Raw genomic sequence first — 105,085 nt, 5'->3', positions numbered from 1 at the left:
TTTTTCTGTGGATCACAGGGTGCAGAGTGGCGACAGCCTAGAGTCATGATCCAGTGAGATATCTGCGTCACCTCTTACAGTTTTCCTGTAATCTGAGCTCAAAGATGTCAATATATAAAGTACAGTAGAGTAAATTGTGCAAAGTTTACTATCAATTTTCTCAAAAACCGTACAGTAATTTTGGCTGTGGATCACAGGGTGCAGAGTGGAGATGGCCTAGATTCATAATCCAGTGAAATATCTGCGTCACCTCTTACAGTTTTCCTGTAATCTGAGCTCAAAGATGTCAATATGTAGAGTACAGTAAAGCAAAATGGGAAGATTTTACCATGAATTTTCTCAAAAACTGTACAGTAATTTTGGCTGTGGATGACAGGGTGAAGAGTGGCGACAGCCTAGATTCAGAATCCAGTGAAATATCTGCGTCACCTCTTATAGTTTTCCTGTAATCTGAGGTCAAAGATGAGAATATTAAAAGTACAGTAGAGTAAATTGTGCAAAGTTTACTATCAATTTTCTCAAAAACCGTACAGTAATTTTGGCTGTGGATCACAGGGTGCAGAGTGGGGGTCACCCAGAGTCATAATCCAGTGAAATATCTGCGTCACCTCTTACAGTTTTCCTGTCATCTGAGGTTAAAGACGAGGATATTAAAAGTACAGTAGAGTAAATTGTGCAAAGTTTACTATCAATTTTCTCAAAATCCGTACAGTAATTTTGGCTGTGGATCACAGGGTGCAGAGTGGCGACAGCCTAGAGTCAGAATACAGTGAAATATCTGCGTCACCTCTTATAGTTTTCCTGTAATCGGAGCTCAAAGATGTCAATATGTAGAGTACAGTAAAGCAAAATGGGAAGATTTTACCATGAATTTTCTCAAAAACTGTACAGTAATTTTGGCTGTGGATGACAGGGTGAAGAGTGGCGACAGCCTAGAGTCAGAATCCAGTGAAATATCTGCGTCACCTCTTATGGTTTTCCTGTAATCTGAGCTCAAAAATGAGAATATATAGAGTATAGTACAGTAAATTGTGCAAAGTTTACTATCAATTTTCTCAAAATCCGTACAGTAATTTTTGCTGTGGATCACAGGGTGCAGAGTGGGGGTCACCCAGAGTCATAATCCAGTGAAATATCTGCGTCACCTCTTATAGTTTTCCTGTAATCTGAGGTCAAAGATGAGAATATTAAAAGTACAGTAGAGTAAATTGTGCAAAGTTTACTATCAATTTTCTCAAAAACCGTACAGTAATTTTGGCTGTGGATCACAGGGTGCAGAGTGGGGGTCACCCAGAGTCATAATCCAGTGAAATATCTGCGTCACCTCTTACAGTTTTCCTGTAATCTGAGCTCAAAGATGTCAATATATAAAGTACAGTAGAGTAAATTGTGCAAAGTTTACTATCAATTTTCTCAAAATCCGTACAGTAATTTTGGCTGTGGATCACAGGGTGCAGAGTGGCGACAGCCTAGAGTCAGAATACAGTGAAATATCTGCGTCACCTCTTACAGTTTTCCTGTAATCTGAGGCCAAAGATGTCAATATGTAGAGTACAGTAAAGCAAAATGGGAAGATTTTGCTATGAATTTTCTCAAAATCCATACAGTAATTTTGGCTGTGGATCACAGGGTGCAGAGTGGGGGTCACCCAGAGTCATAATCCAGTGAGATATCTGCGTCACCTCTTATAGTTTTCCTGTAATCTGAGGTTAAAGATGAGAATATTAAAAGTACAGTAGAGTAAATTGTGCAAAGTTTACTATCAATTTTCTCAAAAACCGTACAGTAATTTTTGCTGTGGATCACAGGGTGAAGAGTGGCGACAGCCTAGAGTCAGAATCCAGTGAAATATCTGCGTCACCTCTTATGGTTTTCCTGTAATCTGAGCTCAAAGATGTCAATATATAGAGTATAGTACAGTAAATTGTGCAAAGTTTACTATCAATTTTCTCAAAATCCGTACAGTAATTTTTGCTGTGGATCACAGGGTGCAGAGTGGGGGTCACCCAGAGTCATAATCCAGTGAAATATCTGCGTCACCTCTTACAGTTTTCCTGTAATCTGAGGTTAAAGACGAGGATATTAAAAGTACAGTAGAGTAAATTGTGCATATTTACTATGGATTTTCCCAAAAACCGTACAGTAATTTTGGCTGTGGATCACAGGGTGCAGAGTGGAGATGGCCTAGATTCATAATCCAGTGAAATATCTGCGTCACCTCTTACAGTTTTTCTGTAATCTGAGTTTAAAGATGAGAATATATAGAGTATAGTACAGTAAATTGTGCAAAGTTTACTATCAATTTTCTCAAAAACTGTACAGTAATTTTGGCTGTGGATGACAGGGTGCAGAGTGGCGACAGCCTAGATTCATAACCCAGTGTAATATCTGCGTCACCTCTTACAGTTTTCCTGTAATCGGAGCTCAAAGATGTCAATGTATAAAGTACAGTAAAGCAAAATGGGAAGATTTTGCTATGAATTTTCTCAAAATCCATACAGTAATTTTGGCTGTGGATCACAGGGTGCAGAGTGGGGGTCACCCAGAGTCATAATCCAGTGAAATATCTGCGTCACCTCTTACAGTTTTCCTGTAATCTGAGGTCAAAGATGAGGACATTAAAAGTATAGTTGAGTAAATTGGGTAAATTTTATTGTTAATTTTCTCTGAATCATACAGTAATTTGGGCTGTGGATCACAGGGGGGAAAGTGGAGATACACTAAAAATGGGAGTGGATTGTGAAGTAAAATAGTGTCAGGACACAAAACACTGCGTTTCTAAGCCGGTTTTCACCCATACCGTAATATGCGTAAGAGTAGTGCAACAACATTTTAGGTGCGGCTGGCGGGGCGGCTAGCTTGACTGCGACTTCGTAAGTGAGGGCTCACTTGACCGCAGTTGGAGGATGCGGTCCACTTTCGGCTTCTGTTCTGCTCGCTTCATGTGTGGACGCAGATATTAGCTGTCGGTAACAGACCTGCCAGTTCATCATCATCGATGAGGAACGACTGTTTTCGTAAACTTTGCTGAAATATTTACGAAATGCTTCAGCAAAGTTTACGAAATTCAGCAGATCTGCGTGTTTTCGTGAACTTTCTTAAACTTTCTCAAAGTTTACGAAAACATTCGTCAAACACGATAAATGAACATGAATGCGGTAGGTCTGCGCTCTGTGCTCGGATTCCCAGAATGTGTTTTCACCTGTCACACGTCTTTGGAGTTTCGCTTTGTGATTCACTACTTTGTGGTTTTCAGCGTTGAATGGTTGATTGAAACGACACTCGTGTGACGGACGAAAATATCTTGAAGTGCATCAAGTGAGGGCAGATAATTTTATTTATTCATTTATAATTTTGTGACACTTGTCTTTCTCAGATTGCTGCAGATGATGTATACCTCAGCTTCTATTTACATGTGTGAACTGATCACACTGATCACACATTTACATATATTATATTTTCACTCTTGGTTATGTGCGTTTCAGCTGGATTATTATTAATATGATCAACATGGTCTGTTATTGTTTGAAATTAATATAAGTTACAAATACATTCTCTCTGGGTTAGCCTCATTTTATGATTTAGGTTTTGTCCCATTCCAGCCCTGTGTGCAAGCACAAATGTTTGGCTAGAGTTTAAATTACTTTCAGCAGATCTGCGTGTTTTCAGTCTCACCTGGATGTTGGATGTGTCTGTGTGTCCACTCATCACATATGAAACACTTTGACCTTTTTGGGATTTTTCCCCGTAGTTTTCTTTGAGCTGAAGCACTAATGACTGTTCTTCTGTTGTGGTTTAGATCCGGATGAGGTGATCACAGTGAAGCATGGAGAGGACGCCACTCTCCAGTGTTGGGGTTTTACAGATGCTCCCATCGAGCTGCTGGAGTGGAGCAGACCTGAGCTGACAGACTACGTGTGGTACTACAGAGAGCAGCGCTCCTATGAAAAATATCAGCATCTGTCTTACAAAGGCCGGGTGAAGCTGAGAGACCCGGAGATGAAGAATGGAGACGTTTCAGTGATTCTGAAGGAAGTCACCTTCAATGATGCGGGCAGATATGAGTGTTTTGTCGGAACGAGGAGAACAAGAGACAAGCGGAGCTCCATCAGTGTCAAGGTGGAACAGACTACTAAAGATACCTCGGGTGGAGGAAACACTGAGAGAGAAAACAGGGATGTTGGAGGGAACATGGAGAGAGAAAAGTGGGGTGTTGGACAGATAGCAGCCATAGTGATTACAGTGATTGTAGCAACCGCATTGATTTTAATGATTGGGGTGGTTGTAGCTGTGGGGGTAGAGCAGGTTCCCTACTAATGGGAGGGTTGGCTCCAGTCTGCATCCTAAATATTTTCGGGGAAGATACTTAGCCCAAGTTGCTCTCAGATGCAGTCATTGGAGTCTAAATGTTAGACAAAAAGCTCTTACACAGAAAAAGTGCTGGTGTGAATGTCTGAATGAGGCAAGTTGTGTAAAGGGCTCACTCTGAGTGCTCACAGTAGAAAAGCATTACATAAGAACCAGTTTACTGTTTAATGTCGTCTCTGTTGCTTCTAACACAAAGACCAGCAGACAAACAAACCCGTGAGGATCTCCTGCAGAGCGATGAAGCTGGAAACGAGCTGCACTGAAATGTCACCTGATTCTTGAGTCTGCTGTTACAGTTTGAGTTGATGGTACAGTCCCTGAAGAGTAAATGAATACAGTGAAAAACATAACTACAGCACAGCTAAAATGCATTTTTTTTTATTAAAATAAATAAATATTTCTTTTAAAAACTAATGTTTTGTAGACACATTTGAGCTGCTGCAAAAACAGCTAATGTGGCTCATGTGTTTTTTCCTCTTTGTTAATAATGGTACAAACACTATGTGCTGTATTTGTCACTAAATAGTTTACAACACCATGAGATATATTATTTTATAAGAAGTTAATATATTTTCAAGTGTTTTATACTCTGAGCAGTATGAACAGGGACTCGAATTATTCTGTATTTATTTCCTGTTAAAGGAGGGGAAAAAGTACACAACTGTCAGAATCTGAACTCCAGAAAAATCTTGACTTAAACTGGTTCTGTTAACTGATGAGAACAGTGTGTGCCTCTCTATTGTTTTATATGTATTCCTCTTGACTGTATACATCTCTTCTGATTGGTGCTTATTCCTGATGTGTTTAATTTTTTTTACTCCTGTACAGTTGGCATGCTAAACCTTTAATTTAGTTTTACATGACAATGAAGGGCTATTCTATTTGAGTCTATAAGATGATGCAGGCAGCTCATAAAGCACGGATGTGGATCGTTGTTATTACAGTAGAGTCTGTTTATCAGCTCATCTTTGAGCGTCATCTTCCTGATTTATTCATGGTCGCAGTGTTGATGGCTCAGGACTTATTTCTAGTGCTGGACTGGCTGTATTTATAAATTGGCACAAAATATGAAAAATAGAAACTGCTCAGGAACATTTTGGATGATCATGTTTCATAATACCCCCTGGGGTTTATTTACAGGCGAGGAAGACAGTGCAAAAACGTTTGTAACTGATGGAGTTTTCTCTGGGTGGTTGTTGATGTTTGCATGAGTTATGACTCATTCGGTGTCATGCCTCTGTGGTATTAAAACGGCCTGTGGGTTTAATAGGAAAGAGGGAGGTGAAAATTTAAACTCTCTACGGTTACCCAGAAAAATACTCAATAGATGATTTTTATTGAGTGTGAAGTTTGCTCCCCATCTTTTCCAACAGAGGTGGTGTCAAATGTTTTTGTGACATTTATGCTGCAAAAATAGTTGTTTGTGCTGCTATCCTTTCAGAGATATAAATCAAAGCTTCTAGAGGTCATCTGTAGTCAACTAGCCCCCTTCTTACTGTAAAAAGATTCTTCTTTCTTCTCATATTTTTAAAATAATACCAGCACAAAAGTAGTACAATTGATGGACATCAAATTTGTTTGCTTTGGATAAACGTGTGTATGTGTGACCTTTTACATTTTCATGAATAACTTTAACACAGAAGCAGCACAAACACAAATATTGCAGCACAAACGTTTGACGGCACTTTTGTTGAGTTGGAAGAAGGTGAGGGTCAAGACACTTCACCCGTTGCCTACTGGTGGTGGTCAGAGGGCCTGGTGGCGCCAGTGTCCGGCAGCCTCGCCTCTGTCAGTGCGCTCCAGGGCAGCTCTGGCTACAATGTAGCTTGTGATGTGTGTGTGTTGTAGTGTAAAGCGCTTTGGGGTCCTTACGGTCTAATTAAAGCGCTATACAAATACAGGCCATTTACCATAACTTTTCAGCTGCTCCGCTCCACGACTCCGGAATTCCCTACCTCCTGATTTAAGAAATGTCTCTTCCTTCTCTCTCTTTAAGTCCCAACTCAAAACTTACTTGTTCAAAATAGCTTATCCTGCATAACCTCTCCACTCTGCTATTTTAAATTTTCTTCATGTCTTATGCTTGAAAATGTGTACACTGCTTGCTTTTATGTTGCTTTTATTATTCTGCTGTGTACAGTGTCCTTGAGTGTTCTGAAAGGAGCTTTCAAATAAAATGTATTATTATTATTATTATTAAATATTTAGTCTGCATTGAAAAAAGGAGACAGGGAGGCAAATGGCTGAATTAAAGGGTTTTATTAATGTTTCTATTATTAATTAAATTAAATGAGTCAGGCAACCCATTATCACCTTACAGAGAAAGAAAACAAAACTCAGGAATTGGTCAAGTCCACCACCATCATCCTGGTGCCAAAGAAATCCTCAGTGTGCTTAATGACTACCGTCCCATCACCTTGACCCCCATCATCATGAACTGCTTCATGAAACTTGTCATGCCACATGTGACATGCCACCAGATCACTGGATCTGCTGCAGTTTGCATACCGGCCGAACAGGTCGACCGAGGATACTATTTCCACTGCTCTTCACCTCTCCCTCTCCCACCTGGACAAGAAAGACACCTATGTCAGAATGCTGTTCATAGACTTTAGCTCAGCATTCAACACCATTATCCCCCAAAAACTATTTGACAAACTCAGCAGGGATGTGGTTCAGAAACTGCAAAGTCGGTGACCCCAGCTACATCAGATAGTTAAAACAGCTGCCAAGATCATCAGAACATCTCTCTCTCTCTTACAGGACATCTTTCACAAGCGTGAGCAAGGCTTCCTGGTGATGCAGCCTCCTCCCTCACACCTCTCACGTGGACTCTTTCTTTTCTTTTTTCTCCTTCCATCTGGCAGACGCTATCGCAGCATCTGGGCCCGATCCTTCAGACTGCGAAATGAGTGGGAGTGTGCTGGGTTAAATCTCACCAACAGGTGGCGCTATTGCTTTGTCTGTTCATAGGTTGCGTTGCGATAACCAGTCGAGGCCTAGCAAAGTCAGAAGCAGGAAATATTTCTCACACGTGCGCTGGTTAAATAGTCATGAATGAACACAACTCAACTTCATCCTTATTTGTGACTTTGTGGAAAACGCTGCCCGTGAGTATTTTGAGTTTTTAACGTGTCTTCAATTATAATTTTTTAGTACTTTACATACAATTGTGATTTTTAGGGAAGTTAATTTTAAGAAACAGGCTATTATGTAACTTCAGGTCTCATTGCACCTTGTTTGTTTTTTACCCCTCAGCTGTAAAACGTTCATGGAGGATTTTCGTGGACTCCCAAGTTTGTAAATGTGATAACTTGAGAGGAATTAAAAATCAATACCATAGGTGTAGCTACTATAAAATCTCAGACAAGTATAACTCTCAGACTGAAGTATATGTTTGTTGATGTCTGTTAGTTTTACTTTACATTTTGAAGGGCCGTCTTAATAAAGTAGCCAGCACACCTGTAACTGGTCAAAGAGCTGTCTGTCTGCTTAGCTGTGATTCACACAGTAGTAGCAGAACAGGAGGAAAGTGGATAGATGCACATACCTTGGCATTGTTGGAAGTTGATATTTTACTAATAAACCAGTTCAATAAATGTATAATCATAAGAGTATATACCTGAAGCCAGGACATGACTAATAAAATGGATGAAAGCAGGAAGAGTGAATTCTTACTCTTGATTTAACCGGCTAGTCTTGCTCATTGAGGGACAAACGGTTACAGAGGACACACTCGAGGCTTCAACTCACCTGCAGGTGTAACTTTCAGCTTGGTTTCCTGCTTCATCTCAGATCTCTGGCTGTGATCTGTTTCATATGAGATGTGGCACTCATATGTTCCAGTGTCATTAACGGTGACGTTGTGAAGAATGATGGACATTTTTCCACTTTTCATGTTTGGGTCTTCCAGCTCCACTCGACCTTTGAAAGACTCATGCTGGTAGGCTTTGTAAGGACGATCTTCCCGGTAAAAGAAGCCATAATCATCTACTTTCAGGTCACTCTTGGTCCATGCTACCCGTAAGATGTTGCCTTCATGGGGACCCTGACAATCGAGAGTTGCATCCTCTCCAACCTCCACTTCTTTCTCATCTTGGACTAAAAGAAAGGAAAAGAATCCAGAAATACTGCACACCCCAAATTATAGTTGGATTAGTGTTGTTGCTTAGTGCATTACAATCATTCTGGACAGGCTCATATTTGCTACTTACAACCAGCACACTGTCACAGCCCCATTTTTCCATAATCCTGAACCTCATTTAAGTAAAACTTTGGGAAAATTTTGGAAATCTGCCAGTAGAAATGTTTAAAGGATGTACAAGGAGGTACACCTTTAATGTCCGCAAATCCTCTACGGAGAAAAAAACAGTGATTAAGAGGGACAGCCTAATTGAAAGTGTATTTATATTTCAGTTTGGTGTGATATATATTGGGACATTTATATATAAGAACTATTTCATGATATTTTGTATTATTGAATATTCCAATTTACCTTGTTTGTTATTTTCTTATTTATTGGAGCAACTGTGCGATCCATTTTCACAACCAGCAGCAAAGAGAGACACTGACTGTTGCATCTCGCCTGCTAAACCCTGGGTTGTTCCCTCTTGTCTGTGTGTTTTATATGTGTAAAGCAACCAATATAACCTTTGTTTGTACTCACTTGTTTGTATGGAATATTTTATGTGTTGTAACTTTTGCTGCCATGATGATGATGATGATGATGATGTAAATGGTAAATGGCCTGTATTTGTATAGCGCTTTTACTAGTCCCCCCTAAGGACCCCAAAGCGCTTTACACACCCAGTCATCCACCCATTCACACACACATTCACACACTGGTGGAGGCAAGCTACAGTTGTAGCCACAGCTGCCCTGGGGCAGGTTTCTCTTGGAAATGTGATCTTAACCTCAGCGAGACTTTCACCTGGATAAATAAAAGATAAATAATCCCAGAGGGGAAGAAAAAGAATGAAATGGCTTTAGTGGACGTGGAATTCTGTGGAAACTTTGTAACAGAGCTGTGAACGCTCCCGCCTCAAACACACCTCAGCTTCCAGCAGGGCCGTTCAGGGACATTTACAGGAAACTCGATCATATTTGCTTTGCAATAACTTTACTATCAAAAGGTAAACAAAGACGAAGTGGGTCACTACAAGAAGTCGAGTCACTCGGTTTGTGTGTTAGTTTTGCTTTATTTATTTTTTCTGCTGATTTATTCTTATTTATTTTCACTTTTAGTTATTGCTATGTTAGTAGAAGTTGTTGGTCTCTGGTTGCCTGAGGACTGTAAGTGTGGACGCAGCTTTAAGCTGGAGATAACAGACCTTTCACTATGTTGTAAATTTCAATAAGATTACGTTACCATTCGTGCCAAATTGGCATCAGTATCACCTTCAGACAACAACACGTCCGGCCCATGCCTAGAAATGGGCATCTTGCGATATGTGTGTTTGGATTTTCGTTTTGTAATTAACTACGTTGTGTTTTTCACTGATGATTGAGATGACTGTCTCCTCAGTTTGTCCACACTCTTGTAGGCGATTGGAAAAATATCTGTGAGTGCATCTTGTGAGGGCAGATAACTTTATTTATTTACTTATAATTTTTGACACTTCCCTTTCTCAGACTGCTGAAGATGATTTCTACCTCAGATTCTTAGTAGGACAGAGAGGTGGAGGGGAAGGATAGGGACAGGATGTGTTTACAAAACTGTTGGAGTCTTTTTTTTTTTTTACTCATTGTACTCTAGTACAATGGCAATAAAGGGCTATTCTATTCAATTCCATGAGGTGAAGCAAAAAGATCCACACACGTGGATCATTGTTATTACTGTAGAGTCTTTACCTTACAATTCAAAGTGCTTTGAGGCCACTTTGTTGTGGTTTTGTGATATATAAATGAAACTGACTTCAATTGTTTGGCTTCTATGTTTCTGTGAGTCGCTGCAGTCTTATCTTATCTCATCCTCTGGAATGTTGGTCAGTCGCTCTGCAGAGTCAGTTTTGTTTCTCCACATCTCAGTCCTGAACCATACTTTGTTGTAATCGAAGAGAGACCTACTGCACATTTACCCCCCATGAGCAACACTGATGAGACGTGAAACTATCTTTTTGTTTTTCCTTTCTAATCTGATGTTAAGGACTTTACTCTGCATCCTCTAAGTCTCACATTTTGACAGCCAGGAGTTTAAGATGCAAGTCAGCATTCCCAGTTTGATATGGTTCGTCCTTGAATTGTCAGTGGATGCCTGGATGTGTGAACTTTTGTAATAAACAAAAATCCTGTTGGCTGTGGTAGACTCTTGCATCTATAGATCTGATGCTTAGGTCCTGTTCTTCTCTGCCGTGATCAGAGCCTCTGTGCTGTCCCTTTAATCTGGCCTTTTTCTAACCACTGGTAGGATTTCTCGATGTTTTGTCCTCTGTTTGTCTGTCAGTGGTACATTAAATGATTTTGGATCCTCCTGTTTGGTCCCAGCATCTGTCTTCAGCTGTCAGAGGAACTCTGTCAGCTCATCTTGGAGTATCCGATGGATTCGTCACCAAATTGCAAAATCTGAATGAATTTTCATGACTTTTAAGTGTTTTGTGGGGATTTTTCCTAAGGATTATAAACTGGCTAAAACCCAGGACAGAAATAATATACCAGCTTCCATCGTCAGACGAAACTCCAAATACGTATCAGAGGATGACTCACGTCCAACTCAGGCCACAAAAACTGAACCCTCGACAGGGGAAAACAACACCACGCCGAACCTCCTCTGGGAATCCCAGCACAGAGAGAAGAAACTGACAGGTGGAACCGTGAAGCAGTGAGCTGGGTTTTTAAAAATGTGTCGCTGCTGCCTGATGTTGGGCCCACAGAGGAAGACGACTCACTCACTCTTCTTAACTTCCTTCCTAAAAATGTGGAAGGAGAGCAAAGACTCTTATTTATGACAGGAACAGAATAAACCACAGCAAACTGTTCCAGTTCTTCTTCTCTCTGGCTCTTGACGAAGGCAGTCGCATTTTCTCCCTCTCCCTTCCCTTATCCTTCCTGCTTGGCTTTCTCATGTCTCTGTCTTGTCTACTTTTCTCCCTCTACCCTGGAAGAGTCTCACAGTCTGTTCTCTAAAACCTAAAAAGGAATTATGGATTTGATCAACTGGTCCCTGAATGCAATTGACACCCTCTTCTTGACGAGAAGCCTGGGTTTGGGAGAGCCCATTGAAGACATCTATCTTTTTGGAACCATGATAACAGGGTTCTTGCTGATCAGCGCTGGCTAGGCCCAGGCTTATCGAAGAATAAAAAAAGCAGAAACAGCTGTTGGGCCTCCCTGCTGCTGCGGAGTCGGGGCGGTCTGCCTCTCCCCACCGCAGGGAAAAGGGTAACACCACCTGGGTCTGGGTGCAGTTCCCCCCTCCAGGGGCAAGGGTACCTAGACCCGGTTCCCCCAGGGATCAATAAAGTATTCTGATTCTGATTCGTAGAGTACGCTTGGGGAGTGTGATCGTGTGTACAGCGTCTCTTTATGTCTGTCTCCACGTTGGTTGAGTGTGGAGTGAGTGCATATGAGAGCATGAGGGTGGGAATGGATGTTTGTGTCTGTGTGTGCCTGTATGTTTGTATCTATATGTCAGGTTGGGTATCAGACGCCACCTCTCTGGGGACATCTCAGGCCGTCCAAAGTATGGAGACCTATCTCCCCCCACCACCACTTCCCCTGCCAGTGGCGGACTCCCTCAGACATCGGTGCGTTGGTGGTTCTTTGTGTCTGGGGGTGGGCGTCCAGGTACACACCGGCTCACTCCTTGGCGGCCGCTTATCGGGGCCTGGAGCCTGGGGCTCGCTCGGGCCACTTCGGAGGTGGGGTGCCCCCGGCCTCTCGGCCTGGGGCTCGGTCACTTAGGCACAGCTGGCTGCCGACGGAGCTCACGGGCGCGTCATTGCAACTCCCCCTGGCTACTGCTCCGCGGCTGCTGAGTGAGCCCTCATCTGGGACTCTCCTCAGCTCTTACTGGGACAGTGGCGCGGCTGCCCCTCTGTTGGTCTTCCTTGGTCTCTTGTGTTCTGGGGGCCTCTGGATGTCTGGAGTTTTGATCTCCTCCATACCTGCTTCATGCCCTGGAGGACGGGGCTGTGGCTCCCCCACACCCTCTAGCAGATTATTACATGAAGGAACCTTTTAAAAAAACAAGCGCGTCCATGCTCACAGGTGTACACACGGGTGATCACACCCACAAACTACACCCTTTTTGGCTCCTACCTCAAAGCACACTGTGTTCTGTTGATCTTATGTGCTGCACAATAATGTTTAATATTTAGTATTTACTGTCATATTCCCATATATCATTGTGATGTTGTTTATTCTATTACTCTTGTTCTCTTCTGCTTGTTTTCTTTTTTGTTTTTCAGCAGGTGACCCAGGTGATTGATATATGCATTTTTTTTTCTTTTTTCATTTTCTGCCCATTCTGTTGGTTTTTGTCTTTTGCCCTTCTCCCCCGTCCCTCTTCTCAGCTGTTTCTCTTTCCCTCTTTCTTTCTCCCCTTCTTTCTTCCAGTCAAGTCTGTCCCGTATTCAGCAAGTGAAAATAAAATAAACAATAAAAGGTGAATTAAATGGACCATTATGGCAAGGCTGGGATGGTCAATTTGCTAAAGTAAATCCGTTGGGCATCTTTCTTTGCCTTTAGACAATAATTCTGATGGCAAAAGAGCCAAACGGGACAGGCAAAAAAAAAAGAAAAAGAAAAAAGAAACAGCTGTTCAAATCCCCACAAGGCTGCCCGCTATGTTGATTGGAACGATGGATTAGTGAATTCCATCTCAACATAATGCTTTTCCTGACCAACATTAACAGTGACTGAATTACATGCTCATGTTGTACCAGTGAGACGGGAATATATCCCAATATACACATTAATGGGTTTTCTGTCACCTGATGACTAATGGCTGTACTAATATTGGCGCAGACCTCTTTCCAAAATGACTGGATAATAGCACATTCCCACAAGCAGTGGAACCTAGTGCCCACTCTGACCTTACACTTGAGACAGTTTGGAAATGTTCCCATATTATAATTACTATAAATATACATTTCATTTCATTTCATTTATTCATTTATAAAGCACATTTAATAACAACAGGGCGTTGACCAAAGTGCTGTACAACATAACAATTAAACAGTGGCATTAATAACAACAACAGATAAAAATTAAAAACAGATTAGGATAAAAGAATTGGTAACTCCCCTACAGTTTTGAAAGCCAGAGTAAAAAAATATGTTTTAAGATGCGATTTAAAAAGAGTAACAGTTGGGGCCTTTCTAATGTGGAGAGGTAGATTGTTCCACATTTTCGGTGCCACAACCGCAAATGCGCGATATCCTCTACCATTCTAGACTTATGTAAAGTAAGGAGTAGGTGATCACTTGATCGAAGGGCTCTAGAGGGCGTATACAGCTGCACAAGGTCAGACAAATAATCCGGTGCCTGGCCATTTAGCACTTTATAAGTTAAAAGTAAGATTTTTAATTTAATTCTAAAACGCACTGGAAGCCAATGAAGGGAAGCAAGCACCGGAGTAATATGTTGGTGTTTCGTCACACGAGTCAAAAGGCGAGCTGCAGCATTCTGTACAAGTTGGAGCCGGGCCAAGCTGGACTGACTGACACCCACATAAAGTGAATTGCAGTAACCCAGTTGAGATAAAAACAAACGCATGAATTGCTCATTCCAAGTTTCTATAGGATAGAAAAGATCTCACTTTGGATAGGAGCCTTAATTTAAAAAAGGACCGCTGGACAACTGAATTAATTTGTTTCTCAAATGTAAGTTTGCTATCCAAGAAAACCCCCAGGTTTTTTACATGCGTTTTAACAGCACATTTTAGGTTGCATAAGTCCAAATCTGGGGCATTGAAATTACCGCTTGGTCCAAAAATAATTACCTCTGTTTTATCCTCGTTGAAGGCAAGAAAATTTGAGGCCATCCAGGTTTTAACTTCGTCGGGACATTTGACTAACGATTCCATGGGCGTAGAGGTGTTTTTATTAAACCGAAGATAAATCTGGGTGTTATCGGCATATGAGTGAAAGCAGATGTTATGCTTCCTAAAGATTAGGCCTAGGGGCAACATATAGATTGAAAAAAGAATTGGGCCTAATACGGATCCCTGCGGGACACCACAAGTAAAAAGAGCTGGGGAAGAAATAAAATCATCAAGGCTCACGGAAAAAGTCCTCTTGGAGAGGTACGACCTAAACCATTCCAAGGGGATACCTTTGATACCACATTGCGCTAAACGGGAGATCAGAATGCTGTGGTCAACAGTATCAAAGGCTGCAGTTAAGTCTAGGAGCAGGAGCACAGCTGGGTCTCCTGAGTCAGTGATTAATAAAATATCATTAAGCATTTTTAAGAGGGCAGTTTCTGTGCTCTGGTGGGTTTTGAAGCCCGACTGGAACTTCTCAAAAATATTATGACTGTTTAGAAAGGATTGCAGATGCTCAAATACAATCCTTTCTAGAATTTTTTGACAGAAATGGTAGCTTGGAGACAGGTCTAAAATGAACAAGAACAGAATAATCAAGTACTGGCTGCACTACAGCGTGCTTGTATCCAGTTGGTTCTACTCCAGAGCTGAGACTGCTATTAAAAATAGTTAAAATCTGAGGGGCAGGATGATGTCTTTATGCTATTGCAAAGCTCTTCTACCTGGTTAAGACATGTTCTTCATGTTTGTATTAAACTTGAGTAAATGTGTTGATCTAGTTTCCAAAAGTTCCAGCAAACACATGGAGCAACACAACGAGAACACACAGAGAGGAGAAGTGAGTGAAGTGGATCAGGTTTTCCCCACTGCAAAACACACCCACACATGTCGGAGAAGTGGGAGGGGCAGTAGGAGGAGCAGTGGTTTGTAATGAACTGTGTGGGGAGGTGAAGGTAACAAAGCCTGGTGGTGTCCCTGTAACTGTGTCGCTGATCCATTTCTGGTACTGAGACACAGGAGTGTAGACTGAAGGAGATGCAGTACATCCAGGCACTGTGAAAACTCCACTCTGGAGCCAGACTGATTTACTCTGAGTCATGAGTGGCGCTCCAAGTTTATCCTGTGGAAAGACAGTGATGAAAGTTATTAGGACAGATACAGATGTGTAACTCTTAGAAGTTGACCTTTTTCACCTGAGAAAGTTTTAACTTTGTTGGTAGTTTTGTTGCAAACTGCTCAAATAAATTAAGGGAGTAGTTGATCATCACAGTATATCACAGTCAGTAAAACTTAATCGATGTCAGTCTGTCCAGTTAGGAAACATGAACCACTGTGAATCCATTTCAGCTGCTTTGGTGCAAATGAAAGTGACGATTCCACAGACAGAAAGTTTCAGACAGCTCTTTTAAAGGAATCAGTTTCATTAAATAAATTAGTTTTTTTTTTAAAGAAAAAAAGACCTTTGATTAAATATGAATATGAATATTTATAGACAACGACAGTAAAACAAGTAAACCAAAGTGTGACTAAAGATGAGATTATCTCAGTGACAGTCAACAACAGATTATAGTAAATAAAGTTGTGGTCACCCAACATGAATTCGTCTCTCTAGTACAGATGATGCTGTCTGGGATCCATGGAAATCTGGCTTTGCACACATCGTTTCCCACTACTGATACTTTTGCCTCCTGCAGGTTATATCTCAATGCCTCTGTTTGGAGAGAATTTAAACATCAAGCTTTTCTAAAGCAACATAATGCTGTAAAATCAAATAAATATTTTATGATTTACCAATGTCACCAAAGCCGATGGCCCAGCTGCTGGTCTCGTTGTTGAAAGTGCTGTTTTCTGAGGCCAAGCAGATTGGCTGAATGTAGTCTGTGAAATTCACAGGAGCCGACAACTTCAGAAGACAAATATTGTTCTCACGAGTCGACGAGTTGAATCCGGGATGGCAGGTGGCGTTTATCACGTTCAGCCTCACTTTATTTGGGTCTGGATCTAACACCCTGTTGCTGCCCAGCAAGACCACCATGCTACTGTAATCCCTTCACACACAACAGATATTTTTATTGTGCCTCATGTTGATCATTGTCACAGAGCAAAGCAGTCAATGTCACGAGTTTCCTTTTTCCTTTCAGCCCTTTGTCATGTGTGTGTGTGTGTGTGTGTGTGTGTGTGTGTGTGTGTGTGTGTGTGTGTGTGTGCGCTCAGGTGGTTGAACCTGCTGGCGCACTACATAAATGAGTAATTAACTCTGATGGTCAGATTCATCCATAACACTGAGTAAGTTTATATTTCAGGTGCTGCATGGAGATCTAGTGTTTGTAGAGGAGCAAGCTCAACAAACATCAGCAAACACACAAACTGTGTGTGATACTTTTTTAAAGCAGGAACTTTTTCCAACATGTCCGGATATGTAACTTATATCTTTATGATTCATTCATGAGTTTCTAAAATCAGATCTTGGATCAGTGATTGTGCTGCTGATAATTCTGTGTTTTTCAAAGGTTGCATGAAAGCATCAGATTAGTTCAGGTTAAACTGGTTAGTTTGCAGGACTGTGGTGAAGGTTACAGAGCTGCTCTGTGTTGGGCTGGTGCAGAGCGTGGTCAGTGTTAGAGTGCAGACACCAAAGTCAATTTATGCCAATCCTTAAGTTCTCTTTTGAATGCTGACATTACAGAGTGCAGGGTTTGGCTATCAGCCGCAGAGCTCATGTAACTCATGTAAATCTGTTTATATGTTTTTGAAGTGAGCAGCGACTGTGACGTGAGGTCAGCTGATCACAGCCTGCACACAAAGAAAACTCACAAAACAATTGACTGTGTGATTGAGTCTTTCCCAGCATGTGTTCGTTAATGAGCCTTACAGAGGTGCGTAGTTGTATTTATTAGCTGCAGGTTCCCCGTTTAAAAACGTTATGCTAAGCTAACCATCTTCTGACATGAATGGACAGAATGATCAATATTTTCATGTGACAGCATATCTTTGACAAATCAATGCTCCGAAAAAACAATGACTTGGATGTGTGGTGTAATTGCATTGTACAGTAGATGTTAATGCAGCCGGTCAGTGTAGTTAGGCTGATGGCAGCTAGAGGGCGAGACCAGTGTGTTTTTGTATAGAATGTTATGTTATGTGTGGGCAGAGCAAGAACAAGAAAATAAAGTGTGGTTATGAATCGTACAGCGTATAATTGAATAACACGACAGGATTAAATTAAATTAATGTGACATCTGGTTTGATTGTTGTGCAGACAACTCTGTACTTTGCAGTTCAGCAATTTGTGTAACTGCTGTTGTTTTTAAATGTTAAAAGAAGTGAGGAAATATTTAAAAAAAACCCATCTCTAGTGCATATAAATATTGCACTTCACCTTCATCATCATATTACTCCTCAACAAAGTGTAAACTTGCAGCAGTGACTCACGTTGGTACGGAGGATGCAACTGTCAGCACCCACTGGTCGGTGATCAGAGACCCTGCAGAATAAGTGTTTACAGCAGCGAACCAGGGCCAACTTCCTGGTGCAGCGTCACGAACTCCTGTGATGCTGCTGCTGTTCACAGCACTTCTGCCACATGCTGACAAGAGAAGAGAGAGCACAGCTAAACAGATCAGCCACCACATTAAAACCACTCAGAGAGATAACACTGATCAATGCTCTGCTGGGAGATCCTGAGCAGTGACATTCATGTGGCTGTTATTTTAACATTAGACTGTGGTTTACATGTGATCCACAAATGTTCCTCCTCTGTGTCAGAAAACTGGAAGATTTTACTGAACAAAATCACATCACAGTTTATAGAAAAACCAAAGTCAGCACACTCTGTCACTGAAACAAATGTGGACCTCACAGTTTTATATGTGCTCATTACTGTACAGCTGACAGAAGGAAGACAAGGTTCAAATGTCTTTGGATGCTTACTGGGCTGCTGTGAGTGACAACCTGGAAATGAGAAAACACAGACAAACCTGTTAAACCTGTGAAAGTAAGCACTGACTGCTTTCTTTGAACTTGAAGAACTGATCACACTAAACACAACACTTTTTAGGGGGAGGGGATTGTAGATCTTTAGGTCTAGTTTCTATATTTAAAACAGCTTTTAAGAAAATCTGCATCTTTTCTGAGACAAACTTCAACTTTTCATTGATGATGTTGATAATTTTGACATAAAACCTTTAAACATTAACCTACCAGTTCATCTTTAAGTGACATGTCTTTGCTTTATAGAAAGAGAACAACCAATCAAATCATTTTCTCACCTTTGCAGAAGAAAACGATCACCACAGTGAAGCAGCACACAAACTGTTGGAGAGCCATGGTTAACTGCACCTCTTTCAGGTCATCTTAGACTTTAAATATGTCAAATTTATGTCCAGCTCCGCCTGTTCCTAGCAGTCATCAGGGCCCCACCAAAGAATCCAGTCAGACTCGTTGGTCTTTGTGCTTTTTGACCACAGTTAAGCATGATGCACTTAAATTTGGGGCAGGTTCAGTTTTCAGTTCAGTTTTATTTATACAGCCCCAAATCAACAACAGTCACCTGCTACTGTAAGGTAGACCCTACAGTAGCAGGTGAAAGTCCCCACACAGCAGACTGCAATCAGACCTGATCAGTTTGTTACTGTCACTGACGGTGTCATATTTTTGGGATATGTCACGCACATTTTAAGGCACAGATGACACTTTGTAGGTTACAAATAATCCGGTTATTTGTCGGGCCTTTGGTACTCTTGGGGCCCGGTCGTCCCGGTTTCACCTCTGTCTACCTTCAGGCTTCTGGGGCGCCTCGCTGCAGCTTCAACACCCTCAGTATCACATATTTGCGACACTCTCTCACTCACACACACAATAAGAAGATTGTTGATTTATGTATTTCTCATTTTTGTGTCCCGCATGTCGTATCTTTGTTTTGGTTTTCGGTCTGTTACAGGTGCAGCAGTTGGCGATACATTTTATTTGCTTGTATCAGCGAGCCGTCAGACAGGTTTCTTTTTTGTCTTTCCTCTGGTTTGGTTTAGTGACCAGCCCACTCTGCTCACAGGATTTCTGCTCTTAGTGGGTTTAAGAACAGCAGGCTGGCTCTCACAACTGGATCTTCAGCACAGCAGGTGGGTGTCTGTGACTAACAGGCAGGTCAACAGCTAAAAGTGAACCGAGAGAAAGTTTAAACAGTGAAGCAGCCACCGCACTGACTGAGTAACATAACAATTTGATGAAGTATGACGAGGAGAGGTGCAGGTTACATACCACTAAAGAACAGCCACTTCTAGAGGAGGGAGGTACACACACACACACACACACACACACACACACACACACACACACACACACACACACACACACACACACACACACACACACACACACACCAAGAAGCAGGGAGGGAGGCAGATGAGTAAGAGAACAGCTGTTACAAAGACAACAAGCTGCAAAGGTGAGAAAATAAGAGTGAGACAGTATAATGGTGCTAACAGAGCTTCATTATGTTGCCTCATAAATGACTGTGTGACTGTGTAAATTCAGTGCCACACAGACATTACTTATCCACACAGGGAAAAGCAGGTGGTGGGTAACATAATATTCCAGAAACACGCTTTGCTGATCCGATCAGCTGTTCATAACACTTCCTACGTTAGAATAGATGTCATCGTGAACTATCAAGGCTATACACTCAAAATAAATTTCCTGTTATTTCGTGCAACTTTTTTGTATTTACAGTTTTGAGGGATAAGCCTCTTAAATTTCTCTAACTAGAAATATATATTAAAAAAACAAAAACGATTTTCAATGTTTTTGTAGTTTATTGCATTTTCTTGCAATTTATGTAATTTCTATGCACTTAATGCAGACATATTATTAAAGTTTGGGCTATAATGGTTGTATTGATGTATAGCAACTTGAAATGCTCCCAAAAATGGCTCCACAGCATGTAAAAATATAATATAAGCTCTGGCGGACTTGGTTCTATGGTAGCTCTTAAAGGGTTAATGTGTCATTATCACCTTTGTCCACCAGGTCCCTGCAGAGTTACTCACTTTCTCCTCCAATACTCCAAAGAAGGTTTGACTTGCAGTATAAGAGCCGTGTGAACTGTGTCCAAGAGTTTGTGTTTTAAAAAATTTATTCTGTGAAAAGTAAAACAATAATCTCCATGTTGTGTTCAGCTTCGCTGAAACACGCAGACACTGTCAGGCCAATAAAACAGGTCTAACAGCATTAGCCTACTTGTTGTTGACCATGTTCACACAGATGAGATTTCAAGAAAAAGATCATTCTGCAAGCTAACAAAAACTGTCAACTCCCATCATCAGATAGAAGGCTTACATAGAAAAAGTGCTGGTGTGAATGAGTGAATAAGGCGGGCGTGTAACGGGCTTTGAATGCTCAGATAGAGTAGGAAAGCATTACATAAGAACCAGTTTACTGGTTACTGATTAGTGTCGTCTCTGTTGCTTCTGACACAAAGCTCAGAGACAAACAAACCACAGATGGGAATCATTGTTATTACTGTAGAGTCTTTACCTCACAATATAAAGTGCTTTGAGGCCCCTGTTGTTGTTTTGTGATATATAAATAAAACTGAATTTGAGTTTGGCTTCTATGTTTCTGTGAGTCGCTGCAGCCTCGTTTATCTTATTGCGAACTCTGAAATGTTGGTCAGTCGCTCTGCAGTGTCAGTTTTGTTTCTCCACATCTCAGTCTAGAACCATACTTTGTTGGTACTGAAGAGAGGCCTACTGCACCTTTATCACTCATTAGCAACACTGATGAGACGATGAAAAACATGAACCCTTTTCAACAGAAATACCATTAAAGAATAAAAATGTAAGAATGCTCTTTCACTCACCTGTAGACCCAAGAACTAGAGACAAAAACAGGACTTGAAGAGTGTTCATCTGTAGACAGTGGAGGGAATATAGGCAGCATAATGCTAAAGGAGCGTTAAAGAGAACGTGAGATCACACTCATATTTAATGCTCTATAAGACAAAACACAAAGACAAAGCTGCTCACAGTGATAAACATGATATGATATAATGAAAAAACATTAGGAATATGACATACAGTTTAAATGATGTGTTTAAATGATTTTTGTAAACTTTGTAGTGTATCCACCAGGTGTCAGCAGAAGCCCAGAATCACCCACAGTCAGAGGAATGTAACTGCACTGAGTTGAATTAAGGATGGCTGTTTGCTATTGTTGTTATTCATTGTGAGGTTTTTACAGAGAAATGTAATTGTTTCACAAAGCAGTGATTGTGTTTTCATGTTGATTCCAAATGTAAGATTCACTAAAGAAAGAAAGATTTCACATCATCCTTCCCAGATGGATTTTTGGGCATTATGAGTTCAGATGTTCCTGTAATCTCTCCCAGCCACTTGGTTGTACGCTGTCCTAGCTTGCATCTTATGTGCTGGATAGTCTCTGTGACACCTTTACACAGCCTGCAGGGTCGTGTTGGCTTCTTTAGATCTGGTGCTCAGATGGACATTTTCTAGGCACTGATAGGATTTCTTCATGTTTTGTCCTCTGTCTGGGTGTCAGTGATTTTGGATCCTCCTTACCATGTGACACGCTGTCAGCTCATCTTGTAGTATCATCTTCCTGATTTATTCATTGACGCTGTGCCGATGGCTCCGATCTTATTCTTAGTGTTTTGTTTGCTGTATTTACAAAAATGGCACAAAATATGAAAAATAGAAATTCGTCAGGAGGTTGATGGCTATTGTTGTGTTTAGTTTTTTTATTCCATCCGTAGCTTTATCTAAAAATGAGGAAGAACAGTGCCAATGCTTTCTGTAACTGATGGGGCCTTCTCCATTTAGCTGTGACATCACTGAGAGGGTCGTGTCCCTAACAGGCCTGAGGTGTTCACACAGTTTCACTTGCCTGTTGTTAACGGTTGTGATGGGCTCATGTTGGTTAAATGAGTCATTCCTGTCACACCAAAGACGTGGGTACTAACCATTAAGGACTCTTTGAAATCAGCTGGGTGTCCCATCAGTAGTCAAAGCTGGCACATTTATATTTGAGCTTCATTCATTGTTTGTTTGCTGACCTTTCAAAGTGAAACTAAGATGTGCCCACTGTGTTTTTCTCCTGTGTGTTTGCTGCTTCAGGGCCGAGTCTACATGTGCCTCCTGAAGACTCCCTGAAACTGGGGAATTGTACAGGCTCCAGCCACAACTCTATCACCCTCCGCTAACTTGAACTGGACAACTGGATGAAAATGAATGTCTAATCAACTACAGACTGTTAACATTTGTTCATTTGTTCATGTATGACTGTGCCTTATATCAGTGTTGATAATTCCTTGTGGTATTTCTACTGAAATTCATTTTCATTTTTCATCCCATTAGACATTTAAAACTGAAATGTATTTGGATTTCTGTTCGCCAAAGAAAATCAGCAGTGTTGGCACGTTAGAGGGGGATGGTAGAGATGGGGTGAGATGGAGGCAGATGATCTGCTGTGGCGATCCCTAATGAGAGAAGAAGGAAGAAGTAGACGGGTTGTACTGATGCGTGCTCAGTCTTATTTATATACAAAGTTAGATCTCTTCTCCACTCTCTTGTTAACCAGCTGAAAAGCAGCTTTATACATCACAGCTTTATTTAACCTCCACTTCAGGGGCCTGGTTAGCTGGTATGATGCTGTTTAGCAAAAAGGAGACAAATACAAATATTTCAAAACAACAGAACAACAGAAACACAACTGATCAAGTTGTTGGTTTTATAGCAACAAAAGACCTCAGCTGAAACAGAAATCACAAAAGTAAAGAATAGACCTGCACATGTTTGACTCCTCTTGTTTTTATTTGTATCCAGTGCTGTGGGTGGTTAAGATTCCTGATTGTCTTAAACACTGACATGAAGACAAACGGCTTCTTAAGTAGATGTTTGCTGTGCTTGCATTACTTTCATTTCTGCAAGTGGTGAACATGAGTTCATGTTAATGAACAACTGGGTCACTCTCCAGGGACAGAATGGAAACAAAGACATGTGGACACAGTTCATTTTCAGGAGTCGGCTTGTTTCCGCAGCATTCATGAAAGATAACCACAGTCCTGTTCCGCTCTTTGTTTCGCATCAGGAAATGGTTGTTGCATCTCTGAAACATTAATACACGTGCAAGCAAAGTACAACCAAGTCTGGAAGTAGGGATGTTGGCACTGTTGGAGCTATTTGTTCTTTATTTTTATTACTTTGAAATTAGTTAAAGTTTGTTGTTAGTTTACTTATATTTTGGGGTTTATTTACAAGTTTATTTGTAGGTTAATATTTGTTTCAATGTTTTGTTTGTTTGATGTTACCTTGTTACATTAGTCAGTAAGAGCTGCAGGGCCATTTTGCTTCTATAAATAAAGAGACTGGTGTAGGACCAGCATGCACTGGGGTGGGCCTGCGTACGAAATATTATCTCAGTGCAGCAGTGGTTTGTGGATTTTTAATTGTGGGATGTTTGGTTGGTCGAACAAAAGGAATTGCCACTACAGGCACTTTACCTTGTTTGTTACTGTTCTAATTTATTGGAGCAACTGTGCTCACATACTTTCCTCTGGGATTAATAAACTATCCTTTATTAATCGTGTAGGGACATTCCTCTCTGCATTTAACCCATTCACTCAGTGAAGCAGTGCGCAGCCACCAATCCAGCGCTCAGGGCGCAGTGTCTAGAGACAGTACCTTGCTCAGGGGTACCTCTGGGCAGCTCAGTGGATTCAAACCCCGGACCTTTCCGATCATAAAATTAATGAAGTATTCTGATTCGGATTTCTCTAGAGAGATGGCAGGTCTCTCTTGGAAATGTGATCTTAACCCCAGTGACACTTTCACCTGGATAAATAAAAGATAATAAATAATTTAATAATCCCAGAGTAGAAGAAAAAGAATGAAATGGCTTTAGTGGATGTGGAATTCTGTGGAAACTTAATCTGCTGCACAGTTGCTTTATGTGAATGTGCAGGATGAACAGGAGCCAGTAGTCTCACAGCTACATCCTGTAAACTAACTCACAGTTATTAGCTCTGTTTGTGGACCAGAGAGAAAAATCTGCATTTCATTGAAACCAGCTTTCTGTAACAGAGCATCAAACACACTCCTGCATCCAGCACCAAGTCAGGGACATTTACAGGAAAGTTGATCATATCTGCTTGGAAAGGTCATATTTGTTTTGCAAAGTTTTACTATCAAAAGGCAAAGAAGGAAGGAGTGGCTCACTACAAGAAGTCGAGTCATTTGTTTTGTGTGTGTGTTTTCTTTTCTTCTTGTTTTTTTTTCTGATTTTTTCTTATTTATTTTCACGTTAGCAGAAGTTGGAAGATGTGGCCAACTTTTGCTCTCTGGTCGCCTCAGCGCCGTGTGGACGCAGCTTTAAGCTGTATGTTGGAGCTATTTGTTTTTTATTTGTATTACTTTGAAATTTATTAAAGTTTGTTGTTAGTTTACTTATATTTTGGGTTTATTTACAAGTTTTATTTGTAGGTTAATATTTGTTTCAATGTTTTTTTTGTTTGATGTTACCTTGTTACATTAGTCAGTAAGAGCTGCAGGGCCATTTTGCTTCTATAAATAAAGAGACTGGTATAGGACCAGCATGTCCTGGGGTCGGCCTGCGTACGAAATATTATCTCAGTGCAGCAGTGGTTTGTGGATTTTTAATTGTGGGATGTTTAGTTTATCAAACAAAAGGAATTGCCACTACACTGCAGATAACAGTGCCTCTACTATGTTGTAAATTTTGAGAAGATTACGTGTGCCAAATTGGTGTCAGTATCACCTTCAGACAACACCAGACACATTGTATGAAAATTAATTTAAATATAAAGCAACCAGTACCAGCTGCCAGATCTCTGCTCTGTGTGCTGGATTCCTGGATTCCCAGAATCTTGGCAGGGAGTTGGTGTTTCTTCGGGTTCCTTATCAAGGCACAGGTCAGACTTGAGTCATCATGTGACACGTCTTTGAAGTTTCGTTTTGTAACCGACTGCTTTGTGTTCTTCACTAATAACTGAAACAACTTTGGCATCTGGGAGTGCATCTTGTGAGGACATACTGACTTTATGAAGTAGTTCAGCTATTTGTTTGTAATTTTGTGACACTTCCTTTCCTCAAACTGCTGCAGACGATGCATATGTCGGATTCTTAGTAGTTTAGATAGATGGAGGGAGAGGATATCTTTACAAAGTTTTTTTCCAACCAATCTAATTCCTGTACAGTGACAATAACGGGCTTTCTTGATGTTTTGTCCTCGTCTGTGTGACAATGGTACATTAGCTACATGATTTCGGATCCTCCTCTCTTTCTGTCCCCAGGTGTCAGAGGCACTCGGCTCATCTTGGAGTGTAGTTTCACATCGTCACGTGTTTTCAGGCCAACACGTTCTCACTCCCAAAGTGTAATAGTGTAATAGTGTAATAGTTAACGCTACTTGTTTGCCCGACACTGCATGAGTCACGTGACAGTACAACAATCAAAACAAAAGAAAGGAGGCGGAGGAACAAACTGCGGCGGCTCTGTGACTTGTGAAAGCAGCGGTTCTTGCACACACGGTCGGGTCTCCTCTTCGATGACATCGCATCTAAAGTGTCGATCTCATTGCTCTCGTATTGATCCGTATCTGTACAAGAGTTGGTATCGACATTGCATATATGGATCCTGCACGCACCAATACGTACTTTCTTTAAGCGATTGAGCTGGAATCACTTAAACTACAGGAATGTGGCTCATATCTGTTTTCTTTTTCTTTTTGATGATTTGGACTTCACTATCAAAAGGTAAACAAATAGGAACTGGTTGATATATGCGTGTGTGTTTTTTTTTTATTATTATTTATTTTTGCGCCATCCTTGCAGTTGGAGGATGCGGTCCACTTTCGGCTTCTGTTCTGCTCGCTTCATGTGTGGACGCAGATATTAGCTGTCGGTAACAGACCTGCCAGTTCATCATCATCATCGGTGAGGAACGACTGTTTTCGTAAACTTTGCTGAAATATTTACGAAATGCTTCAGCAAAGTTTACGAAATTCAGCAGATCTGCGTGTTTTCGTAACTTTCTCAAAGTTTACGAAAACATTCGTCAAACACGATAAATGAACATGAATGAAAAATGAATTTAAACATGCAGGTAACGAGTGTAACCTGCGGTAGGTCTGCGCTCTGTGCTCGGATTCCCAGAATGTGTTTTCACCTGTTGCTGAGTCATCCTGTCACACGTCTTTGGAGTTTCGCTTTGTGATTCACTACTTTGTGGTTTTCAGCGTTGAATTGTTGATTGAAACGACACTCGTGTGACGGACGAAAATATCTTGGAGTTCATCAAGTGAGGGCAGATAATTTTATTTATTCATTTATAATTTTGTGACACTTGTCTTTCTCAGATTGCTGCAGATGATGTATACCTCAGCGTCTTAGTAGCAGACTATTTACATGTGTGAACTGATCACACATTTACATATATTATATTTTCACTCTTGGTTATGTGCGTTTCAGCTGGATTATTAGAATATGATCAACATGGTCTGTTATTGTTTGAAATTAATACAAGTTATAAGTTGTCTCTCTGGGTTAGCCTCATTTTATGATTTAGGTTTTGTCCCATTCCAGCCCTGTGCAAGCACAAATGTTTGGCTAGAGTTTAAATTACTTTCTGCAGATCTGCGTGATTTCAGTCTCACCTGGATGTTGGATGTGTCTGTGTGTCCACTCATCACATATGAAACACTTTGACCTTTTTGGGTTTTTCCCTGTAGTTTTCTTTGAGCTGAAGCACTAATGACTGTTCTTCTGTTGTGGTTTAGATCTGGATGAGGTGATCACAGTGAAGCATGGAGAGGACGTCACTCTCCAGTGTTGGGGTTTTACAGATGCTCCCATCGAGCTGCTGGAGTGGAGCAGACCTGAGCTGACAGACTACGTGTGGTACTACAGAGAGCAGCGCTCCTATGAAAAATATCAGCATCTGTCTTACAAAGGCCGGGTGAAGCTGAGAGACCCGGACATGAAGAATGGAGACGTTTCAGTGATTCTGAAGGAAGTCACCTTCAATGATGCGGGCAGATATGAGTGTTTTGTCGGAACGAGGAGAACAAGAAACAAGCGGAGCTCCATCAATGTCTGGGTGGAACAGACTACTAAAGATACCTCGGGTGGAGGAAACACTGAGAGAGAAAACAGGGATGTTGGAGGGAACATGGAGAGAGAAAAGTGGGGTGTTGGACAGATAGCAGCCATAGTGATTACAGTGATTGTAGCAACTGCATTGATTTTAATGATTGGGGTGGTTGTAGCTGTGGGGGTAGAGCAGGTTCCCTACTAATGGGAGGGTTGGTGTGGTTTGATCCCTGTCTGCTCCAGTCTGCATCCTAAATATTTTCAGGGAAGATACTTAGCCCAAGTTGCTCTCAGATGCAGTCATTGGAGTCTAAATGTTAGACAGAAAGCTCTTACACAGAAAAAGTGCTGGTGTGAATGTTTGAATGAGGCAAGTTGTGTAGAAAAGCGTTACATAAGAACCAGTTTACTGTTTAATGTTTAATGTTTAATGTCGTCTGTTGCTTCTAACACAAAGACCAGCAGACAAACAAACCCATGAGGATCTCCTGCAGAGCGATGAAGCTAGAAACGAGCTGCACTGAAATGTCACCTGATTCTTGAGTCTGTTGTTACTGTTACAGTTTGAGTTGATGGTACAGTCCCCGAAGAGTAAATGAATACAGTGAAAAACACAATATAACTACAGCACAGCTAAAATGCATTTTTTTTATTAAAATAAATAAATATTTCTTTTAAAAACGAATGTTTTGTAGACACATTTGAGCTGCTGCAAAAACAGCTAATGTGGCTCATGTGTTTTTTTCCTCTTTGTTAATAATGGTACAAACACTATGTGCTGTATTTGTCACTGAACACTTTACAACTTGATGAGATAAAATATTTTCTAAGAAGTTAATCCAACAAAGGTGTGTATGTGTGACCTTTTGACCTTTAGAATAGAATTCAACTTTATTGTCATTGCACATGTCACAAATACAAGGCAACTAAATGCAGTTATTACATTTTCAACTTCACCATGAAGGTAAATCACTGACAGAATAAGAATTTTTGTTCAACTTTATTCCAACTCGATTCAAAATCAGGGCCGATCTTTATCTCTGTCAGATCCACAGTCAAATCCATAGAAACTGAGTTGTTACATTTAAAGTCACGTTCAAATTTGAAGCATTTGGAATAAAAGAAAACGTGATTTACAGACATAACATAAACATTTTTTAATGGCTCAACCAGTGCAGGTCACAGAAAGTCTCTGTCATACTGTGGAAACTCTGTTACTCAGCCTTCATTCAATCACTGCGTCCAGCTGACTGACAAGATTCATATCCTGGGCTGACTCAGAACCAGAGCTGTTAAACTTGTATGTGTCACATGAGCGTAACTTTAAACAGTATTGTGTCCTCCTGTTCTTTGTTCAGAGTTTAGTTGTTTCTCCTGTGTTTAACATGGCTTTGCCCACTGTAGTGTGTGGTTGTGTGATGGAGTACACAGGTTAATTTGAAGGTCAGACTGCAGACCGACGTCCTGAACAGCAGTGATCTAATTCGTCGTGTTTGAGCGCCATCTGGTGGTGAATCTGGTAATTGTAAAAGGATGACGTGACTTCTCATGAGCATTGTAGTGTGGCTGATGGATGTTAAGCTGAACTCCCCATTGGTTGTTAGACATTTTTTCCAATTCCATTTTGTATGCTGGCAGGCTTGGTTAGTCTGTGGAGCTGCAGAGGCACAGAGAAGTATGGATCTGGCTGTAGCTGAAGGAAAAACTGAGGTTTGGGAGGAGTAAAGCTGTGGAACAAGATTTTCGGTGTCTGTTGGTTCCTAGATTTTATTTTTTACGCCCTTCTTTGTTGTTTTTTGCTCATGACCTAATTTTAAAAAATGTGTTTACTGACATGTTTCAGCCATATAAACTTTTTTTCTCTTAATGATGAGAGGTGGAAACTACAGAACTACCTCCCTGTAAGAGAGGAAGGAGGAGGAGGGTCTCGCTTGATGCTAGTGTGGACCGATCAAAGTTCAGTAGCACCTGCAGATGGAGAAAGTTTCTTCACTTTGGCTGCTCTGTAAGTATGCTGTGATGTTTTTTGGTTTCTGAAAAGGATTAAAAAGAAAGGACTCTCACTGTGTTGCTTCACAAACATCCAGTTTGTGAAGACAAAAAGAGAAAAAAAAACCACTTCCTGTTTTCTGCTTCTTCAGTCTGTAGATCGACCAGACTGATGGCGTTGCTGCTTTTTTCCTGAATGTGAAGCTTTAAACTAACCTGTTATTTCTCTTTAGTTTCAACCTCACTGCTGATCTGCACAACAAACCAAGGTCAGTAACCTTCTCCTGTCACAGTTTAAACCTGATATCAGCTACACCGTAATAGAAGCTCTGAGCATTTTTTATATTGTGGCATGATATTATAGTTATTGCACTAAGCTATCCAGGAGCCTGCTGAAAGTTCATTGATGCTACCAAAAGCATAAAGGAAGTATGTTCACCTGAAGAAACGTTTCTAACTTTCTTGGAGGTTCACATTAAAAAAAAAACTGATCAGCTTTGACTGAGCTCACAAAGTTCCCCACAGCAGGTCTGCTTTGGACCTCAGTGCTGGCTTGTACTTAATATGCATCTTCCTCACAGCTCGTCTGACTGTGAGTCCCAGCAGCTCTCAGTTCTTTAAAGGAGACTTTGTGTCTCTGAGCTGTGAGGAGGACGACAGCTCTGCTGGATGGACTCTGAGGAGAAACACAAGCAGAGACACCGGAGCTGAGTGTGGAGATGAGTGGGGAAGATCAGCTGGTTCTTCCTGTAACATCAGCTACATCGACCCACTGGACAGTGGAGTTTACTGGTGTGAGTCCAGAGAGGGTCCCATCAGTAACATGGTTAACCTGACAGTCACTGGTAAGCTGAGTGTGTGGAGTTAGTGTTGATGAAGCTGTGTGTAAATGGATGAAATGCTGTAGTTTGTCTCTGTGTTGAGGTGGATCAGTGATCCTGCAGAGTCCTGTCCTCCCTGTGATGGAGGGAGATGACGTCACTCTGCTCTGTAAAACAAAGACCACTCCCTCCAACCTCCCAGCTGCTTTCTATAAAGATGGCTCCCTCATCAGGAAGCAGCCTACAGGTCACATGACCATCCAGCATGTTTCCAGGTCTGATGAAGGCCTCTACAAGTGTGACATCAGCGGTCATGGAGAGTCTCCATCCAGCTGGATCACTGTCACAGGTGAGGAGCTTCACTCTGATTTCACCTCTTACTTCATCCACATATTCACTGAACAGGTGGGATTCTCTCTGCAGGCAAACCTACAAACACAACCCTTGCCCATGAACCCTCCTCCCCCCACCTTGTGTCCAGGGTTTCCCTCCACCTGGTGGTGTTCTGTCCATACTTCATCTCCACTCTGCTCATGGTGTCTTTATATCGATGGAGAGCCACAGGTAACACTCTTAGCCTCTTCAGTTATTTATCAAGCTCAGTTCTTTTTGACTCTTTATACAAATCTCTGATTACACATGTGACAGGAAGTGACCTTATCCCTGTGGTAACAGCACCACCCACCCAAGCTAGGGAGAGACTGGCTGAAGACTGTGATGACATTGTTGGCGTGATCACTGAGCATCACTTCTGAGTTCCTGTTTAATCTGTCAGATTGTGGTCATCACATCTCTGTGATTGAACAACGTGCGACGCCGCAGATTTAAACTGGAATATTATGCTTTGATGAATAAATAAATACATGAAGAAAACATGGACCAGTCAAAGACTGAACGGTAGTAATGGAAGTTTAATGGATTTAAAGCACTTACATGTAATCATTCTCCTGTCAAAAGATTCAAACATTGTGTAATAAAACATGTGACGGTGTGAGAAACACCTGCACCTCTGCAGTCTGCTCACATGTTCCTGTTAAACAGGAAACTGAACGACTACAGTGCTGTGGAACATCTGTTAACCACAGGCTAAAAGACTGGTGGTCCTGCAAGAACACCGCCCACTGCTACCTTTCATCTGCAAACACACACTGACTGCAGGATGGGCATTTAGAAACTCTGGCTCAGTTTATATCAGTGAGACCGGCAGTTAAAACTGAACCTGGTGTTGTGTGCTATGAACTTAAATTAAATTACAATCCACGATTCTGTTCAGACCTTTTCTTAGTTGGTTTCTTTATGATTATAATCTCAGGTTTTTGTTACCTTTTCCAATGAAGTTTCTGCTGGTAGTTTATCTTTAATTCTTTGAGTTCCAGTTTATTCTGTCTCCTCTATATTCTCCTGTATTTTAATGCTAATCTTGGTCTTTTTGTTCCCTTCTTACATTGCTTCCTGTTTTACTTTGATACCCTTTTGTTTCTTGTATTTGATTTCACATCTTTGATTACCCTTATTAGCCTTTGTGTACTTATAGCTTCAGTCTTCCTTTTTCGCTTGTGTCTTACTGTTTCTTCAGTGCCTTTTGGGGTTTGTGTCCTCGACATCAAATTTGTTTACTTACCTTTTAAATGTTCATTCTGATGGTTTTTCACACTGTAGATTGTAGATCTTCAAAATGAAGTGTACTGTTTGAGATTTGATGTTCTGTTTGTAACCCTCACAAGGTTATCCACTGCTGCTCATTACATGTTTTTCATGGATGTGTGGTTAAGTAATGAGCTCCCAAACAATGTGGCAGAGAGGTGGTTTGTGCTTCTACATTAAATCCTGGTGCACATGTCTGACAGTGTGCGCACTTACTGCTCTGATGTAGATAGATAATTGTGTTGTTGATTATCCAGTGCAGACCTTCTGTAGTTTATGTAGCATCAGATGAAAATGCTGAAACAGCCATGAAAGACTTCACTGACGCCATCAGCAAACTGCAAAGACTCTATCCAGAGGCCTTTGCTCTTGTCGGGTTTTAATTACTGCAGTGTTTGATCTATGCATCTATCAGAATGTTTGTAGTTTGCACTAAAAACTGACCATCAGGTCGCAGCAAACATTAAAAACACATGCATAGATTTCAGTTTCTAATGATTTATGGTGTTCTTTGCATGCTTTATGGTGTAGGCACCTGTCAGTCACAACTACTCATGCTGTCCTCGGTGCACGCCTTCGTTTCTTCCTCTGTGAAAAGTTTGGGTGTCATCCTCGACAGTACTCTGTCTTTCAATTCACACATTAATAATGCCACTCGGTCTGCATATTTTCAATTGTGCACCATTAATCAGCTCCGTCCTTTTCTCACTCCACATGCCACTGCCATTCTTGTTCATAGCCGTGTTACTTCCCGGATCGATTACTGTCATTCACTTATTTTTTGGTCTTACTCAAAAATCCATCCACAAGCTCTAACGCGTCCAGAACACTGCTGCTCGTATCATCACCAGGACTCCTTCTATCCACCACATCAATACTGTCCTGCAGCAGCTTCATTGGCTCCTGGTCAAATATTGTATCAATTTCAAAATACTCGTGTACACATTTAAGGCTATTCATCATCTGTCTCCTCCATATGTCTCTGACCTGGTTCAGATCACCAGCCCATCTTGGTGTCTTAGATCCTCTTCTTCTCTTTCTCTCTCTGTCCCCTCTACCCGTCTTGCCACCAAGGGGATCGTAGCTCAATAGTTGGCAGTTTGTCTTATAATCAGAAGGTTGCCGGTTCAAGCCCCGGCTTGGACAGTCTCAGTCGTTGTGTCCTTGGGCAAGACACTTCACCCATTGCCTACTGGTGGTGGTCAGAGGGCCTGGTGGTGCCAGTGTCCGACGGAAAAATTAGGAGGACTTGGAGAGTGTTCATCTGTGACAGGAGGCTGTAGACAGTGGAGTGATTATAGGAAGCATTAAGCTTTCACACGAATCAGAGAGGGGGCAGGAAGTAGATGGTTAAACAGAAAGTAAAACATTAGGCTTGTGACATACAGTTTAGATGATGTCACTTCTCTTGGGGATTTTACAGGAATTCGAGCTGCTTCTGAGAAAAGGTCAGAGCAATGTAACTGCACTGAGTGAAGATCAGGATGGTTGTGTTTGTTATTCATTGTGAAGTTTTCACAGTGAAATGTAATTGTTTCACAAAGCAGTGATTGTGTATTCAGGTTGATTCCACATGTAAGATTCACCAAAGAAGCAAAGATTTCACATCATCCGTTCCAGATGGATTTTTGGGGATCCATCTCCCAGCCACTTGGTTGTACGCTGTCCTAGCTTGCATCTCATGTGCTGGATAGTCTTTGTGACACCTTTACACAGCCTGCAGGGTCGTGTTGGCTTCTATAGATCTGGTGCTCAGGGCCTCTGTGCTGTCTTTTAGGAATGGCCTTTTTCTAGACACTAGTAAGATTTCTTCATGTTTTATCCTCTGTCTGTGTGTCAGTGATAGATTACATGATTTTGGATCCTCCTTCTGACACTCTGTCAGCTCATCTTGGAGTAACATCTTAATGATTTATTCATTGACGCTGTGATGATGGCTCCTTGTCTTATTCCTAGTGTTGGGCTCGCTGTATTTACAAAAATAGCAACAAAAAAAAAAAAGGGGGGGGGGGGGGGTGCGCGAGTGTTTTAATCATCTGTAGCTTTATCTAAAAATGAGAAGGAATAGTGACAATGCTTTTGTAACTGATGGTGGCCTCTCTGTTTGTCTGTGGCATAACAGAGGGTCGTGTCCCTAACAGGCCTGAGGTGTTCACACAGTTTCACTTGTCTGTTGTTAACGGTTGTGATGAGCTCATGTTGGTAAAATGAGTCATTCCTGTCACACCAAAGAAGTGGGTACTAACCATTAAGGACCCTTTGGAATCAGCTGGGTGTCCCACAACAGTGTCCAAGCTGGCACATTTATATTTGAGCTTCATTCATTGTTTGTTTGCTGACCTTTCAAAGTGAAAGTGAAACCAAGATGTGCCCACTGTGTTTTTCTCCTGTGTGTTTGCTGCTTCAGGGCCGAGTCTACATGTGCCTCCTGAAGACTCCCTGAAACTGTGAGTTGTCTTCACTGTGGTGAAAAATCTTTTTCATCACTTTCCTTTCCTCCTATTCTTGCTTTGTTCTTTTGGCCCTTTCACCTTTACCCCTCCACGGTTCCGCATCAGCATCAAGCACACCTGTGGTTCATTGCCCCGAAAAGAGTACCCCTCTATTTTCCTCCTCACGCACACAAAGTGAAATCAGAACTGTTTGTTTATTCTACATCGATCCAACAGTGTCTATGGAAGTTTTTTTATTTTCTCGAATCTTACCGCCGAGAGACATAAACCAAGGCCAGTAACCTTCTCCTTTCACAGTTACTTTCAGCTGCTCCCCTTTTACTTCTGCCCGTTTTTGAGGCTTTGTGATTGTATAGTTCCCAAACCAGCACCTAACTTGGACAACTGGAAGAAAATGATTATCTAATTTACTTCAAACCTTTCACATGTGCACTTGATCATGTGTGAATGTACTTTATTTCAGGATTCATAATTTATATTTAGAATTCTCTGTCTACTGAAATTTATTTTCATTTTTCATCCCACTAGCAGTTTAAGACTCAGATGTATCTGGATTTCTTTTCAGCAACAAAAATAGACAAATCAGCAGAGTTGGCACGGTAGAGGAGGATGCTAGAGACGGGGTGAGATGGAGGCAGATGATCTGCTGTGGCATACTGTGTATTTTCTTTTTCTGTATTTTCATTGTAAAAATAATAATTTTTGTTGCAAAGAAGCAGTAAACATGAGTTCATGTTAATGAACAACTGGGTCACTCTCCAGGGATAGACTGGAAACAGAAACATGTGGACATAGTCCATTTTTAGGAGTCGACTTGTTTCTGCAGCATGAAAGATAACCACAGTCCTGTTCCACTTTTTGTCCGCATCAGGAAATTGTTGTTTTATCTCCAAAGCATTAATACACAGGCAGAAGATCCACTGAAACAAAACCAGGTTTTAATATACAGATGTTTAATTCTCAGTCAGTATTTCTTTAGTTGTGAATTTTATTTGCTGAAATGCATCAATTGCATGTGTCTAACTCAAGTAATACCCTGTCCTGGTTAGGGCTGTGCGATATGATCAAAATCTCATATCCCGATATAAGAATTCTATCGTCCGATAACGATACAAATCACAAAAATATAACATTTTTGTAAATTCTGTGAATCTCGGGCAGCTCGACTTGCAGGAAGTGTTTCCAGCTGCACGTCATGTAGCTGGAGTCGAGTGTTTTAACCGATGAAACGATACATTTTTAGACATAAGTTGTAGCTGTTTTAACCGATGTATGAAACTAGACATTTTTAGACATAAGTGGTAACGGCCGCCGTTTTCTTTGTGAGTATTTATTACACGGCGTGCTGCGGGGAAAAGACTGTTCTAACGTTTGAGTTTAAGGTTTATTTTTTAGCACCTGGCAGCTTTTTTGCTTCTCATCCGTAAATAATCTGCTCTTTCACGTGATTTATTTATTTATTTTGAAAAGTCTCAACAGGATCTTGAGCTTTATTTTGAAAGGTTTATGTGGAACATAAACAAGTGGACACGCGATGGTGTTACCGTCATTGTTGCTAACCACAACGCATAAAAACAGGCGCTTGTCTTTCCGTAGTGTGGTTATATAACATAAAAGAGAAAGAGAGAACTTTAAGAAATTAATATAGCCACTACAGTGACTGTCAAACGATGAAAAAATATTTCCGTAAAGTTTATTTTGTGACACCACGAAACAAATGATAGCGTAAAATGAAACGATAGATGTTTTTACATCCTCATCCGATATATATCGTTATATCGAACAGCCCTAGTCCTGATGTCCTAGATCCTCCTGTGAGCAGAGGAGGAGGCATGCGGCTCTTCTGATTCCTTCTTTTTCAATCCCTCCATTTAAAAGCACAAGTTCACACTGCAGTAGTTGTACACTGTTAAAATCTGGACATCCTCTACTGAGAAAACAACGGTGAGTAACAGGGACAGCTCCATTTAAAGTGTATTTATACAACAGTTTTGTGTGACATATGTTGGGACATTTATATATAAGAGCTAATTTGTGATATTTTGTATTATTGAATATGACACTTTACCTTGTTTGTTACTGTTCTTATTTATTGGAGGAACTGTCATCGCATACTTTGCTCTGGGATTAATAAACTTTTCTGATTTCTCTAGACTGTTTCTGCGAATCTCATTTATGCTCCAGATCAGTTTGCAGACTGTGAAAAGAAAGTAAGGTGGTTTAAACGATTACTTAAGTCTTTAAAATGTTCACATTTTACACTCAAGCTCGCATAAAATGTGCCAGGCATGAAACACCAGCTTGGCTGCACTTCACTGTCTGGTGCGATCCATGTTCACAACCAGCAGCAAAGAGTGACACTGACTGTTGCGTCCAGCCAGCTAAACCCTGGGTTGGTTCCTTCTTGTCTGCCAACATGGGCCCCAACAGCTCTAAAACAGCCCCTCTTAATGATGCTGTACCATAAAGCTCTATTTTGGGTCTAGTCTTGTTTGCACTGTATATGTTGCCACTAGGAGTAAATGGTACTTTTGTACAGAACTTTTCATTTCACTGTTTTGCAGATGACTTGGATATTTCTTTGTCTTTAAAGAAGCATGAACACTTTTAAAACACATTTTATGGAACAACTTTCAATTGATTTCTAAAGCACCAACATGCTGTGCAAAAAGAAAAGAAAAAAATAAGAGATCAAGAATAAATAAGTATGTACAAAGAGTAAAAGTTTATGACATTTAAAAACAGCAGGAGATGGAGCCTGTCTCCAGCAGCAGCTCATTCCACATTTTAGGAAAAACTTCAAAGGCTCCTCTGGATTTATAAAATGTCTTTGGGAGAGTCAAAAGCACCTGGTTAGCTGATCTACAAGCACGTGACAGCATGTAAGGGTGAAATATCTCAGAAAAATAAGGCGGGGCAAGACCATTAGGAGACTTGAAAACAAATAAAAGAATTTTAAAATGGATTTAGAAACTGAACATGACACTAAAACCGGGGCTATGTGCTCTGGTTTGCTTGTACCAGTTAAAAATCGTGCAGCAGCGTTTTGTACCAGCTGCTGACGTGAGGGCCCTGCTAATTCCAATCAAAAGAGAATTACAATAAGCCAGACGAGAGGTGATAAATGCATGGATCTGTGTCTCTGGGTGGCCTCTAGACAGGATGGACTTAATTTGTGACAGCTGCCTCAACCGAAAGATGGAGGACTTAACCACAGCTTTGACATGTGAGTCGAGTTTTAGGCTGGGGTCCATTTTCACACCTAAATTAGTGATGCTGGATTTTTCATGGGGGCCAAAGAGAAAAGGTCAAAGGCAGCGATACAGCTGGAGGCACTGGATTTAGCATGACCTCAGTCCATATTCTCTGTGGCAGAAGATTTAGTGTGAATCCTGAGACTTGTTTTTTTGTCAGAGCCATCAGCTGCAGGGATGAACAACAGTATTATTTTACATGTAAAGTAACACACATCTGCTCTGACTTCTTCTCTGTTCTTTGGCAAAGCTGCTTTCTCCCCTCGCTCTAACTCAGAATATGAAAACATACAGCAGGTTCTCAGTGAGCGATGCACCAACCTGATCATATCATGAAAATTAATACATGCTTATGTGTAAGGGACCGTCACACAATTAAATATTTACTTTCTATCCTTAATTTAAATCAATTAAATGTAACAAGGACTTCCAAAAATAGAAACCTACTGATCTGATCTTTATTAGGAAAATAAGAAATTATTATTAATAAATTATTATTAAATAATAAATTATTTATTAATGCTTTACAGCTAGCAAAGATCAACTTGATGTGGATCCAGTGTGAGACTGCTCTCAGACTGGTGCAGTAGTATCCTACATTATACTTACGGGGCAGAGTAAAAGCCACCGGAGAAAGAAGAAAAAAGTATTCAGCTACAACATGAGTTTAAAATGTCTCCGTCACTACCACAGTACAGAATAATGTGACTTATAATTACACACCACGGAGCTCAATGCTACACATTAGCTGAGGAAAACTTACCCGTGCTGCTTCTGAGACTGGTTTCCTCAGCCTCGTCTTCATTACCCTCGTCTTCCTCAACCTTCTCACTGTCAGCCTCAACATTTGTTACAACCACTGCTACACTTCCTGTAAAGACAACATACATTTTGAGCTATATGAAGCAAAACGGCAAACTTTACTACCCTGACATAAAAGAGGCACTGTTACTACATAAACACATACAGAACATTAAGACCCATCTTCTACAATCTGTTCAGTCTTAAACCAATCTGTTATGTTTATCTGAGGAAGGAGAAGGAACCATGTACCATTGCCATTAAGGAGGGGTACGGTCACATGACCACAGGGACAACCCACCCACACATACACACAGGTTAGTTAAGGACAGCGTGCTCCACATGTGAGGAAACATTTAATGCTTCTTTTATTTATGAACTGCAGGGTAACGTTTAAACGTTTTCAGCACTGCTGCTGTATAAATATTATTACATAATAATAGTATACTATTATTATTATACTGAACACAGGTAACCATGAGTCTGGCTGCTCTAACCTTTCTCCTCATGCTTCAAGTTTCTGTCTCCTCCACTCTGTTTGCCTGTTCACCTCCTCTGCGCTACACTGAGCGTCTTTGAGCAAACACTAATCTGTTAAAGGATCGGCTCAGACTGACACGAGTCTCTGAACATCAAACTTTATAAGACAGGAAAATAAAGATGTTACCTTGGTTGTCGTTGGCTACACGTCTGCCTCCTGTAAACAGACGTAACACAGACTGTCAGTGATCATGGATGAACTCAGTGGTTTGTTCTACATGTGTGAAACAGCTCAGTGTGCTGAGCCTCGGACCAACTCTAATATCATCAGACCTCAGTCAGCAACATGTTCAAGTCATTGACATGAATGAATGAATAACATGCTGAAGTATAATCCTACAGTTTGCTGTAATTCAGACTAAATGTTGTTGAAATGTTTCAAAGTTCTACATGCAGATGTGTCTGAGTGGAGACGGTGGAGGAAACGAGCTGCACACTATCAGCAAACAGCAATCATTTCTGTTCTGGAAAGAAAAACTACATTTATGTCCCAGAGGGGTCAAAGTTATTGGATTAGAAGCTGCAGACAGGAAAAGTCTGACATCATGTCACATGACTGACATGTGACCTTTGACCCCCTCATGGAGTCCTAATAAAATAATAACTGAAGTGTTTGAAGACTGAAAGACTGGAGCAGCTGCTGTGATGTAAATTATACACAACAGCTCACTGTACTTACTAAGACAGCCTTTTTTATGCAAGCATATCAGACCCAGACCTCCACAAACAAAAAGCGCAATCGCAGCCAAGGCTCCACCCTGTGCACCGATCAGAGCTCCAGATCCAGGTTCCTCTGGATGGTCACCGTTCTCTGAAACACAGACGTGAGTTTTAGGCTGAGGTCACTGTCAGCATGTTATTTGCTGCTGTTTGTTACTGAGATGTAGATTTGAAGCCACAGTCATGATGAAGTCAGTGATTGGACAGCAGTGATGTGCAGGAGGTCACTGAGAGGGGACGGCATTGAAACAGAAACTGTTCATATCTGGAACTTTTCAGTGATTCTCTGAAGGAGATCGCTCCTCTGCTTCTTCGGGGCTGCAGAGCTGGGCTAAATGTAACATGCTAGCTTTGTTCTCAGATGGACTGACATGGCTCTGACCACAGGACTGTGATCAGGACAGTCATGATGCAGATCTGCTGGACACAGAGAAGCTCACTGCTCTGACTGATGAAACAAAGTTATGATCAACAACAGAGACAATAAAAAAAGTTTCTTACTCCAAGTCTTCACGACATCCACACGGGTCGCCTCATGAACGACTTCACAGCTGAACTTTGACAGGTCAGACTTCAAAATCTCCACATGGTCTCGTCTCTGGAAGGTCTCGTCGTTATTTGGAAGAACTCCTGAGCTACTCAGGCCGTCGTCTTCAGTCAGAACACGCCCGTTTCTTCTGATCCTTACAATGATGTTTTTGCTGTAGAAGCCTGTGGCGAGGCAGGTCAGGGTGAGGTTTGTCTCCACTCTGGACTTCTTTGCAAACACGTACACGTCAGGTGGAGCTGGAAGGAGGAAATGAAAACTGTGTCACTAAATATTAAAACATAATTATGTGAATATGGTTTACCTCTGAAAGATCACAGCAGTGTATGAAACTGAATGTCTTATATGAGCTGTGTTTTCTGCGGCCTTGACTGTTAAGTGAGGTATGAAAAATTGAGGGGAATAGAGTTGCAGCGTTTGGGGTTTTTGTTTCTGGGACCAATTGCAAGTAATTGCAGTGACCCCTTGGCCACCCAGAGGTCGAGCATGCAGCACCTTCAACCTCCAAGTGACCAATTTTACATTAAAAGACAATTGCACAGGTCACATGACACGGACCAACTGAAATCAATCTGATCTTTTGGTAAAGGTCTGCAATCAATCACCATGTAATCCATTAACAGCAGACAGACCATGAACACAGTCAGTCTGTGCTGCGTCTGCTCTATCATTGATTTCTGCAGTGAGGTCTGAGACTGGTGACTTTACAGCAAAGTGCATGAAAGAGCTGGATTCTCCGTCCTCTAATGAATGTGGTGATAATGTAACTGTCACAGTTTAAACATGGCTGCTCTAAGACGTCCTCTGGGCCTGAGGAGCTGACATCAGCTTGGAGCTCCATCTTTCAGCAGTTGATAGATACCCACATCATTCCTGATCTTTGGAAAACCTCTGATATCATTCCTGTTCCAAGGAAACCTGATCAAGCTGAAAGTAACCACAGACCTGTAGCACGTACACCAGTGAATGACAGGATTTGAGAAATGTGTAGGTATGTTTAAGGAAATGTGTCAGACAAGAAAGGGCTACAGTTGATCACGGTTTCATTTTAAGTTAGCTTCAGACGAAAGACGATTTATCATCCTGAAGTACAGCAGTCTGTGTGATGATGTGATCACAAACCTTTAAATGTAAAGAAACTGGTTTTGATCCAAAGATGGTGACCATCACAGTGCTGTGAGCATACAAGGTCAAAGTTCAGTCTGACAAGTACCCCAGTGTTAATATTGATAACAGTTTTAGATGTTGGTCTGTTTTTCTGTTCTAGAAAGTTCAGTCAGACGGACTAACAGCATGATGTGGAAATCTTTCAGTGGCAGGAAAATGATGGTTACTAGATGGTTACTTTGAGATCCCTTCCCAGACGCCTTAACGCCCACTCACATCCTGGGCCATCTGATCTCAGAAATTCGCATGATAAGGTGGGGCCAGGTTTCACAATGAACACACCCGAAACTCTGGCTGATTGGGGCCCACACCCAATTTCACACCTTGGCTCAGGCGATTAGAGGATCATCAGGGGGTCCTTTTGTCCCTCTGTGGGGGGTCACTCCCACTAGGTTTATATCTGGGACTCTCCACCATTTGACCTTAGAACTGAAGAAGCTTCTCGGATGAGAGGTGAAACGTCTTCAAGTAACTTAAAGAAGTCCAGACGCTTTTCTTTGCAAGCTCCTTTGACTACGATGGTTACTAGAAGTGTTGCAGACATCCATGAAAACCACAGTCAGAAACCCCATCGTCGTTCTCCATGTCTGTATGAACAGTGTGTGTTACAACAAGTCAGGAGGATCAACTGATCTCCTCTCAACATGAACGGTGACCTTCTGACAGCAGGCATAGATTTAATTAAAAAAACAAAGAAAACACTGAGCTATTTCACTGAATCTATTGCTGATGTTAGTTCTATAGACTTCAGTAATAATGAATAGAAAAACACAGATCATTATGTCATACATACGGGCTTTTTTCAGCTGCTTTTGTTCAGAAGTCACAGACTTGCACAGCCAATCGATGCACTCGTTCTCCAGGTATCCCTTGGTGTACTCTTTCAGCACCTGGTCATTGTCCCACTTTGTCTTTGAAGGAAGTGCCTCTTTAACTGGAGCGACCCAGACTCTGCTTTTATCATCAAAGGACAGGAAGTCGTTTCCATCATAGTTATACTTGCTCATGCCGTGGACAAACCTGAGCGCACCGTTAGGCTGCGTCTCACCCTCACAGCCCACCATCCACTGAAGAACATGAGGGGCTGAAAGCAGGAGGGCAAATATTAATAAATGAATGTTTAAATAAACATCAGAGGAGAAAATATGGACATGCTGATGATTCCATGATTAATAATTACACATCCTCTACAGAGAAATACTTATATGTATATATAATTGGTGTAATATACTGGGACATTTATAATTGGAGTGTTTGTATGTTTGTATATATTTTGTAACTCTGCAATATGTTGTATTGTTTAACTTAGTCAGTTACTGTGTTGGAGCAACTGTGATCACATCATTTCCTTTGGGATTAATAAAGTTTGATTCTGGTCTTGTTGTTGATTATTGGTCCTTCAGATTTCATGGATCTTACCTGAGTGAACAAATCATTGAACCACAGCAAAGACTTACAGGCAGAGTCATTCTGTCTCATTCGCTCCATCAGGATGCCGATGTTGACCTTGAACCACTGCTGCTTGTTCCTGCGGGACTGTGTGCCTTTTTCCCAGTAATCAGCAGGGAAATGCTCTCTCATCCACTCCTGTTTGGGAACTTTTGTCTGATTCTCGCTATCATAGTAATCGATCATCCTGCCGTCCAGCAAACCCATGGCTGTGAACTCGTGGATGCCCGGCAGTCCAACGGGTTTGGAGAGTCCAGTGTAGATGTAAGTGAGGGAATGAATCTCTGAAAGTCACACAGGTAGGAAAACACAGGAGGAGGATGGATGAGCTCTGATCTTTTTACTGGGCAGGTATGTTTGAAGATCCATGGATCAGAAGCTCTGGCCCTTTGGTATTTCAGTCATGAACAATCAGTGAGCAGCAGTAAATAATCATCTGTGTTATTTCTGTCACAGTTTGAAACTGAATGTTTTTTCTGTTCTTGCTTCTTTCAAACTGCAGGTCAGAAATAAATCAAATATTTGGACCCAAACCGTCTCCAACATCATAAACACGTCTTTCTTTAAAGTTTCAATATGTAATGCAGTGATTTTAGTCTCAGCTGTAAATGTAAACATCCAAATACACAGTAATAACTGATATTAACTGAGAGTTCAAACTAAAGCTGAGGTTTGTGTGAAGACGTTACTGAGCTGTTTGAGACCTACAAACTTTACAGAAGTTTGAAATCAGACAGAGAACTTCCTGTTCTCATTTGGTTTTCCTGCAAGAAAATAAAGTTTTGTTAACGAGTGTTTTTACACTCCGACTCAAAAACAACCACAACTTTAACAACTTTAACAACTTTTAACAACACAACTTTAGCCTCAGTCAGAGGCTGGATTAAAGGTAGCATTTTCTTAAATGTTTATTTTTTTTAATAGTTCCAGTTTTACATGTTGAGGTGAGTTTGCATCCCTGTATGAATGAAGCCTAGGCTGGGAGCAAGGACAGAGTATTAAAACCTTTCTGTTTCTGTTGTCTTCACTGAAACTTGACTTTGTTTATTAAAACAGAAAAATGTATAATATTCCTGAACCATGAGGGAGGAACAGAGAAACTAAGAGACCACCTTTAAAAAGCAGTCAGAGCTCTTCAGCAGCACAGATGTGATCTGTGTTCGTCATTTAGTGGGAAATCTTGAGGACAGAGCACGGTGCTGTCCTATAAACAGATCTCCTTAACCCTGCAGAGAGCTGTGATCAGGGATCCTGCATCATTTTAAAACATCCGCTATAAACTTCTTAAATCCTCTGTCTGACACATAACAGCCACATTAAACCGGTAGTAACACTGAAACTAATGAATAACCTGCAAAAGTTGATTCTGTTCATCTGGATAATTAAGATTAAGGAACTGACCTCCCAATTGCCAACAGCCCATTGTTCCATCGGTGGGCTGGTTTCAGTCATTATGCAAATGTGCTGTTTATAAGATCGGGGAAACCTGCCGTCAGCTGAGACTGAAGAAGTTACTTGGATGAGTGACGAAACGTTTCTCCCACAAAACGCTACGTCCAGATGAACAGAATCAACTTTTGGAGATTTACTTACCTGAATGACTGAACATGCATCAGAATGAATAACCTCAACATTTAAACAAAACATAACTAAAAGTAAGCTTAGCTGAAAATAAATACAATAAAACTTTATAAAAGTTAAACTCGTCTGACATGTTCTTAACGAGGCCACATGTTTCTTTCGGTTTGAACCCGTCTCATCAACGTGTGCAAAAACACTAAAACTCACCGCTGTTTACCGTCACTCCTGTCCCCACAAGGACCAAAACTGAGATCACGAACATTTTAATCCAAATATTGGATTAAAAGTTCTTATCCGGAATAAACTCCGATTTATTCCCCTCTGTTGGACCAGCTTCACCTCTCCATCTCTGCTCCTCGCTGCTTCCTTCCTCTGTGATCTGAGTGATGCATTCAGGAGCCGCGGGTAAACTACTGATGCATTCAGGCCCACCCGTCTCCGTTTTTTTGTTTTTTTAAAAATAGACTTTACTTTTACTATATATATATATGTATATATATATATATATATATATATATATATATATATATATATATATATATATATATATATATATATATATATATATATATATATATATATATATATATATATATGCAGCCTCCTCCCTCACACCTCTCACGTGGACTCTTTTTTCTCCTTCCATCTGGCAGACGCTATCGCAGCATCTGGGCCGATCCTCCAGACTGCAAAATGCCCCCCCAAAAAGACACATCAGAGCACTTGGGGAAATATTGTATGGGAGAAGAAATGCATCAGTGATCGTGTTTATAATCACGTGAATAAAGTCTGTTGTTAGTCTGAAAGAGCTCCAGGTCAGCATTGTATGTAGGTAAAGTCACCAGCTTGCAACGTTCTGTCTGCTGTGTCGACCATAGTCTCGTGCTGCCATCTACTGACACTTAAGTGCAACAACAGGCTCTCCAACTCCAATCTTCCACCACTGAATGTGGAGCAGCTGTTTTGTATCTGATATGGAGGGAAATTCACACAAACATACTTTAAAAAATGCCTGGCTCCTTGTCTTTGAACTGCAGGAGAGAAACAGGTGTCAGGTGTGTTGGGTAGGTGATGAGTGAAGAACAGAACAGGAACCAGCTTCACTGTGAATCATGACTCCTGATTCTCACTGAAAACCTTTTCAACCCTCAGCTAAATCTATCTACTGTGGCCTGAACTGGTTTAATGTTGCCACAGGGATTTTCAGAGTGGCCACAAAATGACTTTCACTCTCGCTTTCATTACTTTCAGTGTAACACTTGTTTTAAACCACTCAGGGTAACACAGTGGTGGCCAGTCGGCTGGGGCCGTAGGTTCTTGACAGCTTCCTCCCACAGTTGAAAAACATCCACACGTTAGGTAAACTGGTGAGTCTAAACTGGTGTTGATGGTTTTCTGTCCGAAAGGCAACCTGTCCAACTAGTCCAGGGTGTACCTGTCTGTAGCCTTCTGGCACCTGGGATAAACTCAACCCCAACCTTGACCTCGATTTTGATAAGTGGAAGTGGGCTGGGTTAAATCTCACCAGCAGGTGGCGCTATTGCTTTGTCTGTTCATAGGTTGCATTGCGATAATCAGTCAGGGCTAGGCAGAGTCAGAAGCAGGAAATACTTCTCAATGTCCGCTCTTGGAGCTCCTCACATGTCTCTAGCCCAAATCCTTCAAAGAGTAGCAGTCCTTGTAGCCTTTTTATTGACATGACAGTTCAAAATCAAATCAAATCACTTTTATTGTCACATCACATGTGCAGGTACATTGGTACAGTACATGTGAGTGAAATTCTTGTGTGCGAGCTTCACAGCAACAGAGATGTGCAAAATACAATAATGTAAACAAGCAAAATACAAGAATGGCTACATCTGAAACTAATAAATATATGTACAATATATAATAGTATATGCATTTCTGGATGTGTATACTAAATGTTTTTCTACGTGTGTGTGTGTGTGTGTGTGTGTGTGTGTGTGTGTGTGTGTGTGTGTGTGTGTATACACATTTTTACAAATTAAATAGTAAAAATAATAAAATAAAATATATAAAAATATACAGAGTTGAGACATGTGCAAAACAGCGGCATTACTGTACAGTATGTAGTGCATAATGTTGAAGTTCCAGTAGTGAAGCTGAGGTGTCTATGAAGTGTTCAGCAGTCTGATGGCCTGATGGAAGAAGCTGTCTCTCAGTCTGCTGGTACGGGACCGTTACAGTTACAGTACACATCACAGCACAAGCACCTCCCCTCATAAAACCCCCTTGGTTACAAAGGCAAGGCACTGTGTGTGTGTGTGTGTGTGTGTGTGTCATGGGGGTGCGTTTGTGTGACCTCCTGATCACAACTGTTTCTAACAACATCCTGGTCATAAAGGGGGTAATCTCCTGATCACACCCAATATATGGTTCAATTCCTGTATTTGTTCGCCATACACAACACAGTGAAACCATAAAAAGGTCAGGAAGTTTACCAAACATCAAACAAACCTTCACATGGGATGTGCTTGTGATAAAACACTACAGCCTCCCCCCAGAACCTCGAGAGGCTGGGGAGAGGGACAAAGGAATGCCTTTGAACACAGAGTTTGAAACAATGTAGAGGTGGTAAGCATAAAAATGACAACATTTGACAATTCACTTTAACATGGATGAAAACAGGACGGGTGAATTCCTACTCTTGATTTAACCTGCTTGTCTTGCTCATCGACGGACAAACGGTTACAGAGGACACACTCGAGGCTTCAACTCACCTGCAGGTGTAACTTTCAGCTTGGTTTCCTGCTTCATCTCAGATCTCTGGCTGTGATCTGTTTCATATGAGATGTGGCACTCATATGTTCCAGTGTCATTAACGGTGACGTTGTGCAGAATGATGGACATTTTTCCACTTTTCATGTTTGGGTCTTCCAGCTCCACTCGACCTTTGAAAGACTCATGCTGGTATGTTTTGTAAAGACGATCTTCCCGGAAGAAACAGACGTAATCGTCTGCTTTCAGGTCACTCTTGGTCCATGCTACCCGTAAGATGTTCCCTTCATGGGGACCCTGACAATCGAGAGTTGCATCCTCTCCAACCTCCACTTCTTTCTCATCTTGGACTAAAAGAAAAGAATCCAGAAATACTGCACACCTCAAATTATAGTTGGATTAGTGTTGTTGGTTAGTGCATTACAATCATTCTGGACAGGCTCATATTTACAAGCAGCACACTGTCACAGCCCCATTTTTCAATAATCCTGAACCTCATTTAAGTAAAACTTTGGAAAATTTTGGAAATCTGCCAGTAGAAATGTTTAAAGGATGTACAAGGAGGTACACCTTTAATGTCCGCACATCCTCTACGGAGAAAAAAACAGTGATTAAGAGGGACAGCCTAATTGAAAGTGTATTTATATTTCAGTTTGGTGTGATATATATTGGGACATTTATATATAAGAACTATTTCGTGATATTTTGTATTATTAAAAATTGCAATTTACCTTGTTAGTTACTGTTCTTATTTATTGGAGCACCTGTCATTACATACTTTCCTCTGGGATTAATAAACTATTCTGATTTCTCTGAATCTCATTTATGCTCCAGATCAGTTTGCAGACGGTGAATGGACAGTAAGGTGGTTTAAACTATTACTTAAGTCTTTAAAATGTTCACATTTTACACTCAAGCTCACACAAAACATGTGCTAGTTATGGAAACCAGCTTGGTTAAACTTCACCGTCTGGTGCGATCCACGTTCACAACCAGCAGCAAAGAGAGACACTGACTGTTGCATCTCGCCTGCTAAACCCTGGGTTGTTCCCTCTTGTCTGTGTGTTTTATATGTGTAAAGCAACCGATATAACCTTTGTTTGTACTCACTTGTTTGTATGGAATATTTTATGTGTTGTAACTTTTGCTGCCATGATGACAGGTCTCTCTTGGAAATGTGATCTTAACCTCAGCGAGACTTTCACCTGGATAAATAAAAGATAAATAATCCCAGAGGGGAAGAAAAAGAATGAAATGGCTTTAGTGGACGTGGAATTCTGTGGAAACTTTGTAACAGAGCTGTAAACGCTCCCGCCTCAAACACACCTCAGCTTCCAGCAGGGCCGTTCAGGGACATTTACAGGAAACTCGATCATATTTGCTTTGCAATAACTTTACTATCAAAAGGTAAACAAAGACGAAGTGGGCCACTACAAGAAGTCGAGTCACTCGGTTTGTGTGTTAGTTTTGCTTTATTTATTTTATCTGCTGATTTATTCTTATTTATCTTCACGTTTATTTATTGCCATGTTAGTAGAAGTTGTTGGTCTCTGGTTGCCTGAGCACTGTAAGTGTGGACGCAGCTTTAAGCTGGAGATAACAGACCTTTCACTATGTTGTAAATTTCAATAAGATTACGTTACCATTCGTGCCAAATTGGCATCAGTATCACCTTCAGACAACAACACGTCCGGCCCATGCCTAGAAATGGGCATCTTGCGATATGTGTGTTTGGATTTTCGTTTTGTAATTAACTACGTTGTGTTTTTCACTGATGATTGAGATGACTGTCTCCTCAGTCGGTCCACGCTCTTGTAGGCGATTGGAAAAATATCTTTGAGTGCATCTTGTGAGGGCAGATAACTTTATTTATTTACTTATAATTTTTGACACTTCCCTTTCTCAGACTGCTGAAGATGATTTCTACCTCAGATTCTTAGTAGGACAGAGAGGTGGAGGGGAAGGATAGGGACAGGATGTGTTTACAAAACTGTTGGAGTCTTTTTTTTTTACTCATTGTACTCCAGTACAATGGCAATAAAGGGCTATTCTATTCAATTCCATGAGGTGAAGCAAAAAGATTCACACACGTGGATCATTGTTATTACTGTAGAGTCTTTACCTTACAATTCAAAGTGCTTTGACGCCACTTTGTTGTGGTTTTGTGATATATAAATGAAACTGACTTCAATTGTTTGGCTTCTATGTTTCTGTGAGTCGCTGCAGTCTTATCTTATCTCATCCTCTGGAATGTTGGTCTGTCGCTCTGCAGAGTCAGTTTTGTTTCTCCACATCTCAGTCCTGAACCATACTTTGTTGTAATCGAAGACAGACCTACTGCACATTTACCCCCCATGAGCAACACTGATGAGACGTGAAACTATCTTTTTGTTTTTCCTTTCTAATCTGATGTTAAGGACGTTACTCTGCATCCTCTAAGTCTCACATTTTGACAGCCAGGAGTTTAAGATGCAAGTCAGCATTCCCAGTTTGATATGGTTCGTCCTTGAATTGTCAGTGGATGCCTGGATGTGTGAACTTTTGTAATAAACAAAAATCCTGTTGGCTGTGGTAGACTCTTGCATCTATAGATCTGATGCTTAGGTCCTGTTCTTCTCTGCCGTGATCAGAGCCTCTGTGCTGTCCCTTTAATCTGGCCTTTTTCTAACCACTGGTAGGATTTCTCGATGTTTTGTCCTCTGTCTGTCTGTGGTACATTACATGATTTTGGATCCTCCTGTTTGGTCCCAGCATCTGTCTTCAGCTGTCAGAGGAACTCTGTCAGCTCATCTTGGAGTATCCGATGGATGCGTCACCAAATTGCAAAATCTGAATGAATTTTTATGACTTTTAAGTGTTTTGTGGGGATTTTTCCTAAGGATTATAAACTGGCTAAAACCCAGGACAGAAATAATATACCAGCTTCCATCGTCAGACGAAACTCCAAATACGTATCAGAGGATGACTCACGTCCAACTCAGGCCACAAAAACTGAACCCTCGACAGGGGAACACACCACCACGCCGAACCTCCTCTGGGAATCCCAGCACAGAGAGCAGAAACTGACAGGTGGAACTGTGAAGCAGTGAGCTGGGTTTTTAAAAATGCGTTGCTGCTGCCTGATGTTGGGCCCACAGAGGAAGACGACTCACTCACTCTTCTTAACTTCCTTCCTAAAAATGTGGAAAGAGAGCAAAGTGCTACCAGACTCTTATTTATGACAGGAACAGAATAAACCACAGCAAACTGTTCCAGTTCTTCTTCTCTCTGGCTCTTGACGAAGGCGGTCGCATTTTCTCCCTCTCCCTTCCCTTATCCTTCCTGCTTGGCTTTCTCATGTCTCTGTCTAGTCTTGTCTACTTTTCTCCCTCTACCCTGGAAGAGTCTCACATGGATTTGATCAACTGGTCCCTGAATGCAATTGACACCCTCTTCTCGACGAGACACCTGGGTTTGGGAGACCCCATTGAAGACATCTATCTTTTTGGAACCATGATAACAGGGTTCTTGCTGATTGTCGCTGGCTTGGCCCTGGCTTATCGAAGAATAAAGAAAGCGGAAACAGCTGTTCAAATCCCCACAAGGCTGCCTGCTATGTTGATTGGAACGATGGAGCGAGCCGTGGCTTCTCAGAATGGGCTCATTAGAAGCAGCACGGATGACATCTTGGAGAAGCTTGCCGCTGCTGTGAGTGCTGAGACTCTGACAACATCTGACAACATCTTGGAGAGGCTCACGGCTGTCGTGAACACTCGTGCTCTATGAGCAAACTGGATGACATCTCGGTGTAGCTGGATAACATCGTGGAGAGGCTCATGGCTCTCCAAAAGGAATGGTGAGGAACCAGTGATGGACATTAGATCGACTGTAAAATTGACATGTAGTGCTTCACACTAAAGCAAGAACACCACCATGTGGCTACCATATCGGCGCCAGCTGCGGTCTCAAGGCTGGAGCTGAACATAACAAACAATTTCTCCCCTGATAACAAACTGTGTTTAGACTCTTCTTTCCAAACACCCTTGTACGCTTATCTCCAAGGCTTTATATATTATGTTTAACCCCAGTGACCACCCGGTCAGCTGGTGGGTAACGGGCATCTTTTGTGTGTGTGTGGATAATAGCAAACACGTAAATACATTTTTTGCACACAGCAATGAATTTTGTTCACTCAAATTCAGCTTTTCTTTGCTCAAAATAAATTTCTCCTCAAAATACAACACTTGCACTTGCAAACTTTTTTTACTTGCACTCAATTTTTTTTTACGTGCGCTCAGAATAGCTCAGAATCAGCCCCCCTCTGTGAACAACAGCACAGTGTCAGTGTGACTGTTTCACACTCAAGGAGAAAACACCAGAAGAACACGATGTGTGCTACGTTTCCCAAGACAGACTACAAACTGCACAAATACAGAGCAGCACGTGGAAGGACCTGGAGCTGCATTTAAAGAGAAAAGACAGGGTGATGTCCTTTATCGACAGGTGGAAGTAACCAAGTCCTTAGCTGAAACACTCGTGTTTGTCCACAGACAGGAAACACACCAGGAAACTGCAGCTTTCTCAAAGACGTGCAGCTCATGGATAACACACTTCCTGTCAGTCAGAATGAGGCTGGACCCAAACACAGAAAGGTGTTTTTGTCCAGATGAGCCCAGAGAACAAACACGAGTGTTCACAGACATCAGAACCTCAGAGAAGTGAAACATGAGGTTGGAGTCCTCCTCAGCATTCAGAAGAGCTGCTGTGAAACCCTGAGTACTCATGACAGACTCTGATGGCACAAACACATCATGATTCAAAAATAAAGACTATGACAAACATGGCGCTCCTGATCCTCCTGCATGAGAACAAGCTGACATGACCGGAGTGTCTGAGAGTGTCTCCCTGTCACAGTGAGAATAACAGAGCTGCTCATCTGAGCTCAGAGTCATTAAACTGACCTGAGGTCAGCTGCTAGGACGTCTCTGTGCTCCTTACATATGAACATAAACCATGTGACCTCACATCAGTGGTGTGGATGACTGTATTTATAGAACAGTAGAGCTGTAGCAGGTGGTGTGAGGCGAAGGAGGAGGTGGTGTATTCTAGTTAAAATCATACGTGTAAACAGTGTCAGTAAATGATTGATTCCTATTTATTCTTTGCTGAATTTCCTGGAGGAACCCACACGAGGGATTAATAGAGTTCTAGCTAATCTCTAATCTTCTACTTCCTGTTGACTTGTTTTATTAAAATGAAACATTACATCCAGTCGCACCATCAGCTTTAAACTAGTGCTGGAGTTCACCTCCATGTAACAGGTTCACACCTGAATCTGGGCCCAGGGTGCCAGAGGTAAGATGGTCACATGCTTCAGGTGCACGAGTGCTTCAGGAGCTCAGCACAGCGTGGAACATCCCATCACTGCTGCTCTGGAGTCAGCCTGGATGAAACACCAGTGAGGCTCCACAGTGAGTGAGCACACCTGCACTTTACAGCTTCTCATCATGTCACTGTTGTTAAGTTATCTTATCTCTCTGAGCTGCTACAGCCTTATACACCCACCCGCTCTCTCAGGTCAGCTGATCAGTTGCGCCTGAATGTACCCAGGACTGGGCGTAAACTTAGAGGAGATTGTACTTTTGCTGTAGCAGCTCCAAAACTGTGGAACGAGCTTCCTTTAGAGATTAGACAGGCCACTTATTTAATTTTTTTTTTTTTTTACTTTTATTTAACTTTTTTCCCTAACAAATATAAGACTGGTTCACATCCAAAATAATAACACTAAACAGCACTAGAGTATTACAACATTATGTCCATAATTGTTGTCCACTAGGATCCAGTTTACAGGTTACTTTAAGGTTTGATTCGCTTGAAAAGAAGTTGGAAGCCTTCGAACAACGCATTGAAGTAAATACACAGGCGACCCAAAAAAAACAGAGAGGAAATTGACAAGCTGACGACGAAGGTGGAGTCGCTGATGAAGGAAAACAAAGAATTAAAGGAGAGCTGTCGGGAGAGTGCACGTTACCGCAGAAGATGGGACCTCAGAATTTTGGGTCTGACAGAGAAGGACAACGAGAATACACGTGAAACAGTGATCGGCATTCTAACAAGAGTGGTTCCTGTATCAGTGGAAAAACTGCAGCTCATGGTTGATACAGTACACCGACTGGGGAAGAAAGACAATGCAGTGAGCAACAAGGTGCCAAGACCAATCATCATACAGTTCAGCATGAGGACGGCAAGGGATGAAGTATGGAGGAAATCCAAAGAGGCCAGGGTCTGCAAAGAACTGAACATAAAATTTAAAGAAGACTTCTCCAAAGAAGACCGTGAAGCTCGGATCAAGCTGTGGCCCAAGGTGCAGGAAGCTCGAAACAACGGCAAAAGAGCATTCCTAAAGGAGGGTTATGCAATAATAGACGGTAAAAGGATCGATCTGTGAGATGCACTTGAAGAAGTCACTACAAGTTAACCATAAAATGTGGGTATGTATGTGTGTATATATATGTTTACATATCTGTTAAAAATACACAAATAAAAAATAGGAGAGGGTCAAAAAGCAAAGCCGTAGTTAAACGTGGGCTATCCAGAGCTGAAATTGCTGCATATATAAAGGGGTAGTACTGTGATAGGGTCGGAGTACTGTTATGATTACATAGGTAGGACACTAGGCTTATTCCTGCTTCAAGCACTTTTTTTTTCTTCTAGTAAGTGCCAAGGAAGCCGTTACTGTTCTTGTTTTGTATTTTGTTCTTGCGTTTTTTGTTTTTGTTTTTTCTTTATCTTATAGATGGCTGTTCTATTAAGTTCCTTAAATGTTCGAGGCTTAAAAAACAATGTCAAACGTAAGGCCATGTTCTTATTCTGCAAGGAAATTAAGGCAAACATTTTGTTTTTACAAGAAACACATTCTGGTAAGGAAGAGGAAACATTTTGGAAACATCAATGGGGAGATAGTATTCTTTATTCACATGGTACTACTCACTCAGCAGGAGTTATGATCTTATTCAACAAATTTGCAGGGAGAGTTATTGATCATAAAAGCGACGGAATGGGGCATTGGATCATGGTGTTGGTAGAAGTCTGTGAACAGAAAATTATTCTTATTAACGTGTATGGATACAATAACAGGTCGCTAAATAGAAATATGATGTCTAACTTAAGTAAATTAATTGCAAAGTGGAGTACTACATATGGTTCTACCCAGGTGATAACTGGAGGCGATTTTAACCTGGCTCCTAACTCATGGCTTGACAGACAACCACAAAGAGGAAATCAACCAGAACACGATAGCATTATTTGTGACTTTTGTACGACAACCAATATGATCGATTATTGGAGGATGACAAACCCAAATACGAAGAAATATACTTGGTTTAGTCCATCAAATAAAAACGTATGTTCAAGATTAGATTATTGGCTTGTCTCCCAAACAGTATCATCATATGTTACGAAATGTGAGACCCAGTCAACCCCACTTACTGATCATTGTCTGATAAGTCTCTTATTATCTCTACGTAAACAACAAAGATCTGACAACATATGGAAATTTAACAATAGTTTATTACAAAACGAAGACTTCTGTAAACAAGTTAAAGAACTTAAATCAGAAATTAACAATATGAGCATGACTAATGTCAGTAAATGGGAATGGTTTAAATATAATGTGAAACAATTAGCTATAGAAACGGGAAAGAAAGTGTCTGCCCTACGCGTATGTGAACAGAAAAATCTAATTGAACAAATTCATTTATTATGTGGTAAACCCTGTATGACTGCGGAAGAGTCAGAACGCTTACAATCTTTACAAAATAAGCTAGATGAGGTGTACTTGATTAAAGCTAAAGGAGCATATGTAAGGTCTAGAGCCAAGTGGATTGAACATGGAGAAAAAAATTCATCTTATTTCTATAGTCTAGAGAAGCGTAGACAAACAAAGAAAAAAATAACTAAATTGAGTAAGGATGGTACTATAATTGAGGAACCAAACAAAATAAGTGAGGAAATTAACATGTTCTATAGTAATCTGTATAAATCAAGAACTGAAAAAGAAAATGCAGATATCTTTTTTGATATGATTAAAGATCAGGTTAAAAAATTGGAAGAGGATGATAAAACATGGTTAGAAGAAGATTTGAAAATATCCGAATTAGATACAGCTCTAAAACAAATGAAAAATGGAAAATCGCCTGGAATTGATGGTTTAACGATTGAATTTTATAAAACCTTTTGGCAAGACATTAAAGATTTGTTATTTAATGGCTTTTTGGATTGTTTAAAAAATGAAGAACTATCCCCAACAATGAAAACAGGATTAATAACCTTATTACCCAAACCAAACAAAGATTTACAAATGCTAGACAATTGGAGACCCATAACACTTTTATGTAACGACTACAAATTATTAGCCTTAGTATATGCAAATAGGCTTAAAAGCGTCTTAACCAAATTGATTGATGAGTGCCAATCAGCGTTTATTAAAGGAAGGCAGATTCATAATAACATAAGATTAATATTAGATATGATTGACTATCGATCCTTTATTAATTCAGAAAGTTTAATACTATTTATTGACTTTTTTAAAGCATTTGATTCAATAGACCATAATTTTTTATTTAGATCTTTAGAACTTTTTGGATTTGGAAACAAATTTTGCAAAGTGATCAAACTGTTCTACAAGCAAATTTATAGTTATGTTTCGCTCAATCCAGGCATAACATCTAGGATAGACATATTCTGTGGAATTCGACAGGGTTGCCCAATTTCTCCAAAATTATTTATTCTTTGCACTCAATTAATGGCTCACCTCATTGTGAACCATTCAGACATCGAAGGAATAAACATTTTTGATATTGAACTGAAAATAAGTCAGTTTGCAGATGACACAGTAATATTTTTAAAGGATAAATCAATACTCGAGAAAGCATTGAATGTCATTTCAATTTTTTCTAAAGCTTCAGGCTTGTGTCTGAACCTAAAGAAGAGTGAACTTTTGCCACTTTATGATTGTTTGGAAAATAGCATGAGGACGATTCCAGTGAAAAATGAAGTTAAGTATCTAGGCATCTATTTAGACAAAGACATCAACACTAGAGAATCAAAAAACCTAAAAGACAAAATTGATGGCATGTCCAAAACACTAAATCATTGGTTGACGAGAGATATTACAATTTTTGGACGCAATCTATTATCCAAATCAGAGGGCGTCTCAAAGATGGTTTATCCAGCATACTCACTATACATTACCCCGAAAAGCATTAAAAAGATTAACTCTATAATCTATCAATTCATTTGGCGCAATAAAACACATTACATTAAAAAATCACAAATTGTCAAAGATTACGCTAAAGGTGGTATAAAGTCAATTGATTTTCAATCAATGGTTGGAGTATTTAAAATAAACTGGATAAAAGCCTTCCTCTTGAAACCTGACTCCATATGGTTCCATATCCCAAAAAATATTTTCAAAAAGGTGGGAGGGTTGGATTTTCTCCTGAAATGTGATTTTGATATATTGAAGTTGCCTGTGAAACTGTCAGAATATCATAAGCAGGTCTTGTCTTATTGGAAGATGGTGTTTGCCCATAACTTTTCACCACATTGCTCCACCTTGTGGAATAACAGAACAATTACAATTAATAAGAAGTCATTGTTTATTAAAGAGTGGTTTGAAAAAAACATAATCTTTATAACAGACTTACTTGATGAAAGGGGTCAGTTTCTCTCAGTGGGTGTTTTTAATGCGAAGTTTAACATTCAGTGTTCCCTTAGAGAATATGACAAGGTTTGTAAGGCAATCCCCTTACCTCTGTTGAGTTTGATTCAAGGTTATTTGTATTACTCTAAGGCACAAATTAGTCTACCTTCTTTACATCTAAACCAGATTCCTTTGATGGATAAAAACTGTTATATGTCATAAAAATGGCCTTCATATATTTATGTATATGTATATATGTGTTTTTTTTTTGGTTTTTTTTTTGTTTTGTTTTGTTTTTTTTGTTTGTTTGTTTTTTTTCGTTTGATTTCTTATTCAACCTTTTCAAGATGTTGTTGCATAAATGTTGTCTCCCAACGAGAGATTGTAATATGTGCATAAATTTAATTAAAGTATTTAAAAAAAAAAAAAAAAAAAAAACAACTCACGGGCAGCAGCTGGCCCGCCCCCTCGCTCAGTCGCTTAGCGCCTGAGCTCGGATCATACCAATATCAGGGGGGATTCACGCACAGTCGTAAATTCCCACAGTGTGCACTATGTGCTTCGAATATTGTGTGTACTTTTTGTTTTATACAGTTGTCAGCCAGGCATCTAACTATGAAAAAATTACACTCCAAAATACCCCGGGCTTCTGACAAAACAACCCGGGCTTAAGCCCAGTAAGCCACCCCCACGCTCCGCCCCTAGCTGAGTGGCAGTAAAAACAAATACGTGAGACAGAAGTGTTATTTTCCATGAAGACGGCACAGAGTGCAGTCGTTCGGCTGTGGTAAGTATTCGTCTTCATTTTGTTAAACATTGGGGAACAGGGGTTTTATGCGAATGTATATTTATTTCAGGTTGACGGTGTCCGTGTGAAAAATGTTTAAAAGAAGAAGAGAGCTGGTTAAAACTCCGAATTTTAACCATCCCCAGCTGCCGACTTATTACGCCTTTTTGGTGGCTTCATAATCTGTTTAAGCCGTGATGATACTCAGAATCACCTCAGACCCAGTTAACACAAAAACAAAGCCACATAACGAGTCAGTGGCGTCATTTCACAGAAACTGGTCCTCGTTTATCACGTTTGGTCACGCGGTATTCTGAAGAACGACACGAGCTTTGTTTGGATACGCCCCCTTTGCTCAACGCATGCTTCGTTGCTCATTGTGATCGAGCTGGAACAAAGGATATCCACGCTATACCAAATCCAGGGGGCTGAATGCGAACTTGACACGATCCTCCTTGGCAAAGCTCAAACCACCGCTACTAGCGCTGAGCTAGCCGACACAGTGCACCATCCAGCTGCTGTGTCCCAAGATCCCGCCAACAGTCAACACAGGCTCTCAACTTGCGTCGCTGGTGCTTCTGCCAAGGACGAGAACTACAGGTTTCAGCTAGGGGCCAGACCCAAGGCTCTGGTCAGCTCCACTCCACTCCAACCAGCGCCATGGACCGTGGTTGAGACGCGTGGTGGCTGCAGAGGGGGCAGGAGGATCCGTCTCTCGCACCCTCACCCCTCTGGTGCGGTAGTATTGGAGAATAAATTCAATGTCCTGGATCCTGTGGACTTTCCTCCTCTGACCGCTAGCCCTCGCGATCCCGCTGTGTCGCTGAGGTCTGCGCCATCTCCACCACTACGTCCCCGGAGCCGCAGCGGGCAACCCGACGCTGTGGTGCAAACTCACCGCGGAGAGCTGTGCTTTACCCCGGCTCCTCGGAGAAGAGGACCCACGGCGCGGCTACCTGGGAGTCACTCACGCAGTCCGGCTGGTGCATCTCCATCTGAACACCCCCGGTGTCGCGGCGCGGGCGTCTCAGATGGCCAACAGCCCCCGGTGGCACCTCCTCTCTCCACGCTGGTCCTCGGGGATTCCATCGTCAGGAACGTGCGGATGAGGGTGGCGCTCACGCTGTCGTTCCCAGGAGCCACTGTTGTTGACATAGTGGACAGAATTCCCAACATTCTGGCATCCCACCCACAGGTTAACCAGCTCATCATCCACATCGGCACCAATGACATCCCCAAACAGCAATCTGAGCTGTCGAAGTTGGACTTCCTCCAACTCTTCAGCCTCCTTGGTCAGTTGCAGGTGAGTGTTTTTATCTCTGGGCCCACCCCCACCTGTGGCAGAGGGATAGGCCGTTTCAGCCGGCTGCTCAGCCTTAACACCTGGCTTTCCTCCGCCTGTGTCTCCCACGGCTTGGGTTTTATTAACAACTTTGATGCCTTCTGGGAGAGGAGGCATCTTTTTGGGGCAGACGGGCTCCACCTCAACGCCTGGGGACGCCGTTTGCTGTCCGCCAATTTGGCATTTGGCGTACAGCACTCCCGCACATCGCCCTGTCACTACCCCAAACTGACATTACCTGCTGATCCGTCTGCCACTGACTGATGTTCCCCTGGTCCCAGCTCCTATATTTGTTCCACTTTTAACAGTAATACACAAAACTCTGGACTAGGACCTCTCTCTCCCACAGTCAACACAATACCCGTCATAATCACAAACAGAGAGCAACAGAATTATCATAAATCCAGTAACTCCAAAAACATTAATAACCTCTGGCCTCTTCAAAAATATCAACATCCATTCAACTCTATTGTCAAAAATCCACCAGTCTCAATCAGTATGGCACTTTTAAATGTACGCTCTCTGTCGAACAAGTCTTTTATTATTAATGATTTAATTTTAGATAATAAACTTGACTGTTTATTTTTAACTGAAACATGGCTGGGCTCGGATGCACCAGTTGTTCTCACTGAGGCCTCCCCACCAAATTTTAGTTTCTCTTTTTCTATTAGAAGTGGTAAGAGAGGTGGTGGGACTGCATCTTTAGCCAACAACACACTCACCACCAAACAAATTTTATTTGATCATTTTACCACTTTTGAATTCCATGCTATTGTTTTCAGCAGCCCTCCAGTTTTATCTGTCACAATTTATAGACCACCTAAAGACAGCGCTGCTTTTATCAAGGAATTCTCAGAATTTTTAACAAACATACATTCAAACTATAATATGATAATTTTAACCGGTGATTTTAACCTGCACATAGATAATCCTTCTGACCCTGCAACAAAAGAATTCTTAAACATTCTTCACTGTTTGGATTTTATCCAGCACGTCACGCAGCCGACTCACAACAGAGGACACACTCTGGACCTGGTCATCACCCATGGGCTGTCCACCAGCGTCGTCTCTGTTGTTGACTTGGCTGTCTCTGACCACTACTGTGTGTTTTTTAACATCACCGGTTTTATTCAGCGGGAGACCTCGGTGCGAACTGTGAGGAGGCGTTATCTAACCTCTGAAGTGGCTGCAAATTTTACCAGGGTTTTAGACGAATACCCCCCTGTGATTTTACCTGCACCCTGCGATTTGATTTTTAATTATTTCAACAGCAAACTGAAGAAAAGCCTTGACTCCGTTGCTCCACTCACCACCAAAAAGATTAACGTAAAACATGCATCACCCTGGAGAAACGAAGAAGTCAAAAAACTCAAAAGAAATTGCAGGGCAGCAGAAAGGAGATGGAGGAAAAATAAAAACACTATCAATCATCAAATATTTTGCGAGCAACTTAAAATGTACAATAATACATTAAGGAAGTCAAGAAATTCATACTTCGCCAAAATAATCAGTATTAGCAAAAATAATCCCAAGGTCCTCTTTTCCACCATAGATCATTTATTTAACCCTGATTTTCACAGCTCCCAAAGAACCCCCACAGACTCGCTCTGTGAGCAGTTTGCAGAAAACTTCAGGGGAAAGATCAGCGCCATCAGATCTGATATTTTATCTAATCGCGATATGATTGTAAACACATCTGAGGGCTCGATTGTACCTGAGGAGACACTGGACAGCTTTGTCCTGGTTAATGCTGAGAACCTTCAGAAAGTTTTCTCCACAGTGAGACCCACCACATGTCTTTTAGATCCAATCCCTTCTTCACTCTTTAAAACACTTTATGGATTTTTTGAGGCTGAGCTTTTATACATGATGAATTGCTCTCTTCAGTTGGGTGTCTTCCCTGCTGCCTTTAACCCTTTACAGCCGATCGGAGCGGGCACGCTCTGTTTTGCGTAACTATTTTTAAATCCCGGTAGCTCTGCAACCACGTAAGCTAGCGCAATAATTTTTTTTGCATATGAAACTGGAGGAGTTGTACTTACATCTTATGCCATCAGCTTGTCCTAGGTCACAGTTTCCTTCCACATATAGCTTTGCAAAAACTGCATAAAAATCACTTGCAGCAACAAAAACATGATATTCCAGAAACACGCTTCGCCGATCCAATCAGCTGTTTGTAACACTTCCTACGTCCATCAGCGTGAACTATCACATGACCGCATGACCTGCCCGAAACCGGAAGTGATGTCATTTTGCGGAAATGTAGTTTTTTTTACCATCGTACCTCATGAGCTTATACTTGTGTTTTTAAAAGTTATGTTTGATTTCATGACTTTCTGTGTCGTTTCTGGGATGCTTAGGACTCATATTCCACTGCTGGAAATAGTTTATTGTGATGCATATGCTGTTATTTTGCACTATAATATTTATTTTCGTTTTTCCTGCAGTATATAAAAATTGGTGTATTTCAAAAATAAAACTATGAAGACACTTAAAATAAATTTCCTGTGGTGGGAAACTAGTTTCTGCAACTTTTTTGTATTTACAGTTTTGAGGGATAAGCCTCTTAAATTTCTCTAACTAGAAATATATGTTAAAAAAACAAAAACGATTTTCAATTTTTTGTAGTTTATTACACTTTTTTGCAATTTATGTAATTACTATGCACCTAATGCAGACATATTATTAAAGTTTGGGCTATAATGGTTGTATTGATGTATAGCAACTTGAAATGCTCCCAAAAATGGCTCCACAGCATGTAAAAATATAATATAAGCTCTGGCGGACTTGGTTCTATGGTAGGTCTTAAAGGGTTAAAACGGCGGTGGTGAGGCCCCTTCTGAAGAAGAGCAATTTGGATTGTAATGATTTTAATAACTACAGACCTGTATCCAACTTACCATTTTTAAGTAAAGTCTTAGAAAAACTTGTTTTTACTCAGATTACTGATTTTCTCAATGATAGACAGATCCTGGAGATATTCCAGTCTGGTTTTAGGGTGAACCACAGCACAGAGACTGCTCTCCTAAAGGTTTTAAATGATCTTAGATGTAACTGGGACTCCCAAAAGCTCTCAGTCCTGGTGCTACTGGATCTAAGCGCAGCCTTTGATACAGTAGACCACGCTATTCTTTTAAACAGACTGAAACACATGGTGGGCCTCTCTGGTGCTGTACACAACTGGTTCACTTCCTATCTCTCTGACAGATCTTTTATGGTGAGTATGGATACATGCAGAGGTGGGACCAAGTCATTGTTTTGCAAGTCTCAAGTAAGTCTCAAGTCTTTATCCTCAAGTCTCAAGTCAAGTCTCAAGTAATGTCAGGCAAGTCAGAGTCGAGTCTCAAGTCACTGGTGTAAAAGTCCGAGTCAAGTCACAAGTCTGAAACTTTGAATTTCAAGTCCTTTCGAGTCTTTAAAAAAAAAAAAAAAAACGAAAAAATAATGTTGCAGTTATGCTAAATGTAAATATTAGACCATGTAATTTTAAAATCTGTGTTTTTCTCAACACATGACAAAATAGTGAACGTAGAAAATATACACAAATTGTGAAATTGCACCTCTTTAAAATGCAGCTCAATTAAACTTAGCTCCTAGAATAATTTTCACCGACAGTTCTGAGATAAGCTGCATGTTATTCTTGGATGCGGTTGTAGGACCAGCTTTAAAATCGCATGACAAAAATATCATACACGTTAAAAAAAACTGCATCACCAACGTAGCCTGGACAACATTTGCTAGTTAGATGAAGTCAGCTATCTCATCGTAGCATATTTATATGCATATTTATAATCATACGGCTCTTGGAGTGAGTGCATACACTCGTGAAGTTTAGTAACTTCCGGTCACTGCAACAAGCCCAGGTACAGTTTACCGACGGATGGGTGCAGGACCTTGAAATGCACCGTGTAGAACGAAAGAGCATCGTACGTATCATAAGTTTACCACTCTCACAAATCGTCGTCATAAACACACATTCCTTAACCGTTTATTAATAGGACCTTTGAGCTCAACGGTAATTAATTAGCAGTGGAAATAATTTCTGGTAGCATCACAGAAATGTAGCAGTGACAATAAGACTGTATGCTGTAATCGTACTGGGCAATTAGTGATACAAACCTGTTTTATCCTGTGAATAAAAGTATATGTTTTTGTCAATGTACCATAATAACAGAAGCGAAACGCAATATTGTGTCAGGACAATTCACTATTTATGCACAATAAAGAAAGGAGCATAGCGCGACCATTTCTGTTCAGCGCCAGACTTGCTTGTAACCTATATCACCAATTATGTTATGAAAATGACGCATTAACTACAACAGCAGACTGACCTTCGTGTAAATGCTTGGAGCAGACTAAACTGTGAGCTGGAGTGTTCTGGGACGTTATATTTGGTCTTTGAATGGCTGCAATCCAGGCCATCCGTCGCGTCTTTGTTACTTCGGAAACATGGCTCGAACAATTTACCCGTCGGCTTCCCGTGGCTGTCATGCGACCGGCTATTGCAGTTAATAATACAACAGCTTCTTGACATTTTTGTGTTTCTTTTTATCGCTGTGTGACTGATTTCAATTGAAAGCCTGCGTGCGCTAGTACCTCTTGCCACGAGTTCCCAGAATCCTTTGCGGTTCTACCCGTGAATGACGTCACATTTTCAATCTCTATATAATATGCATGTTAAATTTTATATTTGGGGTAAAATATCAAGTCTTTTCAAGTAAACCGGTTCAAGTCCAAGTCAAGTCACAAGTCTTAGAACATTTTTTCAAGTCAAGTCTAAAGTCATAAAATTAATGACTCGAGTCTGACTCGAGTCCAAGTCATGTGACTCGAGTCCACACCTCTGGATACATGCTCCTCTAAGATCCATGAAATGACATGTGGTGTGCCTCAAGGGTCGGTTCTAGGCCCTGTACTTTTTAATTTGTATATGTTGCCTCTCGGCGGTGTCATCAGGAGGCATGGAGTGAACTTCCACAGTTACGCTGATGACACGCAGCTGTACATCTCCGTGTCTCCTGATGACACCAGACCAATGGATGCCCTTTTTAACTGTATCTTGGATATAAGATCTTGGATGGCAGAAAACTTTTTACAGCTTAACCAGGACAAAACTGAAGTTTTAATTGTCGGTCCTGAGGCTCAGAGAGAGAAACTCTTGTCTAAATTAGAGGCATTTTCACTATGTCCTTCGCTACAAGTGAAAAACCTGGGTGTTATTTTTGACTCTGAGCTTGGTTTTATCCCACATATTAAACATGTAACCAAAATTGGATTTTATCATCTAAAAAATATAGCCAGAGTCCGCCCTATTCTCTCTCGGGCCAACACGGAGATGCTGATGCATGCTTTTATTACCAGTCGCATTGATTACTGTAATGCCCTGCTCTCTGGTCTTCCTAAGAAGAATATTTCAACTTTACAACTCTTGCAAAACTCGGCAGCTCGTGTGCTGACGAAGACCAGAGGGCGGGCCCACATTACACCGGTTTTAGAATCGCTGCACTGGCTCCCCGTGTGTTTCAGGATCGATTTTAAAGTTCTTTTATTGGTTTTTAAATGTCTTAATGGTCTTGGGCCTTCTTATCTCTCAGATCTGCTTTTACCATACGAACCCTCGCGGACCCTGAGGTCCTCTGGTACTGGCCTTTTGATTGTCCCTAAAGTCAGGACACATACTCACGGAGAGGCAGCTTTTCAGTGGTATGGTCCTCGTCTGTGGAACAGCCTGCCGGAGGAGCTCAGGGCCGCAGAGAACGTACATGTTTTTAAGAACAGGCTCAAGACCCACCTTTTTAATTTAGCTTTTACTTAGCGTTTATTTATTTTATGCTTATTTATTCTATCCTGTTCTATTATTAATTTAGGCTTTACCTAATATTTTTTGATTTTATTCTTATTCATTTTTTAATCTTCTTACTCTATTTATATTTATATTTATATTGTATCCTGTTCTTATTTATTTTATCATTTTACCCTGTATATATTGTATTGCGTCATATCTCCAGTGTTTCCTTGGAGGGCGCTCTCTGCACCGGGGCTGTGATTGACCGTGGCTGCTGGGTCTCTGGGGTCCTCTCAGCCTGGTTGAGGGGCTCCTTGGCCTCCCTCCTGCTGTGTGCCCAGTCTGGAGGCTGCGGTCTGTGACCGGCTCCCGGTGCAGACGGCTCCCTGTTATAGTGTTTCCTCACTTGGCTCATGCAAGCCCAGCCCAATTTTTACTCTCTAACGGTGTGTTCACACCGAACGCGATGGACGCGAATAAAACGCCCCAAACGCCCCTAATTTGACGCGTGTACATTCGCGTCTCAACGCGTGTCCAAGAAAAATCCATCGTGAACCGGAAATGTGGGAGGAATGTGGGAGGGAGTTGTGCCAGACCTGGTTTTGCAAGATGGCAGCTATCGAGCTAGCGCTTGAAGAGAGAGTCTCCCTTCTCTATGTACTGTGGAGAGCAGAGCAGCAGCGTAAAAGACGTCCTCGCCGTACCTGGGTCCATCAGGTCCTCCAGAGGCATGAGCAGTTTGGTGAGTTTCACCACTTGCTCCAGGAGCTGCGCCTGGATGACGGCCGATTCCAGCGCTATCACCGTCGGCCAGTTTGAGGACCTGCTTTCCCTCGTCGGTCCCAGCATTGCCCGCCTAGACACCAACTACAGACGCTCAATCCCACCTGCAGAGCGCCTGTCCGTCTGCCTGAGGTTAGTAAAACTATTTAATACGGTAGTCCTTTATTGATATCTGTGCTAATATGCTAATCCATCCAGTTATACACTGCTAACATGGATGTGCTATGCTAACAGTGAATGCTGTCGGTGTTTACTGAAAGCAAACTGTGGTACAGAGACGACTCTTTATAATATTTCTAGTGATACTCAGAAGCTCTCATCAAGTCCCGATTTAATTCGATTTATGCTGTTATCAGTGTTTGCAATGATAGCATGGCTGTGGTGTCACATCAATGTATGCGCTCGGTGTTTGCTGATATCAAACTGTAGCATTAGGACCACTGAGTTAACCTTTGTAGTGATACTCACTCCTTTTTATTTAGACCTGGTTTAATTCTGGGATAGTTGAATATTTGTATATAATCCCTGCAGCTGTCAGACTCTATAGCAGGGGTCACCAGTCTTTATTAAAACAGAGTTAGATAAAACTGTGAACAGTTTGGTTCATCTCTAGTTACATGGTTCTATCTTGATAAGCTATGTCTTATCACAGATTAATTTTTGAAAAATATTAATGATTTAAGCAAGGAAAGGGCTACATGTCAACACACAACTCTTTATTTCTATTAATGTCTTACTTCATTCCTACCTGATTGACATGTTTAGGAATTGTGAGTGATTGGCTCACTGTAGTTGTGAAAGTTGCTACCAATCAAATTATGATGTGTTTTGTTTTAACTTTAACATAACTGTTTTAGATATTATCTAATATACATTTTGTAATTATCCTTATAATTACAAAAGGTTTTATGTAAGATTCATGTTTTGTGATTTAAATCTGATATCACAAAAGTATTTTGGAATTTGAATAATGTATTTTGTAACTGCAGTACACAAAATACTGATTTTGAACAATTTTGTCCAGGTTCCTTGTCACCGGGGACTCCTTCAGGACCATCGCGTTCAGTTTCAGAGTCGGTGTGTCCACGGTGAGCCAGATCACCCCCCAGGCAGCGACGTCCATCTGGGACTGTCTAGTGGACGACTTCATGGCTGTGCCTTCACCTGGAGACTGGCGGTCCATCACAGAGGGATTCCAGGAGCGCTGGAACTTTCCTCTGTGCTGTGCAGCTCTGGATGGGAAGCACATCCAGACAAAGGCACCCCATATATCATATAGGAGACACACACATTGATATACACTAAATATTCATTTCATTTCTTTTTTGTGGTGCCCAAATTGATGCACCTGCTTGATTTTGTTTAAACAATTATTGCACACTTTCTGTAAATCCAGTAAACTTCTTTTCACTTCTCAAATATCACTGTGTGTGTCTCCTGTATGATATTTAACTGACATTTTTTATTGTAACAACCAACAATTTATACAGGAAAATAATGTCTATTAACAAGGTTGCCCAAACTTCTGCATCCCACTGTATCAGTATATTTTGTCATTAGTATAATATGAAATAAATTCTACATGTGTCAAGTTGTGTGCCAACATTTGCTGTGTAGTAGAACTGAGACATTAGTCATTATAAACATTTATTTGAAATAATATTAAAAGACTCAAACAGAAAAACATTAAACATAAATATATAAAATATAAGAATTTACAGAGAGACAGGAATAAAAAGGACCAGCTGCTCTCCAGAGCAGGAACAAGGCTGAGGAGGAAATGCTCCATTGGAGACTGGTGTGGCCTCTTCAGGGACTCCAGGATGGCCAGCTCCACCGCCGATGGACCGTCCTGGGACCCGTCCCTCATCTGCCTCGGAGCCGTCCTCCTCTGTGGGCCTGTAAAACAGCACAAAACACAAAGAAATGAGAAGGCTGCTACTAGATTTTAATTTCAACATTGAAGAAAAAAAAAAACAATAACAGGATATAATCAGATTGGTTGTAGATATTTAGTAAAGGTGATCACAAGGGAATCCCACCGACTAAAAAGGTATCAGTGCTTGCTGTACATATCTGTGGGTGCAGGAGCTCAGGGACTGGGGATGCTCTGCTGCAGAATCAGTTGGTTCTATCAATACAGTATTAAATGTTAACAGGTTCGATATAATAATCGTAGAGTAGACAGTGGTCCCTCATTTATTGCAGGGGTTCTCAGAATAACTAGCCCCTGGTCACAGTTCTCACAATTGATTCTCAAAGTGCAAACCTTTGTAGATTGCAAAACGTAAAAGTATTATTATGCCGCGGTTTGTCTTCATCTGCCCGCCACTTTCGTGCGCCTTTTTCCCTCACGGTGCAGGTGTCTATTTCCGAATGAGGCTCATAGTTATGGGTGTTTTTGTGCTGTTTTTTCTATTGGACGCGATGGTTATCAAAACCAAACGTGATAAATTTGGCAAGCGCAGGAGATTTGTCAATCAGGCTGCAGAATGCAATGCTGTACTGTGCAATAAAAAATCAGCGAAAAAGCAAAGCAGTGACGGATGAACAGCGGGACCACTGTGTGCTGTTTATTAATAAACAATAAAATATATTCCTAAATGACAACATGCATAAAAGCAGAACGGTATTTGTACGTCAGTGGGAAAATAGCGGTGGCTTGCTAGCTTTTGTGCGGCTTCCCCGGGTCAGTGAAAACTTTCAAAAGAGAAATGAATGAACTTACCAGGTTGCCCGATCTCTTCACATATCTTCCTCCAAGCTCGGTCCTTTTTATTCCTGTCTCGGTACTGAAAGCAGCTGGTGTTGTACAGCTCCGAGTTGTTTGCTACCGCATTGATTAGCCTTCCCCTCCATTGAAGTATGAAAGGCTTTGGCTGGATCTGCCCCTTTGACCTAGGTAACAGCCACGTCACCAGGCTCCTGATTGGTTGTCGCGGCGCGATTTGACGCTGGAGTTCAGATTTTTCCAACTCGAGCGGTAGACGCGAAACGCACGTATGCACAAAATGCAACACAAAAACTCACGCGCGTGGTTTTATTCGCGAGTCAAACGCGCCAGACGCGCTACACTGACGCGCGTTTCACGCGTTTTGGCGTTTTCGCGACGCAAATCTGCTTCCAAATTTTCGCGGGACCCGCAATCGCGCGTCATCGCGCCTTTCCATTGACTTTACATGTAAACCTGACACTCTATTCGCGTCCATCGCGTTCGGTGTGAACACACCGTAAGTGTGCGCGTATGTGTGTGTGTGTGTGGGGGGGGGGATATATGTGTATTGAGAGTGTGGGGAGTGAGTTGGAGGGTGGGGTGGGCTGCTTTTAACTATGTAAAGCACTTTGTGCTACATTTTTTTTTTTTTTTTTTTTTTTGTATGAAAAGTGCTTTATAAATAAAGATTGATTGATCGTTGCACAGCATGCATGACCTACGTGATGTGAACATGGGACAGAAAAAGAAAGACAACAAAGATCCAGGTTCATCAAAGTCTTATTATTAAAAGATAGAACATTTAAAGGGTTCCCACGCTTCTCAAATATTCTCAGAAAAGATAAAAAAAAAATGGGTAACAATAAATAAAACTTGTTCAGGGGTAACTGACCTCCAACATGAAATTTTACAGAGACAAACTCCAGGCTTGAGTGTTACATTTCAATAATGAGGAACGCCTATGTAAAGATTATATTTAAATACAGCTTTATGTCAAAAGTTAAATATTTCTTACAAAATTTTAAACGTACTTTCTAAAAAGATTATTATTAATGTAGGATTATTTGATTATTATTTGATTATTTTCAAATGGTTTGTTCTTTTTGCTGTTTCTATGGTTAAACTCAGATTACCATTTGTTTTTCTCTTTTAAAAGTAGTTTTTTTAATTTGAAAGCTTTGAAGTTAAACATTAAAAAATAATTTTATGTTATGGCTGTATAAATGTGTCAGTGCATCAGTAAAGGTTTGAAATATTAATCAAAAGCTGCTTCTAATGATTCAAATTTCATTTTGCAGGTGACAGAGAACTAAAATGGCAACAACATCTGTAATGCTCGACAGCGGGTAAGAACCAGTTTCCCCACTCTGTAATCTCACTAAGTTTTGTTCTAGTGAGTCATGTAAATAGTTTTAAATCTCAGGTTGGAACCTGCTCAGCACCAGTAGCGGTTTTTGATAGGGCGACATGGGGGGTTGCCCAGGGAAGCATCATGGTAGGGGTGGCATCACGGGCATCTCCAAAAAAAAGTTGCTCGTACTCATGCATACATCAGCCAGCGCAATTTGGAGATGTCATAGGCACTGATCGGTCTTCTGCCGCCCATTTGCTGGGAGTAAGGGCGCCCTCCGTTTGCAAGGTGCGCCTGCTGCTTGCGGCAGAGTAAGGAGAGCGCGGGGCGGTGGGGGATTCTCTGGCTGGCTGGAGCAGCATCTAATATCCAACCCGCAAAATGAAACAAAATAAAAACAAACCAACAAACATGAAAACACTGGACATTATGATACAGACTTATAATTTGTACCTATGTTTTTTCGAAATTCTATAAAGTGAGCGCGAGAGCCCTCGGTGAGCCTGCTTGCTGCTGTGCTAAAGTCAAAGTAAACTTTATTGTCATCTCCACTGCATACACTACATTATATAGAGAGACGAGACGACGAGGCTCCAGTCACAGCAGTGCAAGTAAACAAACAATAAATATAAGAAGAATAGGAAAATAAATATACACTTTACGACTAGGGGTAAGAGGGATCAATAACTATTTAAAATTTACAGTTTGATGATTTAATATCTCACACACAACCTGTCGACAGGGGAGGGGGGTGCCGGCTTTGGGTTGGGGGATGGGTGTTCTGGAGCGCAAAATTAAAAACAATGGAAGATGTTCAAGAACAGTTCAAAGCCATCAGGTGCTCAATTTAGAAAAAAGAGAAAAGAAGAGGAGAGAAAAGAAGAGGAGGAGAAACGAGCAAAAGATACCGGAAAGCAGATGTGTCATTGGATAATGGCAGGTCATGTATCCTGAAACAATCAGAATCATATTCAGAATACTTTATTAATCCCTAAGGAAAGTATGTGTGTTACAGTTGGTACAGGAAGAAATTCTAAAAAAAGTAACAGTGACAGACTAAACTCCAAACAATACATTGCGTTACAGATTTTGCACATTTAAGAAATAGCACTAATATATACAGATCACTCAATTATAAATATCAAGGATTAACAGAGGTGATGATAAATAAATATCAAGATTTTGGGGCAATCAATTGTATGATATTGTGAGAACGAAGGCTGCATTGGTTGTGGTTTTTACACATATAAACACATAAATAAGTTGGAACCAGCCCAAGGAGATAAATAGATAAAGATCAACCAATAGGAGAGTCTGCGGATATGTAAAGATGGACATTTAGCAGCAGCATACAAAGAACAATGATGTACACGATTTCCATAGTCAGTGATAAAATGTAAAGCAAAATGGTACACAGTATCCAACCTCTTTAGGTAGTGAGCAGGTGCATTCATAAAAAGCAGGTCACCATAATCCAATAAAGGTAAAAAAGTTGCACGAATCAAGTGTTTTCTCATTTGGAGGGAGAAACAGGACTGATTTCTAAAAAAGTAACTTAGTTTTAGTTTTAACTTCGACACAAGCCTTTGAATGTGAGTATTTCCGATATCAGTACCAATAATTTTAAGTTTTTCAGGTCTAAAACCAGTCCTCGCTGTTTCAGAGACCCATCCGTGTAAACAAAGCAAAACCACAGATCTTTTATCTTTAACTTGTCACAAGAGAAGCCCGGCCAGGATCTTGCAGAGAGTTATTCACTCGTCACCTGAGCTCAGCCAACTCCGAACCTGATTCCCCTTGCAGCTCCTTTTATTTGAGTGAAAACAGTCATACATTCAAGGCAAGCATATGCGAGCAACGTCAGCGTGTGTGTGTGTGTGTGTGTGTGTCATTTCCTGACACCATATATGGCTTGGCCCTTCACAACATCTCCAGTCGGTCCATATAGGGCATGACCTTTTAACGAATCAACATGTGTACTAAGCATGTAAAAAGCAGAAGTGAGCAGCCCAGTTAAACTTATAAAAACAGGAACTTGTTGAAATGACAATCTTAAAATAATCAACTCTATCAGGAAGAGTTTCTGTTTCCAGCTGTGTCCAGAAATCCAGCTGTGGATGCTCAGTATCTGAGCTACGTGAGCTGCAGCACAAGAAAAGTGGAGTTTGTGCTGCTCAAACATAAACAAAAATTACATTAAATATTCTTGATGGAAAATTAAAGGTCCAAATGTCAAAGAAAGGTGACATTTCTGAGTGCACCAGAGAGCATGTAGCACACTTTCCAGGGGCTGCCATGTATTGGCTGGACGTGGACACAACGCCTCTTATTAAATGCCGCCTTTAGCTCAGAGGGAGAAGAGACGAGAAGGAACGGGATAAAACGAGTCATTCTCGACATTATATCTGTATAACGCAATAACATTTACTCACAGTAACAAACATGGGGTGGCTGAGGATAAGAACCTAACTCACTCTGAGATGTGAAAATGAATACAGAGTGAAGCCTCAAACCAAACTGCCACACAGCACAGGATGTATGGACCCAGGATGGTCGATGGTTCAGTGCAGAGGCAGCAGCTTGTAACCCCAAGCTCAAAGCTGTTGAACACACACACCAAACTACTGTGGTGCCATGACTTCAGGAGGACAGACATGAAATGTCATGATTTTGGCATTAAGCTCTATACAGTGAGGCTCACAGGCTGACTGAGCACTTGGGTAAAGGGAAGGCTGTTGTCACAAACTCTGTTAACATCATTATGTTTTCTGTCTTAGTTTGGGACATAAGGAGTCTAATGTGTCTCTTGACTCTCTGTCCAAAGGAAGGAAAGGTATGCTACAATCATCTTTGGCTCATTTAAAACAAGTCATAATGTGTTTTCCATCTTTCAAACACCTTTCAAATGTCTGCCTTGTGTTGCAGATGAGGACTTACCAGCAGCTGTTTCACAGTTTGAATCTGCAAACAAAGGCAAGTGTTTCCCCTTAGAGAAGCCAGCTGGTGCAATTTTGAGGAAAGCAGAGCTTGAGGACACCGTTTACAAAGATTATCCTGCTGATGTGAATGGCTGGGGAAAATTCTACCTTCCAACGACTGTAACCATGCAAATTATTGGCGTGGTGGAGGGCATCTCATGTCTGTGCGACCAGCTCGTTCTGATGACCTGCAAGGACAAACAGGTGTATGGCTATGATGGAGAGGAGCTTCATCTGGTGGCTTCAAGCATCAAGCAGCTACTTGATGAAGGAATGGAGTATCCAGCATCCAAGACCTACTACAAGGGGGAGGCCTTCAAAGACATGGTGAGAAATTACATTTGTTTGCTGGGAATAACTAAGATTTCATGGTTGATTATCCTTATTAGTCTGTTAACTTTCTGTGCTTTTCTTGTTTGTTTGTGTTTAGACCAAGAAGGACTGGGAACAGGTGTGGAAGAACCCTGTGGGGAGGAGGTTGGATGAAGAGCATAAAAAACTTGTGGCAACAAGAAAGCCCAGATTACTGGACTTCATGAAACGCAATCAGATACTTAAAGGCTGTTGATTGCTTCCCTAACCCTGTGATGATTAGGGCTCCCTACACTGAAAAAATGGGAATTGGGAGGCTTTTGAATTTGCACAAATGTTTCATGTTTCATGTTTCTCTTATTTACATGATTAAATAAAGTACTATTTACTTGATTATAAACAATACTGAGACTACTCATTTTTCTTGCATTGATTTAAAGTGACTAAATTACACTCAACAAAAATATAAACGCAACACCTTTGTTACTGCTCCCATTCCCCATGGGATGGACGTAGAGACCTAAAATTCATTCCAGATACACAATATAACCATCCCTCCCAAACAGTGGTCACAAATCAGTCCAAATGTGTGGTAGTGGGCACATCTGCCATATTGAGATGATCCATCCCACCTCACAGGTGTGCCACATCAGGATGCTGATCTGACATCATGAGTAGTGCACAGGTGTACCTCAGACTGCCCACAACAATAAACCAATAAATGACTGACGTTTGGTCCGTTTACTAGATGCTGTAAACGGACCAAACGTCAGTCAGGAGAACAACTGACATAATCCATCCACAATACGAGGTTAGTCATTAATATACTGCTGCATGGGCTGTGCTGTAGTTACATCGTAAGGGTTTAAAAACTGAACTTTAAAATGATTAATGGTGATAAAAACTGAGAGAGGCCGACACTGACTGTTTTTAGGGGCTTGTTGAGATTAAATAGAACAAGATACAAAACAATAAAACATGTTAAAAACACAACAGCTTCATTAAATGCAGACTACTTTGGGCCCGGAAGCAGGATTCATCACGTCATCACTTAAAGACCAGTGTTCTGACAAACCATCCTATTTTGGCAAAACTTAAGTACGACTGTTTGCCACGTAACTTTGCCCATCAGAGTATGCGAGTAACATTTGGTGTATTTTAATACCACATATATATTATTGAAAGCATATTAACATATTTTAGCGCAAACATGTCTTGATAGCCGGGGTTTCTTTTAAGTAACTCCACCTCAAAATAACATACAAAAAAAACCTTAAAGGTGCCCTCTAGAGGCCCAAATGGGGAAGTGAGTGAGAGCTGGCAGCAGATGGGTGCAAAGCGCCCTCCTCTAACATGTCGAACAAATGTTGTTTGTAAGTGTGATAGTGGCTTTGCCACTGGGTTGCTTAACTAAAATTGTGATAAAAATTGTAATGTGACTGTTGGAGCTGTGTGACCTCTGTGAGCTTCCTGATTCAGATTGTGGTGGAGATGTAAAAAACTACAGGACAGCTTCAGATCATAAACTTCTTTAAGAAGTCGTCCTTGGCACAGCTGGAGCTTATGTCACCACAGGTGATCAGGGCACTGAGATGAAACACTCTGCTCTATGAGGTTTCCTACTTACGCTTTTCTGGATTTCACACAACTGAATTCACCATCATACACACAGATGTTTACAGATGCTGTCAATGCTGATTTTTCACAAGTGTAAAGTAGCCTCTGAGGAGTGAAACTAAACAGCATCACACAGTTAATATAAATGGACAGCAGCTACATTTGAATAGAACACAGTGGTTTCAAACCTTTATGTCTCACATAAGAAGCCAAAAAAATAATTTTAACCTAAAGTTATTCATCACTGGGAACTTCACCACAGCTCTGCACTAAACTGTAGAAAGCTGCTGTAATGACACATAAAGATTATAACTCAGTTTGTTTTTCCAGATGTTCAACAACATGAAATGTGTGAATAAAGCCATTGTAAGAAAGCACTTTAAAGGCTCAACTAAAAAAGGGCAACATAAGTAGTGGTCCATGTGGTCCATGTAATATAGGAAAGTGCGTCTTTCTGTTCGGATGATATTTATTTTGGACAAGGGACATTTTCCCCACACTAAACTCTGCAGTGTGAAAATGACACTTCTTTAACCTGTTAAATTTAATTCAGCTTTCACTCTTTATCTGTAAACTTTGACAAAATTATTCTCCACACAGGTCTCTCAGTTTTTAGTCTCTGAGCAGTTGTAGATGTGGTGTTTGTATGATTTAAATTCTTTTAAAAACAGGAGCAAATTCTTGATCCTGTTCTCTGCTCTCTCCACTTCCATCATCATATAAACCCATTAATCCTTTCTAAAGACATCACAAAGTGCTTCACTGAGAATACGAGCTCATGAGAAGCAGATTTAAATAAAGCAGAGTAATGTTCAGAGTTCATCTGTTAGATGTTAAAAGTTTAAAATATATCAGTGAACATGTTCTACTATAAGACAAACACACAGCAGTTATTTACATGATATCAGTCATGCTGATTGTTTGGTCTGACGGTGAGTCTCTGTGGAGCAGCTGTTGACAGTTGTTTGCACAGTAAACTGAAAGAACAGCAGCCAGTGCTGAACAGGTGACACCTTATACACACGTTTGCTAAATAACTGAATGAATGGGGGAAAAATAGTTGTGCAAATTCTTCTGTCAAAGCGTGGAGATGATTCAGATAACCGTTGTGAAGGAATGTCATTAGCAGAACTTAATTACAGACAAATATGTGACTCTCACACCGAGGAGGGAAAATGTCCACACCTCCCCGACACTTAACACTGTTTTACAATAAAAAGAAACAACCTGCAAGCAGGTCGTGTAGAAGAAAATTTGTATTGTTCATGAACATAAAGCTGATCTTATTTTCATTTAATGCCAATAAATCTTCCTGCTCAGATTATCACTGCTGTCATGTGTTACCATAGTAACTTACCTTACCTAGCTACTGTGAGCTGTTCATACAGCAGCTCTGTCTACTGGGTGGAGATTTTTCAGTTAGTTTGATATTAGTTACATTTCTGCTCCCAAAGAAAACTTTAGTGAGTCATGAACGTTCGAAAGGTTCATAAGGCAGGGCTGCATTCATGTCTGGGCCACAGGGCTTCTAGTCTATTGTTTACATCGCTTCTGCCTTCCCATGCTTTAAAACTCATTTCTGTTTTCATCAGTCTGGTCAGATAATTTCCTAGGCCTCCTTCAGTGATCATCCAATCAGCCAATCAAACCCCGCCCTGTGACTCTGAACAAACCTAAATACTTTTCCATAACCGTATATAAAAACTCTTTAATATGAGCTATGACCACACAGACCTGAGGGCAGGATTTGACTCAGAGTGTGTCTGAAGGAAGAAATGTGACAGTCAGTCTAAACAAAAGGCTCTCTGAATATCTGAGACAAGTCTGTCCCGACAGATGTGTGTGGGTAAGCAATAGTGAGTGTGTGGTTGGAGAGGGCTCTATGCCGGGAGATGATGCTCCAAACGTCAAACGACAGAAATGTTACATTCACCACTGAACGAGTGTCCCACACAGAAACACACACAGACTAACCCATGTGTGTGTGAGCACAGACACACAAAGACACAGATGCACACAGAGATATTAGGTTGTTGGATTAAATGCTTATAGGGACGTTTTCTTGATGTTTGTTAAAATAAAAACTGGATAAATTGAGTATGTTCTCCTAAATCTACTTCAAAACCACAACATTTGTGTCACAGAAGGCCAAGAGACAGATTTTAAATTAAATGTGGATGTGTACATGAGAGCCTGCAACGCTCCTGCAGACTATAAACACAGCATCCGTCTGGGACCTTTAGAGGACTGAATCATCTGTGCTGCTGGAGCTGCTTAATAATAACGTTCTGCAGTCTACATGTTTTCATGGTACCGCAGTGCTCATTCAAACAGGTTTTTTTTAATATATATTTTTATTAGTTCAAACAGTTGATGTGGGTTTATTGTGCTTGAAACTAAAGGTGGTCAACATGGACTACAAAAATATCATCTTTGCTTTTATAAAACATGATAATATTCTGCTTTTGGCACATAAAATGGAAACTTCTTCACTGAATTGGACTTGTGTTTATTTCAATAAGAGATTGATATTAACCTGTATTTTTATACTTCTGGAGGTTCTTTATCGTTTTCTTTGCCCTGCTCTGTGATACAGTGTATTATTTCCGCCAAACCTTCAGACAGAAAGCTGTTCAACCTCTGCCCTCATGTTGCAACACCTTCTCACCCCATTATGTAACGTACCGACACTATGTGACAAACTGCCCCTAAACTTGTCTCGTACTCAGAAAACACCCAGTCATTACTGAAACTGCTGGAGTTTCTCCGGCGGTGTTACAGCTCCCAGCAGCGTCAGTGCTTCCTTTATATATCTTTAGTAAAAACACCACAAAGTCAGATTCAGAGATTAAAGTTCTCTGTAATATTTGGAATACACAGAATACTGTTAATTGTGCTTATTCTCACGTGTTACCGCACAAATTATTTCAACAAACTGAGGACATTTGGCCTGATAATAATTTGTATCCTTCTGCAACTTTACTGTATAAAGAGCTAAAACCTCAACAATTTCTTGAGTAATAAGTCATTATAAGAAGGGTTTGTGAACTAAAACTGAAAAATAAGGGGTACTGTTTGTCCGTAATTTGGAAAGCCCAGTGCGTGCTCATGAAGCAGGGCAAACCTGTCGGGGAAACCTCAGGAGCGCCTATAGGCGTTGCTGGGGGCGGTGCTAATTAAAGGACACAATAGAAGTTTAAAAAGGAGAAAGTTTAGAGCTCAGTCATCAGTCATCACTCATCGTGGCCTCAGGTGTCTCCGACTGAGATTTTAGGTTTTGTTGAGCCTGTTAGTGCAGAGAGATCATGGCCAGGCTGGACCTGCTCCATCATGCACTCCTCTGGACTCTGATGTGTCTCTTTTTTCTAGGTTCTGCCTCTGAAGGTAAGCAGGTGTTACTGTTATAATACAGGTGAGCTTAACCATAGTTTTGTCTGACCTGATAAAACAGACCCACATTTATTTGCTTCATACAAAACAATGTATTTTATTGAACAAACACCTGCTTGTGTCAGATGATCACCAGTTTAAACAGTGTGTTAATTCAGTTCCATGTAAAACAGACTGAACATGTGTGTGGATGAAGGAGAGTGTGTGCTGAGCTGATCCACGGCATCACAGACAAAGAGTCTGTTTATGATGTCACAGAAACACATACATGTGTTTATAGTGTATTTATTTTAAATCAGTGACAGCAGTGTTGTCTGCAGATGACATTTGCATGGATTGGTGATTTTTCTTGGACTGAATGTGAGGATGCAGGCTTGGTGATCAGAGGCAGATGTGACTTTAACTATAAAGCTGTTTGTTTCACAGTGAACACTCTGTTTTTATAGTCTTCATTTTGGTGCCATTAATCCTTCACTTTATCCAGAAATATTTTCATTTTTTTTACTTTTAGATGTGTTAGCTGTTGTTATTTGCTATCTACTTTGTTAATATTAATTATTTTTGCAGCTAATTATTAATCAGTTTTTCTCCCCTTCCCTTTCTTTATTTCTTTCTCCTTTTCCTATCCCCTGGTCATGTCTGTAATAACTACCCAAATAAAAATAGATGAAATAAATAAAATATTACTTAAAATAAGAAAAAATAGATGAAAATTCATTTCTTTAAGAAATGACTTATTTGCCATGACTGTGCTGTTGTATCGTGTGGTCTACTTGACCTCTGCTGGCAGTTCTAGTGTTGATGGATTTTTCCCATGAAAGATGGATCTGAATGTTATTGAGAAATAAACCTGTAAATAAAAGATGTAAGGACAATCCAGGCCTTAAACCTGTCCCGTGAGCCGTAACTGTCTATGATAACAAACACCAGAGATTTATTGATTCATTTCTGCATCCAGTGTGTGCTGTTCTTCCTCTGGTTGATCAGAAATCAGTGGTCTCTGTTTTTAGCTCATCATGATGATCAGTGCTGCACAGAAGAGTAGAAAAGCACTATATAAGAACCACTCCAAATAAACAATTGCACTTAGGATCTTTGACCTCTCCATGATCCATATTGTTTCCTCTCTTTCAGGGATAAACACCACAGCTGGACAGGACGTCACTCTGACATGTCGAGCTCCAAACAACAACAACATCATAGTTGTAGAGTGGAGCAGAGCTGACCTGGAGTCAGAATATGTCATTTTGTACCGGGACGGTCACTTTGTTCCAGATCACCAGCATCCATCTTTTAAGAACCGGGTGGATCTGCAGGACAGACAGATGAAGGATGGAGACGTGTCTTTGATTCTGGAGAATGTGACGATTGATGATAATGGAACATATGAGTGTCGCATCTTCACGAGAGGAGCGAACTGCAGGAAGGGAGCTCATCTGAAGACTGACCCCATCAGCATCATCTCCCTGAGAGTTGTTGATCCTCCAGGTGAGTGAGTAGAGTTGAGTAAAAGTGAACAGTTATACTTTGTCCTTTGTAACCTCTCTGCTCTGTGTTATTTCCTATTTCAGACAAGAAAATCATTACAGCTGAGTCTGGACAGAAAGTCACTCTGACATGTCGAGCTCCAAACAACAACATCATAGTTGTGAAGTGGAGCAGAGCTGACCTGGAACCAGAATATGTTCTTCTGTACAGGGATGATCTGTTTGTTCCAGACAACCAGCATCCATCTTTTAAGAACCGGGTGGATCTGCAGGACAGACAGATGAAGGATGGAGACGTGTCTTTGATTCTGAAGAATGTGACGATTAATGACACTGGAACATACGAGTGTGGTGTCCTCATGAGAGAAATACGCTCATGGAAACCCATCAGCATCATCCACCTTCATGTTGATCCTCCAGGTGAGTGAGTAGAGCTGAGTGTGTGTGTGATCAGAGGTGAAGCTGCTTCCTGGTTGTTGATGTTTGTTTCTAAAGATGTTGTTGATGAGACTTTGTAGAAAGCAGCTGGTCTGAGTGATGTGATCAGAGTGCAGTAGATAATGTCTGACAGCAGTTTGAAGAGGAAATGGATTCTGTTCTGTTCTTCACTCATCACCTACCTGACAGCTGACACCTCACACCTGTTTCTCACCTGCAGGTCAGAGAGGAGGAGTCATTAGAAGGCGTCATGGACTCTTAGCTGGTCTAATTTTTTTATTGTCCCTGCTGGCTTTTTTGATCTGCAGAAGACATAAGAAGCACAATCAGGAGTCACAATCAACCTCCAGCTGAAAAGCAGCCTCTCTGGAATGTTTAAGCTTTTTCGAACTGATCTATGAGAGTTTCTATCTTAGAGGTGACACTGGGCAGGGTAAAGACTTGTACTTATAGACTTGTACTTATAATAATAATAATAATAATAATAATAATAATAATAATAATAATACTTTATTGTTACTACTGAAGTGGCTCTCATACATGATATCAGCTTCAGTCATGTGACTTTGAATTTTGATGCTAAACTCAGAGCTTTGTCATCTGTTTTGTTTTTAGGTGATGAGGCAGAAAAAATCAAAATCAGTTTCCTGTTTCAGTCTTGAAAAAAGTCAAATCTGACACTTTGACAAAATAAAACTTTGCTTGTTATATATAATGTATAAATGTAATTATTTATATTGGTATAGTATTTATTTACTCAGAAAAACACATTTTTTTTCTCTTCTGTACTTTTCAAAAATACTTTTCAAGTATTTAGTCTTACTTTACTTTGTACTGTACTTTACTCTGAAGTGCCCTGATCTGACCCATGCTGTGGTTTTTACACTGTAAAAGAAAAGGTTAATTAAGCGATGCTTATGTTTTGTAATGAGATGAAGTGTTTTGTAAGTATCTGAAGGTATCCTGTAACTCGAGCTGACTGATTCATACATCATTGACCCTAAAATGACTTCTTGTATAAAATCATGGATGGATGCTTTTGTAATCTTCAGAATTTCTACAAAAAATTTGTTTGTGAAATTTCATTTTATTCTATAAACGGGTAGTTTATAGAATAAAAAAGTGAAGGAGAAGTGTTGAATGTTTTATCAGATTTTGAATGAAAGCTTTAGCAATGTACACATTAAAATATGTTTACTCTATACTTGATCGTTTTTCTTCATTTGTAATTGTGCTGAACGAGTTTTCCCACCAACGATGTGGAGATCCAACTTTTTTCAATCCAATTAAAATCAATGCATTCAAAAGGATCCTCTGGAAAAGAGTGGAATTCTCAGACCAGAGTTTAATACACTGAATCATATGAACAGCAGGAAAAAGTGGCTGGAATGACTCCTGGAAACTCCAGTGGAGACAGACGACTGGACGGCCCACTCGGAGCCACCAGCGAAGACAAAGAAGTGCTGGTATGGCACTGCAGAGTCCTCAGCGGGAACAGACGCAGGGCCGGTGCTAATTTAAAAAATCAAGTTGTTCAAAGTAGAAAAATATTTGAATATGTATTAATTTTATAGCATTTTGTGAGCATAAACATGCTTTTCCCCCCCAAAAACAAGCTGAGACGGAGTTTTACTGTTTTTCCGTCACTGCAGAAAACAATAATAATGCATAAAAATCATTGATACTGTTAATTATTGCTATACATTTAGCAGCAAGATGGTAAGAAAAGAAATCAGATGGCATGTATTATTTTGGGAAAAAATAGAGGATTTTATATCTTTGTAAATCATTATAATTATGTGATCTAACTGGTATTTAAAGATTTTAAATTCTGAATTTGAATGAAATTTTGACTGAAATGTTGCTGAACTCTGATGGACGTGTTTTTTACTTTGTCAACAAGACTGTGGTAACAAAATCAACTTGCTGAAGATCTCCTTTGAAAAATAAATACTCACGAGACAAAGTAAAAGACGCGTCCATCAGAGTTCAGCAACATTTCAGTTTGATTAAATTAACGTTTTTTTAAACTACACAGGGATTTATTTTCTCATGTATTACATGAGAAAAAATGTATTACAACACAATACTTTTTGCTTCATGTACAGGGTTTCCAAAATAAGTTTTATTTCAAGTAAACTAATACATTTGATTCAGGTAAAACAGATCGTTACATTTGTTCTTGTTTTCTAAAAAGTTTTATTTCATGTAAAGCATTTCCAAGGCTGTTAGCCACATTGTCTTATATTGAACTTACTTACAGTGTGTCAAAACAACAACAACAACAACAACAACAACAACAACAACAACAACAACAACAAAACCCCTAAAAACTAACCCCCCTTGTTTAGAGGTGATTGTCAGTTTGCTGGATTTTTACAGACGCTGAGAGAGATCATGTTCTACATTACTTTAAAAGTGATTTTCTAAATCTATAGTGTGTGAGGTTGTGTAAGGGGTGGCTTGCCCTTCTCGCCCTCGTGTGACAAACCATCTGTTGGATCATGGTTTTGAAACCTCAGCATTGTGAAAGGGAGGAAACATCCTGGCTGAGCATAAGATTTCTTCTTACAACTTAGAATCTCACTTCTAAATGAAATAAAAAATGTTTTTTCTAAGTATGGTTAATGTGTACTTTGACTTCTAAGTGTGACGGGTGCACGGCTGCAAGCTGGTGAGGCAAAAGCATTAGTAGAAGCAGTAACAGTCTCAATAGCAACAGCAGCAGCAGAGGTAACCCTTGTGCATCAGAAATCAGCAGCAATACAGTTAGCATCAGTAACAACAACAGCCCCAGCAGCAGCGTCTGTACAGTTAGCATCAGTAACAACAACAGCCCCAGCAGCAGCGTCTGTACAGTTAGCATCAGTAACAACAACAGCCCCAGCAGCAGCATCTGTACAGTTAGCATCAGTAACAACAGGCTCAGAATGAGTTGGACAGGGTTTTGCAGATGTTGCAGATGTTGATGCAGGCACACTATTAAGTCTTGCAAACATAATGTCAAAATTTTTGTTTGTTTCTTCAGACCACCGTTTAAAAGCCCCAAAGTCAACCCGCCTAGCAGGAGTGGAGGTACCGTTATTACGTTTAAATAATTTATTAGGAGGGTCCATGGTCTGGGTTTTAAAAGTCGGATCATGCATTAGACTTCTGGTGAACATGTCTAATACAGTACACGTTTTGTTTAATTCTTCGGTAATCCCAGTTAGAACATCGATTATTTCTTGCATGTGTGCCTGTACGGCCTGGTGGTGTTGGTCGAGTTTAGCTTCAATCGAACGTAATGTATCAAGTATTTGATCTGTATGACTCTGTTCAGCAGGCTGCGTGTCTGCAACGTTCATGTAAGCGCCACACGCCGCTGGTACTTGAGAGTGCGTTCTGCCACCTTCTTCAAAATCTATGTGTGAATCGTCACTACTTCGGATACATTCTGGTGTGGTGGGTATGTGACCTAGATCGAAATCTGATGCACTCAAAGACATGACTGAAATCACGAGGCAGCCAACACAGGAAGAACTGCAGTCTGTGAAGATAGACATGTATTAAAACATTTTATGTACGCCTGTAGCCGTTTCAAACAGAATAAACGTGTCTCTTTTCTAAAATTTATTTTATTTATATATGCCCATGCTTACCTAGTGTGCGTTATTCCGAACGGCCCTGCTTCTGCACACACACGGTGCTCTGGCGTAGCTCTGCAGGTGTAAAACGGTCAGTCTTAGAACATTTGTAATTATTTCACCCCCCTTTTTAAAATACACATCTATACAGACAGTTGTATAAACACCTGTTGTAAGGTTTGACTCTGTGGTCACGGTGTCTGAATGTTTTTCTGCTCAATTTGTTAATCCTGGAACAAATCAGAGAACAAACGTTGTTATTACATAATTTAAAACATACAAGCGTTTAAAAAATCCTGTAATTCTGCGCACACCTAGTACCTGTTAGAGAACTCGATCCAGCTGTAAAGCCGTTTTCGCCGTTTTCCCGAACTCCGAAAAATGATGCTTTTGTTTTAGAAAAAAGTAATAAATAGTAAATAAATAATATGTTAATATAAAACCTTTAAAAATACAATAATAAGTTTGTTGTACTTACCGTTTACGATGTCCGTGTTGATCGTAAAGAAAACGGTCTGCTCCGCTGCAGGATCCTGACGCGAAAATGTCAGAGTTTCGGGCTCTGAGGCAGCTTTATATAGGATGGGTGTTTCCAAACACAATAGATGGTGTCGATCAGTCTGGGATCGATACACCTACAAGCATCAGCTTGTTATGCAAGTTTAAAACAATAAGGGTGTGGCTCGCAACTTGCCAAGATAAGGGGCCATTGATACTGGCTACAGACAATAGCAGCTACCCCCGCGTCTGCATCTGTGCAGCTTTTGCCTTCTCGAGGAATTACAAAAGAGCTGATACAGGCCACTTCAGACAATAGGCGGGGTCCCCGTTGGACTGATAGCTATACCTGTCGGCTCTTACCTTTTCCTAAGAAATCCCAACAATTAAATGATACCCGCGGTGGGCTTTTGCGTTCCTGAACAAATTCAAACAATCAGCCAGCTGTTGAGAGATGGATGGGGCTTGTGCGACTGGTTTTAGAAGTATCACTGCAGCATTTATTTCTAATGGGATGAATGTTATTTGTGATCACCCATTGTGTTAAAAACTAGCAGCCTCGGAAGCCGTACAGAAGAATTCCAGTTTGAGCCGTTTTTTAAATAAATAAAAATATGTCCATCATGCTGAGACATCACAAAATTAGTGTGATTAAAACATAATTGGTTTGAAAGAGCGATACTGGCTGGAGCATTATTTTCTAAAGGGCTGAATGTTATGATCACCTATTACGTTAAAAAAAACTTGCAGGCTCTGTCTCCCTATTGGATCAACATTCCGAAATCCCGATTTTTAAATAAAATGATCGCATCGCCCCCTTGTTCATAAGTGTTTAATTTGCTTTTAATTTAATGAAACCATTGTGTGTTTTAATTAAACTGTTTTTAAGGATCGCATATGTCTCAGCGTTCTATTATTTAGACATAGATTATTTAGTGTAACTAGTTTAGGAGCATTTCACTTTCTTTTGCGCTCCGAAAGAGACAGAGCCTAGTAGTTTTTAAACAGAATAACATTTATCCCTTTAGAAATAAACTTTTCTTGTGATACTTCTAAAAAACACATATTCACACCTAGTCAATGTTCCTTTAATGCAACTAATCCTATAATTTCTATAAGCTAACAAATTTCCCATCCGTGGGACTAATAAATGTTATCTTATCTTAATTATCTACTCACACAAACATCCTGCAACAGTAAGAGTCAATGATTAGACGCGGGGTTACAGGTGGGGCCGCAAGAGTCAGCAAAACAAGTCAGCAAAAACAATACATGCTTTTTCCTTATCACGAGCATCCCAAAACACAATGTTCACATAGAAAGGTGCACTCCCCAACTGCACCTCCATAGTTTCCACCTTTTTTTTCTTTACAGCCTGCTCTTTATCTCTGCATGTCAGAGACCAACTGAAACCAAGTCCACCTACATATAAAACACCTCATCAGACACACGGCGTTTTCCTCAGCACTTCACAACTACCCTCACGATCACAGCATCCGCGAATTTAACCACGCCTCATTCTACGGATCTATGTGGGTTTCCTATCTTTAGGTGATGCTTTCATTTTATTTTATTTTTTTAAATAGATAAATAAACGGTTCTAATAGGACTTTCTCCAGCATGGGAAAACTCGTGTTTCACGACTTCTCATGAGAGTTTCAATTTCGGAATCGTGATCAATAGACAGAGCACGTCAGTTTTTAAACAGAGTACCGCAAATAACATTCAGCGTTTAGAAATGTTGCGACACTTCTAAAAAAAACCTTAATTGTTCTGCCCATTTAGAAATCAGCGATTGTTTCAACCGAAGGCTTCATCCGCTGGGGATGCGGGGGGTGTTGCAAAGCAGAAGGCCGCAGGGTATCTCGTTTTAACCTTTTCGGGCCCCAGACACGCGGTGTGAGGTAGTTAGTTAGAGGGAAAAATCATTGATACTGTTAATTATTGCTATACGTTTAACAGCAATGATTGCAAGAAAATAAATCAGATTGCATGTATTATTTTGGGGAAAAATAAGGATTTTATCTCTTTGTAAATTATAACAATTATGTGATCTAACTGCTATTGAAAGGGTTAAAATTCCGAATTTGAATGAAATTTTGATTTTCATGACCAGCACTGATGCTAATTTAAACAATCAAGTCAATGAACGTGGAATTTAGTTTTAATATATATACATTTCATAGCATTTTGCAAACATAAATGTGTGGTGGCGAACAAGCTGAGAGGAAGTTTTTTATGTTTTTTCTCTCCCTGCACCAAAATAACTTTGCATAATAATCAATGTTGATGTGAATCAATTACATGTACCAGACTCTACTATTATTAATACAAGAAATTCCAGTAGCACTGCAAATATATCAAAATGTGACTTTTGAGGTTGTTTTCGAACAACTGCATTGTACAAACAAACTGGTGTTTAAAGGTTTAAAAATGTAAAAAGTTATGACTATTTTGTATTTATGAAAAGAACTGATGTTAGTTAAAAACTTTATGCAGAAACATTTGCAAAAAAAAGTAAAAGTAAATAATACAAACAGACCTAATCTGTTCGTGGAAATGTTTGGCCACGAACAAGCTGAAAGGGTCGTGACTTCAAACAAACACAGAAGGTTTTAATCTTGACGGTGAATTCACAATTTTGCATCTTTTAGACTGTGTGATCCTCTGATTACTCTGAGCTGTTATGCTGTGGTTTTACACTGTAAAAGAAAAAGCCTCACAGTCTTTGAATCTGACCTCTGACCTCCAGAAGGCCTAAAGGTCCAGCTGTTTCACATGTATTGAGTTCATTTATAGCTACTAACTCACTGCAGTAAAGCTTCTGATAATCTTTCTGGGTCATGCACAATGAGGTTTTAAATTATCTTTTTTTCACATTCATATCTAAAACAGCTGTGTAGTGATTAATACATTTGCCTCACAAGTGACAGGTTACTGATGAACTGATCCCTTAAAATAACCAGTGAAATGTGAAAGAATCACCTTAATCCTAAACAGCCTGATGGTCAAAGAAATATTTATTGTCCCCGATGGGAAACTGGTTTGCAGTGTCCACACATCATACAACACAAGAAAACGAAGAAACAAAAGAGAACAGTCCAAATCTCACCAGTAGCATCAACAAAGTCTTGCAGATGGCAACAACACTTACAGTTCAGAGTTATTGATCATGGAAACAGCAGCAGCTATAAAAGACACCCGATGTCTCTTGCTCTTCACTGCGGACGCTTTATATCGACGACCTGAGGGAAGCAGCTGAAAATCATTAAAGAGAGGATGGTCTGAACATATAATCACACAGGTCGCCTTCCTCAGCACCTGCCTGTTATAAAAGTCCACAAACTGAACCTGAGTCCTCCCTGAAATCTGACCAGCCACTTTAACCAGTTTACTAAGTCTGGTCTTATTGGTCAAAGACAAATTAGTGTACAAAGCAATGATGCAAAACATTAAAACAGATTCAATAGAAATTTCACATGAAACATTAAAAACTCTTAAAAAGTACAGTCACTGTTAGACCTTTTTCACTGTAGCATCAAAGTGTGACTCAAAGGACAGAGCTTTGTCAAAAACAACCACCAAATACTTAGAATTGTCCACCAGTTCAGTGGCTGCAGCCTTTACTACTGTTAGTGCAGGATGATGTTGATGTTTGTTGATCTCTAACGATGGCTGATCACACCAAGAAGCAAACATCCACAACAGGCCCATGAGAATCCTCTTCACCATGAAGGAGACTCACAATGACTGTGTGGTGATGATGATGAGCGGAAACAATGAGGAAATACAACAGAGTAAACGCACAGCATAGACTACACACACCTACACAAACATTTGTCACGATTCCAGTCAGTCAGAGGTACGGAGCCTCTTTTATTCAGACGTCTGTGTCACTTTTAACTGTCTACTCCTCCACCCTCTGCTCTCAGCTTGTTGTTTTGGTGTAGATGTAGTAACAGTAACATATGAGGAACTTTATTCAGCACCAGCAGCAGATTTCCTCTGGTTGGTTTCAGAAACTTGATTGGTCCATTCTGCTGACTGGAAGCATCAGAGCACCTTTCTTTGTAGACAGATGCTGTTTGCAAAATAATTAAATGGCATTTCATATAATTATTTTGTTTTGCTTATAATAACTTAATATAAATGTGGCTTCATGCTTGGCAAATGAAAGGTTGCTGGTTTGATTCCAGCTATAGACACTAACCTCTCTGGGATTGTGTCAGGATGGGTATTTAGTTTAAAACTGCCAAATCAAATGTGGAGCTTTAGCAACCTCCCGTGACACACAGTTGATATGTTACTGCAGGACTTTTGATGTAAGTTAAAGATTTTCTTTAAAAAAATAAAAATAAATAAAAAGTGAAAGACAGCAAATACTTGCAGTGTGGGTGTGACCACACAAGCCTTTATTAATTATAGCAATGTATACTTTATCAGTCCCGGTGGGGAAATTACTCTCTCTACCATTGTGCCATTCACTCAGTGGGCAGCCACTAAGCAGGAGCAACAGGGAGCAGTGTGTAGAGATGGTACCGTGCTCTGGGGTACCTCAGGGTAGCAGTTCATTGAATTCAGACCCCCGACCTTCGATCACGGGCTGACCACTCTACCACTCCGTGCCCTAAAATGTTTTCGAGCCAGCCAGGAGTCGAACCTAGAATCTTCTGATCCGTAGTCAGACGCGTTATCCATTGCGCCACTGGCCCGTCGCTGTCAGATATCAGTACATCAGCACTATGATCGCAACAAATGAAACCTTGAATTTTTTTTAACCCGTTACCTGTGCTATGAGTTTAAGAAACTCTGTTAATTCAGGAAAAATTGGCTATTTTAAAGCTATAATTTGACTTTTTGGAGCCGTGTGACCTCATCTTTGTTCTGTGCTGAAAGCAGCTTCTTGATTCAGGCTGATTTTGTTTCCTCTGCTGTCTGACGGGGATTGATCCGCACAGACCACGGGTGATTTAGTGACACTGTTTGTCACAAGATGTATGAAACACTGTGCGACACACACGACTGAATTCAACATGATATAAACAGATGTTTATAGGTGCTGTAATCACTGATTTTCCACCATAGTCAGGTTTAAATTAGCCTCTGATAGTGAAGCTAAACTTCACCACACGGTTAATATAAATTTACAGCTGCTACACTTTTTTTTAACTGATAATCCATCACTGTAAACTTCACCACAGTACCGCACTGAGCTGAAGAAAACGGCCTATCTGAACTGATCATTAGTTCTGGTCTGTCAGACATTTTCTACAAGCGCTTTAAATGATTGTGCAGATAATAATCTGGTGTTTCACTGTGTTTCATGAACAGGAGGGATGTTTGCTGTTTGGCACTGATCCAGCAGGACACCTGAGAAAACAGAAAAGCAGCTTCTAAATAAATTGAGCAGAAAAGAAAAAAAAACACAATATTAGTCATTTGACTGTAATCTTATAACTAATCGGTGTATATGTATAAACTATTTCCCAAGAAACCTGAATTCAAACGTTTCAGACTGTTTGCATCAAAGCGCCCTCTGGTGGAACTCCTCTCCCTGACCTAGAGTCTTTAAACCAGGAAGTCCCTCATATATTAATCAGTTTCTGGAGCTCTGAGAAAGTTTTACAAATGAAAATCATCCAAGAATTCAAAACACATCATTCAAAGTCTCATGTTTATATCAGGAGGTTTTCTTTAACAGTCTATAAATCTATGAAGGAAATTTTTTGTTTGTTTTTGTTGAAATACCAAAAGTGAACAATGCTACCGATAATATAATAGTATGATGACGGTGACAGGTGTGATGTAACCTGAAAGCAGAAGTTAGTTTAGCTGATTTAGGAAAAGTGAGTGTTGCACCAGGTTAATCTGACAGCAGGTTCAATCATGGCCTGTGCTGCCATCTGCTGAGACAGTTCAGCTGACCTGGAGAGAAAGTAGGAAGAAAAACATTGTCAGTGAGCACCGTCTCTTTCATGAGGAGGGACGGGGAAGAATGAATCCTGTGGTCAAAGGCAGAGAAGGAAATGAGATCTCTGCTCTCCTTGTCTCTAATTTCCCTTATATTTATTTATTTTTGTGATTCTGCATTTATCAAAGCTCCTCTATGTGAATATGGAGATCGATTACTATCAATCTGTGAGGAGAAATCTATGGAGACATTTAACAGCAAAGTCAACCAATATGATTATTGATAGGTCTGCATCAAATTACAAAGAACTGTGCACACATTTTAAGAAACTCCTTTGATTTCCTGACACAAATATCTAAACACCAGTGGCTCCCTGGATCACTATCCTCCTGCTGTGGACCTACTTTATGAAGTATTATTTATGCTTGTGCATTAATTACTTTTATCCGCCCCTGCTGCCAAGCATTGACACTGTCTGTGCCAACAAAGCAAAAGTTCCCTTCTCCAATTACAAGCGAGGTACTGAGGGTGAAGCAACAGAACTCCTCCCCCCGGTTGGCACAACCAGTGTCAGCGGCACAAATGATTGACAGCATCTTTATCCAAAAACAAGAATGGGCGTGGTAAAGGTTTTAGAAGATAGACTAACCTGAGGTTAGTAACCTCCCTAACAATCCACATAATGGGAATCGTGCACTTTGACTGTGCTTCATGAAACATGTTTGCTGTAACATCTCCGTGGCTCTGCTGGACTTTACTGTCTGTCTCCCTCGTGGGCTTTACCTGTGCAGGTGAGTTTGATTTTAAAATCCTATCGATTTATTTCTTACACGCTGTTAGATGTTAGAGCTGCTTTAGGTTGGGCCACTCACAGAGAGGACGCAGGTCTCCTGTCAACAAAACTCTTCTGTCATGTGAGAAAGTGGATGTTAGTTTTTAAATGTACTCACACACGTTTACATAACAGTTTGTATAATGAAGCTGTGAAGAGAAGAGTCTGCTGTAAAAGACTTTAAAGCGGTGTCAGATAAACATGGACAAACTGCTGTAAAGGTTTATTATTATTGATTTATCCTTCAGACACTTCTGATAATAGAAAATCTACATTTACTTCAACCATCACTCCTTAAATCCCCTCAGCTCTGTACGATTAACATGAATCACTGGTGACCCTCTGTGTAGTAGCTGGATCCCCTTTTCCCAAAAAAGCAGGAACCTGGGTGAACCACCGAAAGCAAAGGTTCCTTATTCTTTGTAGAAATGACTCTAAATTCATGCCAGTGATTATTGATCTGGAATTTGGAGATGATGAATCAGAATAATCTTTTGTCTTCGCAGCAGAATTAAGATGTAAGACGTTCATGCCAATGTAGCTGTTTTCTGTGTTATTGCCAAGACTGCAGTGTCATATTAATGAGTACAGTACATGTTACTGATGGTAGCTGTGCATGTGATTCCCATGTAAATACATTCAGTTGAGGAAGATGACAGAGAAGAGGACAATACTGCACATACACAGGCAGGTATTTAGATAAACACTTTATTTATCCACAGAGGGAAACTCACAGGAGCTCATTTAAAAACAAAACCCTTCAGTCATAATTGTAAAAGTACTAAACAGATAGAAATGAGTTCTCACTCAATGTGACCAAAACTACAATTATGTTATCTGGAAACTGTAGAAAATATTCTGTAGCAAAATTGTTGATAAATAATGTTAAAGTCTGTCTGTAACTATGGAAAATAGTCTAATATAAATCCGACCGTGACCTGGATACACTGTGAGGATTCTCTCTTACTGTTACGCTCATGGCAAGATGCAGGTTAAATGAGGAAGCAGTATTTCTGCTTCCTTTGGTGTTAGCAGTGGTATCAGACAGGGTGGGATTTTGTCTTGAATTTTATTTAATTTATGTGCTGATGACCTTTCCATACAGCTGGCAGCCTGTAACACTGGGAGTATATTAGGATAATCGGCTTAATTTGAACTGACATACTCTTGAGGTTCATAAAAAGGTGAAACACCTCAGTCACCTTAATACTGATAAAATGAAGGATGATGACATATACAGACAATACTGTAAGTTCTATGTGCAGACAAATACATTTGCACACAAATTCGGCTTTTTTCAGATTCTGTTAAAGTGGCTTTGTAGCATAATGGACACCGATCTATACTGCCCCTTGTGGTCATCTTGCTACAAACAATGCAGCATGCAAAGGCTGTATACTTTACTAATCACTTAGATTTCAATACTTAGAGGAGAGTGGAGAAGCCTAAAGCAACACATCTAAAACTTCACATCAAACTTCATGTAAACTTCAGAAAACATCTGCATGATTAAGATTTAGAGAGCACACTAACATTCTGTTTTTGAAGTTCATGGATTGCATAAAATTTAAAGTAAAATTAAAACTAAAACCACAACAACAGGTTGGTTCCAGTTCTCAGAGTGTCTGCTCCTCTCTCTCTGTCTTTGTCTCCTCAACAGGATCATTTGTAGTGAATGTGACTCAGACCTCCTATCAGGCAGAGGAGAACCACAACATCACACTGGAGTGGACGTTCACAGTAGAAACAGGCAGACCCCCCACATATCTAATAATTTACTGTGACCTGATAACTGGTGATAAATCCTCACTCCTGTATCATGTCCACAATGGTGCTGAAGTCTCAGAGTCTCAGGATAAAAAGTTTTCAGGGCGAGTTCAGGGTGACAAAGACGCCCTCAGAGAAGGACGAATCAGACTCCAGCTGTGCAAACTCAGGACTGAGGACTCGGGTCAATACAAGTGTAAAGTAAACACAGATTATGGTCTCAGCTCTGCGAGCTGCAGACTCAACGTCACTGGTAAGTTTTAACAAGTCAAAACTGAACAATCACTTTTATATTTATGGTCTGTTAAACTTTTATGTGCAATGATTGTGATTAACAACTGAAAAACATGAAGTGTTCTTCATGTCAAACATGGTTCTCATTTTATTTGTCTGTTACAGCAACTACATCACAAGAAGAGAGAGACTGGAAGATTATTACAATTGTCCTGACAGCAGCAGCAGCATTAGTAGCTCTGCTGATGTGCGCTTTACTTTGGACTGTGTTTAGAAAAAAGTGCTGAACTTCTGTACAGCTGTAAACATCCAGAGTCACTAAACCAAGGTACTTCCTGCCTTTGACGTCTCCTTCAAGTATAACAAGTTACATGTCAATATGAACAGTGTAAATGAACTGATTCTTATATGTTGCTTTTGTAATTGACCTGAGCATTTCAAATGTTTTATATAAACTTCCGCATTCACACACATTCATACAAGAACCTTTTGTTTATATGTCTGTTCTATACAAGTCCTTTTTGTATAACACGAATAGATAGAAATATATGTAGATATTAATAATGCTCTATGTTTTACAAACCCCATTTTCAAAAGCATTGGGAAACTTTCTAAAACTGCAATAAAAACTAAAATGTGGTCATTCACTTTAACTTTAATTTAACAGGCAAATTAACAGAGAAAAGATTTTCAGTGTTTTTAGTAACAAACTCATTTCTATTTGATAAACACATTTAGAAATTGATGCCTGCAACCCCCTCACCTTTTCTTTTAATTTCACATCTTAATCTTTCTGAAAATGAAGAAACTCATTTTTACAATTGTACAAGTGGAAATTCTTCCTGATTCTTTTCACGAGGGCGATGGAAGCCTCAACTGATGGTGTCTTCACATATGTGCAAATCCTCCACACCATCACAGAGGCTGGTCTTTGCACCTTTCTCTGATAACAGCGTGGAGCTTTTTCTTCTTTGAAACGTTGAATTGAATGTCTGAAGTACTGCTGAGCCCATGTGGCTGTCAGTCAGTTTTTACTGATAATAATAAAAAATGTCTGTGAAAACTTTCAGTGTGGGTTTATCCACACAGGCTGTTTGTTACGTCATTTTGTTTTTAGGCCAAAAAGGAAAGTCTTTTCAGGGTTAAAGTGTTTCTTTTGATTTTAGCTGCCAGCTATTAGTTGTCAGCTAACAGACAATGAGTCACTCTCACATGTGTCAGGTCTTCAGTTACTACCAGAGGGTACAGAGGAAACTTCCTGCAGGAAATAAGCAAAGTGCCCTCATCTAACATGGTACAAATGTTTCTTTCATTTAGCATCATATTGGCTTTGATACAAAGTAACTCAATTGTCTGGATGGTTTGAGGCTAAGAGACGTGAGACCAACACTAACCCTGTAACACGATAAATTTGTGTTATCTTAACCCTTTATGTTTTAGTTATGAGTTAAAGAAATGCTCTTAATTTCAGGAACAAAAATGAACTATTTTAAAAAATATCATTTGACTTTTGGAGCTGTGTGACCTCTGATTCGTTCTGTGCAAAAAGCCGCTTCGTGACTCAGACTGTGCTGGAGGAGACGTAACAGAAAGGGAATCATCCACACAATAGGGGTCAGAAGGAGTGTGAAAAATGTTAAGTTCTTCCTGTACTGTGTGAATATTTGATGATCTGAGTAGAAATTTGTCCTGACATTTAAAAGAACAAGTCAGCAGACAAATACATTAAAATGCAGTGAAGCCAGAATGTCATGCAGATGCTAAATTGGGCAAAAAAACATTTTTTTCGTTTCCAAAGACTTTAATGACAAAACATCTTAAATGTGACATCAAAACATCTGGAATAATAATTTAACTCTCAACATCAAAATAAATATTCATTACTATTTAATTGACAGCGGTTTAATTATGATGGTCAGCTGAGGGGATGGACCAAGAGCCAGGATAAAGATGGATTTTAAACTGAATTATTCAATTATTCAGCAAAGATGCCTCAGAAGATAGAAGATCAATTCTTCTTTGGGAGTTTTGGAGCAATCACAAAAAAAAAGATGAACACGAGAAGTAACAAACCAGAAGCTATCAGCCCATAACGTCCTCTACTGACTCCACCCTCCTTCCCTCCACCCTCCTTCCCTCCATCCTCTGTGCCTCCTCCTGACTGACCTGCAGGTGAGAAACAGGTGTGAGGTGTCAGCTGTCAGGTAGGTGATGAGTGAAGAACAGAACAGAATCCATTTCCTCTTCAAACTGCTGTCAGACATTATCTACTGCACTCTGATCACATCACTCAGACCAGCTGCTTTCTACAAAGTCTCATCAACAACATCTTTAGAAACAAACATCAACAACCAGGAAGCAGCTTCACCTCTGATCACACACACACTCAACTCTGCTCACTCACCTGGAGGATCAACACTTTACCTGATGGAAGTTTTTTACGTGTCTAATAGCTTTGCTTATATTTGTAAATGTATTTAAATAACATGTAGTCAAGATGATTTATGGATGGGTTATGTGTAAAGTAAAAAAAAAAAGAAGCTATAAAAGCTATTTTAAAAATTAAACTTATGGCAAATGCATTATTGTTCCCACTGTGTCTTCAGCCATCTGCCACTAGATCAGGCTGTAGCCAAAGCATTGTTAGCTGTTTTTTATTATTATTATTATTTTTAGATTTTACGTCTTATAGAGATGGTTGTCATGAATTTTGGGAGAATGTGCATCAGTCATAATGCCACACGCTACAGCTGATGATATTTCTTTTTCAGATGTTAATTTGGCAAATTTATCAGATCATATTAGATATTTTAATATTATATGACATCTTTTTCAGTAATGTTTTTTAATAATGCACAAAAATGTTTAATTTATTAAAAATGCATTTTTCTCCATTCTCTTTGTAATTTTGTATAACGTGTTTAAAGTACAATGTGACATGTTTATGCGCTATGCCGCTATGTGACATTTAAAATGTGATCATGATTGTACTAATCGATTAGTTGATTGGCTGAGTAACGTGGGGTAATTTCCTTGGTACCAGGAACATCCCGATCACAGGATGTCCCTGTACCTGTCCCACAGTCACACAGCCAGTTTAGATCTGGCAACGGTCTTCCTTTGCTCTGTGTGTAAAGAGCAATTTCTTCTCCAAGCTCAAAAACATCGTTTGGGCACTTTGCTCCTAATCAGCCACCTTACTTATGTGTAAGAGAATCTGTCAGCGATGAGAGGGGGTGTGACCAGGGAGACAGCCAGTGAACCGTCGACAGCACTTTATCCAATAACAAGCATGGGCGTTGGGAAAAATAAAAAAACAGGAACCAAAAACACGACTCCTTCCATCACCCAACATAACTTCCGTTTATGAACTTTAAGTGTGCTTCATGAAACATGTTTGCTGTAACATCTCCGTGGCTCTGCTGGACTTTACTGTCTGTCTCCCTCGTGGGCTTTACCTGTGCGGGTGAGTTTGATTTTAAAATCCTATCGATTTATTTTTTCCTCACAGAGATCATCCTATGTATGCAGATGACCTGGTTGTTTTAAGTCCCAGTAGTGCTGGATTACAGCAGCTTCTGAATATGCTGTGCAATATGATATAAAGAACAATGCTGATAAAAGTGTTGATATGTAGAGCCAAGCAGGACAAACAGCTAAATTTCCCTCTGTTAAAACGGTCCAAAAAACCCTCGAGGTTCATAAAAAGGTGAAATACCTCAGTCACTTTATTCCTGATCAAATAAATGATGATGACGTATAGATACAATGCTGTAAGCTCAATGTGCAGGCAAATGCATTTCCACGCAAATTCAGCTTTTGTTCACTTCCAGTTAAAGTGACTCGTTTTGTTTAAAGCTTATTGCACACAGCTATGTACTACCTCCGGAGGTCATCTTACAAGCAGTAGCTGAGAGTGTTTGGATTTTTAAAGCACTTTTAAGGAAGTTAATGTTCACTTTTAGAGAATGACTGCATGGCTCCACTAACGGTAATTTATTTTTTTTTATTATGTCTTTTATTGGGACAGCTGTTGAACATAACTGTCATGAATCGCTGTGCGGCAGGCAGGAGTTGGACCCAAAATGCAAGACTCACAGACTCAGGGGATGAACTCAAAAATCACAGCTTTATTTGCTGGTAGGACAAACTAAACTAAACTAAGAAACAACAAACTAAGAACTCACAGAGAGACACTGGGAGATCCACACAGCATGAGGGACAACACAACACTGACTCAGAGAAACACAGGGTTTAAATACACTGGGGAGTAACGAGGGGAATGAGACACAGAAGGAGGGCACAGCTGGGAGAAATCAGGACTGACGAGACAAGCAAAGCAGGACACATTCACATAAGACATGGACCTTCAAAGTAAAACAGGAAGTATCACACAGAGACGCGAACTTGACACAGTGGAGACAGCAACTAAGAAACACAGAGACATAAACCATAAGGCAGATGACTCTAAGAACCAAAATACACAGATGGGAACTCAAACATGCAGACACAGACTTACACAGAACAGAGGGGACACAGAGAAACATGAAGGGCAAGGGATCGAAACTAGAAACCATAGAATAACTCACACAAGTACAATAATACAAACATCACAAAGAACTAAAAACGCTGGGTCAGGGGACCCAGGACCGTGACAATAACAGTAGTTTGCCTTTTTAAACTTTCTTTGCTGTCACATTTTAACTTATAATTGAAAAATAAAGAAGACAGAAAAAGAAGAGAAAAGAAAAGAAGAAGAGAAAAAAAACTAGGGTTAGGAGGCAGCAGGGCAGGTAGGTTTACGTAGTACTCAGGGTTGTAACATCATACACAAAATCACACCTCATATGCTTAACATAGTCTGTCCATTTAGACCATATTCCGTAGAAGGTATCCCTCCGAAGTTTAAGAGAAAATTTGTTAAAGTGACTCGTTTTGTTTAAAGCTTATTGCACACAGCTATGTACTACCTCCGGCGGTCATCTTACAAGCAGTAGCTGAGAGTGTTTGGATTTTTAAAGCACTTTTAAGGAAGTTAATGTTCACTTTTAGAGAATGACTGCATGGCTCCACTAACTGTAAAATTTTAACACACAGATGTGACAGTGAGTTGTTCCCGTTACTCATCCAGTCTGAGGAAGCACTGCTTGAAGTCATTGTGTATTTACTGATTTCTTTTAAGTCATTGTGTATTTTATGTATTTTGTGGTTTTATATCTGTACAAATATTTCATATATTTTTTATTAAGGTGTATCTGTTCTGTTTTGTTTAGAACTATGGACATAAAGTCTGTCAATAAAGATTGATTGATTAAAACATGCACAAGCTTAAGTGTGAAGAAGCATCTCTGTATGGAGAGATGCTTTGTAGCAATAATTTACATTACAAATCCCTCTGTGTACTTCCCTGGTCACTTAGATTTCAATACTTAGAGGACAGTGGAGAAGCCTGAGGCAACACATCTAAAACTTCACATCAAACTTTATGGAAACTTCAGAAAACATCTGCATGATTAAGATTTAGAGAGCACACTAACATTCTGTTTTTGAAGTTCATGGATTGCATAAAATTTAAAGTAAAATTAAAACCAAAACCTCTAAACTAAAGTTCTCAGAGTGTCTGCTCCTCTCTCTCTGTCTTTGTCTCCTCAACAGGATCAGTTGTAGTGAATGTGACTCAGACCTCCTATCAGGCCGAGGAGAACCACAACATCACACTGGAGTGGACGTTCACAGTAGAAACAGGCAGATATCTAAACATCTACTGTGAACTGATAACTGATGATAAACTCTCAGTCCTGTATCATGTCCATAATGGTGCTGAAGTCTCAGAGTCTCAGGATAAAAAGTTTTCAGGACAAGTTCAGGGTGACAAAGACGCCCTCAGAGAAGGACGAATCAGACTCCAGCTGTGCAAACTCAGGACTGAGGACTCGGGTCAATACAAGTGTCAAGTAAACACAGATTATGGCTTCAGCTCTGCGAGCTGCAGACTCAACATCACTGGTAAGTTTTAACAAGTCAAAACTGAACAATCACTTTTATATTTATGTTCTGTTCAACTTTTATTTGCCATGTTTGTGATTTATGACTGAAAAACATGAAGTGTTGTTCATGTCAAACATCCTGATGGTTCTCATTTTATTTCTGCACAAGTAGATATTTTCATGTCTTTTACAGCAGCTGCTGAGCAGAGATCAACTTCACCACCACAAGAAGAGAGAAAAGACTGGAAGAATATTTTAATTTTCCTGACAGCAGCAGCAGCATTATTAACTCTGCTGATGTGGAATTTATTTTCGGTCGTGCTGAGAAAGAAACGAGAGAGACCAAACTTCTATGCACCTCTAAACTCTCAGGGACAGACTCTATAAACCAAGATACTCCCTGCCTTTGACGTCTGCTTTAAGTATAACAAGTTAGTTGTTGATATGAACTGTAAATTACCTTAATTTCTTTTTAAATTTACTTTTGCTTTTGTAATTTACCTTAATTTTAATTGTCTTGACAACAGCATCAGTATTTTTCCCAGTCAGTATTTTGCTGATGGTTTTCACTTTACTTTGGGAACTTTTTTCTAAACACAGTCCAAACTTCTGTCCAGCTTCTATCAGCAAAAGAGTCACCATGTGGGTATATGTGGGCTCAGGGGTCATATGAGTTTACATGTGTTTAATAGAGTTTTATTTAATGAAACCATTATGTGTTTTAATTAAACTATTTTTAAAAGGATTGTATAGGTCTCAGAGCTCAGTTATTTAGACATAGATGATTTAATTTAACTAGTTTAGGGGTATTTTAACTAGTTAGGATCATTCTGCTTTTTATTTAGTGCTCTGAAACACACAGAGGCTTGTTGATCACACATGGATGATTTAACTACTTTAGGAGCATTTTACTTTTTTCTTTAGTGCTCCGAAAAGACACAGAGGCTAATAGTTTTAAATAGAGTACCACAAACAACAACAGGTATTCCTTTAGAAATAAACTTTTCTTGTGATACTTCTAAAACCACATATTCTTAACTCTGCAACAGTTAGACAGAGTGGGTTACAGTTAGGCCCCCAACAGTCAGCAAAACAATTCATAAAACAATAAAAGAGGCTCCCTTTACCAAGAGCATCCCAGCACACATCCCAACTGTAGTTCCATATGTTAGGTTTTGTATTGTTGATTGTCATTTATGCTTAGAAATATTTAACCATATACAGTGGGGCAAAAAAGTATTTAGTCAGCCACCGATTGTGCAAGTTCCCCCACTTAAAATGATGACAGAGGTCAGTAATTTGCACCAGAGGTACACTTCAACTGTGAGAGACAGAATGTGAAAAAAAAATCCATGAATTCACATGGTAGAATTTGTAAAGAATTTATTCGTAAATCAGGGTGGAAAATAAGTATTTGGTCACCTCAAACAAGGAAAATCTCTGGCTCTCACAGACCTGTAACGTCTTCTGTAAGACGCTTTTCTGTCCCCCACTCGTTACCTGTATGAATGGCACCTGTTTGAACTCATCATCTGTATAAAAGACACCTGTCCACAGCCTCAAACAGTCAGACTCCAAACTCCGCCATGGCCAAGACCAAAGAGCTTTCGAAGGACACCAGGAAAAGTATTGTAGACCTGCACCAGACTGGGAAGAGTGAATCTACAATAGACAAGCAGCTTGGTGTGAAAAAATCAACTGTGGGAGCAATCATCAGAAAATGGAAGACATACAAGACCACTGATAATCTCCCACGATCTGGGGCTCCACGCAAGATCTCATCCCGTGGGGTCAAAATGATCATGAGAACGGTGAGCAAAGATCCCAGAACCACACGGGGGGACCTGGTGAATGACCTGCAGAGAGCTGGGACCAAAGTAACAAAGGTCACCATCAGTAACACACTACAACGGCAGAGAATCAAATCCCGCAGTGCCAGACGTGTTCCGCTGCTGAAGCCAGTGCATGTCCAGGCCCGTCTGAAGTTTGCCAGAGAGCACATGGATGATACAGCAGAGGATTGGGAGAATGTCATGTGGTCAGATGAAACCAAAGTAGAACTTTTTGCTATAAACTCAACTCGTCGTGTTTGGAGGACGAAGAATACTGAGTTGCATCCCAAGAACACCATACCTACTGTGAAGCATGGGGGTGGAAACATCATGCTATGGGTCTTTTTTTCTGCCAAGGGGACAGGACGACTGATCCATGTTAAGGACAGAATGAATGGGGCCATGTATCGTGAGATTTTGAGCCAAAACCACCTTCCATCAGTGAGAACTTTGAAGATGAAACGAGGCTGGGTCTTCCAACATGACAATGATCCAAAACACACCGCCCGGGCAACAAAGGAGTGGCTCCGTAAGAAGCATTTGAAAGTCCTGGAGTGGCCTAGCCAGTCTCCAGACCTCAACCCCATAGAAAATCTGTGGCGGGAGTTGTAAGTCCGTGTTGCTCGGCGACAGCCCCAAAACATCACTGCTCTCGAAGATCTGCATGGAGGAATGGGCCAAAATACCAGCTACTGTGTGTGCAAACCTGGTAAAGACCTATAGTAAACGTTTGACCTCTGTTATTGCCAACAAAGGTTATGTTACACAGTATTGAGTTGTATTTTTGTTATTGACCAAATACTTATTTTCCACCCTGATTTACGAATAAATTCTTTACAAATCCTACCATGTGAATTCATGGATTTTTTTTCACATTCTGTCTCTCACAGTTGAAGTGTACCTCTGGTGCAAATTACTGACCTCTGTCATCATTTTAGGTGGGGGAACTTGCACAATCGGTGGCTGACTAAATACTTTTTTGCCCCACTGTATGCTTAGAGGTGTATAATCAATTGTGTAGTGACAGGATGTGTGATCTTTAGCAGGCCGCAAAGGCTTGGTGTGTATTCCACACTGGAATGCACACCTACATCCTGAAGAGGTCGTACCTCGTTTAATTGTTTTATGGGAGGATAAACGTGGCTGTATCTCTTTTAGGTTAAGTGCCTTTTGTTTAGATGAACTGTTGGATTTTCCAGACCAGCAGGTTTAGGGAAGTCGTTCATGGGTTCACACTCTGACCCCCCCCCCCCCCCCCCCCCCCCCACACACACACACACACACACACACACACACACACACACAGTATTCTTTGTTCACATGTATACCTATGTAAGATGTTATATGTTAATGACCCTATGCATATTCATGTAACCACAATAAAAGGAGTGCTATGGGGGACCTGGCTGGGAGTCTGACAGAGGTCAAGTGGTGGGACGACGCTTGGCTCCAGGCAGGTCTCCCTCATGCATGAGTAAACCAGAGAACTTTGGTGCCTTGTGTCTTGCTTTTTGCTGCGTAGCAAATTGTCCTTAACGTTCCAGCGAATAGGTTCAAGCTACAAACCTATCACCATAGTTTCCACATTTTTAATTACAAACAGTTTCATTATCTTATCCTATCATGTCAGAGGTCAACTGAAACCATGTCCAACTGAACCTCCAAAGGTTTTTCACATTTTCTTACACCCCACACCTTTATCTCTACAGGAAGACAATTACACCTCCTACTGACTAACCGAACCACCATAGTTTTTCCACCTTTCTCTTTACAACCTCCTCTTTATATCAGCATCTCAGAACCCAACTGAAACCAAGTCCACCTATATAAAAACACCCCATCACACACACACAGTATTTTCCTCAGCACTTCACAACTGCCGCAAGGTATATCTTTTTAACTTTTTATTTTTTCAGATCCCAGACACAGCGGTGTGAGGTAGTTAGCACACAATTTGGTAATGTAGAAAGCATCGTTTGTTTGGAACACATCAGCAGAGAGGTAGAATTCATAGCTGTTCATAAGAGTTTAATTTAATCAAACCTCATTTTATGGAGCTAAGTGGCTCCTCATCACTAGCCAATTCACCATTTTATTTAAATGTCTGAATTTTCGGAATGAGGATCCAAGCGGGACACAGAGGCTGCTAGTTTTAACGCACCAGGATGCAAATATAAATAAAAGCCTCACTATCCTGAGAGCCTAGCTGCAGCGACACCTTTCTTTCACACGGATTCCTGGATGTGCATTTAGCCGACTTTGTTACCCGCACAGAGCATTTCTGACAGTCGGGAGCTGCTTATCCTCCTGACTACCAGCAATGCACAACTGTCCTCTGTAGAGCACCTTTCTAAACCTGAATATCTCCCATGCAATGCATACTACAGAATTGCCTCCTTTTGGTATCTACAGATACCAAAAAAAAAAAAAAAAAAAAAAAAAAAAATTTATATATATATATATATATATATATATATATATATATATATATATATAAAGTCACCCTGCAACATTCACAAAGGGCAAGGGATTCTGGTAGTGATGGGCAGATGAAGCCTCATGAAGCACTGAAGCTTTTCATCCAATTGGTTCACCCCAACGCGAAGCTTCTTGAAGCTTCATTTGCTCTAGCAGGACACCTACTGGACGTAAAAATATTAGTTGGCATGAATTTGAAGAGTGTGGCCTTTTGCACACAGCCTGTAAATGTCAACAACAAAAGGAGTGTGTAAAACATGTATATTGTAGTGATGGCAGTATACTGTGTATATTTATACTGGCAGTATGGAAAATGATTATTTGCGGCAAAGTTCGAACCGCTTCCTGAACCAGTCACGTGGTACAACCGGGCAGCGAGGCTTCGGACGTCATCATTTTCAGCTCCTCCCATAAATGAAGCAAGCCTCGATACGCGCTTCGCGGAAACGCCCCCTCCATTACTCGACACACGCTCCAAAGCCTCGATACAGAACGTCACATCACTAGATTCTGGGTAATCCTCAGAATAATGGAGGATTCCTGCGAGGTAAGGAATGCGCAAATGTCGTGGGGAGTGTGGAGCAGGGAAATTATTTTACTGCTATTGTTAAATAATCATCATTATTACCATTGCATTAATAATATAATCTGTAGTTTATATTGCATTCAGAGGTTGAACAGTGTGTCTTTCAGAAAAGGCTAAAAGTCACAGGCTGACAGGAAACAGGCTTGCAGAGAGTTTGCAGAAGTGAAACCAGTCTTAGGTTATTTTGAGCAGCAGGCCAGACGAGGCCATTTGAATTACTAGGTTATTCAAATTGATCATTGCTTTAACAATGTAACAGATAGCTTTAAGAAGGCTTTAAGGTTTTATGCATACAGGTATTAAATTAACTTTGTATTCCAGGTGCAGTTATAACTATTTTATACATATTGCATATCTGTGCTTATTTGAGTTGATGTTCAGGTTCATTAATGGTCTAAAGCTTCACTAGTGAGAGTGTCTAGATGATCCATGCTGAGGGAAAACTAGAACATAGAAGGAATTGCAATACATGCTTACAAAACATTTATATCAGGTCATTTTATATTAAGGTTTCATTAGAGGTTTTTGATTAGAACATTTATTTAGCAGATGACATATACATAGTCTCAGTGAGCCTCTGGTCTGGTAAAAGGTCAGAAGTGCGAGAGGTGACATAGAGGCTGAGTGAGGTCGTGACACACACACTTTTAGTTAGATTTATTTAGAGGAGAGGTTAGTCATGTCTGGCTGTAACTGCAAAATTGTCTCGGTAAAAGAGGAACCGTTCCTTGTTGTCTTGGCAAGAAAGAGGAACAAGACAAGAACTGAAAGGTAGACAGGAAGTGCCAGCCATGAAAATAGAAGATGATGTTCTTTCGAACGGTGGTAAAAGTCATTGTGGTGTTGATCTGATCTATGTATAAAATGTATTTGTGACGTTAAAGGGGCGTCATTAAATTTAAGCCCTGACAGTATAAAAATCTGTGTATGCTTTGAGTAAGTCGAAGACCACTTGCTGTCTGCGCACAGTGTTCTTCCCACACGTGTGTATTCATTAAAAATCATTGTTTGACCAAGAGCTTCTGGACCAAGGGTGGTTTGTACTCTCCTTCCTCAATTTTTGAACCTTAACAGGAGGAAAAATCATATCGCAGGCTGTTAAAGTAATACAGTCTGACCCGATTATTTTTGTTGTTTATACATCATTTGTTGCAGGTCATTTCTCCAGTCTTTATGTTGAACTGAGTGCACGTTTATGTGAGATTTATTTATTGGGAGGAGAGGAAACAAAATGGGAGCATAGTTAGCTAACTCTGTTGTTGCTTTCCCGTTTAGATTTTGTGCCGATTGCCCACGACATTAAAAAGAGAGCATTCTAACCATTGCCTTTTTGTTGTGAATGCAGGTATGTGACTGTGCCACACTGTTTAGAGAATTTACATTGTTTCATGTACAGCTTTAAAATATATTTCTATATTCCTTTCATTAGGGAAATTTAACATGCAATGTTAATGGTGTTGAAGTTTTTCTATTTTGGTTGTATAAATTTAC

The 105,085-nt window shown here is 40.4% G+C and overlaps 7 protein-coding genes, 1 non-coding gene and 1 pseudogene across 8 annotated transcripts; 6 read left to right on the top strand and 3 right to left on the bottom strand.

Moving 5' to 3' along the window:
• Window positions 1-15,033: 15,033 nt before the first annotated feature.
• Window positions 15,034-18,679, bottom strand: LOC147334305 (chymotrypsin-like protease CTRL-1). The gene is made up of 6 exons (XM_086286617.1): window positions 18,622-18,679; window positions 18,284-18,304; window positions 17,786-17,939; window positions 16,145-16,401; window positions 15,943-16,064; window positions 15,034-15,473 (listed from the first exon to the last, which is right to left on the bottom strand). Exons 1-6 carry the CDS (start codon window positions 18,677-18,679, stop codon window positions 15,129-15,131), a joined length of 957 nt encoding a protein of 318 aa, XP_086142743.1. The 3' UTR covers window positions 15,034-15,128.
• Window positions 18,680-25,975: 7,296 nt separating this feature from the next.
• On the top strand, window positions 25,976-32,383 carry LOC147334304 (Fc receptor-like protein 5). Its single transcript, XM_086286650.1, has 7 exons — window positions 25,976-26,138; window positions 27,161-29,478; window positions 29,696-29,731; window positions 30,044-30,307; window positions 30,387-30,632; window positions 30,707-30,847; window positions 30,932-32,383. The coding sequence occupies exons 2-7, from the start codon at window positions 29,448-29,450 to the stop codon at window positions 31,036-31,038; spliced, it is 825 nt and encodes a 274-aa protein (XP_086142776.1). The 5' UTR covers window positions 25,976-26,138; window positions 27,161-29,447; the 3' UTR covers window positions 31,039-32,383.
• Window positions 32,384-36,772: 4,389 nt separating this feature from the next.
• Window positions 36,773-44,785, bottom strand: LOC147334303 (class I histocompatibility antigen, F10 alpha chain-like). Its single transcript, XM_086286554.1, has 8 exons — window positions 44,647-44,785; window positions 42,867-43,142; window positions 42,203-42,493; window positions 40,197-40,481; window positions 39,655-39,786; window positions 39,103-39,132; window positions 38,398-38,505; window positions 36,773-37,803 (listed from the first exon to the last, which is right to left on the bottom strand). The coding sequence occupies exons 1-8, from the start codon at window positions 44,699-44,701 to the stop codon at window positions 37,733-37,735; spliced, it is 1,248 nt and encodes a 415-aa protein (XP_086142680.1). The 5' UTR covers window positions 44,702-44,785; the 3' UTR covers window positions 36,773-37,732.
• A 6,002-nt stretch (window positions 44,786-50,787) lies between these two features.
• Window positions 50,788-53,668, top strand: LOC147334302 (uncharacterized; annotated as a pseudogene).
• Window positions 53,669-57,563: 3,895 nt separating this feature from the next.
• On the top strand, window positions 57,564-73,314 carry LOC147334300 (uncharacterized). Its single transcript, XM_086286748.1, has 5 exons — window positions 57,564-57,647; window positions 69,569-69,616; window positions 72,399-72,454; window positions 72,547-72,926; window positions 73,030-73,314. The coding sequence occupies exons 2-5, from the start codon at window positions 69,585-69,587 to the stop codon at window positions 73,165-73,167; spliced, it is 606 nt and encodes a 201-aa protein (XP_086142874.1). The 5' UTR covers window positions 57,564-57,647; window positions 69,569-69,584; the 3' UTR covers window positions 73,168-73,314.
• Window positions 63,918-68,763, top strand: LOC147334301 (uncharacterized). Its single transcript, XM_086286789.1, has 2 exons — window positions 63,918-65,689; window positions 66,582-68,763. The coding sequence occupies exons 1-2, from the start codon at window positions 65,430-65,432 to the stop codon at window positions 66,850-66,852; spliced, it is 531 nt and encodes a 176-aa protein (XP_086142915.1). The 5' UTR covers window positions 63,918-65,429; the 3' UTR covers window positions 66,853-68,763.
• A 4,405-nt stretch (window positions 73,315-77,719) lies between the features above and the next one.
• Window positions 77,720-80,370, top strand: LOC147334299 (coxsackievirus and adenovirus receptor homolog). Its single transcript, XM_086286820.1, has 4 exons — window positions 77,720-77,912; window positions 79,053-79,406; window positions 79,490-79,825; window positions 80,064-80,370. The coding sequence occupies exons 1-4, from the start codon at window positions 77,834-77,836 to the stop codon at window positions 80,195-80,197; spliced, it is 903 nt and encodes a 300-aa protein (XP_086142946.1). The 5' UTR covers window positions 77,720-77,833; the 3' UTR covers window positions 80,198-80,370.
• Window positions 80,371-88,606: 8,236 nt separating this feature from the next.
• trnar-acg (transfer RNA arginine (anticodon ACG)) lies at window positions 88,607-88,679 on the bottom strand. Its single transcript has one exon. It is a non-coding gene; the product is annotated as a tRNA-Arg (tRNA).
• Window positions 88,680-90,564: 1,885 nt separating this feature from the next.
• On the top strand, window positions 90,565-93,663 carry LOC147334297 (uncharacterized). The gene is made up of 3 exons (XM_086286778.1): window positions 90,565-90,669; window positions 92,371-92,730; window positions 92,877-93,663. The coding sequence occupies exons 1-3, from the start codon at window positions 90,597-90,599 to the stop codon at window positions 92,996-92,998; spliced, it is 555 nt and encodes a 184-aa protein (XP_086142904.1). The 5' UTR covers window positions 90,565-90,596; the 3' UTR covers window positions 92,999-93,663.
• The last annotated feature ends 11,422 nt before the right edge of the window (window positions 93,664-105,085 follow it).

The sequence above is a fragment of the Aulonocara sp. 'chitande type north' Nkhata Bay genome, linkage group LG3 (assembly GCF_057382095.1).
Source record: "Aulonocara sp. 'chitande type north' Nkhata Bay isolate Kocher_YH1m ecotype deep benthic linkage group LG3, A_spYH_male_GT1.1, whole genome shotgun sequence".
NCBI lineage: Eukaryota > Metazoa > Chordata > Actinopteri > Cichliformes > Cichlidae > Aulonocara > Aulonocara sp. 'chitande type north' Nkhata Bay.
The sequence above is the reverse complement of the archived record's forward strand: the minus strand, read 5'-3'. Positions and strand labels throughout refer to the sequence as shown.

Bases quoted from the DNA above. Each gene is read 5' to 3' on its own strand.
- LOC147334301 (XM_086286789.1), top strand. From the start codon at position 65,430: ATGTACTGTGGAGAGCAGAGCAGCAGCGTAAAAGACGTCCTCGCCGTA. The intron at 65,690-66,581 runs GTTAGTAAAACT...AATTTTGTCCAG, and splicing joins CGCCTGTCCGTCTGCCTGAG to GTTCCTTGTCACCGGGGACT.
- LOC147334304 (XM_086286650.1), top strand. From the start codon at position 29,448: ATGGAGAAAGTTTCTTCACTTTGGCTGCTCT. The intron at 29,479-29,695 runs GTAAGTATGCTG...ATTTCTCTTTAG, and splicing joins TTCTTCACTTTGGCTGCTCT to TTTCAACCTCACTGCTGATC. The intron at 30,848-30,931 runs GTAACACTCTTA...CACATGTGACAG, and splicing joins ATATCGATGGAGAGCCACAG to GAAGTGACCTTATCCCTGTG.
- LOC147334305 (XM_086286617.1), bottom strand. From the start codon at position 18,679: ATGGCTCTCCAACAGTTTGTGTGCTGCTTCACTGTGGTGATCGTTTTC. The intron at 17,940-18,283 runs GTAAGCATCCAA...TTCTCTTGTCAG, and splicing joins TTGTCACTCACAGCAGCCCA to CATGTGGCAGAAGTGCTGTG. The intron at 16,065-16,144 runs GTAAATCATAAA...CTCTCCAAACAG, and splicing joins CATCGGCTTTGGTGACATTG to AGGCATTGAGATATAACCTG.
- LOC147334299 (XM_086286820.1), top strand. From the start codon at position 77,834: ATGGCCAGGCTGGACCTGCTCCATCATGCACTCCTCTGGACTCTGATG. The intron at 79,407-79,489 runs GTGAGTGAGTAG...TTCCTATTTCAG, and splicing joins GAGAGTTGTTGATCCTCCAG to ACAAGAAAATCATTACAGCT. The intron at 79,826-80,063 runs GTGAGTGAGTAG...TCTCACCTGCAG, and splicing joins CCTTCATGTTGATCCTCCAG to GTCAGAGAGGAGGAGTCATT.
- LOC147334303 (XM_086286554.1), bottom strand. From the start codon at position 44,701: ATGTTCGTGATCTCAGTTTTGGTCCTTGTGGGGACAGGAGTGACGGTA. The intron at 40,482-42,202 runs GTATGTATGACA...TCCTCCTTCCAG, and splicing joins AAAGCAGCTGAAAAAAGCCC to CTCCACCTGACGTGTACGTG. The intron at 39,787-40,196 runs GTAAGAAACTTT...TCTGTGTTTCAG, and splicing joins GGATGTCGTGAAGACTTGGA to AGAACGGTGACCATCCAGAG.
- LOC147334297 (XM_086286778.1), top strand. From the start codon at position 90,597: ATGTTTGCTGTAACATCTCCGTGGCTCTGCTGGACTTTACTGTCTGTC. The intron at 90,670-92,370 runs GTGAGTTTGATT...TCTCCTCAACAG, and splicing joins CGTGGGCTTTACCTGTGCAG to GATCATTTGTAGTGAATGTG. The intron at 92,731-92,876 runs GTAAGTTTTAAC...TGTCTGTTACAG, and splicing joins CTGCAGACTCAACGTCACTG to CAACTACATCACAAGAAGAG.
- LOC147334300 (XM_086286748.1), top strand. From the start codon at position 69,585: ATGGCAACAACATCTGTAATGCTCGACAGCGG. The intron at 69,617-72,398 runs GTAAGAACCAGT...TTTCTGTCTTAG, and splicing joins TCTGTAATGCTCGACAGCGG to TTTGGGACATAAGGAGTCTA. The intron at 72,927-73,029 runs GTGAGAAATTAC...GTTTGTGTTTAG, and splicing joins GGGAGGCCTTCAAAGACATG to ACCAAGAAGGACTGGGAACA.